At 36.8% G+C, this 144,179-nt stretch overlaps 2 protein-coding genes, 1 long non-coding RNA gene and 1 other non-coding gene across 6 annotated transcripts; 2 read left to right on the top strand and 2 right to left on the bottom strand.

Moving 5' to 3' along the window:
* The first annotated feature begins 26,234 nt into the window (after positions 1 to 26,234).
* LOC119620751 (U6 spliceosomal RNA) lies at positions 26,235 to 26,341 on the top strand. The gene has a single exon (XR_005237303.2). It is a non-coding gene; the product is annotated as a U6 spliceosomal RNA (small nuclear RNA).
* Positions 26,342 to 29,404: 3,063 nt separating this feature from the next.
* On the bottom strand, positions 29,405 to 48,198 carry LOC119620704 (uncharacterized). Its single transcript, XR_005237256.2, has 2 exons — positions 48,010 to 48,198; positions 29,405 to 29,690 (listed from the first exon to the last, which is right to left on the bottom strand). It is a non-coding gene; the product is annotated as an uncharacterized lncRNA (long non-coding RNA).
* Positions 48,199 to 48,281: 83 nt separating this feature from the next.
* TTC14 (tetratricopeptide repeat domain 14) lies at positions 48,282 to 63,810 on the top strand. 3 transcript variants are annotated; one of them, XM_007972007.3, is made up of 13 exons: positions 48,316 to 48,579; positions 49,049 to 49,173; positions 49,283 to 49,482; positions 50,356 to 50,440; positions 50,607 to 50,736; positions 51,062 to 51,217; positions 51,959 to 52,030; positions 52,457 to 52,576; positions 52,685 to 52,807; positions 53,851 to 53,968; positions 54,905 to 55,014; positions 55,825 to 56,201; positions 63,509 to 63,810. In XM_007972007.3, the coding sequence occupies exons 1-13, from the start codon at positions 48,419 to 48,421 to the stop codon at positions 63,694 to 63,696; spliced, it is 1,965 nt and encodes a 654-aa protein (XP_007970198.2). In that variant the 5' UTR covers positions 48,316 to 48,418; the 3' UTR covers positions 63,697 to 63,810. The 3 variants fall into 3 exon arrangements, 2 of the variants coding, with proteins under 2 accessions (XP_007970199.1, XP_007970198.2); XM_007972008.3 differs by lacking the exon at positions 63,509 to 63,810 and having other exon boundaries at positions 48,282 to 48,579; positions 55,825 to 57,157; XR_012095548.1 differs by lacking the exons at positions 55,825 to 56,201; positions 63,509 to 63,810 and having other exon boundaries at positions 53,851 to 54,475; positions 54,905 to 55,101.
* CCDC39 (coiled-coil domain 39 molecular ruler complex subunit) lies at positions 60,845 to 120,859 on the bottom strand. The gene is made up of 21 exons (XM_007972009.3): positions 118,631 to 120,859; positions 118,280 to 118,371; positions 105,799 to 105,918; positions 103,744 to 103,890; positions 102,461 to 102,619; positions 101,565 to 101,657; positions 101,340 to 101,468; positions 96,689 to 96,880; positions 94,106 to 94,209; positions 93,334 to 93,466; positions 90,144 to 90,338; positions 89,063 to 89,227; positions 86,132 to 86,269; positions 84,328 to 84,536; positions 73,996 to 74,119; positions 65,469 to 65,628; positions 64,931 to 65,037; positions 62,929 to 63,069; positions 62,619 to 62,798; positions 62,379 to 62,464; positions 60,845 to 61,191 (listed from the first exon to the last, which is right to left on the bottom strand). Exons 1-21 carry the CDS (start codon positions 119,196 to 119,198, stop codon positions 61,035 to 61,037), a joined length of 3,399 nt encoding a protein of 1,132 aa, XP_007970200.2. The 5' UTR covers positions 119,199 to 120,859; the 3' UTR covers positions 60,845 to 61,034.
* Between the last annotated feature and the right edge of the window lie 23,320 nt (positions 120,860 to 144,179).

Genomic DNA, 144,179 nt, shown 5'->3' with positions numbered 1-144,179 from the left:
TCCAAAGTTTACATATTTCAAACTGGAACCCCAGTGCCAGAGTGTTAGGAGGAGGGGCTTAATGAGAGATGATTTAGCTATGAGGGCTCTGCTCTCATGAATGAATTAATGCTGTTATCATGGCAGTATGTTAGTTATATGGAAGTGGGCTCATTTTAAAAGAGGGAGTTCAGCTACTTTTTCTGTATCTTGCTCATGTGATGCCTTATGATGCAGCAAGAAGTCCCTAAACAAGATGCTAGCCCCTCGATCTTGGACTTCCCAGCTTCAAAAACCATGATATGTAAATCTGTACTCTTTATAAATTACCCAGTCTTGGGTATTCTGTTATAATGGCACAAAACAGATTAAGACAAGCACTAATCCCATTCATGAAGGTAGAACCATCATGATTTAATGATTTTTTCAAATGGCCCCACCTTTTAATACTATCACATGACTATTAGGTTCCAACATATGGATTGTGGAGGAACACCAACATTCAGATCATAAAAGTTAAAAAATTCCAAGTTAATTTTATATCAGTTACATTTCAGAATTTTGCTTCTTAAAATCATCTTTAAATTCTTTAATCTCATCAGTAATTGATCTCCAAAATGTTTGTGTAGGATAAGTGAATTCTGGACAACCTCACAGAGAACCAATCAACACCTCCTAAAAGTATTAACTCGAGCCTGAGGCTAGCAAGATAGCCAAATAGGAACAGCTCTGGTCTGCAACTCCCAGTGAGATCGACGCAAAAGGTGGGTGATTTCTGCATTTCCAACTGAGGTACCCAGTTCATCTCACTGGGACTAGTTGGACAGTGAGCGCAGCCCACGGAGGGCAAACTGAAGAACGGTAGGGCATCACCTCACCCAGGAAGCACAAAGGGTCAGAGGATTTCCCTCCCCCAGCCAAGGGAAGCCATGAGAGACTATACCGGGAGGAATGGTGCACTCTGGCCCAGATATTGCGCTTTTCTCATGGTCTTTGCAACCCACAGACCAGGAGATTCCCTCTGGTGCCTATGCGACAGGGCTTTAGGTTTCAAGCACAAAACTGGGTGGCCATTTAGGCAGACACTGAACTAGCTGCAGGAGATTTTCATATTCCTGTGGCACCTGGAATGCCAGTGAGAAAAAACTATTCACTCCCTTGGAAAAGGGGCTGAAGCCAGAGTGCCAAGTGGTCTGGCTCAGCAGGTCCCACCCCCACGGAGCCCAGAAAGCTAAGATCCATTGGCTTGAAATTCTCGCTGCTAGCACAGCAGTCTGACGTCGACCTAGGACACTTGAATTTGGTGCGGGGAGGGGCATCCGCCATTGCTGAGGCTTGAGTAGATGGTTTTACCCTCACAGTGTAAACAAAGCCACCCAGTTCAAACTGGGTAGAGCCCACTGCAGCTCAGCAAGGCCGCTGCGGCCAGACTGCCTCTCTTGATTCCTCCCCTCTGGGCAGGGCATCTCTGAAAAAATGGCAGCAGCCCCAGTCACAGACTTATAGATAAAACCCCCATCTCCCTGGGACAGAGCAGCTGGGGGAAGGGGTGGCTGTGGGTGCAGTGCCTGACAGCTCTGAAGAGAGCAGCAGATCTCACAGCACAGCATTCGAACTCTGATAAAGGCCAGACTCCTTCTCAAGTGGGTCCCTGACCCCTGTGTATCCTCACTGGGAAACACCTCCCAGTAGGGTCCAACAGACACCTCATAGAGGAGAACTGAGGAGAGCTCTGGCTGGCATCTGGTGGGTGCCTCTCTGGGACGAAGCTTTCAGAGATGGAAGAAGCAGCTTTCTTTGCTGTTCTGCAGCCTCAGCTGCTGATACGCAGGCAAACAGGGTCTGGAGTGGACCTCCAGCAAACTCCAGCAGACCTGCAGCAGAGGGGCCTGACTGTTAGAAGGAAAACTAACAAACAGAAAGAAATACCATCAACATCAACAGAAAGGATGTCCACTCAGAGACCCCATCCGAAGGTCACCAACATCAAAGACCAAAGGTAGACAAATCCACGAAGATGGGGAGAAACCAGTGCAAAAAGGCTGAAATTCCAAAAACCAGAATGCCTCTTCTCCTCCAAAGGATCACAACTCCTCACCAGCAAGGGAACAAAACTGGATGGAGAATGAGTTTGACGAATTGACAGTAGTAGGCTTCAGAAGGTGGGCAATAACAAACTCCTCTGAGCTAAAGGAGCATGTTCTAATCCAATGCAAGGAAGTTAAGAACCTTGAAAAAAAGGTAAGATGAATTGCTAACTAGAATAACCAGTTTAGAGAAGAACATAAATGATCTGATGGAGCTGAACAACACAGCATGAGAACTTCGTGAAGCATACACAAGTATGATACACAAGTATCAATAGCTGAATCAATCAAGTGGAAGAAAGGATATCAGAGATTGGAGATCAACTCAATGAAATAAAGCGAGAAGACAAGATTAGAGAAAGAAAGAGTGAAAAGAAACCAACAAAGTCTCCAAGAAATATGGGACTATGTGAAAAGACCAAATCTACGTTTGATTGGTGTACCTGAAAGTGATGGGGAGAACAGAACCAAGTTGGAAAACACTCTTCAGGGTGTTATCCAGGAGAACTTCCCCAACCTAGCAAGGTATGCCAACATTCAAATTCAGGAAATACAGAAAATACCATAAAGATGCTCCTCAAGAAGAGCAACCCCAAGACACATTCACCTGATCACTTGGTCAGATTCACCAAGGGTGAAATGAAGGAAAACATGTTAAGGGTAGCCAGGGAGAAAGGTTGGACTACCCGCAAAGGGAAGCCCATCAGACTAATAGTGGATCTCTCCGCGGAAACCCTACAAGCCAGAAAAGAGTGGGGACCAATATTCAACATTCTTAAAGAAAAGAATTTTCAACCCAGAATTTCATATCCAGCCAAACTAAGCTTCACAAGCAAAGGAGAAATAAAATCCTTTACAGACAAGCAAATGCTGAGAGATTTTGTCACCACTAGGCCTGCCTTACAAGAGCTCCTGAAGGAAGCACTAAACATGGAAAGGAACAACCAGTACCAGCCACTGCAAAAACATACCAAATTGCAAAGACCAGCGATGCTATGAAGAATCTGCATCAACTAATGGGCAAAATAACCAGATAGCATCATCATGACAGGATCGAATTCACATATAACCATATTAACCTTAAATGTAAACGAGTTAAATGCCCCAATTAAAAGACACAGACTGGCAAATTGGATAGAGTCAAGACCATTGGTGTGCCGTATTCAGGAGACCCATCTCACCTGCAAAGGCACACGTAGGCTCAAAATAAAGGGATGGAGGAAGAATTACCAAGCAAATGGAAAGAAAAGGAAAAAAAAAAAAAAAAAAAAGCAGGCATTGCAATCCTAGTCTCTGATAAAACACACCTTAAACCAACAAAGATCAAAAGAGACAAAGAAGACCATTACATAATGGTAAAGGGGTCAATGCAACAAGAAGGGCTAACTATCTTAAATATATATGCACTCAATACTAGAGCATCCAGATTTATAAAGCACGTTCCGAGAGACCTACAAAGAGACTTAGACTACCAAACAATAATAATAGCAGACATTAACACCCCACTGTCAACATTAGACAGATCAATGAGACAGAAAGTTAACAAGGATATTCAGGACTTGAACTCAGTTCCAGACCAAGCAAACCTAATAGACATCTACAAAACGCGCCACCCCAAATCAACAGAGTATACATTATTCTCACCACCACATAGTACTTATTCCAAAATTGACCACAGAGTTGGAAGTAAAGAACTCCTCAGCAAATGTAAAAGAATAGAAATCTTAATGAACTATCTCTCAGACCACAGTGCAATCAAATTAGAACTCAGGATTAAGAAACTCACTCAAAACCGCACAACTACATGGAAACTGAACAAGCTGCTCCTGAACGACTACTGGGCAAATAATGAAATAAAGGCAGAAATAAAGACGTTCTTTGAAACCAATGAGAACAAAGACACAACATACTAGAAACTCTGGGACACATTTAAAGCAGTGTGTAGAGGGAAATTTATAGCACTCAATGCTCACAAGAGAAAGTTGGGAAGATCTAAAGTCAACACCCTAACATCACAATTAAAAGAACTAGAGGAGCAAGAGCAAACACATTCAAAAGCTAGCAGAAGGCAAGAAATAACTAAAATCAGAGCAGAACTGAAGGAGACAGAGACACAAAAAACCCTTCAAAAAATCAGTGAATCCAGGAGCTGACTGTTCGAAAAGATCAACAAAATTGACAGACCCCTAGCAAGACTAACAAAGAAGAAAAGAGAGAAGAATCAAATAGATGCAATGAAAAATGATAAAGGGGATATCACCACCAATCCCACAGAAATACAAACTCCATGAGATAATACTATAAACACCTCTACGCAAATAAAGAAATTGATAAATTCCTGGACACATACACCCTCCCAAGACTAAACCAGGAAGAAGTTGAATCTCTGAATAGACCAATAACAGGCTCTGAAATAGAGGCAACAATTAACAGTCTACTAACCAAGAAAAGTCCAAGAGCAGATGGATTCACAGCCAAATTCTACCAGAAGTACAAAGAGGAGGTGGTACCATTCCTTCTGAAACTCTTCCAATCAGTAGAAAAAGAGGGAATCCTCTCTAACTCATTTTATGAAGCCAGCGTCATCCTGATACCAAAGCCCGGCAGAGACACAACAAAAAAACAAAGCTTCAGGCCAATATCCCTAATGAACATCGATGCAAAAATCCTCAATAAAATACTGGCAAACCTAATCCAGCAGCACATCAAAGCTCATCCACCACGATCAAGTTGACTTCATCCCTGGGATGCAAGGCTGGTTCAACATATGCAAATCAATAAACATAATCCATCATATAAACAGAACTAAAGACAAAAACCACATGATTATATCAATAGATGCAGAAAAGGCCTTTGACAAAATTCAACAGCTCTTCATGCTAAAAACTGTCAATAAGCTAGGTACTGATGGGATATATCTCAAAATAATAAGAGCTGTTTATGACAAACCCAGAGCCAATATCATACTGAATGGGTAAAAACTGGAAGCATTCCCTTTGAAAACTGGCACAAGACAGGAATGCCCTCTCTCACCACTCCTATTCAACATAGCGTTGGCAGTTCTGGCCAGGGCAATCAGGCAAGAGAAAGAAATAAAGGGTATTCAATTAGGAAAAGAGGAACTCAAATTTGTCCTTGTTTGCAGATGACGTGATTGTATATTTAGAAAACCCCATCATCTCAGCCCAAAATCTCCTCAACCTGATAAGCAATTACAGTAAAGGCTCAGGATACAAAATCAATGTGCAGAAATCACAAGAATTCCTACGCATGAAAAACAGACAAAGAGAGAGCCAAATCATGAGTGAACTCCCATTTACAATTGCTTCAAAGAGAATAAAATACCTAGGAATACAACTTACAAGAGACGTGAAGGACCTCTTCAAGGAGAACTACAAACCACTGCTCAAAGATATAAGACAGGACACAAACAAATGGAAGAACGTTCTATGTTCATGGATAGGAAGAATCAGTATCATGAAAATGGCCATACTGCCCAAGGTAATTTATAGATTCAATGCCATCCCCATCAAGCTACCAATGACTTTCTTCACCGAATTGGAAAAAACTACTTTAAAGTTCATATGGAACCAACAAAGAGTACGTATTGCCAAGACAATCCTAAGCCAAAGAACAAAGCTAGAGGCATCACGCTACCTGACTTCAAACTATACTATAAGGCTACAGTAACAAAAACAGTGTGGTACTGGTACCAAAACAGAGATATAGACCAATGGAACAGAACAGAGTCCTCAGAAATAATACCACACATCTACAACCATCTGATCTTTGACAAACCTGACAAAAACAAGAAATGGGGAAAGGATTCCCTATTTAATAAATAGCGCTGGGAAAACTGGCTAGCCATATGTAGAAAGCTGAACCTGGGTCCCTTCCATTCACCTTATACAAAAATTAATTCAAGATGGACTAAAGACTTAAATGTTAGACCTAAAACCATAAAAACGCAGTTGAAAACCCAGGCAATACCATTCAGGACATAGGCATGGGCAAAGACTTCATGACTAAAACACCAAAAGCAATGGCAACAAAAGCCAAAATTGACAAATGGGATCTAATTAAACTAAAGAGCTTCTTCACAGCAAAAGAAACTACCATCAGAGTGAACAGGCAACCTACAGAAAGGGAGAAAATTTTTTCAATCTACCCATCTGTCAAAGGGCTAATATTCAGAATTTACAAAGAACTTAAACAAATTTACAAGAAAAAAATCAAAAAAAAACATCAAAAACTGGGCAAAGGATATAAACAGACACTTCTCAAAAGAAGACATTTATGCAGCCAACAAGCATATTTTTTCAAGCTCATCATCACTGGTCGTTAGAGAAATGCAAATCAAAACCACAATGAGATACCATCTCACGCCAGTTAGAATGGCGATCATTAAAAAGTCAGGAAACAACAGATGCTGGAGAGGATGTGGAGAAATATGAACGCTTTTACACTGTTGGTGGGACTGTAAACTAGTTCAACCATGTGGAAGACAGTGTAGTGATTCCTCAAAGATCTAGAACTAGAAATACCATTTGACCCAGCCATCCCATTACTGGCTATATGCCCAAAGGATTATAAATTATTCCACTATGAAGACACATGCAAACATGTTTACTGCTGCACTGTTCATAATAGCAAAGACTTGGAACGAACCCAAATGCTTATCAATGATAGACTTGATAAAGAAAATGTGGCACCTATACACCATGGAATACTATGCAACCATAACAAAGGATGAGTTCATGTCTTTTGCAGAGACATGGATGAAGCTGGAAACCATCATTATCAGCAAACTAGCACAAGAACAGAAAACCAAACACCACATGTTCTCACTTGTAAGTGGGAGTTGAACAATGAGAACCCAGGGATGCAGGAGTGAGGGGCATCACACACCAGGGCCTGTGAGGGGGTGGGGGGCTGAGCTAGGGATAGCATTAGGAGAAATACCTAATGTAGATGATGGGTTGATGGGTGCAGCAAACCACCATGGCACATGTATACCTATATAATAAACCTGCAAATCTGTACATGTGCCCCAGAACTTAAAGTATAATTTTTTAAAAAAGTGTTAACCTCATTTTCTTGCCCTTTATTTTAAGGAATAGCTGAAACAACTGGCATTTAGGCCAAGATCACCTTTTCTACTTATTAGCTATAAATCAATAGAATGACTGTAATTGATTTTAAACACCTTTCCTTAAAAAAAAAAAAAAGACAAAAATCTTAACATGAGGGATCTTTGATACAATTTAAGCTTATTTTTAAAATATTTGTTTTTTGTTGTTTACTCTTCTTCTTAAAATACAAAAGTGATATGCTTGGTAATGTCCATTGCAAAATTGATAATTTAAAAATCTATACTATTACTTAACACCTGAGTCATTACTTAACTTTTTAATATCCATAAAGTTGGAAGGCCATCATCCTTTGTCAGCAATTAGGAGATGGAAGGTTTGGATGGAAACTTTATAGTGTTTTTCTAATCTAATGAAATTTGACAGGAAAACTGTCTACTGAAAGGAAAGCAGAGGAATACAATCTCAACTTAGGCAAGATTTAAACCATAAAGAGAATTTAATTTCAAAGATTTATTTTATTTATTTATTACTAAAATAATGGCAATTGAAATCTTGTTGTAGCTATTTTACTGACTAGATAGTCTTACCATGCCTTCTATATTGAGCCAAGCAAAATGTTGCAGCTAAAGCAAATGATTTGCTAGAGGGTTGGGAAACTAACATCAGACACCCCCACATAAAGCTGAATCCCCAAGGAGCTACCCCCTGAAACCATATAAGCATAAATAGATACAAAGAGTTATTTGTGCTGGTGTTTGCTATAGTTCTGACACCAAAGAGTAACTCTTAATTGTTCCAACTCCTGTTCAAAAGAGCACAGGTGGTCTCAATGTTTAATGACCCATCCAAGGGAAAACCAAACGACTTCACTCCACTCTGTAGGAATGAAGCTTTCACAATAGAGATGATGGAGAGAAAACTCAGTGATCACATGCATAGGATGCTTACTCATACAGACTCAGAGGACTCTCCACTATTCAAATCTGTACTATCAATAATGCAATCTGTGAATTAGTTGGAGCAAACAACAAAAAAAATACTTTTATTAAATCAGTGTTACTCATTTATATTTTATTGGTTTTGTAGTATTGTTTGTATCTGATTTGTAGGGGTTTTAGGTGGTTGTTACTAAAAACTTGGACATCTGAAGGGTTTTTACCTAGTTTTATATTTGTATATATCTTCATGGTATTTTTAATTTATAAAGTCTTTTTAAAAAAAAAAGAAATATATACATTCTGTAGCTTTGATCATCACTGACTTATCATTTGGCTTCTTGTATAGATCCGCCTGCAGGGCAGATCTGTCACCCTGGTCACAGTGTACCAGTAACTGCTTCGCACAGCAGTTAACAGTGGCTATTACATGTTGTGAAAGTAGCATTCCTGTTTACACATCAATCTCTATGAACTGGTTTACTCTATCAATCTCTCTATTAAATGGTTCTCCTCCGGGACAGGAGGAGAAACCATCTTTGATGGATTAGGTTGAACTATGTGAAATTGCCAGTCTTGTAGGTCAAAAATGGTCAAATATCAGTATGTTCTTATCACATAACTTAATACATGTTTAGTATTAGAATTAGTAATGAGTAAAGTTTTATTCTTAAAACAAGAAAAAGAACATGTGGTTAAAAAAGCAACTATTGAACATATCTTAGTCTAAGATAAATACATTTAAAAATGCAGAGGGAATATGAAATTAGACAATAAAAATGAGACATTGCTGGGAAACTACTTAGCCATTAATCAGAGAGACTCTTGTTGATAGGTCAGAAACTAACCAATCAATATTTGTATAAGGCAGTGAAGGAAAGATTTAGAGCTTGCATAAACAGTTATCAGTCAGAATGGTTTTTCAATGAAGTTATTTTTGTTTTCTATTCAAAACAATATTGAGACATAATCAAATATCACTCACACTGTTTGCATGGCCCTTTCTTGTGAGAGTCCTCTCCTTTTATTGTTTCAAATTTTCCAACAGTGGCATCCCCTGACCCACATCTAATTATAGGAGAGATGGACAAAGAAGGGCTTGTTTACACTTAATGCTTCACTGGAGCTGAGATGATCTTCCTCACTCTTTCGTACAAAACGTGATTGTTAGTGACAATATACAAATGCTACTTTTCCGGTTTTATTTGGGGCAGTGAAATGTGCATTACACTTTCTTCCAATAGAAATGATTCAGCAGCAAGCATAAGATTCTCATAATGTAGGGCAAGATGTGCAGAATCTGAAGAAAGCTTCATGTTCTTGTTACTTCCCATGTTTAATGTTTCTATTTCTTAAGAGAAAAACACACCAAACCATGTGTGCAGTAGCTCCATGTCCATTTCTTTTCCCAGATGAAAATCTTCCCAGATTTTCCCATTATCCCTTCACAGGTTAATGAAACTTGGCCTGAGAAACAAAATATCCCAAGGCTTCCCTGTCATGACACCAAAGGGCTGAGATTAAGAAAGAGTGTACATATTCACAAAAGAAAAATGTGATGTGCTGGATCTATGAAAAAGAGCTGGGCAAAATTATAATAAACGGTAAAATATTCCTGAGATCCTGTGATACTAAAGTTATTCACTTTTTCTTTCATTTAATAATAATTCATAATAATCTATTATATATAAGGTACTGTATTAATATTACATTGGTTCAAAAGTAACTGTGGGTTTTGCCATTACTTTTAATTGGCATTTAATGGCATTTGCCATTACTTTTAATTGGTATTTCATATTGGCAATATCTTAATTGACATTAATATTACTTTGGTGCAAAAGTAATTGTGGATTTTGCCATTACTTTTAATGGCGTTGCGGGTCTTGCCATTACTTTTAATTGGCATTTAATGGCATTTGCTAGTACTTTTAATGGCAAAACCCACAATTACTTTTGCACCAACCTAATATAATTAACTAGTATTTGTTGAGCACTTACTGTGTGTGAAGCACTACACTATATATTTTACACACATTATATCAAAGATATTATGAATAATAATTATAGGTATTATTATTATTATTGTCCCCATCTTACAGAAGAAAAATAGGAAGCTGAAGACGCTAAATAACTTGTCATATGTGGCAGTGCCAGGATTTGAATTTATATCTGACTTTATTTTTTTCTATTATAGCACAACAACCACCTAAAAGCATTTCAAGATTGAAGGAATACAGATATTGAGAGTGCCAAACAAAGCATAAATCAATAATCTGTTAAGGTAAATATAAATCATTTTTCAGTTAGCCATCTAAATTTCATTTGAGGTCAAAAGCATAAATATTAAAGTACTTTTGCTGTTGACAGCAATGTTTCCCAATCTCATCTGTAGCCCCTGCCAACAGCCAACGTCATGATAAATTTTACAGGGGTAACAGGAAAACTATCATTGTTTTGGTCAGTGTGGAAATTTTCCTGCTGGCTCTTCAGTTGCAGCCTTTGGCAGTGAAGTTACCTCTCAAGTCTAAAAAGCCTGCAGTCTGTAAAATACCCCAAACTTGGATTTTTCCTGTGTTTGACAAACAATAGCTAAGAGTTGCAGCTACTCAGTTCTATTTTAACTTCCATGGTAGTGAACTTAACTGTGATCATTTCATAAAAACATTTGATTATTGATTTACTTATACAATAAACTCTTACTGAGTACTTATTCATGTAATCGACATGACAGAGAATTTTGTTCATTTCTTTAAATATAGTCTCATATAACCAAAGAAAATATAACCAATAGTAGTTTGCATATTTACCTGGGGCAACTATAGCATGTTTAGGACCATTTCTATGGCTCAGTTTGCATATGCTCTAAGGAAGACATGTGAAGAGTATCTGTAACTATTCCCAGGTCCTCTGGATACCTCAGACATTACCAAAATGCCTTTTTCACTATTTTTAACTCTAGTCCCATGTATATGCTTCATATATACTTTGTGTTAAAAGAATAATAATAAATCTGTTGGATAAATGAGCTTTATATCACTTCAAACTTCTATAGGACATCTTTAATAAAAGAACAGTATTCTGTGGATCAGAGGTTCTAATTCTACTACCGACGATACACCAACCCCTGCCCCCCATCTGTCTATTTAAACAAGCCATAGTAACTGACTGCTTCCATGAGGGTCAGTGGAACTGAAAGGATGGTAAGAGTGTTAAGGGATAGTACCCGAAGTTCCTTAGTATAGCCCCAGTGACTTTCAGCTCATTTCTGAAAATAGAATGAACAAATAGACCGGGCCTTTCACCAGATAGCCCATGACGAAGAATTAGGCTTTTAGAGACAGTGCTGGGAAGTGTTGGTGAATGATCCAACCCCTGTAGACCCAGGAACTATGAAGAAGATAAATAAAACTTTGGGACCCTGCTGTCAGAATGGGTTCAGAAGTTCCAGCAGGGATGACAGAGTCCAGGGACTAGATGGCCCCATCTAATGAGCAGACTGAGAGATAAAACTGACTTTGGTCAGCAAAAGAAAGTACAATAATCACAATGTACCTGGGATCCTGGGAGAATAAAGATAGATGGACCAGATGGAGGCTTCCAAAAGAAGTAAACAGTTAAGGCCCCCCGCTTCATGAGCAGGTGAAGTGTTCTTAGAGGGAGTCTGACAGCAGTGCACTTCATAGACCTGTGCAGGCAAATAAAGTATTAGTCTGGGCTTGGGAGGAAAATGCCAGACTTTAGAGGCATAACTACAAATAGCATACAAGGTCAGGGCAGGACACAGCAAGGATAGACTAATGTTGAGTCTGATAGTCACGAAATTTCCCAAGAAGAGCTCTTAAAATCACCCTGCTGCTCACTCCTTATACCAGTCCTCAGAGTCTGTGAAACTGATGACTGCCTTTTGCTCAGAGAAAATCCATTTATTTGATTCTATTTTTAACACTTTCCTTCAACTCCTAAGCTATCTTTAGCCAATATTTTTCAAATGGTTCTACATATGAATCCTTTGAATAAGACTCAATGAACAAAATGTAAAATGGTGACAAGATCACTTAAGCCTTACCTTAGCGGTCTAGTGATGGCACAGATCCCAACATCATCTGGCTCCCTCCTCTCATTTTACATGCAAAACACTAAGGAACAGGGAGGTTGAATGACTTCTTTGACATGGCACAACTAGTTAACATTTGGACTAGAATCTATGAGAGGAACTCATGCCTAGTAAGTACTTTCTTTTTCCCTGCACAGTGATTCCCTCATTTTTCTCTCCTTACTTACTATTTCCTATGTTGCTCAAGACTTCATGAAACAATATTCTTACAAGAGTGTATTTCTCAAATAGCTTGCTTACTAGTTCTCTCTTACTGAAATCAATATCTTACTTGTTGGACTTCTGAATCTTGCTTGTTATTGCTAAAAACAAAACACAACACAAATGTAATGTCCAATGGGTTTATACATTTATGAGCCTATATGACTCAAAAATTGTCAAAAATGATTTATGTGTGATAGACACTACTAATGACCAATGACATTCAAAAATCTTTAAGTGACTTTATCAATAAGGGATATGAAATTTGATAGGATACAGAAAAGTCAAGAAATTCAAATTAAAAGAAAGGCAGAGATGTAAAAATACAGTGAAAATGATCCAAGTAGGCATTCCAGCTCAGCCACTAATTAATTCTGGGACCTCTATCAACTCACTTAACTTCCCTATGGCCTAGATTACACATCTGTCAAAAACAATTTTTTCAACAAGTTGAAATCATTGAATTGAATAGCCTAAAAAATTCCTGAATTTAAATGAAGCCTCCAGAACTCCATATAGACTGTACTCCAATTATTAGCAATAATAGGGTCTAAGACATAAGAATGGCTTATGGACAGAAAAGTCTGTGTGATAACAGCTAACTTAGAGAACAATAACCATATGCCACACTGTTGAAGAGCTATATGTAAACTCATACAATAACTGCCACACAAACTAAATGAGGCAAGCACCATTGTTTTCATCCCCACTTTCCAGATTAGTATACTGAGTCACAGACAGGTTAGTAACTTGTTAATGTTACACATATAGTAAATGGCAGAGCTAGGATTTGAAACCAGTCTGACTCCAGAGCTATGACCCTCTGGTGATGGGTAACCTGACAGATTTAGGTAGCTGGTCATGACAGAGATTAAGAGACCTTGCTGGTCTTTTGAGGTAAAGTGGATAACTTCTGATAACAGCATCTTTCCTAAGGCTTGTTTCCCAGTTTATAGTAGTAAGTTGCCAATATTCACCCAGGTGCTCAAGCTAAAAATCAAAGAATCATTATTGATGTTTGCCTTTCTTTCACCCCATAGCCCATTAGCAGGTCTTATTAGGTTTGCCATCAAAATAAATCCAGAATCCAACCATTTCTCACCACTCTACTGCTACCACTTAGTGCATGTCCATTTTCATCATCACCAGGAATATTGCAATTGCCTCCCTATTGGCTTTCCTGCTTTTCTACTTACCCTTCTATAGTCTCATCTCCTTATAGCATACTGAGTAATCGTTTCTAAAACATGGAGTAGATCACATCACCCCTCACCCTACTCAAAACCTTCAGTGACTTCCCGTCAAATTTGGAATAAAATACTACATGATGTAGCCTGACTACCTCTCTCATCTCATCCTTACCCACCCTTCCTAACTTACTCCACTCTCTTTCTGGCTGTTCTTCAAATATGTGAACTCACCCCCACCTCAGGTCCCATGAACTGGCATTTCTATTTGCCTGGAATGTTCTTCCCAAAGACATTTATATATTTCACACCTTCATATCATTCAGGCCCCTGACTAAGTGTCTCTTCCACAAACAGCAATTCCTGACTACCCTCACTAAAACAACTCAGCCCTTCACTCACAATCCCCACACCTCGGACTTCATTTCTCTTCATAGCATTTGCAGTTACCTGAAATTACATTCAAAATTTATTTGATAATAACCTTGAGGATACAGGCCTAGGGTCTTTTTAACTGCTTTACCTTCAGTGCTTGTATAGTGGCAGCTATAATAGTAAATGCTCAATAACTATTAACCAAATGAATTAATTCCTCCAATTCCAAGCTCCATCATTTTTTGATACCATGATATTCACAGGACCTGGCCCTGTCAAGATTCTGAATAGACTTCACCACTCATCTATGTTGGGGTAGATTGCCTGGAATTAGTGGCCCATAACAGCACCTTTATTATGGAGGTAAATGCCCCACCTGCAGTAACACTCCTTTCTCGTTTTCTCTCTTCCTGGTGATGGTGTGAGGAGGCTTTGCTGTTTTCTCTTTCCTTTGAGGTAGACACATTTTTTCATTTCTCATTATTCAGTTTGTTTTTGTCATGGAATATATTTTGCTATCTAAATAAAACTTCCTGAAGTCTTTGAACTTCTGTGGTGATGTTCTGTATTCTTTCCTACCAAAATATAACTGCTATATATCTGTTAGATGAGAGTTAACTCATTAGCATTAAACACTAAGATAATTACTGCATTAAAATCCCCTGCCATGTGGAGATGTAGAAATGAAAGCTGCCCCCTGCTTCCTCTGCTCATCACAACCTCTGAAAACTTTCTAGGATTCCCTGAGAATTTCCGTTAAGTAACAAACACAACCTGTGCAGCAGTCTTTTATTCTGTAGGTATTGACTATTCATCATTAAAAGTGAGAAGCTGCTGGCTAAGACTGAAGTTTGTTAGCTCAGATGGAAACTTTGGAATAATTACTGATACTGTGTATTGATAAAACCTGTGCTAAATTAGGTGGTGTGCGTACATAATGTATGGAAAGGTAAGGCTGCTGCTTCCACGAACCTGACTTCTTCATAAAGAAAAATCAAATAGATTAAACACAGCTAACACAGAGAAATTGAAAAACAAGTCCTTATTTCCAGTGATCATTCAGGAAAGGGCTTTAGAAGATTCTGTTCACATGCTAAAAGCATCCATTCCTCACTTAGACGTCTACAGAAATAAGGAAAATTTAGTGAGTTAAAGGACAATATAGTGGATGTAACCCATTTTTCTTTTTATTAAATATCCCACTGCAACATCTAGGATTTGACATCCATATGTACAGGCAATAATAAAACTAAAATTTTCTACACTGGCTGATATCTCAGTTCAACCACAACAGTTAGGTCTCAATTTTCAAAGCAGTATGAAAAGCAATAGTCTTCTTCTTTGCTAACCAGAACTGTGAATTTAATCCTCTAGAAATAGATTGGAATTTGTGCTCTCTTGCTTACCTTCTACTGTGATTAAATCTATACATTTTAAACTGTATTTGAAGGATAGAGTAAAATTTCTGTGACTCTGTCATTAAAATAAGTAACACAAAAGTAAAATATAATCACAATGAACCAAGGAATGAAAGTGAGACACTTAGTAATTCATGCAAAGGGCAAGATAGTTTCTCTGCTGTTAGCTTCAAAGGTTATAGATAATAAACTAACAATTATAAGCAAATTTAAAAAATTAAAAGACGAGCAAATAACTCTTGAGACTGATTTAGGTAGGTAATTTATCACTTCTTCATACCTCTCCCAGGAGATGAAATAGAGAAACTGTGGATATTGTATCAATGAGTGACATTCGAAATATTTCACAACTAATATGGCACCAGCACCAATCTAGCAGAGCAGACTCCAGCCTGAATGAGGAATTAGGTCCCCGAGAGCCTCTTCTGCAGCAGGCATCAACCATTTAGTTGCTGATTATGGGGAGCTCTGCTGGGTTCTGGGAAAGGGTCTAGGGCAGCCAAGGCGGAGGGAAGACTAGGGAGGACCCACTCAAAGATTTTGCTGCAGAAACTCTTTACCAACCAGTAATGAAAGATTTTTAGTATTTTTAACACCTGGAAGAGACATACAGTGCATTACCCTTGGTGCTGTCATGAGCTTTGAGGAACTGAGGAAGGAGGAAAGGAAGAGAAAGAAGGAGCAATGAACATGTCATTTCCTCTAGAATAACTTACCTTTCACTTCTCTTCCCTTAGTGAGATCCCACTCATCTTATGGATCTCAACTCACATGTCATATATGAAGTCAAATTCCCCACTACCAACAGAAACCTCTACCCTACTTCTTCTCACTCCCCTCTCGCTGTAAGTACACATGTATGTGTGTGGTCATTTGCTTTCTCTCTCTTTTTCACACTAGACTCTAAGGCCCTGAACACAGGGACCTTCTCTTTTTGCTCAACATTTTCTTCCTGGCAACTAGGAAAATATTTGATGCCAGCACTTTGGGAGGCTGAGGCAGGTGTATCACGAGGACAGGAGTTCAAGACCAGCCTGACCAACATGGTGAAACCCCATCTCTACTAAAAATACAAAAAAGAATTAGCTGGGTGTGGTGGCGTGTGCCTGTAATCCCAGCTACTCAGGAGGCTGAGGCAGGAGAATCGTTTGAACCTGGGAGGCGGAGGTTGCAGCGTGCCAAGATCATGCCACTGCACTCCAACCTGGGCGACAGAGCAAGACTCTGTCAAAGAAAGAAGAAAAGAAAGAAAGAAAGAAAGAGAGAGAGAAAGAGAGAGAGAGAGAGAGAGAGAAAGAAAGAAAAAGAAAGAAAGAAAGAAAGAAAGAAAGAAAGAAAGAAAGAAAGAAAGAAAGAAAGAAAGAAAGAGAGAGAGAGAGAGAGAGAAAGAAAGAAGGAAGGAAGGAAGGAAGGAAGGAAGGAAGGAAGGAAGGAAGGAAGGAAGGAAGGAAGGAAGGAAGGAAGGAAGGAAGGAAGGAAGGGGAAGGAAGGAAGGAAGGAAGGAAGGAAGGAAGGAAGGAAGGAAGGAAGGAAGGAAGGAAGGAAGGGGAAGGAAGGAGGAAGGAAGGAAGGAAGGAAGGAAGGAAGGAAGGAAGGAAGGAAGGAAGGAAGGAAGGAAAGAAAAGAAAGGAAGGAAGGAGGAAGGAAGGAAGGGAGGGAGGGAGGGAGGGAGGGAGGGAAGGGAAGGGAAGAAAGAAAGATATTTGATGCACAATAAATATTCTTAATAAACAAATGAATGGAAAACTTAGTTTGATTTTTTAAATTTACACGCTACATAAGGCAAAATAAAAGATCAATTAAACTGACTTCATTATTATCATTAGTCCACTCACAGTAAGGGAGAAAGTTCTGCAAGTAAAAAAAAGATACTAATAAAAATATCTAGCATTTATTGAGTTTTCCTATAGGTTCGTCACTGTGCTGTTTCAAATACTGTCTGTCAAAGAGCAGAGGCTGAGCTCTTAATCTCTACCTATTTTTCTTCTCATGTTTAATCCATTTTATGTGGGTAAGCTGGCAGATATTTTGTGCTTCTGTACAGGATTGGATTAGGTATGCATAAGAACCAAAGTAATGCATTATAAGAAAAGAGATAACTTAAGAAAAACTGCGTCAGACTTTTTCAGGTTATCTATTCCATGAGCAGATGGTGTACTTCTGAGGAAATATCAGGATATATTAAAGAAAACGTTTAGGCAACTGATGTTTATGTGGGTGCCGATTTCTGGCTACAGCAGATGCCTGTTGCTTCCTGACATCTGCCATATTCCACTCTAAGTACCAAAAAAACATACAGCTGACAAAATTGCATAGATAGTGGCTTTGCATATCAATAAGTTGTGCTAGCTAGTCCTATAAGGCATTATCTAACCAGGAACTCAAAAGCTGAAGCTGATCTCTCAGATACTGTATAACAATAGAAAGAACACAGACATTGGGTTTAAACAAGCCTGAGCTCACTATCTTGGGCCTCCCACTTACATGCTATGTAATTTTGAAAAATATTTTTAACCTCACAGAACTTAAGTTTCTTTATTGGTAAAATAATTTAGTAATGCTTAACCTGCTGGTTGCCATAAGATTCAAATAAAAATAAAGTGCCTGAAAAATCCTAGGCACTTAATAAATGCTAGCTAAATGTCTAAACTACACCAAAATTTGATGTTGTAGAAATGTGCCTTGACGGTCTGATGAAACAGAATAAAATAAATTTTAAACCTGGAGGTTTTGAGGGTAGGACTGGGCCTATGGGTGGGTGCGGCTTGAAACCGAAGGAGGAACAGAAAGAGTTGGCATCTGTTCTTGGGTCGAGATATCCATAGACCTAATGGCAATCTCACTTTGCAGCACTCCCTTGGAAAGGACTCAGAGGAGATGAACAGTAGAGTGAGAAGTGGGGCTGCCAAGAGAAAAAGCTGAAAAGGGAATTCCAGAGGATGGGCTATGAAGCTAGTTGGATTACTGCTTCTTTTGTGGCATAAAACTTCAAAATACAAATTGTAGTATTATAATTAAGACTCACAGGAGAAAGTGGATGCACTGAGACAGTGGCCCATCCATTGAGTGGTAAAACCAAAGGAATCCTCTAAGAGGCCTCTAGTCAGAAAGGATGGAAGCTCCCCTTAGAGGTCAACTCTCAGAGACAGTATGGAAGCTCAAGTAGATTTCCTCCCCACACCGAATCCCCAGGCTCACGTGGCCAATAACCAGAGGTCTGGGAGCATCTAGAAGAAAGCAGCAAGTCCCTACTTTTGCTAGATGGACAAAGTCTGAGGTTACACCTCCTGAAGCCTGGAGGAAAGCTCGTTTTCTCCTTGTCTTCTGATCGTCAAGGAAAAAAACTCTAAGGAAATTCAGATCACTGAGTTAACGCCTCTGCTAAAATCTCTGCTTGGTTCAGAACCATATTGTTTGCTGCAACTGATTGACGGTATATGCAGCCAAGTTTTCCCTTTTATGAATTAGCATACCATGTTTTAAAAAAAAAAAAAAAAATCCTTAACTAATTTTGCCCCACACCAATTGACTATTGTTGGGCTCACTGTCTTCATCCATCCCAATCATTAGACACTTACAAATAAGAGTTTTGTTTAATACTCTGGGGATCATATTTCTAGTATCTGTTAAGAAAATGTGACGGTTAATTTTGTCTGTTAACTTGGTTAGGCCATGGTACTCAGATATTTGGTCAAACACCACTCTAGATGTTGCTGTAAAGGTATTTTTTTAGATAAGATTAACATTTAAATAAGTAAAGCAGATTACCCTCCATAATGTGAATGTACCTCATCCAACCATTTAAAGGCCTCAAGAGGAAAAAAAGACTCATATCTCACAAGGAAGAGGGAACTCAGCCTCCCTACTGCCTTTGGACTTGAGTTGAAACATCAACTTGTCCCTGGGTGTCTCCATCTTGCCAATCTGCCCTTCAGACTTTGGACTTGCCAGCCTCCACAATCATGTGAGCCAATTCCTTAAAATAAACCTCCGTCTCCCTACACACACACACACAGACACACACACACACACACACACACACACACACACACACCCTATTGGTTCTGTTTCTCTGGAAAACTCTAATACAGAAAGCTTTTAAAGTTGGGAACTGGTAGTGTTGCAAAAAGGGGGTCTTTTAAAGTGCTATGATCCAGGTCAGGGGTCAGTCAACTTTTTCTGTAAAGGGCCAGATAGTAAATATTTAAGGCTTTGCAGATCATAAGATCTTTGTAGCGACCACAAAGCTCTGCTACTGTAGCACAAAAGCAGCATAGCTAACACACAAACAAATGGGTATGGCTGTGTTACAATAAACTTTTACTTATGGGCACTGAAATTTGAATTTCATATGTTTCACATGTCACAAAAAAAGCTTTCTTTTTATTTATTTTTTGGCGTTTTAAAATGTGAGAATTATTCTTATCTCACAAGCCATACAGTAACAGCCCAGGGGCCTGTTATTGCTTGCTCATACAGGTCATCCTTGGTCTAAGGTGACAACTCTTAAACTATAATATTTGGCCTCCTGAGAGCTGCAAGGTTCCCTGTGGTAGGATCTGATTCAAAATTGTGAATTATTTCTTTGGTCATTAAGGATTCAATAAATGAGCCAAGTGCTATATACTTATCTTTATGTACTATAAACTACTTATTAGTAATCTAATAATGCTTAATAAAACTAAATGGTTTACTAAGCACTACTTAAATTTGACTATAACAAACTAAAACCAATTTAAAATTAGGATTTTTCTCCACCTCTGAGCCTGTTTAGTTTTAACAGTACAAAGATTACATATTATATTCCCTACATTACTTCAAAGACATTATATACCATCATAACCATAACATACTATACTTTTATTCCACATCACTTACCATAGTTGTAATTAATTAAATTGTTTAAAGTCTGTTGCTCTCAGTAGACTATGCTTCATAAGGTCAGTAACCATGTCTGGTTTTTCACCAATATGAACCCAGCCCATAGCATGTCTTGTACATTATGCAAATGTATATATGTCTGTGTGCATATATATATACATACACACGTCTATACTTGTGGGCTAAAAGAATGAATTAATTAATTACTTCCGGTGTTGACTGCTGCAATTCTTACTATTTAATTATATAGAAGTTATTATATAGAAGTTTTCATGGCCAGGCACTGTGGCTCACGCCTGTAATCCCAGCACTTTGGGAGGTCGAGGCAGGTGGATCGTGAGATCAGGAGATTGAGACCATCCTGGCTAACACGGTGAAACCCCGTATCTATTAAAAATACAAAAAAAATTAGCCGGGCGTGGTGGCGGGTGCCTGTAATCCTAGCTCCTCAGGAGGCTGAGGCAGGAGAATGGCGTGAACCTGGGAGGCGGAGCTTGCAGTGAGCCAAGATCACGCCACTTTACTCCAGCCTGGGCGAGACTGCGAGACGCCATCTCAAAAAAAATAAAATAAAATAAAAAATAAAAACAAACAAACAAAAATAAATTAAAAATAAAAAATAAAACAATTTTAAAAAGAGGTTTTCACTTAGGTTCAATATTATAAATCTAGTTTATTGGTAATTGTTTGATTATCCTATTGCTTATAATGATGAATGTTTGTACCAGCAGTATTTTGGGTCTATCATTCTACACTGGTCTTTAAGAAAAGTATGAAATATGTTTCTGAGTTATTCATATTTCCATTGCTAAAACAGCCAGATAAAATTTACTCCTGGGATGTGGGAGGAGTAGGAGCAGTTAACAGAGATCTTTATTGTTATCTCCAAGTTCTTATTCCACTGGAAAATAGGCAGAAGTTTGACAGCCATTGAATTTGCAAGAAATGGTGATGACAGAGGCATATCTCACTTAGTTGACACCCTTTGATTCAGGGGTCCATGGACATTTGGTTTTTATAAATTGGTTCTTCTTTACCACAAGGCTACACTTTTGGAACATTTCTGCTAAGCCTTACCTCAGCTCACATAAGGTGATGCAACTTGTGTAGCCGTTTCTAAGGCGAAATGTGAGAAGACAGGAGTCCCAAGATAATGCTTCCAAATCATTAGGTCTCTGTGTATTTTGTTTTTACAGAGATGCATGTACAAAAGGGAGCTCCAGGGGTAATGGTGCAGAACTTTGTGTCTTAAAATCTGGGCCTACTGTGAGATAGGAGAAAAGCTTCCGTGGAAAACGTCAGGACCACTGATCTGTACTCAACAGCTCCAGATACAGATTTGATCTAATTAACCTCAGTATTTCTAGCACTTAATCAAGAAAGATCCAATTCCAGCAACTCTAATTTTAAACTGTTTCACTAAGGGCAGCATTAAGGTAATTTAGGTAAAAACAAAATTTAAACAAAACAAGGAAAGGGAATGTTAATTACTTCAGGGAAATGTATTAACTCCCTGTTCATTGAATGTTCAATGGTTATTTGTTCTAATTGCTCTTTAGTGACTATTTATTGTGCACATTACACAAGCTGCTCTTTAGAATTGCTGATTTGGAGATAAGAGGAAAACTGCAAAACTACCCACAAGTTCATCAGACATAAAGATTCCTGAAACCCTTTATGTTCTTTAGTCTTTTGGCATCTTCTGCACAAAGTTATCAATGAATCTAATGACCCAGTTCTGCCAAACCCCAATCTGCTACTCTGATATGTACTCAGAATTTAATCTGAAAGTTTTGCATAGGTTGGCCCAATTTGCAGAGTTGAAAGAGGTGGCTAAATTGTTCCTGAGTCTGTAACAACTCTTTGAAAAGAGATAATCTTGTCAAGCTGTGATGTCTAGTTATCGCAAGAAAAAAACTTAAGGAAAGGAAGCTTGTGTATGTGTGTGTTATAAGTGTGCAAGTGTTTGAAAAAGGAAGTGCTGCTTGAATTAAAACTGTTTTTGTATTTTCCTTATTTCAGAGGAACATTCTAGTATACCCCTTCCATCCCCCACACACCCACCCCACCGCACACACACACAAAAAGCCTGCTCAAGTCTTGCCTTCTGTCTTTAGCGTAGCTTCTACAACATAACATCTCTCAGAGAAGCTTTCCGCCTCTCCACTGATCCAGAGCCTGTCTGTTTTTTCAATTCCAGATCAAACCCTCCCCCATCCAACTTCTTCCTGAGTTGCCTTCCAAATGTATCAGTCTATATCAATTCCCCTTTTCTCTAAAGCATCATTGTCTCTGTCTCTCATATATCTTATTTCTTGGTTGTTTGCTTTTACTGAGCTGTTTCACTTCTCTACTTCTCCATAACCAGAGTATAAATTCCAGGAAGACCAGAAGAGTGCTTCTTTTCCTTTCAAACTAAGGAGAGAAGTGTTATAGGAGCTATTCATAGGGTCTTCTCAGTACACTAACACAAATGGGGGAAGTCAGGAAAACCTCCATGGGAGACACCCCAAAGCAACATTCTCTCATACATAGCTAGGCCTCTCTGTTCAACCCAATGATCTAGCAAAGGCTCTGGCTCTTTTTGTCTTCTTTCTGCCTATACTTACCTCTTTTTTTGAAAACACATTCACCTAATAATCATTTTGCTTTTGCATCACTGATGAAACTTCCTTCCTTTCTTTCTTGCAAGAGCAGAAAGAACTGAGCTAAAAACAAGTCTGCTATAGGTTTAATGATCTCTGCTGTATTTTTATTTTTCTCTTATATGTCTGTATTATGTATGCTGTGGTACTATTACATATGGATTGGTTCCAGGTCACTGGCTGGCAAAACTGAACTCCGATTTTCAAATGGTATTTTACTTGCAGACTTCACCGTCTGTTGAGCAAGTATGTTATTTGTGTCAGAACAGATAAATAAATAATAATGCAGCAGACCTACAACCTAGGGATTTGTGTGTTCTGCAAGCAAGCTGTAGCATTATACCTACTTTATGAGTAGGTGGCTGAGGATGTAGAAATTTTATGTATCTAAAAAGCACAGAAATGACCTTTTAGGGTTTTTTTCTAAATTAGAAAAGGGGCTTTCTCACTCGAATAGTACATCAATGTTCACAGCATCATTATTCACAATAGTGAAAGAGGGATGCAACCCAAGTGTCCATCAATAGATGGATAAACAAAATATTGTGCATACCTACAATGATATATTATTAGCCAGCCTTAAAAAAGAAGGAAATTCCAACACACACAACCTAGATGAACCTTGAAGACATTTTGTGAAATGAAAATAAGTCAGCAACAAAAGGACAAATACTGTATGATTTCATTTATATGAGGTACCTAAAGTTGTCAAATTCATAGAGACAGAAAGTAGACTGGTGGTTGCCAGGGGCTGGGAAAAGGGAGGAATGGGGAGTTAGTGTTTAATGGGTCTAGGGTTTCAGTTGGAGGAGATGAAAAAGTTTTGCAAATGATGGTTGTACAGCCATGTCAATATACTCAAGGCCATAAACTGTATACTTAAAATGGTTAAAATGGTAAATTTTGTTATGCACATTTTACCACAATAAAAAGGGGGGCCTTTCTTGATCAATGTCAGTAATACTTTTTTTTCCTCAAAAATAATGGAAAAATGAATGAGCAAGTAAACATAGGATCCTGCCCATCTCTTCACTTGGCTCATTCTAGCCTCGCTGTTTCACTGATTGGTTATATAAATAATTTCTACTTAAGGCATTTAATAAAAAAAAATCCATCTAGAGGAAATGGATTTCAACACCATTTTAATACTTTAAACTTTTGTTTAAATTGGCATCACCTTCACATACCACATAGGCTTCTACTTACTCCGTTCCTCAATATTTCCCACACCATTTGTCATCTGAAATTCTATGTGCAGGGACATAAAACTTGTGTTCCAAAATGAAAAACAGGAAATAATATGCACACAATAACTTAGGAATTAGAAGAAATTTTCTCAAATTCACTATACCTGTGTCGTTCACAGTATGATCTTGCAGCATACTGCATCACAATAACTAGAGAACCTAGTAAAAAATCCTCTCCCAGACCTACTGAATTGGCATCTGTAGAACTAGGGACTTGTAACCTGCATTTTACATTAGCTCCTCCAGTTACACTTATGCATACACAAGTGTGAGGGTCAGTAAACTAAAACATAAGTGAATGATACAATTATAAGGAATATTTCTCCTTAAAAATGCATGAAAAGATGAAAAACCATAAGCGTAATGGGAGTCTGATTGGAGGGCAGAAACATGAGACTGGGTACATCAAAATAAAAATGGTAACACATCCTTGCCCAAGCCCAGTTTTGTACTCACTGATTCTTTAACTAAGATAAATAACATCAGAATGATGTCAGAGACTTACACAACAAAGAAGCAAAAGCTTTTATTGGGAGATACACTAAAAATAACAATCTGTCTTAAGGGTTTTTGGAGAACGTGAAGGACCTGCATACTGTGTCATGCATCACTAGTATGTCATGGTAGGAACAAAAACAGGGCACACAGTCTCTTTGCATTGTCATCTCTGACCAGCCTGCCCAAACTCAAATACAACTTTGTATTATACAGTGTTTTCATTTCATTTGAATTGCCTAAGTAACTTCTATCTAAGGCTACCCAAAGACCCTTACACTTGGCTTTTTTGCAGTTTTCTGTCTCATATCTTTGAGAATTATAGAGTGCCTTGTGGCCATAACATATGAAAGGTGTCAAGCAATTGAAGAATGCATGGAGTGGTTTTTGTCTCTTCAGGAACCACTTTTCCATTAAAAAAAAGAAAAGAAAGAAAGAAGGGAGGGAAGAGAGTTCAAAAGCCAAAGCAACAAAATAGGTAAAAATGTTGTCAGTGCTGCAAAAGCCCCAGTGGTCACATAGCCTTTCTGACAATCTCAATATGTATCCTACAATAAGAATTTCAGAATATTATGACTTCAATATGTTTCAAAGTCAATCTGGTTTGCATGATAAGGCTCATTTCTCTTCAGCTCTTCTAATGTACATACTGTGCTTTCATGCTGTTTTTTTTTTTTTCCTGCCTGTATATCTACATTTAACTCTTTACCTCCAAATAAAGAATGTCATCTCTGACCATGACTATATAAGAACAGCTCTTTTTTAAATCACTAGTTTCATTTATGTTCTGTCAGCAACTTCAAAATGTACTGCGAATAAATCACTTTGGAGCATTTATCTGAGGAATTGCTATTCTCACTCCCCACCCCATACCTTGGTGTTTCTTATCCATTCATACTCCCAGGTACCCTGAGTTCAGAAAGCAGCAGCTGACTGTGTAGCATGTGAGGATACCTATCCATGGGACCAGAGAAAGGGAATGGATACAAGGGACATTAGGATGGAAGAGCCTACAGGTTTTCATGACTGGAGGAATGGGAGAGGCTAGGGAGAAAGGTAAGAGTTCAACTTAAATCAGAGATTTCAAGCTGGGTGATAAAGAGAATCATGATACCACAAGCAGAGACAGAAAAGAAAAAAAAAACTGGTTTTGAGAGCAAGATGATGCATTTCATTTTAGATATAGAATTTTCAAACTGATGACAGGATGTCCAAATAGAAACATCTGGCAGAAAACTGCAGATGCAATAGTGCAGCTAAAAAGAAGGGTTGAGACTGGAGATGGTAATGTGATCATTTTCATTTATGCAATGGTTATGTCATTATAATAGATGAGATATCTGAAGAGGAGGGAAGGGAAGCAAAGCAGAGCATGTGGCTAGATCTCTAAGGTATGAAGAAGAAGAGAAGCCAGTGAAAGAAAGGAGAGGAAAGGTAATCAGAGAAACTGGATAGGAACTGTAGTAGCTCAGAGTTACAGAAGTCAAAGGAGGAAGATAATCAAGAAAGTAGAGATTCAGTTGCATGAAGCAGTAGGAAAAAAAGACCAGTGAAAATGAGGATCACAAAAAAATTAGGTGCTTGCTTTGTCAGCACATATACTAAAACTGGAATGATACAGAGAAGATTAGCATGGTCCCTGTGCAAGGAGAACATGCAAATTCATGAAGTGTTCCATATTTATTAGGAGGCTATTGGTATGTTTTAGTAGAGCCAGATTTTAGGGTAATGAGGCAATGGGAAGATAGGTTATGACACCACCAGCAGAAATAGAAAAGAGAAGAATTGGTTTTGAGAGCAAAATGAAACATTTCATTTTAGACATGGAATTTTCAAACTGATGACAGGATATCCAAATAGAAACTGGCCAATAGAAATATAATGTGAACACATATGTAATTTCAAATTTTCTATTAGCCATGTTGTTATTTTTTAAATCACTCTTCCCTTTAAAATCCTTCCACAGCTCTCCATTTATCCAGAATAAATCTGAACTCTTTAGTATACAAAGTCCTTCTAGGATAGTCTCTTATGCCTCCTCTAGCCCAGCCCCAACCTGCATTATGAAATAGCCATATTGGGTTTCTGCAGTGCCTTACATGTGCCATGCTGTCTCACATCTCTGTATTCTTTCTCCTCTACCTATAGTCCACTGTTCCCCTGACCCCTGCCCTAGTATACCTTTCTACTCCTACTAATCCGTCAAGACTCAGCTTGTGTCACCTTCTCTGTGAAGCCTCCTCTAAATGCTAAACTCATTCTTCATTTTAACACCCTGCATATCTTTCTTACAGCACTCATCACTCAGCACTGTGCTTTCTGGAAGCAACCAAGATATCCTTCAATAAGTGAATGGATAAACATACTGTGGCACATCATACAATACACTATTATTCAGTGATTTTTAAAAAGATAAATGAGCTATCAAGCCACAAAAGACATGGGGGAAACTTAACTGTATATTGCTAAGTGAAAGAAGGCAGTCTATAAAAGCTATGTACTATTTGATTCCAACTATATGACATCCTGGAAAAGGTAAAACTATGAGGACAGGAAAAAGATGAGTGGTTTCCAGGCTTAGGGGAGGAATGGAGGGATGGCGGGACATTGGAGATTTGGGGGGTAATGAAACTATTTTGTATGATACCGTAATGGTGAACACATGATATTATACATTTCTCTAAACTCAGAACTTTATAATATAAAGAGTGAATCCTAATGTAAACTACAGACTTTTGTTAATAATAATGTGTCAATATTGGTTCATCAAGTGTAATCTAATTTAAGAGAAGTGAACTATTAACACAAGGCAGTATAAGAAGTCATAACATTTCAGAGGGCTGGATTACTAGAGGACTTGTGTTAATAGTTCATTTCACTGTCCTTAAAAGCAGGAATCATATTTCTTTGTGCTCTTGAATCAACAAAGGTGCCTAGCAGAATTCTACACTATAAGAATCATCTATCTATCTATTCACTGACTTATGACTCTGGAGAAAATAAAAACCCTACCATGTTTGTAAAGTTTGAGCTTTTCCTTTATTTGGAAGATGAAAATATGCTACTTATTACCACCTTTTGACTTGCATAAACTGAATCTCTAATTCCTATTACAGAACTCTTATGTAATGTTAATTACAACACTTACATTCTTAGCTGTTTTATCTATTATATTTCCCTGAAGACTGGCACATATTTTTTAAGCTTGTTGTTGAAATGGATTGAAAGGAAGCATGCTACACATATGACGGGATACACCTAGCAACATTATGGCCTAAATTTTTTTTTCTTAGGTTGGGGCAATCCAAATATTTTGTTTGATTAGCAACATTAGTAGATATTGTGGTTCAGAAGAATATGGCAATCATATATTTATTACTAGTTTGAACTGCTGTCCAATATAAAATAGTACTGCAAGTGAAGAACCAGGGAAAGCCAGATGAGAAGGTTTCTTGACTGGTTTAGTAAAGTATTCTCCATTCAAAGCATAAATAATATTTTGCTTCATGTTGACTATTGAATATACTCCATAGCCTCAAGCTAATATTGAATAGACACTGCTGTTAATCCATTACATATGTTCAATGTAGTTAATCTTTTAAATAGTTTATCACTAAAAAAGCTCATCAGGGCTCATCAATTTAGACTAATTGAAGAAAAGCCTAACATGGTAAACAGAGTGATAAATCATCTTAAATTGATCTTAATACCTAAAATACACAGGGTAATTACATGATACCTAGTTGACTTCTTCAAAACTTGCTTCAGTGAATAAATTTGAAATTAACATACTTGTTGCTGTGTCCTTCTGAACTATAAAAGACCTATGGAAAGTTTGTTCTAATAAATCATGAGATGTAAATTCACTGAGTGTAGATTTCAGTGTGCATCTTAAAATTATTTCCTTTATTCATTTATTCACAAAAAAATCAAGCAGTCCTCTTTCTAAGACCTGGAGAAGTGAAAATATAAATTTATAAGAGCACAGTGATGCTTACCTAGAGATACTACGGATAAGAAAAATGCAGGGTTCCACCGTGGTTGCACTAAAAGGTAGTTTCTGTGAGTGGTAGACTAGAAAATAATCTAAAATCTTAGAATAAGTCTCCACTCATGTAGATGGCAACAGCCTTCAGTTCCCTGCACCACAGACTTCCTAAAATTCCATGTATTGCAAAAATTCTAAAATCTTATCATGATACTAAATTGGGTATTCACTATCAAGCAATAAATTGTTCAAATGGCTAATCTGATTTTGTCTTTTAAAAATACTGCATTTTCCACTTATTTTGAATACCAAAATGAATGGGGTATGTATCACTCTGGCTCCTGGTACAAAGAGACAGCTCACTCAAACTGTATAATTGAGAAGAATTTAATAGAGGCACTATTTGCAGAAATATGGAAGGGCTAAGGGAAACCAGTTAGGGATACTGTTTTATTCCAGAGCTTGCAACTGTGAGAAGGTGTAACTCCCCTGGATCTGATGTGTACAGGGAGAAGATGGCTACTAAACCTGGAGAGGAAAGGGCACTTGACAGGATCAATAGCCTTTAAAAGAGGAACCATTCAACCTATTGTGATATAGCAGGGAGAGCCCCTAGAGTATATATGTTCTGACCTCCCTCTCTAGGGAGATTCCCACTGGCTGAACACAATCAGAAGCCAGAGGGCAAATGTGTTCTTTGATACAATCCTTATAGGTAAGTCCCCGGGCACAGAGAAGGTTGGGAAAAAAAAAAAAATAGAGAGTGAATCTGGAGAGCAAGTGGGAAATATTCAAGGTAATAGTACTCTTGCTACAGGTAACAGAAAATAAAATCAAGCTAATCCAAGCAAACAAGGGAATTCATTGACTTACGTACCTTAAAAGTACAGGAGTAGCTCTATCTTCAAGCCCAGCTCAGCTGATCCAGCATCTCAAAGGATGTTGCTGGGATTCAGTATCTTTCCATCTGTCAGCTCTGTTCTCCTCCATGTAGACTTCACTCAAAGCCTCCATGTGGTGGCAAGATATCTGATAGTAATTTCAGCTTGACATTCCAAAAAAATAACAAATAATAATTTAAATTAAACTAATAAAATTTTAAAAGGTCCTTTCAACACTTTAATCAGAGATCCTGGGCTTGACTACTGTTGTCCTAAATCAAGTCACCTGCCCATTCCTAAGCCAATCGATTTAATCGTAAGTATTAAGCAAGACGATTGGCCTGTCTTTAGATTCAGTGCTACAGGCCAACCACAGCCCAATGACAGAGAGTGGAGGAAGGGTGAGCCCTTGGGTACTATTACCAAAACTAGGAAAAATAGATACTAGGCAACCAAAAAACAACAAGTAACCACTAAAGCCCCAGTACCGTATTTGGAATCTGATTCTCTTCTTAGCTGTCAAGTATCATGATGTTCAGGAATATATGAACCTACCAGTTTAGGCTAAGTAGCATTTAAAAATATGGTGACAACGTCTACCTTCTAATTTCCACATTTTATGCCAATAAAGACATGAAACAAATATTTATATATATACATTTATATAGAGATATATAAAACTTGCCATATGCAATAATTTGATTTGTGTTATTAAATATTTCTATTGCCTTTCTTGATTTCATAAGCACTTTCCACAACATAAGCATTCTGTTTAGCCTGCTAATCCCTGAAAAAAGAAAGTCATTTCTATTTTTGTTGTTAGTTATATTTTCTTCCCAAACTCCTTCTATTGGCACAGGAGGGTGAATTAATGAGTCAATTTGATGTTAGTTATAAAATAAATGACACTTTGGGCTATATTACTCTGAAAAGGAAGTGTAACTTCTTTCCCAAAACAAAAGGTTATGAAAACTAAAGATCACATAATCACAGAAATTTAAAGCTGGAAATGTACAAGTTATTTTAGGCATTAAGAACCAATGAAACCCATGGCCAGGCACTGTGGCTCACGCCTGTAATCCCAGTACTTTGGGAGGCCAAGGCAGGCGGATCACAAGGTTAGGAGCTCGAGACCAACCTGGACTGTATGGTGAAACCCCATCTCTACTAAAAATATAAAACGTTAGCCAGGTGTGGTGGCGCAGGCCTGTACTCCCAGCTACTCAGAAGGCTGAGGCTGGAGAATCACTTGAACTCGGGAGGCAGAGGTTGCAGTGAGCCAAGATCATGCCACTGCACTCAAGCCTGGGCAACAGAGTGAGACTCTGTCAAAAAAAAAAAAAAAAAAAAAAAAAAAAAATCGAAGTGACCCTAAATTAGATAGCATTTTATAATAAAATATTGTATAAATGTAAGTTCATGTCCCAAAGAAATTATAGTATGATGAGGTAACAATGGTAGAGCTGCTGTATTTTAACCAGGTATACTACTACATATGAACTTGCAACTCACAGTGAATTTTTCCAAGTGAGTGGCAAGGAACTACTAGAACTGAGCTTAGATGTGTATTTTCCTTAAATCATCCCGATGTTTAGAGAAGAAAAGCTTTAACCAAGTAGACATAGTATTCTGTTCTCTCAGATCACACTGATAGGGTAGATGGAGATTTTTATTGTAGCTGCATATGTGCTGATAAGACAAAGTGAAGTATGCAAGCATTTAATCATCACATCTTTAAAATGATAGAGAAGATCATTTCTTTTTAGCTGTCTGTGATGCTTTTATTTTTTTCTTTTTTTACTTTTCCTTTCAATAACATACCTACATATTACTTTGTAAATTGCTTACCTACACAAAGTGTATTAGCTTCGCACAAATTTGTTGACTGGTTTCATGTTTCTCTACAGAAATAAGTACATTTCTAAACTTATTCAGTAATAAATCTAAAGCTACGTTTAGAAGAGCAATTGGGAAGCAGGATATCACTTTATTTTAGCCTGTTTAACAAGAAACAAACTGAGATGTACCAAAATGAAACAAACCGAGATGTACCAAAATAAATAGTGCACTTAGCACTATTTGAGATTGCTTTCTTTTTGCCCTCTTCCTCTTCCCTAGTTGTTGCTGAGCTGGGAGTCTTAATAAATGCCACCATGCCATCCTGATAGAAGAGTTGTGTACTTTGAATTTTAACCAGTCTCATTCTTAGGAGCTGGTGTCCTTGGAGATCATGTCTCCCCACTGTGTTGATAATCTACTGAGACATGGCAGCATTTTCTTCTGATCTTCTCGCATCTTCCCCAGGGGTTTCCTCATCCTGGCTGAGGAAGCGAATAAGTCTCCCCCAAGTCTGTTTAGTTCCACTTTCTCACCTATATTCTATGCCCTTTCTTTCTTGTGGACACAGAGAAACATTCACTGCTTTTTTCCATGCCTCTTGGACTCCACAGAGTCCCAGGGTTGTCCAGCAGGTATTCACTGTTCTAAAGCATCACTTATGCATTTTCTGATTCACTTTTTTCAAGTTGCCACAGCATGGTAAACCTTGGCAAGCCTACTAGAGCTCCAGGGAGAAAGTGTAAGACACAGAGACTAGACTCATCAGAGGAAGACGGGGAGAAGAAATTTACCTCTACTCTCTTCCTTCATTGTACTTGCACTTGAATTTATTCCAAGGCAGAAACCAACAGGAAAAAAATAAATAAATAAATACCTAAGTTCTTTTTCCTTTCTTCCATCTCCATTCCTACTCTGCTTTTTTTTTAGTTGGTTTGTTTGTTTGAGACGGAGTCTTGCTCTGCTGCCAAGCTGGAGTGCAGTGGCGTGATCTCGACTCACTGCAACCTCCCTCTCCCAGGTTCAAGCGATTCTCCTGCCTCAGCCTCCCGATTAGCTGGAACTACAGGCGTACGCCACCACATCCAGCTAATTTTTGTATTTTTAGTAGAGACGGGGTTTCACCACGTTGGCCAGGATGGTCTCGATCTCTTGACTTTATGATCTGCCAGCCTTGGCCTCCCAAAGTGCTGGGATTACAAGCGTGAGCCACCGTGCCCGGCCTCAATTTGCATACATATTTAAAATAGCTCTTTAAAAGTCCAAGTCCATTAATTTTGCCTGTTTCTAGAACTGTTTCTATGAATGGATTTTTCAAACCTGGTTATGGGTCACATTTTCATGGGGTTTTTTTTTTTTTTTTTTGCATGTCTAGTAACTTTTGATATCTATATATATATATATTGGACATGTTGAATTGCAATGTTTATTTTGAAACTTCCTTTTCAACCTTGTTAAGAAGGGTCTAGAATAGATTTTACTAGAAGACTACTTTTAGCCCTTCTTCTTAGAACTAAAACCAAAAAGCGGTATGGCCTTTTAGCAATCTCTAATGAATTGTCTGAGTGTTCCACAGGGTCTTTCCACCCTAGTTGTTCAGTCCTGTGAAATTCTGATACTTGTTCAGCCTATAGCTTCCCAGTAATTATTCTTTCCCTGGTAATTGTTCTTTGGTCTTGTGGAGTCTCACCCTATATTTGGGCAGATTAGTAATCAAATACTCAAAAGGAACCTATGCAGATTTCTGGAGTTCTTTCCCTGCTTAGCTCTCTCCTCTTTGGTCTCCTGCCCATACATTTCAGCTGTTTGAGCCTCTCCAAACTCTAATATCTGTCTCATCATCTCAGCAAGGCTGCCATGCTCTGTCTGGGTTTCACCTCTCTGCACCTTGCCCAGTAATTGCCTCTAACCAGAAAACCCAGCACTAATAACAGTTATCTAGTGTATTCTTCTTCTCTCAGACAGTGCAGTCCTTCATGGCCTGTTGTCCAATATCTAAAAGCAGTTGTTTCATATAATTTTGTTGTTTCCTTTCTGTGGCAGGGGATTTGTTATGGCAGAAGGGTTAGTCTTGTACCAGTTCCTCAGTCAGAGCTGCAATCAGGAGTCAAGGCTTTTGACTTTCTTCATGTATACTATTATTGACAGTCTGTAACACAATAGTTACCCTTCTATGGTAAGTGCCCCACTGAGAAAAGCATCACCATTTAATCATGTAGACCAGGAAAAAACATCAATAATTCCTAAGTCATGCTGCCATACCTTATCTCCAGTTGCCACAGGTCTGCAAACTAGATTTATTGTCAAATTCTATTACTATTGCAATGACTATAATCCAGGTATGTGACATAGTAAGATAGGGCTAGAAGTCTGATTGACAATACAGGACAAAAGATAATTTACTGGAACAGAGGAAGAAGATGGGTACAGGAGCTAGAAATTACTTCCAGAAGAAGAGTAAAGGAACTGAGTACTGTTCTTTTCTAATTAAACTGAAAAAAGTTCCTTGGGGAGCTGGTATTTGATCACTTCATGGTCTTTGGGAAAATAAAACATAGTATGTGGAAGAGAGTAAATGGATGCTAAAGTGAGGAAGAACTAAGACAATTTTTATAACTCCCTCCAAGACCTAAGATGTGACATGGTAAGGCTAGCCTTAGAGAAGAAGTGTGTCATATGCCCCAAGTGAACATGGGTCTTGCATGGATCTTAGAGAAACTGAAATGAACATCCATGATAGAGTTTTAGGAAAACTGAAAGTTACATACAACCTAAATGGACAAGCATGCCAAAAATATCACATGTGAGTTCTCAGAACAGATAAGGTATCAATGTTTGAAAAAGACAAAGAGGTTTGTAAAAGACAGACTGCCCAGAGATATCTCAGCAGCAATATCCTGTCAATCCACTCAGTATTACCTATACAAAACATATTTTTAAATAATTTTAATAGACTCTATCATAAGAAAATCTGTCTCCTAGTTCAACTCTCTTGCTCCATGAGAACTGGGAAAAGAGTTTATGTAAACCAAGACTGTTCCACAAAACAAATATCCTAGTAAATGATACAGAAATTTCACTGATACAGTTTGCACAACACTAGCTCCAAGGGTCCTACAGAGACTATTTTGTTATGCAATTCAGAAAATGAGTTATCTTTAATTTAGCCTGAAATAAAAGGCAATGACAATGGCTTAGAAATATCTTAATTGTACAGAGATAGTCAAGGTGACGGTATTTATTATTGTCAAATTATACTATTTCATTGTGAATTTTTTTCTTCCCTATATCTTTAAATTATAAAAGACTACTAGTTATTTTATTGTGTGGAGCTGATGGAAGCTACAAAAAACAGTATACTTTTCCTTTCATATCCAAGTCCATAGGTTTAGAATTAAGGAAAAGATTCCTCACGATGAAAGTAAAACATCAGCAATAACCACTCACACGGTCTTTTTTCAACTGGGATTTTCCTATGATTTGTTCATTACTGAATTCCCAGCACCTACAGCTATTTGGAACAAAGAGATAGTCAAATAAATGTTAGGCGAATTTCTGAGTTACAATTCTCACATTCATGCTAGTCACCATGATGCCAATGAAAATGAATACAATAAATTCTGGACTGTTGTCTAATGAAAAGTCTCCGAAAAAATAAAAATAAAAACATAGCCAAACAACTTTCCTAAGATAATGGTGTTTCTTTTGTTTGTTAGAGGTGAAATGTGGCCACAGAAACAGACATGAAATGGTTAACAGCAAAATTCTAGGCTGCTACAATTAGGAATGGCTTTGATCACTCAGAAAAGGAAGTCACCTGGAGTCAATGACCCATGCAAAATCGGTCATCACATGACCCAAAATTTTTTACTCAATGCTCGACACATAAATTATTGTTCAGAAACCACCATGGAGGATAAGGAATATCTTTAAGTTCTAGACCTTGAAAGGGGCAAAATAAAAAAGCATTATAAGCTTAGAAATTTTGTTGATAAAGGCCTTTAAATGAACTTAAAGCAATTTTAGACCAAAAGACTATGAAATCTCTACCATTCATATTATAACCCTGATATAAGTAAGAAATGATTGATATTGCAACTCAGATTGATATTGGCTGTAAGTGTGGAACCCAGTAGATTAAATGAGGCAGAATTTCTATACATTCCTAGTGACTTTAGCTGTTCCTCAAATCATGTGATTTCCAGCTGCTTCATCATCATGGGGCTGTAATGCTTTAAATAGGCTTCATTGTCTTAAAATATGACATTGAAGTAGGACATAATTGCAATGGTTAATTATGTCAACTTGCCTGGGCCATGGTGCCCAGATAGGTAGTTGTACATTATTCAAAATGTTTCTGTGAGGGTGTCTGGGGTGAGGTTAACATTTAAATTGATGAACTCTGAGTAAAGCAGATTGCCCTCTATCATCCGAGGAAGGCCTTACCCAGCTAGCTGAAGATCTGAATAGAACAAAAGACTGACCTCCATCAAGAAAGAAGGCCATCTACCAGCAGATAGCCTTCAGACTTAAACTGCAGCATTAGCTTTTCCTTGGTCTTCAGCTTGCCAGTCTACCCTGTATACTTTCATTTGCCAGCCACCTAAATCACAGGAGCCAATTCCTTAAAATAAATTTCCTTCTAAATATACACATACCCATCTTATTGGTTCTGCTTCCCTGAAGAACCATAATATGAGAAATATGCAGATATTTGTCCCATAAGCTTGGACTACCACAGAGAGACTATCCCTAGTCACAGATACAATGAAATAAACAATTATTAACACAAGATAAAAGACAAAATCCAAATGTAAACCTGGAGTGGCAGATAAAGGAACAAAACCAGAGGTTTACATTTGTTTTTAGCCAGCACATCATTCAACTCATATTTGAGCTTATTTTTAAACAAACAAACAAAAACCTTCCATGAAGTCAAGTTAAAAAAAAAAAAATTCCACCTCCCTGCTTCTGAAGTATCTAGTCACCATGCTGCCTGAACCTGTCTAGAAAGCACTTTTATTTCTGGTTTGACCTGCAATATGGGCTACTTTTTTGTTATATTATCCTTTGCCAGTTGCTATAATACCCAATGACATGTTTTGTTTACCATAAATACCTCCAAGCCAACAGATGGTCCCATTGCCCAGAACTGAAGTTTATTTCCAGTCCCCCACTTCCATCCAACCTGGTTAACTAAGTCTTTCTCACCCACATATATGACATACTATGACCCATCCATTACTCTGAGTGTGATATTTACACATAAATATTTGTACATAGTCATTCATTCATTCAAACACATTTATTTAGTATCTGCTATGTGCCAGGCACTGAGCACAGAGCCATGATGTATGGAGTACAGAGCTATGAACAAGACTGATATGGCCCTGCCTTCATGAATCTTATATTTTAGTGGGGAATACAGACAATCAATAAGGAAATAAATTATGATAAATGTATGCTAGAAATAAATGGAGTGCTGTGAGAAAGAAGTACCCTTAAGTTGAGAACTGAAGATAAAGAGAAATTAAAGTGAGGGAAGAGTATTTAAAAAACAAGTACAAAAAATAATAATAATAATAATAAAGAGAAAAAACAAGTACAAAAGCTATGAGGTGGGGAAAATTTGGTGTATTTAGAAAATACCAGAAAATCTATGTGGTTGAAATCTGATGATTGATGAAAAGGGTTGAAAATGAAAATGAGTTAGGAAACATAGACAGAGACAAGATCATGGAGGGCTTTATAATGAGTTTACTTGGGCAAAGAATGGAGCCCTCCTGAACTTAGAAATAAAATTACTTTCTGAGAAAGTGAAACCATGAAAGATCAAAGTATAATGAATAAGAAACACCATCTGTGGAAATGACTACAGTCAGAAAAGAAAGTGTATGTGTGTAGAATTTGAGAAGTGTACAGTTCTTTTTTCTATGTCTAGGACTGCCATCTAGACATAAAGAATACTTTAGTGACTAAAGTATAGCCATAGAAAACATTGATTAGTATATTATTATAACTTAAGCTGAAACCTAATCAATGATATAGAATTCTGCCAGAAGAACTAACCTGTTAAAAAGTCTGAGATATTCCTTAAAGCAGGAGTCTCCAGCCCTGAGACCACAGACAGGTACCAGTCGATGGCCTGTTAGGAATCAGGCCGCACAGCAGGGGGTAAGCAGCAGGCAAGAGAGCGAAGCTTCATATATTTTTACAGCCACTCCCCATCGCTCACATTAGCGCCTGAACTCCACCTCCTGTCAGATGAGCCGCGGCAATAGATTCTTATAGGAGTGAATACCCTACTGTGAACTGCACATGCAAGGGATCTAGGTTGCACACTCCTTATGAGAATCTAATGCTTGATAATCTGTCACTGTCTCCCATTATCCCCAGACGGGACCATCTAGCTGCAGGAAAATAAGCTCAGGGCTCCTATTGATTCCACATTATGGTGAGTTGTATAATTATTTCATTGTATATTACAATGTAATAGTAACAGAAAAAAGAGCACAATAAATGTAATGCACTCGAATCATCCCAAAACCATCCCCACTGCCCCAGTCCATAGAAAAATTGTCTTCAATGAAATCGGTCCCTGGTGCCAAAAAGGTTGGGGATCGAGGATCGCTGACTTAAAGGTAACCTCTCCAGCCATCATTTGCTGTGTGTGAGGGAGAGGGGGTTGGAGACAAAAAGGAAAATATATTACTCGGCTGAGTTCTCAGTATCTTACTATTTTATATATTGGGCTTCCATTTTAAGAAAGTTAAAACAAAATTGAAAGCAGTTTTCAAATATAGACATAGTAGCAGTCATATTCCCAATATATTTGCTATTAATCAGTTATATATATAACATATGTATACATGTATATTTTATATATTATATACAAGTGTGTGTGTGTGTGTGTGTGTAAAAGATTAAAGAGAGAAAGAAAAGGATGCCAGGCAACCACAGTTTTTGATTGTCTTAGAAGAAATACACATGCAGAGGAAATGAATGCATAAGATACACAGTTTGATGAAATCAGTCATTAAAAACACCCAACAGGCTGCTTTTGTTCTTATTTTGGGCTCACAAACAAGCTTCTGACTGAAGTTGGCTTTCCACAGGAGAATATATTGATACTCAATATGAGTTTCTGATTCACATAACCTTTATAGTTCACCCTTAATACATTGTCAATGTGATTTGTAGGTCAGTGTTTAGTTTGGTTAGTGTGTATCAGTATGTCGAGCCTTACTTGAATTTCCGCACTTGAAAAACTTAGGATCAGTATCCAAAACTCAATCTACCTCATGGAACGGCCACACTGAGACTTCCAAACAGTGATCAGCCAGTCTCTGCCTGTGACTTTTGTGGCTGGTCCCTTTTCTAACTACAACTAAAGGAACTGTAAAGAATTTCATTCATTTAAAGAGACCAGTCACAGTAGGAATCCACACTTACCAGTACTGCAATACAATAGGAAAATAACTTCATACTGATTTCATAGAAAAAGAAGCACACTGGCTTAAAGGGAGACATGCAGTTTTAGCACCTGAACTGTTTAATCATAGAACAGTGAATGTTAAGGGTTAGATCTCAAAGTTCATCTCATCCAACCCCTTAGTTTTAAAGGTGGCAAGAGAGGCATGGAAGATTAGATTATTTACCCAAAATACAGCTGGGACTTCTGGGCTAAGCTCTTTCCACTGTGATAACTCCCTATTTCACAATAGTTGCTCACACTCTTTATTTATTTATTTATTTTTTGAGACAGAGTCTCGCTGTGGTTTCCCAGGCTGGAGTGCAACGGTGCCATCTTGGCTCACTGAAATCTCCACCTCCTGGGTTCAAGCGATTCTTCCTGCGTTCAAGCGATTCTCCTGCCTCAGCTTTCTGAGTAGCTGGGATTACACACATGCGCCATCATGCCCAGCTAATTTTGCATTTTTATTAGAGACGGGGTTTCTTCATGTTGGTCAGTCTGGTCTCAAACTCCTGATCTCAAGTAATCCGCACACTTCAGCCTCCCAAAGTGCTGGGATGACAGGCATGAGCCAATGTGCCTGGCCCTAAACTCTTAATCTTCCTGTAGCTTTTAAAACTTCATATTCTTATTCTATGCATTGACAGGTAAATTTTAAAATGAAATTATGTTTCATAAGAAATAAAAAGACATCCTATAAAACTTCCTCCATTTTATTACGAGCAATAGGTATTTAATCAATTCCTGCCTAGATAACAGCCAAAGTGATACTCTTATAGTGAAAGGCATAATATGCCCTCCTCCTTAAAACCCTGAAGCTACTCCCAACCACTAGCAGTAAAAGCCAAGTTCTTGCAATGGCCTACAATGCCCCACACCTCCATCCTCCATGCTCATTCTGTTCCTGCCACACTGTCTTCCTTGCTCTTTCTCAAATACATCAAATACCTTCCTGTCTCAGGACACTTGCATTGGTTGTTCCCTCTGCCTGGAACTCTTTTCCCTCAAACAAGTTGAATGACTGACTCCTCATCTACTTCAAATCTTTGCTCAAATGTCACCTTCTTAATTAGATCTGCTATAACTAATCAAAACTACTACACCCATCCCCCTGTACTTCCAATGCCCCTTACCCTGACTTACTTCTTTCTCTATAGGATCTATCACCTTCTAATACATGCACTATATCATTTACTTACTTATTATGTTTGTTACTCATTATACGTCTCCCTCCAGAATATAAACTCCAGAGAGGAAGGAAGGTTGCTATATTTTTTTCACTATTATATCCCTAACATCAAAAATACAGCCTAAGCCTCAAATATTTATTAAATGAATAAATTAATGCATTTGGCAATTTGACCATTATGTCTACAGATAATCAAAGGCTATATCTAATGTGGCCCAGATTAAGGTTAAATCATTTCCCTGATATCCTGGATCTTCCAATGAATTCCATTAAGAAGGGCAATATACTAAGCCAGTAATATATCTCTACTCCCTGAAATTCTCCCTTAGTGCTGCCATCAATAAAATAAAAAGGAATTAGTGTTTAAAAATTAGAAGATGACCAATTGCTTTCATTTAAAGGAATATCTAAATTGCATTTTAAAAATCAAAGCAATCCAGAATGTATTGACAAAGAATACTATTTATTTAGCATTAAACTTTCAATTCTTTTGATGATAATCCTGACATGTTCTCTAACACTGCATTCTGAGAAATTGCTACAAGAATCTAAGAATCTAAGAGGGGTGTGTGTGTGTGTGTGTATGTGTGTGTGTCTTTATGAGCACTCATGATCAAGAACCTGATGATAAGCATCTTAACCTATTCCTTATCAGTATTACATACATCTTTCGACTTTTTTTCTAACAATCATGATAGATTTAATCTGAAATACCTTCATTCTATTTCCTCATCCTTTTTGTAAACAAAGACAAACATGAAAGAAATGCTAGCTGAGACTAGCACTACAGATGGTCACTACAGCTGGTCTAAAGTTGCACATCTCCAGGAATGCCACATACATTGAACATGGATTATAATGTAACTGTATCACTACTCCGGCCCCTTGTCCTGCATTTGTGCAATATTCACCTCTGGGTCTGTTTAGAACCATGGTGAATTGAAATTGAAATCAGTAATCTTTCTTCTTAGAAAAAAAAAACTCAAGATTACTAAGTTAATCAATTCTAATGAGATATGAACTGATTTAAATTAAAATAATATCCTCAAAACATTTATCAGTCACTAAAAGGTGGACAGTGTTAGAGATACAATTATCTCAAAATGACTGTATATAATAGGGTCACAGTTCCCCATCCCTAAATCCTTGTTTAGTTAGCAGGTTTTCTGGTGGAGGATATAAAACTGGATACCATGATGATCTTATAGCACCCTCAAGTGGATTAGACTGACAATGTTTTTCTTCTTGAAGAAAGGTGTTGGCCTGTGATATGAAAAAGAAATAAAACCTGGGAGAATCTTTTCAAGCATAAACTACTGGAACGAATGAAGATGTGCCAACATTTATCAGAAGGGCTTGCAGTTTGAATTATTCCTCTAACAATGGGGACAGATATTTGGCTGAGTTAGCCATATCTTCCATTTAGTATTCCTCATTCTTTCTTGAGTCACTTCAGGACAGCTTTGAATAGTGTTGAACATAGATAGCTACCTTATATGGTAGCAAATCTGTAATCTAAACCTTTTACACCATGTGCTTAGAAATGAAATCAAGTGGCCCCATCATGGGAATGAAAGAGTTCATGGTGATCTTTAGATAATAATATAACGATGGATATTTGTATTAGAGTTCACCAGAGAAACAGACAACAGGAGATACACACACACACACACACACACACACAGTGAAGACTTAGCTCATACAATTATAGAGGATTATGGAGGCTGAGAAGTCTTGTGATCAGTCATCTGCAAGCTGGAGACCCAGGAAGACTGTTGGCATAATTTAGTCTGAGTCCAAAGGTCAACGAGAACCAATGATATAAATCCTACTCTGAGGGCAAAAGAAGATGAAATGAGATGTCCCAGCTCAAACAGTGAGGCCAAAAAGGGGCAAGTTTTCCCTACTTTTGCCTTTTGTTCTACTCAGGCCCTGAATTTTTTTTTTTTTTTTTTTTTTTTTTTGAGATACTCTCACTCTGTCGCCCAGGCTGGGAAAGGTTCAGTGCAGCCTCAACTTCCCAGGCTCAGATGATCCTCCCACCTCAGCCTCCTGGGTAGCTGGAAATACAGGCATGTGACACCGCACCTGGCTAATTTTTGTATTTTTGGTGGAGGCAGGGTTTTGCCATGTTGCCAAGGCTGGTCTCAAACTCCTGGGTTCAAGCAATCTGCCCTCCTGGCCCTCCCAAAGTGCTGGGATTACAGGTATGAGCCACCGATCCTGGCCCCTCAATGGATATGCTGATGACCAACTACACTGCAGAGGACAATCTACATTACTGAGTCCACCAATTCAAATGCTAATGTCATCTAAAAACACTGTCACAGACACACCCAAAAATAGTCTTTAACCAACTATCTGGACATCCCCTGATCCCGTGAAGATGACACATAAAATTAACTACAGGTTGAGCATCCCTACTCCAAAAATCCAAAATCCAAAATGCTCCAAAGTTGGAAACTTTTTGAGCACTCACATGATGCCACAAGCGGAAAATTCCACACCTGACCTTATGCGGTAGATCCCAATCAAAATGTAGGAACATGACACCATGTTTACTCAGCGTCCCAAGGGGAAAATAAAATTACCTTCAAGTTATGGGTATAAGGTGCATATAAAACATAAACGAAATTTTTGTTTAGACTTGAGTCCCCAAGGTATCTCATTATACATATGCAATTATTCTAAAATCTCAAATTCAAAACACTCTGGTCCCAACCAGTTCAGATAAGGGATACCTGACCTATGTCATAATTTTTTTTAATAAAATAAGTTCCATACAATATTTTAAAGCTACATCCTTAAAGAGCATGGTTTCACTGACCTTCTAAATGGCATGGTATGGTAGAAAGAGTACTAGAAACACAGCTAGACAACATGTATTCTAAAGTTAGTTTTTGAAAAATGAAAGCATTTATTAACCTCTCCATATTTGTTTCTTCATTTTTAAAATGGTAGAGTAGAAAAAGCAAAGGCTACTAGTTGGTCGTTTCTTAGTGTATTAGTCAACATCCTTGGTTCCAAACTACAAATTTCCTTATCTTGCTTAAGCAACAAAAAGGGACTATTTTCAGGAAAATAAAGAGAGTAATTGGAGAAGAACAAAGTTGGAGAACTGGCACCACTTGACTTCAAGACTTACTATAAAGCTATAGTACTTAAGACAGTATGGTATTGGCAAAAGAATAGATAAATAGATCAATGGAACGGAATAAAGAGCCCAGAAATAGACCTTCAAAATACATAAGTACCGTCAACTGATCTTTAACAAAAGTAAAAAGGCACTACAATGGAGAAAAGAGATACTCTTTTCAGCCAGTAGTGCTGGAACAACTGGATATCCATATGCAAAAAATGAATCTATACACAGGTCTTACATCCTTCACAAAATTAAATCAAAATGGATTATACATCTAAATGTAAAATGCAAAACTGTAAAACTCTTAGAAGATAACATAGAAGAAAATCTAGATGACTTTGGATTTGGTGATGACTTTTTAGATACAATACCAAAGTCATGATCCATAAAAGAAAAAAAAACTGATAAGCTGGATTTCACTAAAATTAAAACTTTCTAGTCTGCAAAAGATACCATTGGGAGAATATAAAGACAATTCACAGGCCAAGAGAAAATATTTTCAAATATATATATACACACACACACACACAAAAAAAATCTCTTAAAACTCAACAATAAGAAAACATACAACCCAATTAAAAAATGGGCCAAAGACCTTAACAGACACCACACCAAAGAAGATATACAGATGGCAAATAAGCATATAAAAAGATGTTCCACATCATATACCATCAGGGGAATGCAAATGGAAATAACAATGAGATACCACTACACATCTATTAGAATGGCCAAATTTCAGCATCCTGACATCAAACACCAGTGATGATGTGAAGCAACAGGAACTCTTATTAATTGCTGATGGGAATATAAAACAGTACAGCCACTTTGGAAGACAGTTTGGTGCTTTCTCACAAAACTGAACATACTCTTACCACACAACCCAGAAACTGTACTCCTTGCTATTTATGCAAAAGAGTTGAAAACTTATGTTCACCAACAACATGCACATGTATGTTTATAGCAGCTTTGTTCATAATTGCCAAAACTTGGAAGAAACCAGTATGTCCTTCAATAGGACAATGGATAAATTGTTTTATAAATCCAGCAAATTGAATACTATTCAGCACTAAAGACAAATGAGCTATCAAGCCATGAAAAGACATGGAGGAAACTGAAATGCATATTACTAAGAAACCAGTCTGAAAAGGCTATATACTATATGATCTCAAACATATAACATTCTGGAAAAGGCAAAAATACGGACACAGTAAAAAAAATCAGTGGTTGTCAGGGGTTCCAAGAAGAAAAAGAAAAACAGAGCACAGGGGATTTTTAGGGTGGTGAAACCACTTTATAATACATCATAATGGTATATATGTCATTACACATTTGCCCAAACCCACAGAATGTATGACATCAAGAACGAAACCTAAGATAAACTATGGACTTTGGATGATAAAGAGGTGTCAGTGTAGGTTCATCAGTTTAACAAATGTACCACTCAGGTGGGGGATGTTGATAATGAGGGAGGCTATGCATGTGTGGGGGCAGGGGATACATGGGAAACTTTTTACTTTCTCCTCACTTTTGCTTTTAACCCAAAATTGCTCTAAAAAATAAAGTCCATTTTTTTTCTAAAAAGAAGACAGCCTTTAAAAGATACTGAAAAATTAAAGTTAGAAGTATCATAATAGACTTCTAGGACCTTATTTGGTACCCACCATCCCTGACAGACACACACTCCAACCTTAACCCCAGCTAAAGGTGAGGCCTTGTTGAAACTGCTGGCATCAGGATCAAGAACCAGAAACAATCTTTCTACAGATATTTCTCATGAAGTCATGGATTATTTGTATATCCTTAACAATTGGTTATAAAAGTTTCTGAGATGTAAAAAAAAAAAAAAAAAAAAAAAGACTTTATCTTTTGCAGATGATGTCACTAGCTGCACAAGTTATTTGTGGAAACTTGGGAGATCCAAGAAAAGCTAAAATGAGATATGCTGCTTCTCCCACTTCTTTACGTGGCTACCTTGCTTCCCCTAAGTTTCTGTGTTCTTTGCTAAAGAAATCAGGAATTTACTCTGTGTGTGGGGGTGTATGTGTGTGTGTTGTACGCACAGAGAGGCACCAGGGGTTTCTTCCCACCAATCTATAGCCTACCTGAAATGACACACTTACATAACCAAATGTCTATAATTAAAATATCCCTACCTACCTCCATTTCACACTTGCTGTCTCCAGAATGCATCTTGCTTCTTCACACCTCTACTTCTTTAATTATATTGCCCTCTGTGCCTGGACTGCACATAGTTGCCTCCCCCTCTCTCCTCTTACCCCCAGCTACTCCCACTACCTCATTTCACAGAAAAGAGGGATCTATGCAGACACCCTAGTAGGTGTCCACAATAGCACTTACCACTGTGCCATTATGTGTTTCTTCTTCTGTCTAATCCTGTGTTGGACTGTGAACCACTCAAGAACCAGAATTGTTTTCTTCACCTTTCTATCTCTAGGGTCTAGAGTGTTTATTAAAGAATGTACCTATGTGTTTATTTAGAAATGGAATTTAACACTTACAATAAAAATAGGCAAAGGAACCAGACATCAAAGATCTGACTGCTTTAAATGTCCTGTCTTCTTCCCCCAACCCCATCCCACACTTTCCCCTGTCCCTCTCCTCAACATATTCATTTAGTTATTCATATTGCTTAATCTGGAAACATTTCTCGAAAAAGATATTTTTTAAGGTAAGGCAAGAAGTAAAAAAGAAAAACAGTATTTTCTTCGTCACCCACTTGAGAAGGCCCATATGTGGGACTGGTTTTTCTAAAATGAGAAGCAAAGCTAGTCCCATTTCCTTTCCTCACCCCCTCCAGTCCTATGTCAAAGATCCAGTGCTCTGTCCCCTTCTAAGTCAAAGGGGTGTCTGTCTCAAAAGAAAATGAATTCAAATACACCTGTAACTGTAAAAGGCTTTATCCTCTGCAATGGGAGTGATATTCCAGAAGTAAAGAATAAGACTGCCTTTGGCACCCAACTAATGGGGCTACTTTCACATAAGGAACTAACCAAAGACAGAAAATCCCACCCTGAATTTTGAGTACATTTGCTTAAAGTTCATTTCTTCTGTCACTATTATACAAAAAATATCACTCCAGATAAATGCTGCGTACCCCCTAAAAGGACCTGCTTTCTATGTTCATGGCCATTTTAGGTGTTCAAGATATGAGGTGGGGGAGGGTTATCCTAGTGTTGGAATTAGGAAGAAGTATAGACAGATCCCATAGTGATAAAACCATGTGCTACTAAAGAATGGCCTCAGAAGGTGACATTCCCAGGCTAAGTAACACTGTTTGGCATCTGGTTCTCAGACACTGGTTTCTTAGTCCCTCCAAAAAATAAGGTCCTTGATCACAGATCGACTCTAACACAAATCACGTATTTACCAAGCTGTCTATAATCATTTTTAGTCGTCAGCTTTCCTTTTCAGTGACAGCACTCTTTCCTAAAAACAACCATTCTCTAGAGTTATGGCTTAAAACCAGTCTGTACCATTTATTAAGTTGATATGCCTATAGAAGCTTGAAATTTATTATTATTATTATTATTATTTTTTTTTTTTTTTTTTTTTTTTTTTTTTTTTTTTTTTGAGATGGAGTCTCCCTCCGGCACCCAGGCTGGACTGCAGTGGTACGATCTCAGTTCATTACAACCTCTGACCACCGGGTTCAAGCGATTCTCGTGCCTCCGCCTCCCAAGTAGCTGGGACTACAAGCATGAGCCAGCAAGTCCGGCTAATTGTTGTATTTTTAGTAGAGATGGGGTTTCGCCAGGGTGGCCAGGTTGGTCTCTGAACTCCTGACCTCAAGTGATCTGCCCTCAGCCTCCCAAAGTGCTGGGATTACAGGTGTGAGCCACCGCGCCCAGCCCAAATTTATCTTCTACAGTTGCATTCTTGTTTGTTGCATTTTCTCAAATTTCAATAAACTGTTTACCTATTTGCCTAGGTTTTCCACAAAACAGTGTGTCACTATCGATTATGTTCTGGACTAGATTTCCTATACAAAAGTGGTAACACAGTGAAGGGCAAGTTGATTTCCTCAAAGACACATGGTGGGAAGCGAGGAGACTAACTGCCACCGTTTATTTCTGCTCAAGAGGACTATACTGAACTATTTGCACTGCACATACTTAAATGGTACAAATTTTATACTGGAATAAAATGAAGCTACATGATCTCAAAATTAGGGTTGAGGCCTTCTATATGATAAAGTACTCAATCCAGCAACTCTGCCTGACAAGATCAATTAATACTTCATTTGGAACCCTAACTCTAGCCTCTTCCTATCTGTGTGACATTGAGCAATTTACTGAGACTCTCTGAGCATGTTTCCTCGTCTTCTAAAATGAAAAAGTACAATAGCTACCGTAGTGGTTGGGTTCTCAAGTCAATAAGTAAGGGGATGGAGGACCTAAGTTGAAATTCCCTTTGAAAATCACTTCAATTGTCCCTAAGTACAGTATATTGACTTTTGCGTACACATCACTATACAGTAAGTCCTACAGACACTAAATTTTGAGCAACCATTGAGATAAACTAAATAAGAAATGAATGTATACATTATAGTTACTGTAACACTTGAATGGCATATGCACATGTCGAGACATTAAAGCCATCCTGGTTTTAGAACTCACAATCACTAACAGTACATGGGGTATGGTTGGAGAATACCACTCCAAGTGCTTAACAAATGTCCGTGTCCTTCCTTCCTTCTGCACGTTAAAAGACCTGGAAACGTTCCCGGAGCAGCCGGCTGCATGCGGTTACGTCAGAGACATAGGTATTGATTTACGCAGAGTACTTCGGAAGAAGCTTGTGCGACTCGTTTGGGGTTCTTACCCTGGCATTGGCACTTAGAAGCACCTTGATGAATACGAAAAGGAATTATTGTTTATCCTAGATTAGCTCTTGAGCTATTTCGACGCGATAGCGACTCCACGTACATTTGAAAAATCAAACTTCTCACATACATCACTTCCTGGAAGCCCTATTCAGACTTTAGCCCAAGCAATGCTGAGCCCAATCCTTCGGCCTTCCGTAGTCTCGCTCGGTTTCGCGAGACCGAGGCTGAGCTCCGCGCCGTGGGGGCGGCCCCAGAACACTTCCGGGTGTAACTGGTTGTGCTCTCTGTGTACTTCCGGCAGCCTCTAGACGGTTTCTTCTGCTTCACGTACCACCCGGCTCAAGTAGCGGACACGGAACCGGGGACCATCAGCCCGTCAGCCTCCGGGCCCTGCAGTCTCTAGCCATGGACCGGGACCTTCTGCGGCAGTCGCTAAATTGCCATGGGTCTTCTTTGCTCTCTCTACTCCGGAGCGAACAGCAGGATAATCCACACTTCCGGAGCCTCCTGGGATCGGCCGCCGAGCCAACCCGGGGCCCGCCGCCCCAGCAACCGTTGCAGGGCAGGTAATGCGACGTTGGTGCCACTGCGTCACGGGAGAGGGGACGCAGCTCTGGAAGCCACTACCGCAGCCCCGAGTCTGCGTCTAGAGGAAGTGGAGCCGCGGCCGGGAGCACAGGAGGATCGCGCGCTGGTGCCTTGGGCTGGGTGGAGGGAGGGCGCTCTTGAGGTGTGCAATGCGGTTTGCGGGCTGAACTTTTTCTATGGCGCTGCTTGCTAGAGGGGCAGATTTCTTAGCTAAAATCCGTTAAACTTTCGTATCTGGGTTGGAGGCGTCATTTTTTAAGTTTCCCCGCTCTCCACCTCCAGGTTGGTTAATGAGGGAATGCCTAGTTAAAACTTTTTCTCTGAGGTTGTATGATCTGGAGCTTGGGATGGAGAGGAATGGCCGATGAAAGCCGTAAGCAGAACGTTAGAGTTTGTAAAAAGGCTTTGCGGATAAACCAATTTTCGTATTTTTTTTTTCTTTTTAAGAAAGGAGAAGAGAGTTGACAACATCGAGATACAGAAATTCATCTCCAAAAAAGCAGATCTGCTTTTTGCACTTTCCTGGAAATCAGATGCACCTGCAACTTCTGAAATTAATGAAGATAGTGAAGGTGAGTTTAGCCTTAAAACCTTTAAGATTGCCGTTCGGTTTAACAGTACTTCAGGTGAAACGGAACTCAAAACTATCGTTAGTGATTTTGTTAATTTTTTGTTTTTTAGATCATTATGCAGTCATGCCACCTTTAGAGCAATTCATGGAGATACCTAGTATGGATCGAAGAGAGCTGTTTTTCCGAGATATTGAGCGTGGTGATATAGTGATTGGAAGAATTAGTTCTATTCGGGAATTCGGTTTTTTCATGGTGTTGATCTGTTTAGGAAGTGGTATCATGAGAGATATAGCCCACTTAGAAATCACAGTAAGTTATTTTTGTTATTTGGATTGCTTCTGTTTTTGTTAATTCACCTCATTGCAAGAATTATATCTTTGCATGCAGTTGTGCTCAAGTATACTTGCCAAGATACTTTTGGAAATTAAATGTTAATTGGAGAAAAATCGTTAACAAAAATTAGTGAAAGTTACTCACCCAGTTTGTCCCTCCATTTCTGGTTTTGGGGATTTTTTAAATTTAAACTCTGGTTGGCAGGCACAGTGTCCTTTTTTAAGTGCTCAAAGAGGTATCAGTGGACATAGTGAGGTTGATTGGTATTCAGACTTATTTCTTGTAGTTGAACATATGTATTCTTAATTAGTTAATATTTGGCATTGTATATTTTCATGTGGATAATTTAGAAATTTCTGTCATTTATATATTTACAATAATACTTTGCCCAAGATGGATAGTCCTGAATTTGAACTAATGTGTCATGATAAAAGATTGGGTATTTGCCATCTATCCAGGCGGATAAAAAGGAAGAAAAGCAGAAGGTATTACAGACTGGATAACAGACAAAAACTTTGGAGAGTTCACGTTTCATTTTCACTGGAATCCTTATACCTTTTAGACAAATTTTAGTTTGCTTTTGATGCGTGTAGTATACTGTCATAAGCCATCATATTTGGTTCCTAAACTAATGGACAGTTTCATGAGATTTTAGTTTTTTAACTGAACCAGCAAACATATTTTACTGTGTTTGGACAGAAAAATTACTTTTAACTAAATCGTTATTTAAATTTTTACATTAGGTTGTTCAACTACTAGCTGTTTCATACCAAGTAGCGAAGATAAAAGAAGACACTGTTCTTACCAAAGCTTGAAGTGTCTAGTGTTTTAAAATACTTTTCATTACAGGCTCTTTGTCCCTTAAGAGATGTGCCATCTCACAGTAACCATGGGGATCCTTTATCATATTACCAAACTGGTGACATCATCCGAGGTGATTAGTTTCATCATACTAATAAAAAAGTAATGATTGTTGAATTTTTGTTTTTATTAATTTTAAAAAATACAGTCTAAGTGGGTAGTGTTTGGGAAAGTTTGTATTTTTTATGTTAGTTTACGTTTTCTTACTAATCAGCTTAGTTCTCTTTTTTTTTCTTAAGCTGGAATCAAGGATATTGACAGATACCATGAAAAGCTGGCAGTATCTCTGTATAGCTCTTCTCTTCCACCACACCTATCTGGTATTAAATTAGGTGTAATTAGCTCTGAAGAGCTTCCTTTGTACTACAGGTAATTTATATTATTTCAACAACAGTTCATTACGAAAGTCTCTTGCATTGAGGAATACCAAATTTTGTCAAACTTTTGACAACAAAGGGGAATTTTAATTTCTCTTATTGCAAAATGTGTTCATGTTATTTTTATAACAGTTAAACTACTTCAGACTTGGGAAAAGGTAACCATATCATAATATTGCCACACCATCTTATGCAAAAAATGGTATTAGTATTTAAACCTCAAATGATACTATTTCTTTATTCTTTACTATTTGTCTGAAATGGAGTGTCAGATTAGTCATTTTACAATTTTTGTGTTTGTATTTTCTTTTTTTAAGGAGAAGTGTTGAACTAAATAGCAATTCTTTGGAGTCCTATGAAAATATCATGCAGAGTTCCTTAGGATTTGTTAATCCAGGAGTAGTTGAATTCCTTCTAGAAAAACTAGGAATAGATGAATCTAATCCACCATCTTTAATGAGAGGCCTACAAAGGTATAGTAAATCAGTATTATTCTCTTAGGTGGTGAGGGGAGTGGTGGTAAGCTCAGAAGCTACATAGCTGAAGGACATATTTGACCATCCTAAGCCACCTAGTAGCAGGCATATGCCAAAGGTTGAATGAACCAGGTGATCCCATCTTCTGGACTGGACTGTCTTATCGGTGATTAAGATGTATACCATGTAAACAAGTAGAGAAGGATGTAGAAACTTTTTATAAGAATTTTGTGTGTATGCTAAAGAAAAATACTGGTTTTTTTTGTTTTGTGAGACAGAGTCTCGCTCTGTCACCAAGGCTGGAGTGCAGTGGTGCAATCTTGGCTCACTGTAAGCTCTGCCTCCCGGGTTCACGCCATTCTCCTGCCTCAGCCTCCTGAGTAGCTGGGACTACAGGTGCCCACCACCATGCCTGGCTAATTTTTTTTTTTAATTTTTAGTAGAGACAGGGTTTCACCGTATTAGCCAGGGTGGTCTCAATCTCCTGACCTCATGATCTGCCCGCCTCGGCCTCCCAAAGTGCTGGGATTATAGGCATGAGCCACTGCACCCAGCCAAGAAAAATACTGTTTAACAATAATAATTTCGAAAGTTCAAAGATTTTGGTATGTAAATAGAATGCAGATTTCTTGCTTGGGATTCATACTTTCAGTGTTGAGTGCCTGTCAAGCAGAATTAAGTATAGTTACTTAAAAAGTATTTGTGGTTTAACTTTTTCATTTTTATTTTCTTTAATAGCAAAAATTTCTCTGAAGATGATTTTGCTTCTGCATTGAGAAAAAAACAATCTGCGTCTTGGGCTTTAAAATGGTATGAAGACTGTCTTTCAACAATTGCATTATATCTAGTCTAAAAGCTTAGGGTAAGGCAAGCATGCTTATGTCATCAGACAAATTTGAGATGAATTAAAGTGATGCCTTTTTGACATGAGCTTTTCTTTTATAGATGTAAGTAGTCTTACATTTTACACTTAACAGGTTTTACACTTAACAGATAAGTTTTATTCAGCATTTCTGTTTTCTCAAAAGGAATTAGTATATTGATATCTGGGTTTCACCAATATTTGTTGTGAAAATGTCCAAAGGCAGAAGAATGCTCCTTAGGTATATTGTGAGTATTCTGAAAAATAAATATTTGCCAAGTTTGATGACATTTGCTTTTAAAACTTAGTCACGCCAACATTTTATTTAGATAGTGTTTGAAGTGTTTGTGATGCTTTACAAATGTCTGTCTTAGTGTGAAGATTGGAGTTGATTATTTTAAAGTTGGACGCCATGTGGATGCTATGAATGAATACAATAAAGCTTTGGAAATAGACAAACAAAACGTGGAAGCTTTGGTAGCTCGTGGAGCACTGTAAGTGAATCATACTTGGATTTTAAGGAATGTTTGCAAGGTAAATACAAACAAGATTTATGAAGAGCTTGTGAGATACTGCCCTCTAATTTTGTTTCATGTCTCTAGATATGCGACAAAAGGAAGTTTGAACAAAGCAATAGAAGATTTTGAGCTTGCATTAGAAAACTGTCCAACTCACAGAAATGCAAGAAAATACCTCTGCCAGACACTTGTAGAGAGAGGAGGACAGTAAGTGTCAGATTTTGTTTAATAGTAGAGGTCTTATGTTCAACCAACTACTAAAAAATTTTGAACTTAACATAAGGAAAGAGTTTCTTAAGCACTTAATTTAGAACACTCTTGGTTTCAATAAATAAATGGAAAAGTACAAGAGATTAGGCAAATACTCCTTCCCTGGATAATATACTCAGATTTTTTGGTTTAATGGCTATACTATTTGTATAGTCATTCCTGTTTGTGATCACAAATTCCAAGTTAATTAAATTTTGCAATATTTGTTTATAATTCATAGGAACTTCTATTTAATGATTGGAGCAACTTTTTACATTCTTACTAGGTAGATAACTGGTACCTATTTGTATGTGGTTGTCTTATAGCCTTGTATTGGTGTCTTTTAGCTGAGTGAATAGCAATTACCTTGCAGTTACTTAAGCCAGAGATATTGCTCATCTTTGACTTGTCCTTTGTTTCCCATATCCAGTCTACTGACACAAAAGTGATCCCATTGTATTTGTTTTACAGTAATTTCTTTTTCCTTCTAAGAACCAAAAGCACTTTGCAACGTCCTTTGACTGCTCTGTGTCCAAACTTCCTCATTCTGGTGTTTCACAACCCACACTTGTGAGCTTCATTTAATGATTATGCTATTTACAGGCTTGTGATATATGTGTATGTTGGTATTTCCAAAGATTTCCAAAATTTTCTATAGATAATTTTTCATAAACTGCTAGGGAAAAAGAGCCTGCTGGTATAATTACATGCTACAGTTCAAGATTATACTAAATTTGTAGACACCTATTATGGGTTTTCATGTATTACTGCCAAAATGTGCCAATATTGGACATTAGTTACTAGTAATGGATTTCTGTTTATGTGGTCTTTGAAATAAATTACAGTAAAAAGCATATTATTTTGGTATTTTATTTTGGAAAATAATTTACTAAATGTGGCTTTTCCCTAGTAAGCTCTCTCTTATAAGCCTCTGACCTGTATGCATATTTGGATAGTTTTGTTGTTTTTACAAAAAAGCTAAATCTTTCTTTTAAATTTAGGTTAGAAGAAGAAGAAAAGTTTTTAAATGCTGAAAGTTACTATAAGAAAGCTTTGGCTTTGGATGAGACTTTTAAAGATGCAGAGGATGCTTTGCAGAAACTTCATAAATATATGCAGGTGATTCCTTATTTCCTCTTAGAAATTTAGTGATATTTGAAATAATGCCCAAACTTAATTTTCTTCTAAGGGAAACTTCTAGATTACTTAAGTAAGGCATTATGAAAAGTTTCTTTTTAGGTACAGTTCTTCCTAATTGGGTTTGACATTGCTTCATAGTGCCTCTGTATTTGTCCGTAATTGAAAGTAAAAATAGCTATGAGAAAACTATTACCTAAATTTGGTATGTTGTTTTGAGAAATGTCTTTGTAGTGAGCTTACCTGGTGGTTTTTAAATTACCATTGTTGCTACTATAATTGAGTTAATTATAAAAACCTTTATGAGACATATTTTAAATTGTCTTTTCCTGTAATACTGATGATGATGTTTTCTCATGCATTTTCTTCTGAATTGGACCATTGCTGCTGTGTCTGTGACATCTGGTGCTGCTCATCCCCATCCACAAACTGGAAAATGATTTCCTATGTAATCATGCATCCAACTGGGCTGTGCTATTTTTTTAAATGGTTTGTATTTGAACATGGTGATTCCTCCTTCAATTCACCTTAATGGAATGTCTTTATTTTAATTTTATTTGTAAAATGTGTCCTGTTTAAATTTTTCAATTTTTAAAAATAATTTTTATGTACTTTTTTTTTTTTGTTAACCTTTCTTGCACTCTGGGTCATGGGTACCACTGCAATGGCTTCCCCTTTTTTTATGGGATACCAACTGCAATATGGTCCTCAATGCTGTCCTGGCCATTTCAATGACTAATGCCAAACATCTGTATGACTAATTTTTTTATGTTAAAAAAATACTGTTTAATGCTGGCTCTATGGTGATTTGGTTTTACTAAATTGGGTTTCTGGCTGGGGGTGGTCTTTTGAATACTGGGTTTTATATATGCTGCTATTTTTAACGTGTGGTTTTTTTCGATATCTGGGTTCTAAAAGAAATCTTTGGAATTAAGAGAAAAACAAGCTGAAAAGGAAGAAAAGCAGAAAACAAAGAAAATAGAAACAAGTGCAGAAAAGTTGCGTAAGCTCTTAAAAGAAGAGAAGAGGTAAACTATAATATTCAGTATTTTTAAACTTAAGGCAACTACTGAATTGAACTCAAAGTGCCATACTGGAGGTAAAGTAAATAAAAATATAGAAGTATTTCAAGTGATAATCAATGACTGTTAAGAATCTTTAGCAAATATGTGTTCCATTTATTTTCGTATTAAAGAGATGAAGTGGAATTTGAGGCTAGAATTCTACCAAAAAAATGTATCTTAGAATAAATTATAGAGTAAGTTACTTTAATTATATTTTAGGAAGAAATGTTTTAGAACTAGAGCAGTGGTTCTGAACTAGGGGGGGATTTATTCCCCCGGGGACATTTGACAAGATCTGGAGACGTTTTTGATTGCCATAACTGATAGGGTGCTACTGCATCTAGTGTATAATGGTCAGGGATGCTATTAAACTTTCTGTAATGCACAAGTCAGCTCCCACCCCCACCCCCAACAAAGAATTATTTGGCTGAATATACCAGTAATCAGGTGAAGAAACCGTGAACTAGAGGTGGCCAAATAAAAAACCTGAGTTCTCCTTTATGTGTTCAGTAGTCTTAAGTTTTTAAGGTAGTGTTGAAAAAGTCTGTCTTTCAGAAATGATGGATTTGCTTACAATGATACCTGTCTGCAAGCATTTTTCCCCCAAAAGTGCTTAATAGTAAAATCAGATCTTGTAATAGCCGAGATTATTGTATCATTTATCTGAACCACAGCTTTTATAAAATCTTGAAAGGAAACAAATCGGGCCCACATCTTTATGAATAATTTAGAAACATTTTTGTACACATATGACAGGTTAACTGTTTTTTTTAGGCTAAAGAAGAAAAGAAGAAAATCAACTTCTTCCTCTTCAAGTGTTTCTTCTGCTGATGAATCAGTGTCTTCATCATCATCCTCTTCCTCTTCTGGTCACAAAAGGCATAAGAAACATAAGAGGAACCGTTCAGAGTCTTCTCGCAGTTCCAGAAGGCATTCATCTAGGGCATCCTCAAGTCAGATAGATCAGAATAGGAAAGATGAGTGCTACCCAGTTCCAGCTAATACTTCAGCGTCTTTTCTTAACCATAAACAAGAAGTGGAGAAACTACTGGGGAAGCAGGATAGGTTACAGTATGAAAAGACACAGATAAAAGAGAAAGATAGATGCCCTCTCTCTTCATCTTCACTTGAAATACCGGATGATTTTGGAGGTAGGTCTGAAGATCCAAGAGATTTTTATAATAGCTATAGAACCCAAGCAGGTAGTAGCAAAACAGAAAAGCCATATAAATCAGAAAGACATTTTTCCAGTAGAAGAAATTCCTCAGATTCCTTCTGTAGGAATTCAGAGGACAAGATTTATGGTTATAGGAGATTTGAAAAGGATATAGAGGGAAGAAAAGAGCACTATAGAAGGTGGGAACCAGGTTCTGTGAGGCATTCTACCTCGCCAGCAAGCTCAGACTACTCGTGGAAGTCAGTTGAGAAATACAAAAAATATACTCACTCTGGATCACGTGATTTCAGTAGACATGAGCAAAGATACCGATTAAATACAAATCAAGGAGAATATGAAAGAGAGGACAATTATGGGGAGGATATCAAAACAGAGGTTCCAGAAGAAGATGCACTAAGTAGCAAAGAACACCCAGAAAGCAGTGTTAAAAAAAATTTACCTCAGAATTTACTGAATATATTTAATCAGATAGCTGAATTTGAAAAAGAAAAAGGAAATAAGTCAAAAAATTAATACACCAAGGATATCAGCACCATTACACAAAATGCCATTAAGTTTTTGGGTGTTTTAGTCATAAAGTTCAGTGCAGAAATCTCTGCTCCTAAAATTATTTGTAGAGATTACAGGAAACAAATGCTTTTAAGCTTTTCTCAAATTTTGTTTCAGTTGTAGGTCCCTTGTCACAGCCTGGTTTTTAGACTTTTTATGTATATGTTTATGTACAGTATATTACTCTGACAATTTGAATTTCTTCACTTAAAGATAATTCTCTGAAAGTACTGTTTCTTCATTCAATTACGGTATATGAGAATTCCTGGGTCCATCTTATCCTGCTGTTTGAGAGAAAAATTTGTGCATTGAACACTTGGATCATTTTTATAAAAATTGATTTTTCTGTTAAATTAAAAATCATCAGCTTTTGAAAGATTATATGTTCGAATGTTTCTTGAACACTTTTATATTTATCAGTTTAAATATTACATTTTTTGCCCAATTTTTTTTTTAATTTTTAAATGGTAGATTATATGTCTTAATTTTCCTCTAAAGCCTGATTTGATTAAAAGTGGTTTGTGAACAGTCATTGGCTTCCACCCAGCATAAGTGCCTTAGGAATAAGATCATAAAAGTTGAATAGAAGCCCATTTTGCTTATTTCTCCGTTATTATTTTTTACCTCATTGCTAGCATAGCCATAAAACGCTTTTTAACTAAATATTTGCAAGGCCCTTAAGGCCTGTATTCCACGCAAGGGTAAATCAGAAAAGAAAAAGAATCCTTTTAGCAAAAACATAGCAGTAGCAGAGAAGCACATTGTAAATCTGGCTTTTTTGTAGGGAAAGAAAATTGGGAAACTGTCCTCGTATTGCAGATGTTCAGTCCAGAGGGCATTAGGCATGTCTTTAAATCTGACCTGCATTTCTCCTTACCGCCTCCTGTGCCTTGATGCTTCTCTGATGACCCCTTTCTCAGAGTCTGAATAAATAAATAGACAAACTAGAGCCTGGTTTTACTCAGAATAAATTCCAGCAGCTACAGCTGACGAACAAAGAGACTTGGATTATAAAGATCCTCCTGAAATTGTGAAAATAGGGTAGTATATTCTTTGGGAGATAGAGATAGGAATCATAAGTACTGGGTTTATGATGTCATTGGAGTCTTTGCAGTTTAAGATTCTCAAGGCTGTAAATTATAATGAGCTTTAGATACTGTCACAGTGATACTAGATAAGTGGATGGGTAGCTGGGTATCTGCAGAGGTCTAAGTGAGGGAGAATAATAGAGGAAGAAGAGACTTATTCCTTGTTCTGTCTTGCAGTTCTTGCCAACAGTGAAATGTCTAGGCCTTAAGTACTGAGTGTGTATTATTTGTGTCTACCAAACTCCAGTGATGAGAGCCTAATGAGAAATCTGAAATTTGTTTTGCAAATGGAACAGTGAAAAGAAACCCTGCTCAAGAGCAATAGATAATGGTGGTAGAAATCAGCTAGTCACTCAAAGCATTAGTCTTTGCACCAAGAAGAAGATTCTTTAAGAAATTCGTCTTAAATGAGTCCTTAATTCTATGTATTAATAGCTCCAGTATCATCTTTACATAGTGTCCTACATTGTGGTGTTTATAATGAGTGAAAACTACCTCTTGGCATAGCCTTTGACATTTTGGAATCCCTAGTACAGCCTAAAATTTTAAACACAGCATTTAAAAACATTTTTTTTCCTTAATTCATATAAATTTAAGGGGTACAAGTACATTTTTGTTACATGGATATATCGTATAGTGGTGAAGTCTAGGCTTCTAGTGTAACCATCACCCAAATGATGTACATTGTAAACCCATTTCATAATTTCTCATCCCTCACCCCCTGCCAACCTACCAACATTGGTATAGGCACATTCATGATTCAGACCTCAAAAGTGCAAGCAAGAGGGGCTGAGTACAGTGACTCATGCCTGTAATCCCAGCACTTGAGGCTGAGGGAGGAGGACTGCTGGAGGCTAGAAGTTTGAGACTGGCCTGGGCAACGCAGCATGACTCCATCTCTACAAAAAATTTACAAATAAGTTGGGTGTGGTGGTGCATGCCTATAGTCCCAGCTATGCGGGAGGATCCCTTGAGCCCAGGAGTTCAAGGCTGCAGTGAGCTCTGATTGTGCCACTGCACTCCAGCTTGGGTGACAGCCAGACTGGTGTCTTAAACACAACAAAAACAAAATGGGACTTAAGTAACCTACGAAGTTCTTGCACAGCAAAAGAACACAAGTGAACAGACAACCTGCAGAATGGGACAAAATATGCAAACTATGCATCAGGCAGGGGACTCATCCAGAATTTACAAGGAATTCAACAACCAAAAAACCCTATCCAAAAGTGAGCAGAAAACATGAATAGATATTTTTCAAAAGAAGACATAAAAATGGCCAAGAAGCATATAGAATAATGCTCAGCATCACTAATTAGAGAAATGCAAGTTAAAACCAAATGAGATATCTCGCATCAGTCTGAATGGCTATTGCACCCCATTCAGTGTAAGAGAATAGTACCTTATCCTGTACGCTACCTGAATTTATTAGGTAGGTGCAAAAGTAATTGCAGTTTTTGCCATGTTAAGCAGAGTATACAAACCAATTTCTAAGGAAGCTCATCACAGCAAAAATTACTGGGGATTTACATTGTCAAGAATCTCTAGCGACATCTTCAGTAATTTTTCTCAAGATCATATCTTGCCGTATCTTGGTCTCCATAAGCAGATGAAGCGTGACTTTTGGATATGAGGATAAGTGTCCAGATTTGGAGATAGGTTGATCCCCTGTTGCACCATTTATCATTAGTACACTGAAGTTAGAACTGTTATTTAAGGATTAAATGTAGATTTGTATGCTGGCCTAAGAACCAAACCATTCCACAAATACTGTGCTAAGCTCCAGGTGGCAACTTGGTAAGTAGAGGTTGTTAGTGCAATTTCTGTGTGTCAAGCCCTGTGCATTTTTTTTTATATTATCCAATTCAATAAACTTGTAGGTAACTTTCTGTGTCTATAGTACAAATGAGGAAAACAGGGAAGTAACTATCCAAGGTTACAGAGGCAGTAAGATACAACCTCTGCCTTTATAGAACAGTGTTTAATATTATTTCAATTTTTAAGTAATTCCCAAACTAGCATAGGGCTGAGAATAAGAACTTTGATGAGCAAAATGACTTTAATCAGTTTTTAGGTCTTATAAATCTCATGCATTAGAGCAGTAGTTTAGCCAGAAATTTTATTACCTAGTGTTTTTTTCTGCCCACCTTATTCTTTGGACTTTGCTATGCCTTTTCCTATTTCTAAAACAAAACAAAAAATAATCAGGAGAACTATTCACTACCACTACTGCTTTTCAGAAAGACATACAAACAACAGTTCTAAAATAATGACAGTTGTAATGAGTGTTTTTTCCCCAGGTTTGAAGGAGACAACATTTACATTCATGAATTCTAATACATTTATTTAAAATCCAGTTTTGTAATATTCCACACCATTCCAAGAGTACAAAGTGTTGGGCACACGTTATAATAAAGTATTAACTGGAAAAACTACTATATTTGGCAGTCTACCTCAAACTAAATGAAATTTCTATTGCAAATCATGTCCTATCTAGCTTTCATTAAATTGTTTATTAAATCAAGAAAATTTCAAAATTATATTCTTTATACTTGGTTGGCAAATCTTTAATGCGTATGATTTCTTTCAAGGTCAGAAGTGATTTTTATAAATTTAAGCTGCATTTTAAAATTGATATACAGTGTTTCTCTTATCAGTTGGTTTTTTTGGGGGGAGGTGTGGGAGTTGATGCTATTTTTTGGTTAAAAATTACAGCAAAAGAAGAAACTGCCTTTAACAATTTTCCTCCCCAAAAGTCTGAGAAATAGTTACTTTGAATAAAGAAAACCTAATTTTGGTGTCTTGTAGGGTAAATGAGATTTTCACATTGTAATAAGCTCATAATAGTACAGTAAATTTTTAGACATTTCTTCTTGAAAGATTGTTACATTAGAAATGAGTGTAGTTTCATGAAATAATGAAGCAAACTATTTTCTAACACTACGAACATCAAAATTACAGTGAAATACAGCATTTTGCCTTGTCAAGAATGTGTTATTAATGTTTTTCTTCAGTATGGAGAAAATGAGAACGTTCCTTTTTTTTTAAACAGGTTTTACATTTACCACTAAGTTTTTACACTTTCCACTAGATAAAATGTGTTGGGTCGTTTTGTATTTTAAAGTATACTTTTGTTTTTGTGTTTACAACTTTTTCAGAAGAGATTAAAATGTTTATTTGCTGCTCTTTTTGCTCTTACCATTACTAGAGCTACTTCTAGCACTAGTTGGCCTAGAAGGGCTGCCTATTAGTGAAGAGGAGGCCGGGAAGTTAAGCTCCAGTACTTTAATTGAAGACTGAGAAGTAGATGTACTTGTACTCCTAGATGACCTAGAAGAAAAACCAGAATTATAAATTTAATGCAAAGTTTGTATTTCAGTATAGACCCTATCATTGGCAGAATAATGATTCCATAAGTAAAGAGATCAAAAAAGTGCATATTAGTAGTGTTAATACGTTTTTAAATGACCATCAATAGATAAAAAGTTTAAAGAGGAAAAGAAACTTGAACATACATGAGTTTCAAACCAGTAGAAAAGTAGTTCAGTAAGTATGTTCCTACATGGTAAAAATGCTTTGAACTATAATCAGTTTTTTAGAGTTGGAATCATTAAGCATTGAAAGTTTCCAAGACAGAGGAAAGAGGGCCAAGAGGATTTGGTGCTGGCAAAAATTATAAAATGATACCTTTTGTAATTTAAGCTGAAGAGTGAGAGGCATATCGATGAATAAAGTGGTGGGGTCATTTGAAAAACAACTAGCTATATAATTCTGAAATAAGTTTTAAATATGTATTTTATGAAAGTACAGGGATGTTCAATTATATAGAAACAGTTTTTTTACTTAAATGAAACACTGTTTTTTAGGGGTCTCTTCATGAAATTTTTACCTGGACTAAGGAATAGTAATTTAATAAGTAGCTGCTGAATGCAGGAGATTGTGAATTCTAAAATCAGGATCATTATTAATAAACTTTTGTCAGCAAAGCGCAAGAATGTTGCTTTAAGCATCTGGTGATAGAACTGTGGATAACAACTGCAGAGGAAAAAAAAAGTTTCCTTTTTAGCAAAATAAAGCTTCATAAAGTCAAATCCTGATTATGTAAAATACCACAATGTGGTTTTAATCACAAAAATCGTGTTTTATATGTCTTTACATCTAAGCTGCCCTTACATGTTTTTTTAAAATTTCCCCCAACTTGGGGTTCACCCCCAAATGCTAGATGTAGCCCCCAAATTTATTTCTGTTTTATCCTACTGAAATAACTGATAGTCACAGAGCACTTGGGCTATACTGGATATAGTGACACCAGCAGAAGTCAGAAGGAAATTCTTGTTCTGTTGGCTGTTTCTGCATCTAATCTATCTGATGCTGACTAGTGAGATGTCTGAGGGTGAAAAGAGCACTGGCCTTGAGTCCGTGGGCCTGTCCAACAGCTGCGGTAATGTAGAAGTGGCTGGGATCACTTAGTGTACAGCTGTGAGAGTTAAGCAGATTTTTTTTAACCTTCCACTTACCTTGCTGATAGTAGTGAAGTATGTGAAGGAGATCTAGAACTCTGACGACTGCCTTTAATACTAGCCGTAGGTAGTTCTAACCCACTCTGGAGGAATATTCAATAGCAATCATTAGTACTACTTACTGTTTTTTAGAAGAGAAATATTTTTAATTAGCTTTCACTTCATGATGAATGTCATAAAAGTTTTTATTTTCATGAAGTGTTTAAGAAATATATTTAATAGAAGGTGCTGTATTACCTGTTGAAAGTATGTTTGAAGGATAATACGGATCTCAGCATTTTCTTCTATGATATCAACTAACATTTCATCAATAACCTTGTGAAACTGTTTCACCTCACGAAGTTTGATGTCTTGTTCTTCCAGTGTTTCATCTTTTGTGTCTTTCAAAAGACGGATTTCCTTTGTGAGTTTTGCACACTGTTGGTAAATAATAGTCAATTATTCTATAAACCTGTTTTCCAGAATTTAATATTTTTCATAGATGAAGGAGGATTTGGGACTTCAAAAATGTAAATATGAAAGGTCAGTTTTTAAAAGATGTCAATACCTGCTTAGTCACTCTTTCTAATTTTGGCTTCTGCTCCTCCGTTTCTTTACTTAGTTGAAATGAATAAGCCTGCTTCTCTGATAACTTTTCTTTGACATTATTTGCTAAATGTTCTATAACATTTAATGTATTTTCCATGCTCTGTAGAAAAAGTATTAACATATGTATTTTTTAGAATCAGAAATTGACTTTTATATAACTTGTCATTTATCAAGTATTTGTTTAATTTTAATTCATTTATTTTTGTACATAATATACATTATTTCTGTTGGTGAGTAATAAGTACAGTGATGTATCTCTTAATGACATCTCGGTCAATGATGGACTGCATATATGATGGTGGTCCCATAAGATTATAATGGAGCTGAAAAATTCCTGTTACCTAGCGACGTTGTAATGTTGTGGCACAATACATTACTCATGAGTTTGTGGTGATGCCTGGTGTAAACAAACCTGCATTGCCAGTCATATAAAAGTCTAGCACATACAATTATGTTCAGTGCATAATACTTGATAGTGATAATAAAACATATTACTGATTTATGTATTTACTATACAATATACTTTCATTATTTTACAGTGTACTCCTATTTATTTAAAAAAATAACTATAAAACAGCCTCAGGCAGGTCCTTCAGGAGGTATTCCAGAAGAGGGCATTGTTATCATAGATGACAGCTCCATTCATGTTACTGACCCTGAAGACCTTCAAGTGGGACAAGATATGGAGGTGGAAGACAGTGGTATTGATGATCCTGACCACGGGTAGGCTTAGGTTTATGTGTGTGTATGTGTCTTAGTTTTTAACAAAATAAGTTAAAAAGTAAAAAAAAAAAAAAATAGAAAAATGCTTAGAGAATAAGGATAGAAAGAAAAGTTTTGTGCAGTTGAACAATGTGTGCTTAAGCTAAGTGTTACCACAAAAGAGTCAAAAAATTTTACAAAATTAAAAATGTTTAAAGTTAAAAAGCTCTAGTAAGCTAAGGTCAGTTTATTATTGGAGAATTAAAATTATTTTATGAATTTACTGTAGCCTAAGTGTACATGGTTTATCATGTCTACAGTAGTGTACAGCAATTAGGTCTTCACATTCTCTCACCACTCACTCACTGACTCACCCAGAGCAGCTCCCAGTCCTGCAAGCTCCATTTATGGTAAGTGCCCTGTACAGGTGTACTGTTTTTTTAATCCATTATACCATATTTTTATTGTACCTTTTCTCTGTTTAGATTTGTTTAGATACACAAGTACCATTGTGTTACAGTTGCCTATAGTACTCAGTACAGTAACACACTTTAGAAGCTTACAGCCTAGCAATAATAGGCTATACCATCTATGTTTGTGTAAGTACACTGTTAACGAAGTTCACACAGTGACAAAATTACCCAAGGATGCGTTCATCAGAACGCATTCTCACTGCAGTGCATGACTGTATAATGGTTTTGTGGATTACATTTTGTATGTAATTTAACTGGAAAGTATTTTTATAGTGTTTTGGAAAAAATAAAACAATGACAACTGAAATCATGGAGTTTGCAAAGATTCACAGTATCTCTTCTTCAGCTTTATTAGTAAAGTCAATGTTTAGCGCCTGCTTACAAGGCACATTCTTTTATCTTTCAGTGATTTGCTTTAGTAACTACTTTCTACTATATTATTATTTTTTCTTTCAAACTTTTTTGTTTTAAGGAGCAATCTTAATGTGATCTTTAAGAAATTAAAATTCATTAAAGGGTTAATGGGTAGATCATAATAACCATTATCCACCAACTAATAACAAGTAATTGTCAGGGCTTAGCACTGGAATTTTAACTAACTTACCTAAGACTTTGAGCACCTGTTTTTGTCTCCTTTAAATAGAGACTGTTATCTCTTACTATCTGCTTCCCTAAAAGAGATTCTAAATAACTGTCTTCTTGGTGGAAGAGCAAGAGAATAGAAGTAGCAGTAATGATAGTTGACTTTTATTGAAGGCATGTTACTAAAATGTCTGTAGAATTTACCTGGATGTCTTCTTGAAGTTCCCTGATTTGTCTTTGTTTGTATCTGTATTTTTCATCAACAGCCCTTTTTTGTTCTTCTAGTTGAATTTTTAGCTCATACTCATCACCTGAAATGTAGAACATTTTTAGTTTAAAATTTCAACATGCTATGTAGAAATCAAATTTTAAAGTGTTATGTAAATTGCACCAATATTTTTAAGAAAGGTTAAATATTTTATATCCACTTGTAGAAAAACACTATGGGCATGTAGTAGCCATTTCTTGTTTTGTCAACATAGAGGAGCAATATGCTGCCATTTTTTTTCAGTTTTTGAATTAATTACCCTAGAGAGGTGATATGCCATACAGAACCTGAACTAATAATGGAAGTAACACCCTAGAAAACCACATAGCAAAAAAACGGCATGGGGGGAGCAAAGAAAAGGGATTAGTTTTTCTGACCCAATCAAACATAGTATACTTTTGTTCTTCATGTCTCACAGTATTCCTTTTAACTATGCACTGTATATATGTATAAAAAATTTTAACTCCTACATACTAGATGGAGTCACTTTTTTAAAAGATTGCTTGTAATTGTTGTTACAGCTGTTCAGCACTTGCAGGGTATTTTCTAGAGCGTAGATTTCTTTTTCAGCTTTGTTGATCTTAGCATCCAAACAGTCACCTTCCCTTTGAAGTTCTTCTTTTTCTTGAGCAGCCTATGAAGTACAGAATAGAACTGGTTGAATAAAAGCATTTACTAGGGGAAGAAATGCCTAATGGCTATCTTTGGGGCAGAAAATAGTTAACTTGTGACAATAACAGTTTATCTTGTGGCCTACATACAGCACCAAGCATTTATTTCTTGCACTTGATTTACAGTGGAAGCCCAAATTATCAGGCCTTCAAAATATGGCACATAGGATACAGAATTCAAAACCATCATGGAAATGTAGTAACTAACCAAAGCTTACATAAAATTTTCCAGCAAAAATTGCCAAAGAGTTAATCAAATATAAATATTACTGGGAAGAGAGGGAGAGAGGTTTGATACTAGATATTAAACCAGAAGAATGTTTCTGGCCTGAAGGAGGTTCAGGAACACTGAACTGTATTTCAAAATTTAGGAGTCAAAGATATTTTGCCACAATTTTAAAAATAATTTTTAAAAAAAAAGATCATTGTAATAAATGTGGCTGAAAAAGATGAAGTCTATGAATTGCTAAAGACCAAAATTATTTCCTCTAAGAGTGGACATACTCAGTGACTTTCTACCAGGTTAGGGTAATGCTGTCACTGGGCTAGGTTCTGTAGAGCTGTACCTAAACAGTTCCAAAGAACGTCCTAAAGGCTGACATAGATAGTATGCATATATACACATATATGTGTGTATAGATATGCAAGAAAATTTTTAGTCAAAATCACTAATAATTTCATTTTAATTTATTCAGTTCTGAGATGTATGTATTTAAACTTGAATGTAGTCAATTAAAAATATAAAGTTTTCTCCGATTATTTTTATTTGTAAAAAATTATGGAGTACAAGTATATTTTGTTACATGGATTTATTGTGTAGTGTTGACTAGTGTACTACCCATCATTGGAATACTGTACATCGTACACATTAAGTAATTTCTCATTATCCGTGTCCCTCTGATTCCCCCACCATGCTTCTGAGTCTTCCATGTCTATCACTCCACACTCTACCTCCATGTGTGTGCATTATTTAGCTCCCACATATAAGTGAGAACATATGGTATTTGTTTTTCTGTGTCTGAGTTGTTTCTCTTAAGATAATGGCCTCCAGTTACATTGTGTTGCCGCAAAAGACAGAATTTCATTCGTTTTTCTGTTTGGATAGTATTTCATTGTGCATATATACCACCTTTTCTTGATCCAGTCATCCATCAATGGACACTTCCGTTGAATCCACATCTTTGCTATTGTAAACAGTGCTGCAATAAACATAGAGTGGAGGTATCTTTTTGATTTAATGATTTCTGTTCTTTTGTGTAGATACCAGGTAGTGGGACTGCTGGATCAAAGGGTAGTTCTATTTTTAGTTACCTGAGAAATCTTCATTCTGTTTTCCATAGAGGTTGTGTTAATTTACATTCCCACCAACAGTATATAACCATTTCTTTTTCTCCATATCTACACCAACATCTGTTATTTTCTGTCTTTTAATGGCCATTCTGATTGTTGGCTTTAATTTACATTTCTCTAATGATTAGTGATGATGAGAAACAACTCAGACACAGAAAAACAAATACCAGAATTCTGTTATGTTGCCAGTGATTCCTTTCTCTCCCTCTTTTGTTTGTTTGTTTTATAAGATCTTTGAGTCCTATACTTTTGTGTGTTTTCATGATGGTGAATACTGACATTTTGTGTCCATTTTAAAACTCCTTTGAGCATTTCTAGTGGTGAAGAATTCCCTTAGTGTTTGCTTGGCTGGGTATTTCTTCTTCCTTTATGAAGCTTATTCTTGCTGGATATAAAATTGGGGGCTGACAGATGTGTTTTTGTTTTGTTTTGTTTTTGTTTTTGTTTTCCTTTTAGTGCTTTGAAAATTCTGTCCCATTCTTTTCTGTCCTGTAAGATTTCTGCTGAGAAGTCTGCTGTTACTCTGATGGGGTTTCCTTTATAGGTGACTAGATGCTTTTCTCTTGCAAATTTTAACTTCCCTCTTGCAGTTTCACTTTGACTTTAGACATTCTGATTACAGTATACCACGATGAGGTATTATTTTGAAATGTATTTTCCTGGGGATTCCTAGGCCTCTTGTATCTGGATGTCTAACTCTCTCACTAGACTTGAGATGTTTTCATCAATTATTTCCTTAAATGGGCTTTCTAAGCTTTTTTCTCTCTCTTACCCCTCAGGCATAACTGATAATTTGTAAGTTCAGTCACTTTACTAGTTCGAAATATCTTGAAGGCCTTGTTCATTCTTTTTTATTCTTTTTTTTTTTTTAATTTATCTGACTGGATTATTTTAAAAGACCTGTCTTCAAGGTCTGAGATTCTCTCTGTTGCTTGTCTTATCTATTATTGACTCTTTCTTTTGCTTGTGTAGTCTATTATTGAAGTGTCCAGTGTGTACTGTAGTTCTTTCAGTTTTTCAGTTCTAGTTTGTTTTTTTGTTTTGTTTTGTTTTTTAAGATATCTCCCTGGTAAGTTTTTTGCTCATACCCTGAATTGATTTCTGATTTCTTTGTGTTGGTTTTCAGATTTCTTTTGCATCTAATTGAGTTTCTATTAATATTTTGAATTTTTCATCTGGCATTTCAAGGATTTCTTTTTGAGTGGGGTCTATTGCTGAACAGTTGTCATATGGTGGTTCACATTTCCTTGCTTTTTCATGGTTCCTGTGTCCTTCCATTGATAGATGCATATCTCATGTAACAGTTGCTTCTGCTCATTTTTTTGAAATTGCTTTCCTAGGAGAGGATTTTCTCCTGAAGATGTACATATGTAGTTGATGCTTTGATATGGGGTGCCTGTGGTAGTGTGGTCTTTGTATGATTTCTTAGGCAGTACACAGCATCAGTGGTATCTGTGATTTCCTCAGTGACTTAAGGTATGGTTATTAGTTGACCTTTGTTGAAGTTTTGCTGCAGTCTAGGATGCCAGGTAAGCCTGTCTTTGGGCCCCATTGGTGGCAGTGGTGGGCTGAGTGTATCTATTCTTAGGTCCGAGAGTAGCTTGTGCTGTTACTGGTGTTAGTGGGTCCTGGAAGGCTGATTCTTGGGCCTCTGGGTAGCTTGCTCAGATGTTGGTAGTGGGAATGATGGGCCAGACATGTAGGCGGGTTTTCAGGCCCCTGGGCAGCTGGTGTGATGCAGGTAATGGCAGTAGTGGTGGTAAAGCAACTCACTGGAACCCAGAAGGTCCACACTGGTGTTGCTGGTAGCTGCAATGGGTTGGACATGCTGGTCCTCTGGCCTGTTGGTAGTGCACGTGAGTGGGTGTCAGCTGTGGTGGTATTGGTAGGTTAAGTTGCCCCAACTTCAGACTATAGCAGGACTGATATGTGCCAGCAGTGATGCACTGGGCTAGTAACTATCTGGGCCCCTGGATGGCATACTTGAGGACTTGGGGGATGGGTTTGGGCCAGCAGACTAGTCCTCAGGCCCCTTTGTAGTACCTTTAGGTGCTGGCTGTGACAGTCAGAGATGGGGTGGTTCCCGAGACACTGGCAGAATACTCAGGTATGGGCTGTGGTGGCTGTGCTGTAGGCCTGCCACCAGGGAGGGTGCAACCTTTCTCAAAGGTGCAACAGCATGAGTAAGAAGCTGTAGGAAGTCCCACAGCAGCCATCGTGGAGTGGCAGGAATTGTGACCAGAGTACATGGGCGTGCCTGGTCTCTTTTCTCCCTCCTTGGATCGGAGACAGCTGCAGCAGGTCAGCCTGCACTTGGCCCAAATGTGGGGCACAGTGTAGCATTAAACGCTCCAAATGGTGCTGGCTGTGGCCTTGCAACCAGAGAGTGCAGGGTCCCTCTTAGGTGAGGTGTGCAGGTGGGTAAGAAGTTGTGAGGAGTGCAGTCTTCTCACACCTCCGTCTCAAACAGCCAGTAGCAAGGTCGTGGGAATTGTCTTAGGGGTGCACTGGAGTGCCTGGTCACCCCTCTCCCACCTTGGACAGGTGGTAGCTGCAGTAGTGTTTTAAGGCACAGCCCAGCATTAAATTCTCAAAATGGCACCAGCTATGGGCCCAGGGCCAGAGAGGTTGTGGTTCCTCAGGTGATTTACATGGGTAGGAAGCTGTGGGGAGTGCCGTCTGCTTATATGTCAGTTTCACAGCAGCCTGCAGCAGGGCAGGGGGAATTGTAAAGGTAAGTTTTATTAGTAATATTTCCATTCTTAACATTTTCACTGGCATTTGTTCTATTGTGCTTCAGATCATTAGTTACACATACTTTGTGATAAGTATTACATAATTTTAAAAAGTTTAGCAAAAAAAATTATAGAAATTATATCTAATTTCTGTGAGTCTCAAATTGGTAACCCCATTTCATTTGAAATATAATAGTATAGTGGGAGACCGAGCTGGAATGAGCCAAACAGATTTTAGTTGTGGACTACTGGGTCAGTTTCTTCATTTTTCAAATGAAGGAGTTGAATTTGTTCATTTTATGCCAATTCCTGATATAATTCCATGTATAGCTTGAAGTTCTAAAATTCTGATTCCATTCACTTCTAAATCAGAGATGATATATCTTTCAAAAGTTTCTGTCCAAAATTTTCAAGTAACTTTAATTGGACAGTTTCATTAAATTGTGGTCAGAACTAGACTGTTTCCTTGCAAAGACTAAGAGAAACTTGGAAATGAGGTTCGAAAAGTACTAGTCCTTCATTGGTTACTAATTATATTTTTCACTTTGGCCCTTAAGGGTCAGATAAGTTGATGAAAAAGCCATGTATGCCCCATAGAACAAAGACCAAAGACAGGAGCTTACTACAAGACCAAAGACAGGAGCTATGGGTTGAGCTGTGTCCCTTATAAGAAGTTATGTTGATGTCCCAACCTGTGGTACCCCAGAAGGTGACCTTATTTGGAAATAGGGTCTTTGCAGATATAGTCAAGTTAAAATGAGGTCATTAGGTTGGTCCTAATTTGATATAACTGGTGTCCTTATTAAAATGGGAAATTTGGACAGAGGGAAAACTATGTGAAGAGACACAGGAAGGAACACCATGTAAACATGAAGGCAGATTTCAGGGTGATGCATTTATAAACTAAGGAACACCAAAGATTGTCAGCAGACCACCAGAAGCTAGGAGAGGGGCATAGAACAGGTTATTCTTCATAGCATTCAGAAGAAACCAACCTTATCAACACCTTCATCTTTTTTTGTTTTTGAGACAGAGTCTTGCTCTGTTGCCCAGGCTGGAGTGCAGTGGCGCGATCTCGGCTCACTGCAAGCTCTGCCTCCCGGGTTCACGCCATTCTCCTGCCTCAGCCTCTCAAGTAGCTGGGACTACAGGTGCCTGCCACCACGCCTGGCTAATTTTTTGTATTTTTAGTAGAGACGGGGTTTCACCGTGTTAGCCAGGATGGTCTCAATCTCCTGACCTCGTGATCCACCCGCCTTGGCCTCCCAAAGTGCTGAGATTACAGGCGTGAGCCACTGCGCCCTGCCCGAGACATATATTTCTGTTGTTTAAACCATCTAGTTTATTGTAGTTTGTAACAGCAGCCCTCAGAAACTAATAAAAAGGCTCGACAAGCTTTGTCTGTAAAGGGCCAGATAGTAATTAGACCTTATGCGTCATTCTACTTCATTCTGTCATTGTAGCATGTAAGCAGCCATAACAATGTATAAATGAATAAGTGTATTTTGTATCCCAGTACTTATTTACAAGACAAGTGGTGGGCAGCATTTGGCTGTAGTGCATAGTTTTGCTGAGGCCTAATCCACAACATTCAGAAAAGACAACAGTGGTTAGCATTGTAATCAAATTCCTATTACAGTCATAAACAATATGTGTTTGTAAACAATATATGTATCCATCAGGAGAGATCCCTTTGTAGGTAACGTAAGAAGGATAGGGAAGGGAAAAAATTTTGAATTGACTATATTTAAATCCTAAATCTACTACATCAAGAAACAGAATCCACTACATTGAAAAACAGATTTACATTGAAAAAACAAAAATTAACTTCTAATTGGCAAGGTTTTTCCCAGCAGTGAAAATGCCAAGATACTATTTTCAAATAGTTAAAAATTCTCATACAAATATGAAATGAACATTTATTAAAGGTTTTATTTAACTTGTTAATGAAGAGCCAGTAAGATGTTCAGACTATTTCAAAGAAGAATATGAAGAACAGATTTTATATTATAGACCTGTAGAATCAGAAATGCTGAAGTGAATTTGCTGGTAGATGCAAAACATATTAATATATTTTAGTGTAATCAACTTTAATGCTTGGGTTATCTTTTCTACAGAGCAGAGTTGTATTTCTGCTGGCCAAAATTCATTTACATTGTTAGCAGCAAGAATCACTTGTGTTACTATCAGTTGTCTACAAGTTACCATCTATACCTACAGAGTTGTAAAATAAGTTAGTCAGTAGAGAGTCGAAGGTGTGCACTCCTGTAGAATCAGATAATACCTGGAGGGCCCACTAGAAAATGCCAGCACTTTGGTTTCACCCTGCACTGGCATCATTGCACCCATGGTTTGCTTTTCTCTATTTTTCAGGCCATAATTTTTCCTGATATAAGCTAGACTGAGTTTAGTTATTAAGTTTCATTTTTACACATCTGAGACTTGTGAAGTGTTATCAGTAAAAAGTGTAAATATGCTATACAACAACAAAAAAATGAGAATAACTGTGTGCCAAGCTGTGGATCCCAGATAAGATGGAAGATAAGAAATACAGCATCAGGACACTGAGGAAGTCTCTGATAGCCTCAGTTCATTTAAGATAATCATTATTCTGATATTTATCCAGCACTTTCACTGTAAACAGAAGGAATATTCTTCATATAAAATGTGCCTGCTTTCCTTTGAGTTAGGTTAATCAGCATCATCACAGTAATAACAATAATAACTAACATTTATTGAGGACTCATTCTGTGCCAGACACCATCCCAAGGGCTTTACATGTATTTTCTCATTTCTCCCAACAAGAGTAACAGTATTACCTGTTTCATTTTCCAAGTGAGAAAACTTAGACCTCACACGGTTAAGTAGCTTACTCCTGGACACTTGTCTAAGCAGTGGTAGGATATGGACAAAGGCACACTTAACACCAGTACTTTTAGGTAACCCATCACACCACTTGGTAGAGAAACTTAATTGGAATTGCAACATCTCCCTATTTCCCAACACGTAAAAAGAGCCTACCCTTTATCCTTCAGGAACTTTTAAAACCTGAGAGGATAAAAGTCGTGTTTGGGCAGAAGCCTGAGGTATTACAGACTGACAAGTAATAAGAACGTTTTGAGAGCTGGGACTGATTTCTCATAGGAAAGGCAGAATTTTAAACAAAGTGACAGGCATACCATACTTGCTGTATTTGTTAGGGGCAGATTTGAAGAAGAGCTACAGGAGAAAATTTGGCTAATTAAGTTGGTAGAAGTCAAATGGAGAGAGCATCCACAAGAGCCATTCTCTGAAGGTATGAACTGGAAGATCATCTCACCCCTATTCATGTAGGGTACAGGGAAATGAGTCAAAGTTACAAGTTCCATCCCTTGTTTGTAGCATTTTGAGTAATATCCTAGACCTTTCTATAAAGGAAATTACTCCTGTTCAGGGTATTTTCTACATGGGAAAAATGACTATAGCAGTGCTTAGAAAGGGAATAGCATTCAATTCCACATCACTTAATGAATTTCCCCTTATGGGTTAAAGATAACCGTGGGATGACAGACTACTGTCAAACATCGGAAAAAAAAAAAAAAAAAGATTCACCTGGTCTGTCTCCCTATAATATGAGGGCAGGGAAGCGCCATCTTCTTCTCTGAACAGCTGCCTTACCAGGACTATAATGGTAAACTGGAGTTTAAAATTCAGAAGTGGTGTAGCTCCAAGAAATACTAAGGTCCAGCCAGGGTGTGGCATAAGAGTGGGTGGCTATAGTGAAGTCAAGGAAAGCTTTAAGCCTCAAGTGTTGAACAGGTTGTCACATGCATACCAAAGACACTTAGAGTGGTAATAGGTCTTAAAAAGATTACGAATCTTGACTAGGGGAAATGACATGCCACAAATAATAGGAAAAAGAAAAAAGTGTCAAAGAATGGTCAAGTAGAATGACCTGAACTCAAAAGAGGAAGAGTTCTGGAGCAAGTTCGCAGTAAGTTTTGGGAATCAGAGGGCAGTGCTTGACCTCACAGACTGGAGGTATATAGAATGAATAGCGCTTTCAGTATCTCCATTTAGGAATGAATGTTTTGGCCTTTGTTAAGTGTAACAGTGGCCCTAATTAAGTGAAATAGTTGCTAGATTTCATGGAGGGAAAGTTGCAATTTTGTTTTTTTGTTTTTTATTTTGTTTAATTCAGAGGATTACAATGAATGAGTTAACAAAGAAAACATACCATCATAACTGTGAATCAATTAAAATTACCTTTATTACATAATAGGCCTGTGTTTTCTCCTCTTCTCCTTCAGGAGGCAGCATAACGACAGTCAGAATTTCATATCTATTCTTCAGCTTCTCAATTTTACTTAGCCGCTCATGAAACTCAGTGCTAATAAGAAAAAAAAAGCACTGAGAAATGAATAACATACTTTTAAATTTTTAAAGGACTATCAGGTGTTCTTATTGAAGACATTTGGATTTGTGTTACTACTAAAACAGGTTAAATTTGTTCTCACATTTTAATAATTCGGTGTGAAGGATCTGATATTTACCCTACTTGAAAGCTGACAAGTTAGCCTGCCACAGTTTCACTGTGTATTTTGCTGGCAAAAGACACAATTCCTGTTTCAGAGACAAAGGACTTTATTTCTCATGACATGGCCATTGGTTCCCCTGGCTCCCTACATCCCATGGGGGCAAGAAGGGGCTCAAGTGGATGCTGCACATGGTAGATTTGCATCACAGCTGAGGAATCTCAAGCCTAGGTAACCCAAATATTTTATAGTGGGGAATAAGCAAACATGCCTAACTTTTGCTCCAGAAGGAGATATTACCTCTAGTTTCTAAGGCTGTTGGCTATTCAAACGTGTTTAAAAAGATAGTGCAAACAGGGCGGTTGAGAATTGTCTTCCAGCATTCAGATTCAGATTCTTAAATCTATTGGTTAATTTCTCCTTTTATTTTAGTAAATTTATATTTTTGAGCTATTTTTTAGAACTTAGTAATCTTAACATATGCATGGCAATATGGAGAGTGACACAATTGCCTGCCACAAACTCATGAAAGTAAGCTATCATGATGAAAAAGAAATCCTCAACCTACCCGTTTTTCTACTGCTAGAGAAAACTCATGGTAAAATATGTTTAGTGTCAGAAGTTACAGTTTTTCTTATTTTTAATTATCACTCATTTCCTCAGAAAATATTTACTCATCCTGTATGTGATCATAAAACCTTGCTGGACTTCAAGATTGTGGACCAATCACAGTATACTGCTCTTCCTTTCTAAAATAAAAAAATATTTTTAAAAAAACAGCAACATAGCAGTTCTGAGAACCAGAAAGGTACAATATTTTTTCATGAATTCGTGGAAAACAGATGGGGTAAGATTAATGGAAAAAAAAAAAAAATAGATACAAACATGGAAGACCACTGCAGAAGCAGAAGCCATTTTCCACCAAAGAAGTCTGAAAAAAAATCAAACTCAGAAATAAGAAAAAGAACAAGAGTGATCTGTGAGGCTATAATCAACACCTCTGGGCCATTCCCCTCAACCCCTCAAAGCATACAGAAATGCCAGGAATGCTTTCTGCTCCAGTGATAACCAGAAAGTTACCACAGTTCCTAGCATACATGTTGAAGCTGGAGAAAGAGGTAAAAACATGAAGTAAGTCTAGGCTTCCCCAACAGTGGAAGTAAATGAAAAAGGCAGTTCTACTTAGGAATGAGAGGAAGTGTTCATCACTCAAACACTTCCTAACTTTTTGTAACCATGAAATCCTAACCCTGCTTAATAGCTATTATGCTCTTTACAGGACAAACTAGCTCAGAGCCTACAATCAGCCCTCCCATTTAGAGGAGTAATCTGTTGGAGAAAACCAGAAATCCGCTTAATTGCAGAGGAAACCCTTACCAGTTAGCTGCCAATATCCACCAATTAATAAGAATTTATTAATATTAACAGAAAACAAAGGACCATCAAACATTTATGGAAAGCAAACAGCATAAATGAACAAAGAACAGACCTGAGATTAACACATAATGCATAGAAGACATAGTTCAGTCTTCCAATTAGTACCCTCTAAAAGATAAGAGGATATTGATTCCAAAAACACCCATAAAACAAGATGGGCTGCTATGAAAATAAAGGACTAGTGAAAGAACAACAGTGCTTGCAAATAAGTTTTCGTTTTCAATGTAAGAGCAGTGAAGAATAAAGATTTAATGAGCAATCTGGAGAGAGACAAGGGGGGAGATGAGGCAGAGGAGAGGGAAATAGGGGGAGAGAAAGAATATCTGAGAAAGTAAAATACAAGTAGAAAAAATAAACCTGGAGGACAGACCTAAAAGGGCCAACATCTACTAAAAGTGAGCAACAAATGGAGAAAACAGAGACTATGATGGTAAGAAAAAAATTAAATAGAAAAATATTCTGACGTGAAGAAAAACTTGAATGAAATAACTAAAAGAGACCACACAGAAAGGAGTTCAGCCCCTCTTCCCTGGGAACCCCCATCCCGACTCTTCACCAGACAGGGGCCACAGCCCGTGACCACAGAACGGTTGCTCCGCCCATGGCTGAGCATACCCACTGGTAGTGGACTGGAGTTTGCTGGATTCTCCCTGAGGCATATGATAGCCCCTCTGCCACGACCACAGCAGCAGTTCTATCCCTGCTGCCCTTGATTTGGGGAAAAAACAACCTGAGGACTATGCCTGAGCTTACAGCACACTACAGGCACCATGCAGAGAAGACACCACTGTCTTACCCCGACTCCCTTAACTCCGTGCTCCCCAGCAAGCCACAAGCTCACACCAGCACTACAGCCTCCTACCCCACCAGCTGAACACTACCAGTAACAGCAGCTAAATGTTGCTCAGAGGTAGAACCGCCAGGGGCAACCAAAAGCCTCTGCCACTGGCTCTGCAGTGGTACTACCCCAGCTATCCTCAGATTAACCAAGGAGCAAAGACCCTAAGTACCTCATCTGTATTTGCAACAAGCTGTAATCCACCCAAGCAGAGGAAGCCAGTCCATCTCCCATGGATCACATAAACCCCTACTGCTCATCACCAGGCAGGGTGTCCCCAGCTTGGGCCCATAGCACAGACCACCTCATCCTGGGTTTACTGCACTCAGTGAATGCTGACCTGCACCTCTCTGGGATGAAGCCCTCAGGAGACAACCAAAAGACCCTCAGCCACAACCACTACTAAGGTACCTTCCTCTGCTGCCTCCAAGTTGGGAAAGAAACATAAACCCTGAGATCACCCCAGAGCTGTGGTGGGCAGCCCAGTAGCACCAAGCCATGATCTACAGCCAGCACTCAGGTGAGAGAGGAGCCCACACTTACAGAGCATTGAGAAAGAGCATGATGCAACCGTGAGGAAATATAGAGGAGCCACACAGCCAAGCAAGAGCCTACCTACTGACCACTACACCTAAGCACCACCTATTGGATCACACCCCAAAGCTTCAACACCAAAAATAACTTCCTAACATATCCTCCTGTGAAACCAAAGATAAGAAGTCAGCTACAAATAAAGACCCCACACAAAGCCTTGGCCCTGTGAAAACATCCAGAAAAGAAGTCTGTTGACTGTACTCAGTCTACACCACAGTTAAAGGAATAACCATTGTATTAGTCCATTTTCAAACTGCTATAAATATACTACCTGAGACTGGATAATTTACAACAAAAGAGATTTAATTGACTCTCAGTTCCACATGTCTGGGGAGGCCTCAGGAAACATAATCATGAATCATGATGGAAGGCAAGAGGGAAGCAGCAGCATCTTTACCAGGCAGCAGGAGAAAGCAAGAGAGGGAAACTTCCAAACATTTTTAAACCATCAGATCTCGTGAGAACTCACTGTCATGAGAACAGCACTGGGGAAACCACCACCAATATCCAATTACTTCCCACCACATCCCTCCCTCGACATAGGATTACAGTTGGAGATGAGACTTGGGTGGGGACACAGAGTCAAACCATATTCTGCCCCTGGTGCCTCCCAAATCTCATGTCCTCACATTTCAAAACCAATCATACTTTCCCAACAATCCCCCAAAGTCTTACTCCAGCATTAACTCAAAAGTCCAAGTCCAAAGTCTCATCTGAGACAAAGCAAGTCCCTTCCATCTATGAGCCTGTAAAATAAAAAACAAGTGAGTTGCTTCCAAGATACAATGGGGGTACAGGCATTGAGTAAATGTTCCTGTTCCAAATTGGAGAAGTTGGCCAAAACAGAGGGGCCACAAGCCCCATGCAAGTCCAAAACCTGGCAGGCACTCATTAAAGCTCCAGAATAATCTCCTTTGACTCCATGTCTCACATCCAGGGCACACTGATACATGGGGTGGGCTCCCAAGGCCTTGGGTAGCTCTGCTTCTGTGGCTTTTCAGGGTACAGCCCCTGTGGCTGCTTTCATGGGCTGACATTGAGTGCCTGCTTTTCAAGGTGCATAGGGCAAGCTGTCAGTGGTTCAACATACACAAATCAATAAATTTGATTCATCACATAAACAGAACTAAAGACAAAAATGACACGATTATCTTAATAGATGTAGAAAAGGCTTTTGATAAAATTCAATACCTCTTCATGTTAAAAAGTCTCAATAAATTAGGTACTGAAGGAACATAGCTCAAAATAATAAGAGCCATCTATGACAAACCTACATGACAGTAAAGGGAGAAAAGCTGGAAGCATTCCTCTTGAAAACCAGCATAAGACAAGGATGCCCTCTCTCACCACTCTTACTCAACATAGTATCAGAAGTCCTGGACAGAGCAGTCAGGCAAGAGAATAAAAGAGCATCTAAATCCTTGTTTGCAGATGACATGATTCTATATCTAGAAAACCCCATAGTCTCAGCCCAAAAGCTGCTTCAGCTGATAGAAAACTTCAGCAAAGTTTCAGGATACAAAATCAACATATAAAAATTACCAGCATTCCTATACACCAACAACAGCCAAGCCAATAGCCAAATCAGGAACGCCATCCCATTACACAACACAAAAAGAATAAAATACCTATGAATGCAGCTAACCAGGGAGGTGAAAGATCTCTACAATGAGAATTATAAAACACTGCTCAAAGAAATCAGCAGAAAGCTGATTTTTTATGGATAGGAAGAATCAATATTAAAATGGCCATACTTCCCAAAGAAACTTACAGATTCAATGCTATTTCTGTCAAACCACCAATGACATTTTTGTAGAACTAGGAAAAAAAAATTTTTAAATTCATATGGAACCAAAAAAGAGTCTCAGTAGCCAAGGCAGTCCTAAACAAAAATACCAAAGCTTGAGGCATCATGTTACCCAACTTCAAAGTACACTACAGGGCTACAGTAACCAAAACAACATGGTACTGGTACAAAAACAGACATACAGACCAATGCAGCAGGAGAGCCCAGAAATCAGGCTGCATCCCTACCACCATCTCATCTTCAACAAAACTGAGAAAAACTATCAATGGGGAATGGATTTGCTATTCAATACGTGGTGCTGGGATAACTGGCTAGCCATATGCAGAAGATTGAAACTGGACCCCTTTCTTACACCACATACAAAAATCAAGATGGATAAAATATTTAAACGTAATACCCAAAACTGTAAAAACCCTGGAAAACAACGTAGGCAATATTATTCTGGACAGAGAAAAAGGCAGAGATTTCATGATGAAGATGCCAAAAGCAATCACAAAACAAAAAACAAAAACCAGTGACAAATGGATATAATTAAAACTGAAAAGCTTCTGCACAGCAAAATAAACTATCAACAGAGAAAACAGACAACCTACAAACTGGGAGAAAATTTTTGCAAGCTCTGCATCTGATAAAGGTCTAATATCCAACATCTATAAGGAACTTAAACAAATTTACAAGAAAAAAATACAGCCATATTAAAAAGTGAGCAAAAGACATGAACACTTTTCAAAAGGCGACCTACATGTGCCAAAAAGCATATGAAGAAAAGCTCAATAGACATTAGAAAAATGCAAATCAAAACCACAGATACCATCTCACACAAGTCACAATGGCTACCATTAAAAAGTCAAAAAAAATAATAATAACAGATGCTGGTGAGGTTGCAGAGAAAAAGGAATGCTTATACAATATTGTTGGGAATGTAAATTAGTTCAGCCACTGTGGAAAGCTATGTGGTGATTCCTCAAAAAACTAAAAGCAGAAGTATCATTCAACCCAGGAATCCCATTACTGGGTATATCCCCAAAGGAATATAAGTCATTCTACCATAAAGACACATGTGCACAAATGTTCATCGTAGCACTATTCACAATAGCAAAGGCATGGAATCAAGTAAATACCCATCAGTGACAGATTAGATTTTAAAAACGTGGCACATATACACCATGAAATACAATGCAGCATAAAAAAGAATAAGATACTGTGTTTCACAGGAACATGGATAGAGCTGGAGGCCATTATCCTTAGCAAACTAATGCAGGAACAGAAAACCAAACACGGCACATTCTCACTTGTAAGTGGGAGTTAAATGATAACTCATGGACACAGAGGAAAACAATGGGCATTGGGACCTGTTGGTGGGTGGAGAGTGAAAGGAGGGATAGAAACAAAAAAATAACTATTGGGTACTAGGATTAGTACCTGGGTAATGAAATAATCTGTATAACAAACCCCCATGACAAGTTTACCTGTATAACAAACCTGCACGTGTACCCCTGAACCTAAGATTTTTTTTTTTAATCACTGAAAGAGTTCACCCAGGAAGGGTAAAGCAAGAGAAACTTTAAAATGACAAAACACCCAGAAACATACAAAAAATTATGAAACACCAAGGATAGAGTGTCCCAAAGCTTCCAGAAAGAAAACAAAGACCAGTTTCCCTACAAAATAAATGTCATTAATCTATAATCAGACTTCTCATAAACAACACTGTAGTCAAAGTTTTACAATGTTCTGACATTCAAGTTTAAGGGAGAATAAATATATATTAAACATACAAGGACTGCAGTTTCAGAAAACATCAGTTTGAAAAAACATTCAAAATCATACTCCAGAAAATGAAATGAAATCCAAGAAAATAGAATGATGACAAGGGATACATGAAAAAAAATTAAATCAAGAAACAAAACACATAGGTAATTTTAAATTATTGCTGACATTTGGATCTACAGCTTAGTGCACATTAAGGAGTTTTTTAAAAAGTAAAGACATAATATTAAAAACAATAGCAAGAGACTATCATCAGTATTTCAACAATATGTGAAAGATGGGAAGAGGAAAAGAAGAGGTAAAAGATGCTAAAAGTATTTTTCGGAAGGGGAAAATAATAGAAACTAATCAATTTTCAATATTCATACAGAAATGATTAAAGTTTCTTTTAAATCTAAGAATAACCAACAAAATAATTAAAATTAGAATGTTTACTTTCCAAATAAAAGGCAAAACAAAATTCAGTAAAAATAGTGAAAAGCTGGAAAGACAGAAATAATGAATACATGGCAATTTCTTAATGTTTCCTGAAAAGTTAAATATATACCTACCACATGATCCAGCAGTTTTACTCCTAAGTATTTATCCAAGAGAAAAGAAAGCATATGTTCATACCAAGAACACGTATGTTCATAGCACCTTTGTTTATAACAGCTAAGAATTTTAAAGAACTCAAATGTCCATCAGCAGGTAAATGTATAAACAAACTGGAGTAAACACATGCAATGGAATACTGCTATTTAACCAGAGAAAGCCAGGGTCAGCAAAGCATCCTGCCTGCCACCTGTTTTTGGATAGCCCACAAGCAAAGAATGACTTTTAAATTTTTAAGTGATTAGAAAAATAAAAGAATTATATTTCATGAAAATTTAAAATTACAATATTCATAAAGTTTTATTGGAAAATAGCTATGCTCATTTTTTGACATATTGTCATGGCTGCTTTCAGTCCACAATGACAGAGTTGAGTAAGTTGAGTTATTAAAACAATGACTGGAAGCAGCCTAAATGCCAATCAACCAACAAGTGGATAAAGAAAATACACCATGGAATACTACTCAGCCACAAAAAGAAACAAAATCATGTCATTTGCAGCAACTTGGATGGAGCTGGACTCCATATTCTAAGTGAAGTAACTCAGGAATGGAAAACCAAATATTGGTATGTTCTCGCTTATAAACGGGAGCTAAGCTATGAGGATGGAAGAGCATAAAAATGATAAAATGGACTTTGGGGACTTGTAGGGGGTGGAATGTGAGAGGGACCTGAGGGATAAAGGACTTTGAGTACAGTGTACACTGCTTGGGTTCATATACACCAAAATCTCAGAAATTACTGCTACAGAACTTATCTGTGTAGCTAAAATCCACCTGTTTTCCAAAAATTATTGAAATAAAATTTTAGGAAAAAATTAAAAAATAAAGACCATATGGCCTGCAAGGAACTGTAAGTTACTCACCTAGCTCTTAGAGAAAAAGTGTGTCAACCCCTGATAAAAAGGAATGAATGTATATTGATATACACAACATGGGTGAATTTCAAAATAATTACGCTGAATGAAAAAAGCCAGACAAAAGGCAGACCTACTATTGGATTCCATTTACATAAAACTCTTGAAAATGCAATCCGAACTATATGGATGAAAAGCAGATCAGTTGTCTGGAGAGATGAACACTGGGGAAGGACTGAAGGGAGGAATTCCAATGGGGTACAAGGAAACCTGTAGGGGTGACGGATACCTTATCTTGATGGTGGTGATGGTTTCTCTGGTATATTACATATGTTAAAACCTATCGAATGTACACTTTAAATATGTGCAACTTATATATCTCAAGTATACCTCAATAAAGTTTAAAAAGTAAAGTCTATGACAATTGAAAAACAGGAAAGGCAAAAAAGAAAAAAATGGCAGTATTAATTTTTGGTGGGATGCAGCTAATATAATACTCAGAGGGTTTTTTTTCAGACTTCAAAGCTGAAAATTAATAAGCTAAGCATCTGAAGAATTTAGGAAAAGAACATTAAAACCCCATATAAAAGAAGGAAAAAGTAGTAAAGGCAAGATCAGAAACTAATGAAATAATGGACAGTAGAAGATACCAATAAGATCCTTTCCAAATAATGTTAAAACTGATTAACTTGTGAGAATTACCCTACCCCAAAAGAATGCGCAAATAACCAATGTCAGGAATATAAAAGAAGTCATCTCTAAAAATACTACAACTATTAAATAAAATTATAAACAACTGTTTATAATTTATAAATTATAAATAACTGGCAATAAATTTAAAAATTTGAATATAGAAAATTTTTCCTAGAGAAAAAATATAACTTGCCAAAACAGAATCAATAATAAATACAAAATCTGCATTGTCCTATAACCAGTATATAAGCTAATAGTTGAAAATGTTCCCCCATAGAAAACTTCGGGCTCCCAATGGCTTTTTTTTCCAGTGAGGTCTTTGAAAGACAAAAAAAGATATAATTCCACTCTCTTAGAAACATATTCCATGTACAGAAAAATAAGAAATACACAAAAGTCATTTTATGAAGGCAGACATAACCTTAATAGCCTGATAACCTGACAAGGACAGTAGAGCAAGGAGAATTATGGGTCATTTGTACACATGAACATAGATGCAAAAATTGTATTAAAATATTCCCTAACAAAATCTAGATGTATGCAAAAGACAGTATGAAACAGACAAGTTGGGTTTATTCTAGAATGTAAGGTTGGTTTGACTGAAAAATTGATCAATATGATTAAACACATTAACAGATTGAAGAAGCTACATCTTGTCAATAAGTGCTGAGAAAGCATATAATAAAAGTCAACATCCATTCTTGATTAAATAAAATAACCTCTTAGTAAAGGATAAAAATAGATAGGAGCTCACTTAATATGGTAAAAGGTATCTAAAAAATAGAAATAAACAACGGTAAACCTTATACTTAATGCAAAAACAATGAAAGCTTTCCCTTTGAGATCAGGTAACAAGACAAGTATACCTGTAATCAACACTGCTCTTCAGTATTGAACTAGGGAAAAAAGAAAAGTTATAAAGATTGGGAAGCAAGAAATAAAACATTATTATTTGAAAATAATATAAATGAAATACAGTTTATAGAAAATTAGAATCTACTGATTGTTAGAACAAGATTGTTAAGCAAAGTTGCTGAATACTTAATATGCAGAAATTAACTGCATTTCTACTTTCCAGCAACAAACCAAAAATGAAATTGACAGTAACATTAAAGAAAAAACATGTAGCCAGAAATAATCTTATAAAAGATGTACAAAATCTCTATGGTAAAATCACTTCAATAGATGCAGCTACTGAATATCTATTTTTAAAAAGACATGTTATTGGACTTTATCAAAAAACATACATAAAAAGTAATTCCAAGTAGATTAGTGATCTTAATGTAAAAGGGACAGCCTAAAGAATGAAGAATTAATCAAAAGAAGAGCCTAGATTTATGGCTATAACATGCCCTATGTCTTTCTTATATGAAAAGCCATTTCAAATGAATAAGAAAAAGATGCACAGCCAGTTCTCCTGACATCACCCTCACTTTTTTTTTTAATTCCTCAGCAGTTTTAAAACTAAAAATTACCTTATGTTTTCCCGTTCTTGATCAACATATCTTATTTGTGATGCAAGCATTGTTTTATGAACCTTAATTTCTTCAGTTCGCTCTTCCATTGCTGTGTATAATTGCTGTTTTCTTTTTTCTAGGGAAAGAACTTCTTCTGCCTTACTGTGAAGCATTTCTCGAGTACGCTTAACTTCAAGTTTTAAAAGACTATCCTCTATCATCAAATCCTATCAACATAACAAAATAGTCAAATATTGAAATTATTTTTTATTGCAAAACCAAAATATTTTTCCTTTTATGGCTATATAAGTAAAACTTGAATATATATATTTTTCTAATTTAACCATTGACTAAGATATTAACTAGGGCTAAAATTAAATTGATCAGAGTCATAGCCTTTTTTTTTTTTTTAAGAAAAGGGTTTATAGTTATTCCAAATCTTTTTTATAATTCAATTTTAAAGTCAAGCTTTGCTGTTATAAAAAACAAAGGGAAGAAGTTATTCCTGAAATTAAACTTACACTATCCAAAAAACATAAAGCCCTATGAATGGCCATTTTTATACTCTGAATCTCACAAAATAATGTGGAAATATATTTTTATTTTATGACATAAGAGTACACATATCAATCAATTTTCAGAATAGAAACCCCAGAAGAAAAACACTCCAGAATATAAGATTTTATTGTTTCATAAACATAGCTTTTCATTTGGAGAGATTAGATACTTAACATCTCACGTGCACCAAAAATATATTCTAGATGAATGAAAAATCTTAAGAGATGAAATCAATGTAACTACTAGAAATAGTAAACATTTGTCTGATTTGTAGTGTAACCAAGAAGTTTATAAGCATAAAAATTAAAAAGAAAATAAAACTAAAAGATTTGATGTTTAAAAAAACTTTTATGTCACAAACACTGAATAAAAATGTAAAGGTAAATGGTGAAAATATTTACAATATTTATGACAGAGATAATATTTTTACATATGAAAATTTTTTATAATTTATATATGTAAACCTCCCAGTGGAAAAATGGGCCAAGAATACAAACTAGAGCTCCAAAGAAAAAAATATGGAACATGACATAACAGAGAAAAGTGTTTTAAACATTTTTATTTAAACATAAATGTTTGAAAATTTATCATTAAAATATTTTTAAACCACCAATTTTAAAAATGCAGACTAAAACAAAGAGATACCATGTTTGACTATCAAATTGGCAACAATTTTCTAAATTAGGACATCCAGCCTCAGTGGTAGTGAATAAAATAGAATGCTTACACACTACTGATAGAAGTATTAATGGTAGGTACCCTCTAGTAGATAATTGGGCTTAAAAATAGTTTTGAGACACTAAAAATATTCATTTCTTTCTGAACCATAATTATATAGCTATGAATTTATCCAAAGGAACTAACTGAATAGAACTATACAATGAACAACTAACTGAACAACTGCATTATACATGTAGTACTATTACAATAGCCAAGCATTGGAAAGAAACAAAAATCTAAAAAATAGGGGATGGTTAAATATACTATGGTAACTTCATGCAATGGACTTATAGAAAGCCTTCAAATATGTTTTTGAATAATGTTTTAGGATACATATGATATATAGAAGTTTTTTAAATACAACATAAAAAGCCAAATTTCTTAAAAGACTGGAGGGAAATAACAGACTTTAACACTGTTTATATTGGGTATGATGATTATAGTGATATTTTCTTTTTCATAATTTGCTATATTTTTTCATTTGTCTATGATTAACATGGAAACATGGTTTTCAATACTATTTATGCATACAATTTTACTGCACCTGCTTAAAAGCTTTGGCTTTATCAAGTTCTTTCTCTGATCTGTCAATGAAAAGGTTTAGTTCATTTATTTTGGTCATAAGGGACTGTTTTTCTTCACTGTTTTTACTATATGACTTCTTGATGAAATAAAGATCATTCTGCAAAAAGAAAAAAGATATATAAATATATGTTTTAAATATTAACAAAAGTATTAAATACATACTGTATTATATGTATCTTACATAAATTATATACTCAGATATTTATAATAATCCTATGTTTTATTCTCTCTCTTCCTGTTATGTCTCTAATATAATATACATGGATAGTCACATAGGAACATTTTCATTTTTATCATCAATTGATGTTTTAGATTTAGTATGAGTTCAGTAATTCTAGGAAATATATACTTCCAGTTCAACCTAATGAATCACAGTCATCCCTCAGTATTCTCCGGGGATTGGTTGCAGGACAACAGCACTACCACCACCAACAGGTATGGATGTTCAAGTCCCTTATATAAAATAGCAGTGTTTGCATGTTATCTACACGCATCCTCCTGTATACTTTAAATTATCTTTATTATCATGTATGTAATAAAATGTCAATGTTATATAAATTGTTGTTATACTATATCATTTAGGGAATAATGACAAGAAAAAGGTCTGTACATTTTCAGTACAGACGCAAATCACCCATTTTTTTGAGTATTTTCAGTCTGCAGTTGGATGAATCTGCAGATGTGGAGCTTGTGGATACAGAGGGCTGACTGTGTTAGGGACTGCCATTTATGAGGAGATGGGAGCATACACTGGCTCATTACATGGTTCACCACTCCCATACTGGAGTTCATTGTTTGATTCTATGCAAGTCCCAGATAGTAAGGACATCAACAGTCTGAGAAAGCATAGGGTGCTGTTTAAGAGTACCAGCTCTTAGAATCAGATGGCCTTAATCACATACTAGCCATCTGACCCTAGTATGATGTACTCTTCCTCAGTTTCCTCATCTCTAAAATGGAGATGAGGACAGTTCCTACCTTCCTGCATTATTGTGAAGATTAAAGATGTTACTGTCAAAGCGTGTGTATAACAGTGCTTGACACATAGAACTGCCCTGTAAATGTCAGCTATTATTAATTACATACAAAACTGCATATTGCTAAAGAGAAAAATGTTTGGTTAGATCCAATTCCATCATATGTATAAATAGATCATACATACGCAGATACCAGTTTTCTAGTTTTATACCTATTTATATCTCTCTTTCCACCCAGAACCCAGAATAAGGTTTATGCTCTTATTCCCTTGTTTCCTGAATCTGAACTTTCCAGTTCCAAGATCTCTTTCTCTCTCTTCCTCCCTCCATCAGTTCCTCCTCTCCTGTCTTTTTAATTGCCTGTATTTCTCTGAAGTATTGGGACCTAAGATTTCAGCAAGATAGTAAGAAGGAAATTTGTTGCATAAAAATGTGATTTTATGAAATTAAATTTGAGAAAAAGAGTTAAAACAATGTGATTTTCAACCTGAAGAAACTAGTTTCTGTATGTAAAATTAGATGGAGTGGCATGTGAGAGGGCATACAGGATGACTTTACAATCTGTTGCTACTATTGAAAAGAGCAGCTCTTCATAATGACCAAAGGCTAACTAACTTTAATATAATTTATTAATTCACTTACATTTCTATTAATTTACGTATCTCTCTGTTAAAACCAGAGACAGTGGTATGATAGAGGGAGCAGTCAGAGTAGTTCAAAGGGGAAAGAACTATAACCATCCCCACACAGCAAAACAGACACACTCTAGGCCAGGGGCAAGGAACAAAGTCATACCTCTAACATTGTATAGCATTAATATTCTCATATTCTAAATAAACAAAACAATACCACATACTGAGTACCTACTAAAGTATTGTGCTAAGATATAAATTGCTTCTAGTTCTCCCAAATGTCCTAAAATAATAATTTTCCCCCATTTAATAGACGAGTAAACTAGAGCTCAGAAAAGTTAAAATAGTAGTAGTGGTATAACCTTGAAATTTAAAACTAGTTCTATCTGATCCAAAAACCAGTGTTTTTCCCCACTAAGCAAAGATAACCATTTTAAAATATTTCATCAGACTACAAACTACTCCAAACCAAAATTTTGTCTTCTTAAAATAAGAGAAAAAAATAAGTAATACCTCTCCACCTTTTGCAGCCCTCAAGGATAGGGCAATTCTTTTTATAACCACCAGAGGATACATCAATAGTCTTTCCAGTGGTAAATAACGTTTAGACCTTGCTAAGTTCTCACCCCATTCAGGTCCATGCTCAGTCTCTCACTTTTACTCTCTAGTCAAACTTTAACACAGTTTTTATATTACAATAAACATAATAAAATTCCTAAAGACAAAGACATTCTTACTTTATTAACAGAATCCAATCATTTCAAATATTATAACTAAGTAAAGATTTGAATAACAACTACTGACTCATTAAAGAGCAGTTTCTTTTTAGATGGTGTTTTAAAGACAAAGGGCAATCAAGTTATTTCTTACGGCAGTTATAAAATAGAAAACTAGAACTTATCAATGTTCTAAACAGTGTACTCTTTAAGAGTATTTAGAAGTCAAATGCAGGAGGGGTCAAATCATAGTTCTCTGTGTACTAGCTGTATAACCTGGACAAATTACTTACTCTATAAAATAAATAATAGTATCTTCCTCACATTTGTAAGAATTGTATGAAATAAAATACTAGAGGCATGTCATACAATATTTAGCATATACTAAATGCATCATCAGTGGTAACATTACACACTAATACTACAAAAATGAGAACATTGTTCATACATTTGTTATATATGTGTGTAGACTGGCAATCACCCTATTTAAAGTAGTCTTAGGAACAAGTCTTAAAACAGAATGACTAGGATATTTGAAACATAAAATGTATTTTGGCTAAGTTACATGAAGCTTCTTGATCTGTGTTTCCAAAAGGCCACATGTAGATTTTTTCTCTTCCAAAGACTTCTTAAGTTCAACAATTTTTGCTTCAAGGGCTTGTTTTTCTTCTGAATTAATTTCTCCCTTTAACCGTGACATTCTCCGTTCCACTTGTTGAATGTGAAAATCCTGTTACAGTTAAAAAAAAAAAAAATTTATTACAAAGAAGCAAACAAAAGCATTTCTATAAGTGTAAAAACAAAGTGAATACTTTCTTATGAGTTTGGACTGGGCATTATCATGTAATAAAGTCACTTTAGTTTTTCAGTAATTCAGGATAAAATCCTTTTCACTCTAAGAGGAACAAAAATAAACTGTATCTCAACAATCAAGGTCCATGATAGACACAGAAATAATCTTCTGAAAATATGACAAAGTTGGGGGATGTTTATCATACTACCATGATGGAGTCTCAGTAAATTCACTGGATTTACATGAATTGGTATTCCTGAGGACACATTATCTAAGGGATACAAAACAGGTAGTCACTAATTGTTAGCCATGAAAAGTTCAAATAACATCTAATTAATTATTCTTAATATTATATTTTAACGTGTAATTTTTAAAAACTAAGAATATGTATTAGATTAAGATGTAGGGATGGAGAATAGTAAGACATTAACACAAATATATAAATAGAACAAAATAAGGAAAAACTGAAAAAAAATGCTTTTACTCTATTAGCATGGGAGTGAGGGTGGTGGTGCATAACTAAGAATCAACATACACTTTTTCTCAGTTTCAGATATCTCAGGCCTTCTTTTGTTTTACTCTGGATGCAAATGTCTCAGGTTCCTTTAAAACAACATTCTCACTCTAACTAGAGTTCTCTCTCCTCTTGCCTGTTTATTTCAGACTGAGAGGAAAAAAATAACTTTTAAGGCTCCCTCACCCTACTACTGAACTAACATGATGTCTCACCTTCAGCATCTGTCTGTCCTCCACAAGAATACTTAGAATTCTTTGTTTTATTAGAACATGGTGTATCTTGACCATCACAACTGTAATAAATCAATATGGAAGATATTCATAAAATAATATCTACCTGACTGTACATAATTTCTTGTTGCTTCAAGGTTTCAAAATCCAGTTTTTGTAACTGATGGTTGAGATGTTTCAAAGAGGAACGAGTTCCTTCAATTTCTGATAAAACCGCTTTTTCTTTCATTGTCTCAGTCTGTAACTCCTGAGCTTTCTTAAACAGCACATTTTTTATGAGGTTCAGTTGAACATCTACTTCCTGATAATAAGGAAGTGATTAATGAAATTAAATATACTGAAATGTTGTATTTCATATGAACATAATAACTTAGAAACTCAAATAAATTTGAACCCTCCACCATTTTAGCCCCTTAGAAGATAAAGCTCTTCCCACACCTGTGTCATACACCTTGACCTGTCATCTTAATTTCATCCCATGCTCCCCTAGCCTAGCAGTTGGCCATTCCACTGATTTCCTCAAAAAATGAAGTGCATTGGAAACATACAGCCTGTACATTCACAGAGTTTACTAAAGTCTTAAGAGTGCTATGGAGAAGAAATCACGTCATTCAATCTCCCACCTTTCAGGCACTATCCAGTGGTAAGCAGGTAAATGTTTAACCATCATCTCTCCAGGAGATGAGAGGCTAGGGGGAGAATCTGATTTCCATGGTATAAGTACTCCCACTATGGCCAATTTCATGCTACTAACATGATTTCACTAAAGGCAGAGTTGGGAAGAAATTCACAGAAGCAGGCCATTTTGTGCTATTTCCAACATACAGATAAAACAGACCTAAGTAACCTTAAGAGCACAGAATAATAAAATATTTGGAAGTAATGAGTGCTGAGTATGTATTGCTTTTTTTGTAAATGCCATTTATTTAACTGTGATTTTATATATTTTCATTTTTAATCATAGGTGTATTTAGGAAAATTTCTAAAAATTTAACTATTGGCTCTTGTAAGCTGGTAGGAGCTGGCCCCAGCACACTACAGGAACTACCTGTCACTCACTCTTTGCCTCCAGTTGGCCTCTCTACCATGTGCAGCTCTAGGAAATAGAAATGAGTCCCCCATACCACTGCTCCTCTCTCAGGAAGCAAACCTGTCTTGTCCTGGAAGCCTCACGACCAATGTGTTCTAGGCTTTAAATTGATCTACCATGCCATGATCAATTGAAAATTATCATTCTTAAATGCTGAAATAATTTGCCTCCGTGATCTTATACCCAAATAAGCATATTTTCCTTTAGCAACCAACAAACCTGAATATGACACAAAACAAGTCTGTGACTGGTACATTTAAATATTTGCATAAACAAGAAATATAATCTGATATTCAATGCATTATTTTACATATAATAGACAATTTTCAATGGATTTAAGATCTTCTCAAAGATTGCCTGGCAAAATTTTAAAGTCAATGCTTAGTGGTGAATAACACAGTATATCTCCAAAAAAGATAGGGTTGGGATTTTTTCAAACAAACAAAAACCAACAGCAATGAAGAAAACCCCAAGACTATGAACACAGCCCTGCTGAAAAAACAATCAGTACACCCTGCTACTAATATTAATTTTTCTAATTTAGCTAGTTCTTCAAAAATGTCTGCAGTTTTTAATTCTCTGTGATGAAAAGGTCTATTTCATATAAATTTCACAATGTTTACAAGTTTCTGATAACTACTAATACATATCATCTGTTACAGGGAATCATGCTCTTAGGAAAAAAACACCAAAACTTTTTAAAAATAATGTGTAATTTGAATACCATTCATGTCAAGACTGCAGCATGATTTTATTACTTAGAAATTTTACAGCACACTGAGGAAGTTGGATCCCATCCAAATATAAGCGGAGCCAGATGAGATATAAGCCTCATATTGGGAGATTTTGCCACCATCTTCAACTACCCGTTTTTCAACCCCCCGAAATGCATAAAAGCAAGTAGTAGTGTCAGGTCACACTTAAAGTTCACACTTATAGTTCATTCTGAAGTTTTCAAAGAGGAAATGGTGCACCAGCCTTTTCCAGTTCCTCCAAAATTGGCTTTAATGCCATCAACATGCCAAAAAGACTGAGGTAGAAGAGGGTGCCAGTAGAGTTAGCAAAGTGATAACATTTCAAAGGCCATTTACCAAGAAAATTTGCCAGATTTTAAGGGGTTAAAGAGATAGTAGATGATGAAGAAGTACAAATCAGAAATGTAGATGATGATGGCAATTTGATTACAAAAAAAACAGTGATAATCATATAGAAATCAGTTGTAAAACAAAGCCACTTTTCAAGCTATTTATATGCAATAGACTAAAAGATATATGGATGATGGCAGGGACACAGATACAGTAGGCTTTGGGAAGGAATGGAATCCAGGGCACAGTTGGGGAGCTACTTTTTTAAAAAGACACCAAGCCAGGCATGGTGGCTCATGTCTGTAATCCCAGCACTTTGGGAGGTGGAGGAGGGTAGATCACTTGAGGTCAGGAGCTTGAGACCAGCCTGGCCAACATGGTGAAACCCCATCTCTACTAAAAATACAAAAATTAGCCAGGTGTGGTGGCACGTGCCTGTAATGCCAGCTACTCAGGAGGCTGAGGCAGCAGAATTGCTTGAACCTGTGAGGCGGAGGTTGTAGTGAGCTAAGATCATGTCACTGCACTCCAGTCTGGGGGACAGAGTGAGACTCAATCTCAAAAAAATAATAATAAAATAAAATAAAAACTAAATAAATACAAAGACATCAAAATTAGTAGTTTAAGAAGAGAGGAGGCTGGTCGGGTGCAGTGGCTCACACCTGTAATCCCAGCACTTTGGGAGGCCGAGGCAGGCAGATCAAGACCAGCCTGGCCAACATGGTGAAACCCCATCTCTACCAAAAATACAAAAATTAACCAGGCATGGTTGCAGGCACCTGTAATCCCAACTACTCGGGAGGCTGAGGCAGGAGAATCTCTTGAACTTGGGAGGTGGAGGTTGCAGTGAGCTGAGATTTTGCCATTGCACTTTAGCCTGGGAGACAAGAGCGAGACTTTGTCTCAAAAAAAAAAAAAAAAAAAACAGAAGAAGAAGAAAAGAGAAGAGACTGAGAATAACTTCAGAAGCAATGCATCAAAAGTCCAAAACCAGATTATAAATGTGATCATACCAAAAAGCAGAGCTTCTTACAAGACCTCCTCGTCCTCTGATCCTGAGTCTAATTAATTTACTGTTGTTAAATTTTCTATGATTTAAAAAAATTAAAACTAAACTTTACCTTCACATCTTTTTCCTCCTCCTTTAGCATATCTTCCAAATTAGTAGCTTTCTCTTCTACAGACATGGTTTTCTCAGTTATCTCCTTTAATTTTGTTTGTATTATCTCATTATGATTTTTAGTTTTTTGTAACCTGAAGAAGGTTTATCACAAGATAGAAAACGTGCCTAAAAAGCATTTAATACAAACAAATAATAGTTTATCCTAATATTTATTTGTATAACTTGAAGGGGTTTTTTGCTGTAAACCTTTTTATTACCACTACATATTTAATAGACCATAAAAATATGGCTACTGAGTCTTTGTGATGAAAATATGAGTAAAATTTTTTTAGGTTTAATAATGTAGTAGTTGGCCAGGTACGGTGGCTCACGCCTCTAATCCCAGCACTTTGGGAGGCCAAGGTGGGCGGATCATGAGGTCAGGAGATCGAGACCATCCTGGCTAACATGGTGAAACCCTGTCTCTACTAAAACTACAAAAAATTAAAAATTAATTGGGTGTGGTGGCAGTCACCTGTAGTCCCAGCTACTCGGGAGGTTGAGGCAGGAGAATGGCATGAACCTGGGAGGCGGAGCTTGCAGTGAGCTGAGATCGCACCACTGTACTCCAGCCTGGGCAACAGAGTGAGATTCCATCTCAAAAAAAAAAAAAAAAAAAGTAGTAGCTAAAATCTTGCAGTTATTTAACCAACAAGTAGTCTTAAATATTTAATAATTTTCTAGATATAGTAGAATTAATCATAAACATATTTAAATAGCTTTTTTCTTACCTTGCTGTTTCTTCATGAATGTCCTTCTTTATCTTGGAAATATTTTTCCTCAGAGCTTCTAAATCACTGGAAGTTCTATTCACAGTGGCTTTTAAAGAATCCAGCTATGTATTAGTTAACAGACAGAAATTATATATTTACTCTGTATCTTATAACTTAATTTCATTTCTGAGTTTTATTCTGCCTACTTTAAGTTTTAACCTACATCACACCCATAAAAATAGTAGCCATTTTCTTATATTTAATATATAAACAGATTTCCATACTGATCTGATACCAAATTGTAATCGGCTTTGTTGTATAATCCTAGAAAATTATAGAGAACATATATGTGTTGAAAGTAAATGCAGAAATGTCTAATATCACTAGACCTGCTCAGAAAGAGCACATCCCCAAAGTCAAGATAAGCTTATATGTGCTCATAAGAATTATAAGTTTAATTGGATTTGAAAAATCTCAAAAGATTCTAATACATCAGACTCCTAATAACTACATTTTACTGTTAATCAACAGTAAACTGCATTTTACTATTAATCGAAATTATGAAAACAGAAAATCCAAGATACAAATATTCTTTTTCATTAAGGACCTTTGCAAAAACCCTAAACTCTCCACCAAATACTCTCAGAACAGACACATTCAGCAAGGTTTCTGGATACAAGATCAATATACAAAACCAGTTATATTCTATACACTTACAACAAGCAATCCAAAAAAAGAAATCAAGAAAACAATCCCATTTACAATGGCATCAAAAAGAATAAAATATTTAGGAATAAATTTAACAAAGGAAGAAAAAGATCTGTACACGAAAAACTATAAAACATTGATGAAAGAAATTGTAGAGGACATAAAGATATCCTGTGTTCATGGGTTGGAAGAATTAATAATGTTAAAATGCTTATACTATTCAAAGCGATCTACAGATTTGTGAAAGTTGTCAAAATCAAAATGGAATCACTTGTGTCAAACCCTGACAAAATTGAGCTAGGGAAGGCCATGAAGACAGAGTTCTCACACATATTTGCCCAGTAACAAAAGCTATCCCAAGAGACACTGCCAGAACCACAGCCTTGCATAAAGACCACTGCAACCTTGCACAAAAACCCTTCTACAAAGACATCTGCCCAGTAACTGACTGATCAACCTTGGACTGACACTACCCTTATTGATTCCTATAGCCAAGGGTTATTATTTTTAAACAACTTAGGTAAACTTACTCATTTTACCTTTAAAAACTTTTGCCTTCCTTTATCTCCCTAGATATGCCTATAATCTGTCATAGCCTGTATATACTGGATTTTCAAATGCCCTGCTTATTCCTAATTAAGCTCAGTATGTTTAGAGGGCCTCTCTCTGTTACTTAGGTTGACAGATTCAATACAATATCAAAATTCCAATGTCATTCTTCACTGAAATAGAAAAACAATTCTAAAATTCATATGGAACCATAAAAGATCCCAAATAGCTCAAGTAATCTTAAGCAGAAAGAACAAAGCGGGAGGCAACATACTTTTTTATTTAAAATTGTATTACAAAGCCAAACTAATCAAAACCAAATGATGCAGTCATCCATTGGCATCTACAGGGGATTGGTTCCAGGATCCCTCACAGATACCAAAATCTGCCAGATGTGTAGGTCACTTATATAAAACAACATGTATTTGCATATAACCTATGTACATCCTCCTGTATACTTTAAATAATTTCTTGATTATTTATAACACCTAATACAATGTAAATGCTATGTAAACACTTTTCATATTTTTAAAATTTATATCTTTTTTATTGTTATATTATTATTTTTATTGGGTTTCTTTTCTGAATCTTTTTCATCAATTGTTGGTTGAATCTGCACATGCAGAATCCATGGATAAGGAAGGCTGACTGTACTGGCAAAAAAAAACCAGACACATAGAAAAATGGAACAGAATAGAGAACCCGGAAATAAACTCATGCATATATGATCAACTAATTTCCAGCAAAGGTGTCAAGAATACACAATGGGGAAAGGATAGTCTCTTCAATCAATGGCGTTAAGAAAACTGGATAGCCACATGCAAAAAAAAAAAAAAAAAAGAGAAAGAAATTGGGCTGTTCTCTGGTACCACATACAAAAATTAATTCCAAATGGATTAAAGACTTAACTATAAGACCTGACACTGTAAAACTTCTCAAAGAAAACATAGGAGAAAAACTCCTTGACATTGGTATCTGTAATGATTTTTTGAATTTGACACCAAAATTACAGGCAACAAAAGCAAAAATAAACATGCAGGACTACATCAAACTAAAAAGTTTCTTTAAGGAAAAGGAACCACCAGTGAAATGAAAAGGCAGCCTACAGAATGGAAGAAAATATTTGCAAACCATTTACCTGTGATGTGAATGGCACCCCGTGGTGCTTAATTAGGGGCTTAATCAGAGTATCCCAAAAGTTCCACAAACAAAGAGATATTAAAAAAAAAAAAAACCCAAAAAACTAGAAGCTGTTTCTTCATCATAGGAAAAGCTTTATGCTTATTTTATATTTTATAGTAATTTGTCATGAACATACAAGCCAATCTTTTTTAGTTGACATACCTCACCCTTCAGCTGAATTCTACTAGTTTCATGGTCTTGATATGCCGTTCTACTTTTTAAAAGTTTACGATCAGCCACAGAAATTCTTTTCTCATACTCTGTGTTATTCCCAATCTCATTTTCCAAAAACTTGATCTTTTCTTTAACCAAATTTTCTTTTTCTCTTGTTTCCTGCTTTATCCTTGCTAATTCCTAGGATTAAAACAAATGTATTTACTTAAATATATGTTTAAACTGACAAAACTAAAAGGAATTTAGTTTTTATTTTTCTATTATTACATTTAGTACTTATTTTACCAAAACTTAGAAAACATTTTAAATACTTTTATATTAATAAAAACAAAATATTGGTATGCTACATATTAATGTCTATAAATTCATATTGTTAAATGTCTCTATTTCTTTCATATATCTGGTATTTTGCTAAAGAGATGAGAAAACAGTTATACATGAAAGGTAAAACCTACAAATGTAACAGTGTTGGATATTTTTCAACTGGAAAGCGGGGTTTCAGTGAAGTTTCCCAAATATTTTACAGGCTGTTTTTTTTTCATGTTTTGAAAATAGCATTTTAGTTATTGGTTTCAATAGGAATGTCTTCATTCAGGCCTTTCACTAGTCATAGAGACAATAATAAATAGAATACACAAAGCACTGTAACTGAAATGTGGACAAAGTACCATGGGAACAAAGAGATGATGAATTATTTCCAAGAGGAGTCATTAGATGACATTACACTTTCCTGGCTTTCCAGGATAGGGAAGAAAAGGAAAAGAAAAAGAAAAAGTAGAAGAAGAAAAAAGACGTGCCCAAGAGGCATCATTTGAGTCAGGCTTACAAACATGAATGGGGTTGCATAAATACTCTAATGTAGTTAAAGTGTAGGGTGGGAAGGCAAGGGTGCAAAGGGAATATATTAAGAAGGGTTGGGGTCCAGATGAAAGACATAAAGCTGGAAAAGTAGGGGTTAGGGCCAAACTGTGAAAAAATTCAAATATCATGTTAAAGATTACCTTTTAAGTAATGTAAAACAAAAAGATTTCAAAGCTGGGAAATAAAAAGATTAGATGTTGTGTTTACAAGTGATGCTGATGGCAATAAGTTGGATGAATTAGAAAAAAATTACCCTAATATGTATTACTTGCATGTATTCCAAAATGAGGTCCTTCCAAACAACTAATCACAGGAGACTGGGGGAGGAGGTATGTGTTCTGAAATCAGTAGATTTTAGAAATGCTGCATGTATACATATTAGCATATTAAATGGCTACACATCTGAGATACAACATACTTTAAAAAGGAAAATTTAAAGTTGTTTAATTTTCAAGTTGTTTAATCCAATTTTTAAGTTGTTTGATTATAGAATTAGCATTCCATAATAGTAGCATTCTAAATATTTACTGTCATTCACTCAAAAGACACGTCAAAACTTCCTAAGTTTAAATATTTCAAAATATGAATCCAGAGTTTCTTGCCTTATGATTTTTTCTACCACTTAATCAGATGCTTTAATTCTACTTTAATATCATACTTAATAGTGTTATTCATCATAAATTTTTCATATAGGTAATACTAAGTAATATTTTAAAACTTCTACACTGTAATAAAAGCATGGCAGAAAAATATTTTTCCACTTCTCCACATGGTTTCTTTTAAGAATACAATTTCAGGATTTTATGACCAGACCCCTGACAAGAAAATGCTGAGAAGGCAGGAATGAATTGTTTTGCAGGAAGAGGAACAAAAGAGTTCAGTTAGGAGATAAAATATGCCACCCTCAAATATGCTACTGTCAGAGGCATTTGAACCAGAGCAACTCCATCTTCCTTGAAGAGGAATAGCGTAAAATAAGGCTGTGACTTACAGGGCTGCATTCCCAGACAGGCAATCTAAGTCACAGGATGAGACAGGAGGTTGGCTCAAGATACAGGTCATAAAGAACTTGCTGATAAAAAAAAGATTGCAGTAAAGAAACCAGCTAAAACCCCCCCTGACCAAGATGGCAGAGTGACCTCTGGTCATCTTCACTGCTTATTATATGCTAATTATGATACATTAGCCTACTAAAAGAAACTCCCACCCGCACCATGGCAGTTTTCAAATGCCCTAGCAATGTCAGGGAGTTACCCTATGTGGTCTAAAAGGGGAAGGCATGAATATTCTACCCCTTATTTAGCATATAATCAAGAAATAACCATAAAAATGGGCAACCACCAGTCGTCAGGGCTGCTTTGCCTATGGAACAGTCATTCCTTTATTCCTTTGCTTTCTTAATAAACCTGCTTTCACTTTTACTCTGTGGATTTGCCTCAAATTTTTTCTTGCATGAGATCCAAGAACACTCTTTCAGGGTCTGGATCAGGACCCCTTTCTGGTAACAGTATGAAAATAATAAAACCATAGAAATCAGAAATCTTATGTATCAGGGGTTTTTAAAAAATGTGTTCTGTTTTGTTTTATTCTCAGAGAACAGTTGTCAAACACTTAGAAGCATCCCGCTGCCAATGGAACCACCTCTTAGCACCCTCCTTAGTCCCTGACAGCACAGTGAGGAGATGTCAACATGTAAGAAAGGAACCTCTGTGAATGTAACTAGGGAGCTATTAGTTGTGTATTCTGCCAAATCAGCTGACTGAGTTACTTTAGCCATGGGGTTGTATGAGAAAACTGATTGTGGATCCATAATTGGCACATGACTTACAGAGAGGAAGCAGTCATGACTTGAGAAAAGAATTTTTATCTGAGAATTTTACATTATCAAGCCCCGAAAGGCGTTAAAATCAGACAGAAATAACATCCCACTCAACCCCTTTTATGAGCTGTGTATTCATCTCTTGATACAGCTTGCGATTGCCACAAGTAGCTGTAAATTAACCTAATAATGCCTCAGCAGATGCTATAACCCACACCCCACAGCTTAACAATGTATAGCCAATCAATAGCTGATGTTATTTCAATGTAAATTCTTGATAAACAAATCAGGAACTTCCTCTTTTTTCCCCCTTTAAAAATCTACTTGTAACTACTGCTAATTGGAGTATATATCAGGGCAACTTGAATCTATACTCCCAGGCTGCAATCCTCAAGCTTGGCCCAAAGAAACTCTGCTTCCATTAATTTTGCTTCAGCTTCTTCTTGTAAGTTGACAGCTTAATGTTTGAAAGCAATGAGAAGTTAAGAAATATTAATAACAGACCAGGTGTGGTGGCTCACGCCTGAAATCCCAGCACTTTGGTAGGCGAGCGGATGGCCTGAGGTCAGGAGTTCAGGACCAGCCTGGCCAACATGATGAAACCCTGTCTCTACTGGAAAAAAAAAAAAAAAAATTAGCTGGGCGTGGTGGTGGGAGCCTGTAATCCCAGCTACTTGGGCGGATGAGGCAGGAGAATTGCTTGAATCCGGGAGGCAGAGATTGCAGTGAGCTGAGATCACAGCATTGCACTCCAGCCTGGGCCACAAAAGTGAAACTCCGTCTCAAAAAAAAAAAAAAAAGTAGTATCAGCATTAAGAATTAAGAGAACCTGGGCTGGGCGCAGTGGCTCACGTCTGTAATCCCAGCACTTTGGGAGGCCAAGGCAGGCAGATCACGAGGTCAGGAGATCGATATCATCTTGGCTAACACAGTGAAACCCCGTCTCTACTAAAAATACAAAAAAAATTAGCCGGGCATGGTGGCGGGCGCCTGTAGTCCCAGCTACTGGGGAGGCTGAGGCAGGAGAATGGTGTAAACCCGGGAGGCGGAGCTTGCAATGAGCAGAGATCGCGCCTCTGCACTCCAGCCTGGGCGACAGAGCAAGACTCCGTCTCAAAAAAAAAAAAGAATTAAGAGAACCTCATAGTTAATATTGGTTGTCCTTTGTCCCTCCTAGGGAGGTATAACCCATTTTGTTGACAAAATGTTGGTTACTTACAGAAATTGAAAATATAACAACCAAAAGTAAACCACACCCAAATACCAAAATTTAAACTCCCAGTAGCCTGAGCTGCTTGCCAAATGCCTTTCTGTGGAGTAGATGGAATTTAACCCATCTTCTCACCTGACTCCGAATTCCTTCTCTTTCTCAAATCTTCCCACTTTTACTCCCCATTATTTCACTCCTTGATGATTTTCCAAAAACATTATCCTAAATTACTTCTGAAAATAACAAGAGATAACACTTGGTCTGTGTTATCAGTGCACTATTCCCCCCTTCCAAGCCTCTATGTCATTACTGGCGTCTCAGCTTCAAATTGTAGTCTAGGTTTCTTTTCTGACTCTCTCTCCCTGTCCCTTGGTTATTCATGGAGGTTCATTTTCCTATTGTAACTTACTGCCAAATAGCATACACATTAAATCCAAGGGACCTTGGACAGCCATGTGTAAGTCAGGGCGTTGGTTTTATTGCAACAACAGTATCTACTGACTCTCTCTTGTTCCACAATTCTGAGATGACAGGATCCAGTGTTTGGAGTTATAATACTACATGCAAATAATCTTCATCACATTTCCAAATGCATATAGAGTCAGTTTTCAAAAATATTTACCAAAACTACTCAATATTGCTACAAAATTGACTTTCAAATAACAATGTGATTTACATTTGGAATAATGAGTTAAATACAAAAGAGACAAATACAACTGAACATTACAAGGACCAAACAACTACTTTACCAAAGCACTGTTATCTATGTCTCCATCCCTCTTCCGCATCTGTTCTATTGTGTTCTCCCACTGTTTAATGAGTTCTTGTCTTTCATTATGAATCTTACGAAAATCTTGTGCCGCTTTATCCAATTCTAACTGTCAAATAGAGAGCAAACAACATTTTTGTAAATTTAAGTGGTTTTGCAAACATCACCTTGAAAATTAAGAAATAAAAATCTTCCTTAAACTAACCTGTGCACTTATAGTCTCTGTAAGTTCGTTGTCAAGTATCTTTCTTTTTTGATTACATTCCAAAGTTAGTCTTTCTAATTGCAGAGTCAGTGCCTATAATATAATTATATACAAAGATACTTATGATTCTCATTCTACTAATTTAAATGTTATTAGTGTATCTAACATTAAATAGTATTACACTATACATATACATTTATTTGATATCTAAAACAACTGTGAAATAATATCTTTCTTATCTTTTAATCCCAAAAAGCTAATGTAATGTGTTTGCACATAGCTGCATAAAAACTCAATTGTTTCTAAAATGACTTTTAATATTTTTAAAGTAAATTAGAAAAAACTTAAGTTATAATTTGCTATTTGAAAGTTTGAAAATAATGCATTTGGTATTGAATCTACTAGAAAATAGCATGTTTTATAATACTAGCTTTATTAGTATCACCAGATATAAGTAGATTTTAAGTGATTTTTATAACATAATCAATAGCACTACAGTCTCAAATCAGCAAAAACTACATGTAATATTCAAACTACATTTTAGGCAAAATAGCTAAAATACATTAAAATACTTCTAGTAGAAAACTTTCTCTTCTGAAATGCTTTTGAGCATCCTTATAAATCAGGATATTCTTAACCTGCGGTCCGTGGATCCTCAAATAATCAAAGGGAATCAGAGAATCTATAAAACAGTCAGTAATATTTTATGAGTATTTGAATATAGTCATTTTTTTCTACAGAGAAGACATTTGGCTTTATTAGCTTCTCCAAGAAGCCTCTGACTCAGAAGTTTCAGAATTGCTCCCTTAAAAATCGTTAAGTATAACTTTAGGTAAATAGGTTGACATACTATAGATTTAGAGAAAACTTAACAGTTACAATTTGTAATTTCTCACCCTGATTTTATTATCATCTTGTTGTGCATACTTCTGAAGAGTGAGAGCATCACTATCTTTATGAGCTGATTCTTCTAACCAGGCCTCCAATGCTTGCTGGTCCCAGTTCATTTGACATTTCAAACCATCCAATTTTTGAGTGGCTTTAAATATGCCATTCTAATTTCCAAAGAGAGAGAGAAAAGGGGACATTAAAAAACATTATTTATTATACAGACTAAAATAAAACATACCTTTATATACTATGAAGCAAAATTTAAAAAGAAGAAATCCTGTCCCTGCCTTCCAGATATTTATAATATGCCATATTTTAATTAGATAACTATTACACTTGTATCTTAATTCTTTGATTGTAAAATAGAGGAGAGATGACCATACAAAGTCAAGAACAGTAGTTGAGCCAAAGGTTGCTTTAAAAGGCTTTAGGCTTTAAGCTCCCTCACAGCAACTGCATTAATCATTATACCAAAGCCACCCCAAATATATATGCAATCATAGTTAAAATAATATGTTTGGTATGCTAACTCAAATCCAAGACAAATATCCTTCAGCCCCATTTCCAATCATATTGTTTGCCCCTACGAAGTCTCTTATAGAGAAATGTTGGAAACACTTCCAATTGAAGTAAATATAGTAAAAGAGATAAAAACATTTATGTACTAAATTTAGTCACTTAAAAAATCTAGACTCATAAAAAAACGGAGAAGACTATATAAACAAATACAAATTAATAAGTATGTAATTATATACAAAGATTACATTATAAAATATGTACGTGTATTTCCAGATGTATATGCACATGTAAAGAGAAGAATCAGAATTTGGAAAGAGCTCCCAAATCAAGTAACTATAAACAAAAGAAAAGACAGAAATACGTTAAAGTAGTTTAGTGTTAGAGTCACAAAACTGATAAATCAATATGAAAGGTAAACATTTTAAACGAAATTCAAAACTAAAAGTGATTTTTTTAAATGTGGCTATTAAAAATATTACACTTACATATAAACCATGCCTGGTATTTTATAACAGGCAGCAAGCATGGTACTTATAGTAAGTCTCAATAAGTAGCTGGTGAATGAATAATGGGAAAAATGTAATATTCCATTATTGTTTCATTCAAATCACAGCTCCATGTGCCTTTCATTGTCCAAAAAATATGTAAGGAAACACTAGAAAACTAATATATGCCTTTCCCATACAGAAAAAAAAAAAAAGTCAATGCTCATTTGGCGATGGAAGAATGAGCAGTAGCACAGAATTTTAAGTAATATTTCAACATATACTTCTTTATCGCTCTTCTTTTCCAGTATTGAAGCCATCTCATTTTCCAGTCGTTGAATTTCATCTTTCACTCGTCCCAATTCTCTTTGAGCAATGGCCTTAAAATGTTCTTCACTTTCAGTCTCACGCTCCCTTGCTTTGCAAAGAGACTACAGAATAACACACAAGATAAAAAGGCTTTTAAAATTTTAGAAATTTTGAATAAAAATATTTATAATAATCCATTAGATTAAAACAAAGTTCCCATAAATTGCTTACATTAAGTACTATTAATTCCACTATTCTAAAACCTACATTACATTAGACTGTGATTACAATATAGTTGGTGTTGCTCACTAGTTGTAAGAAAGTCAATGAACTGTGCTAGGAGAAAATACTGTCGATAGTTTTCACATCTACTTTGATCTAGGAAAACTAAAGAAAACCAAAAGTTTGGTTACACTTAAAACTTATTATCTACAAATAAGAAATATCCATTAAAAAACAATTGAGAAATGAGATGTTTTATATGAATTGATCAAATATTCTAATTAAGACATTATTTTTAAATAATTATTTAAACACCAATGGTTGTAAATATTCCCTAGAATATATTAGCATATAATCACACCTTTGTGTTCAGTTGTATGTAATAAAAGAGTATGTGTTAACTAATTTTACAGTGCTTCAAAGTTATCATTTAGTATTAATTTTATAGTACTAAAGCTACCATTGTTGGAGGCTTATTATTCTTTTATCTCTATTACTCTATTTATTTGAAGTTTGATGATAGTAAGATACAACTACAGAGTCTCTGCCTCTCAAATCCCCAGCTCAGTAGTTCAATAACTTAAGGAAAAGTGTTGTTCCAAATAGTTAATCAATTACTCAACCACATTGAGATTCAAGAATTCTGAGTTTGTTTTTGAGTTTATTAAATTTGTAACTTTCTAATAAGACTTGTAAGCCATGTAATACTTACTTATCTATATTGATTATAAATTGCTTTTTAAAATATGGCACTGTTCATTTTTTGAAACTGCATACTATTTCTCAGACAGTAGATGCACTTTTAAAAAAAACTAGTTTGAGATAGAAGTTAGGAAACTTTCCAACGCTGTTTACTGAGCTGCCTGGTTTGCTGGGCATCATTAGGGAGTGAGTTTCTATACTTGAACAGATTATTTATAAAACAAGCTTACTTAATCACCAGAAGTTTTAATTTTTATTATATTTATGTTAACATTTCTAAGATGCCTAATGTCTTCCCCAGTTATCTTAAATAAAGTCTCTTGAGTATAATTTAACTTTTTAATCTCAGGATTATTACTATGAGTTTCAATTCCTGAACAATGCTAAAATGCCGTTATGTGTAGACTACTGGCCTCCACTCAAAATGGCCCCAGTAAGTTGTGCTGATAAATTAAAAAGGAGACAGAAATTTTATTATGTGTTATATTAGCTCTGTTTCTGCTTATAGTCATCATTTCTCACCACCATCATTATACCTTTCTCAAATAATCTGCTGTCTAATACAGATTGTTTGAATAATGATTTCTCCTTTCATATGGATTAATTTTTTGTTTAAAATCGGAGCAGTAGCAGCACTTTGGGAGGCTGAGGTGGGCAGATCACCTGAGGTCAGGAGTTCGAGACCAGCCTGGCCAACATGGTGAAACCCCGTCTCTACTAAAAATACAAAAATTAGCTGGGTATGGTGGCAGGTGCCTGTAATCCCAGCTACTCGGGATGCTGAGGCATGAGAATCACTTGAACTCGGGAGGCAGAGGTTGCAGTGAGCTGAGATCATGCCACTATATTCCAGCCTGGACAACAGAGCAAGACTCTGTCTCAAAAAAAAAAAAAAAAAAAAAAAAAAAAAAAAAAAAAAAAAATTGGGCCAGTAGTTAGTTCCTCTAGGCCTTTTTCTATCTACTTTCATGTTCAAGGTTATGTTCACAGTGGTTTAACTATGCTAAGCCTTCCTATTAGAGCTGTAAAAATTACAGATACAAATGCACTATGAGATATTCCATGACTACACATGATATAATCAACATAAATTTCAGTTACTGTACCTGTGTAATTGAGAGCTCTTGCTTAACATTTTTGAAGTGAGAAGTCATAGAATTAATACGCTCTTCATACTCACGTAACTCATCTTGCAAGCTTGCTCTTTCATCCTTCAGTTTTGATAACTGTAAATAATAAATACTATGATTAACCAAAGTTCTATTAAGTTTTACCATATGAAGGACTTAAAATCGAAGAAAATTAAATTTTCATTTACTTGTCTCAGTCAATTTGGACTGCTATAACAAAAATATCATAGACTAGGTAGCTTAAATAAAATTTAATTTGATTCATGAGAAATTCCTCACAGTTCTGAAGACTAGGAAGTCCAAGATCAAGGTGCCAACTAATTTGGTTCCTGGTAAGGGCCTTCTTTCTGATTTGCAGACAGATGCCTTCTTGCTGTATCTTCACATGGCAGAGAAAGAGATCATCTCCCTCTTGTCTTTTCTTAAAAGGGCACCAGCACCACTGATGAGGGCGCTACCTCTATGACCTATTTACTTCTCAAAGGCTTCACCTCCAAATACCATCACATTGAGGACTGAGACCACCATATGAATTTTGGGAGGACACAAACATTAAAAACATAGCATTTTGTTTCTTTAAACGTCCACATGAACTTCTAAAATCTACTAATTCTTTAAATATTATAAAATAGTGTTGTGATTTGGAGATTACTGTGGGAAAATTAGCATCATATTACATGGAATAGAAACCTCTCAGATTTGCAGTAGTAGTAGATCTACTCAAAAACGCATTTTTCATACAGCAATACTATATTTTTATAGGGCAAAAATGAGATTCTATCCCATTATTAAACCACAAGTATCTTTTTTTTTTTTTTTTTTTTTTTTTGAGATAGAGTCTTGCTCTCGTCACCCAGGCTGGAGTGCAGTGGCGCGATCTCAGCTCACTGCAACCTCTGCCTCCCGGGTTCAAGCGAGATTCTCCTGTCTCAGCCTCCTGAGTAGCTGGGATTACAGGCGCCCACCACTACACCTGGCTAATTTTTTTTTTTTTTTTTTTTTTTTTTTTTGGTATTTTTAGTAGAGAAGGTGTTTCACCATGTTGGCCAGGCTGGTCTTGAACTCCTGACCTCAGGTGATCTGCCCGCCTCAGCCTCCCAATGTGCTGGGATTACAGGCATGAGCCACCAGGCCCGGCCTAAACCACAAGGTATCTTAAGTAAACAAGAGCATACTAACAAGATGTAACAAAAACACAGAGCAGGAACCATAAATTTGAATAGTCGCTAGGCACCAAGCATGATTTCTTCTCCAAGAACTCCTTTTCAAATCCCATTGAACTGGGCTAAGCTTAAGAGAACAGAACAACTGACTCTCATGTACCTAGAAACTGTTCTAATTTTGTTTACCTTTGAATTATATAACTCTGACTAGAAACAAAACTGCGTAAATGTTAAACAAACAAAATAAATCCTTGGGAAATTGTAAGACAGATTCTCAGGATTATTAGAATATACTATCCCTCAAAGCAGAATATAAGCTCAACAAAATAAAAATATGTTTTCTTAAGGTCTGGAGCTACAGTCCTCAAAGTCAGGGATATCTCCTGAGGGTACACAACACAATCCACTGCAGTGTGAAAGGAAATACTAGAATTTCTATTTAAGAAAAAAATACTAATTTACTCATTTGTATGTCCTATACTAATATTACATACATATTTTTTTGCTTGTGTCATCAAACTTTTACTTTTAATTCCCTCTCGTTTCTTGTTCTTTTTTAAAAAAATTATTAAACTGAGTTCTTAGCTTCTTTACTTTTTGTCTTAATGACTGAATTAAAAAGGCATTTAAGGCTATATGTTTTCTTTAAATAAAATTTTTGCTGTTTCCCATGGATCTGGGCATGAAGCAGTCTCTTTTTATTGTTTTCTAAAAGGTGATTTTTCCGTTTCAATTTCTTTTTCATATAAGGGCCACTGAAGAATATTTCTCAGAAACATGCCTAAGTATTTAATATGGAGGATCATTTTTAATTATTTAATACATAATTTTAAAAAATAATTTTAAAATTATTATAAATTATATTGGCTTATTATCAAATAATGTGACCTACAAAATGTTTGTTTGTATAGCATTTTAGGGATTATAATTTTTTAATTTTGGTAAAATATACAACAACATAAAATTTTCCATTTTAACCACCGCTATCTGTACAGTTCAGTGGCATTAAGTACATTCACACTGTTATACAACCATCACCAGCAATCCATCTACAGAACTTTTTCATCTTCCCTGAACCTCTATAAACACTAACTCCCCATTCCCCACTCCTCTCAGCCCCTGACAATCACCATTCCACTTTCCATCTCTGTGAATTTGACTACTCTAGGTACCTCACGTAAGTGCAATCATGCAATATTTGGCCTTTTGTTTCTGGCTTATTCACTTAGCATAATGCTTTCAAGTTTCATCATTGACTTAATGCATTAAGATTTTTATTTTGGTATAGTATATGATCCACTCTTGTAAATGTTTTATGGGTATGTTTTAAAGTATATATTCTCTATTCAAGAGATAGATGTCTCTATGTTTTTATTTTTATTGTATTATATCACTTATATCCTTATTTTTGTCTAGTAGAGTTGTCCAATTCTGAGGTGCTCAATGAAATAGCTCACTGTAACTGTACTTTTGTCAAATTCTACTTGCATTTATAATAGGTCTTGCTTTCATGTAATTAGCTGCTGTGTTTGGTGCATAGAGCTTTATGACTTTTATTTGCTTCATCAGTTATGCCATTTATAATTGCATAATGTCCCCAGAGCAAACTTCTGACTTTTGAATGAAAGCATAATTAACTCTCCACAAGTTGAAAAGCCCTTCCCCATAGAGTTCCCAAACAACATTTTATAGCTTCTTTCTTAAATATAAAGGGACATGTAACAATCACCAGATATTTATTGAAAACTTACATCATGTGCATGATGCCAAAATAAACAAACAAGATCCCAGAAGAAACAAATAATTCAGAACAAAAAAGACAAGAACTGAACACACACACACACACACACACACACACACACACACACACACACATACACACACACACACACACACACACACACACACACACACACACAGTCAGATTGGAGAAGATATTTTCCCCCTAAAACAAGACCATGGTGCTACAAAAAAAGCAACAAAGAACTTGAAAATTTAGTTCATCTATATAGTTTCCCAAATAAAACATGCAATGGAAAGATAAAACCCTAAATACTTTCAGAGTTTTTTTTTTAAAAAGGTAAACTACAAAGAAACAGAAATCAGACTAATAGCAGATTACTAACTGAAACACAGCTGGAAGATAATTGATACATTCCAAATTCTGAAGTAAAATTATTTTCAACTTAGAGTCTTCCACCCAGCCAAACTACCTTCAAATGTGAATGTAAATAAAGATATTTTCAGAGATTCAAATATTCAGAGTGTTTACATCTTATACAGCCTTCTTAAGGAGACACAAGAAACTATTCTACCAAAATAAGGGAATAATACAGACATACTTCATTTTATTGCACTTTACTTCATTGTGCTTCTCCAACAGCACATTTTTCACAAAGTGAAGGTTTGTGGCAACCCTGTGTCTAGCAAGTCCATCAGCCTCATTTTTCCAACACCATGTGCTTATTTTGCGTCTCTATGTCACATGCTGGTACTTCTTGCAATATTTAAAACTTTTTCATTATTATTATATCTATTATGGTGATCAGTGATCAGTGATCTTCGATGTTACTATTGTAATTGTTTTGGGGTGCCACAAACCATGCCTCTATAAGACAATGAACTTAATCAAAAAATATTGTGTGTGTTCTGACTGAGCCACTGACCAGGCATTCCCTCATCTCTCTCCTTCTTTTGGGGCCTATTCCTTGAAACACAAAATTGAAATTAGGCCAATTAATAACCTTACAATGGCCTCTATGTATAAAAATCAAAAGCTAGAAATGATGAAGGCTCAAAGTTGACATAGGCCAAAAACTCAGCTTCCTGCACCAAACAATTAACCAAGTTGTGAATGCAAAGGAAATGTTCTTGAAGGAAATTAAAAGTGCTACTCCCTTGAACACACAAATGTTAAGAAAGCAAAATAGCCTTATTGCTGATATGGAGAAAGTGAGGTAGGAGGTGGGTCTAGACTCCAAAGGCAGGACTCAGACACCAGACCAAATTGAGGACTAGCTAAAACAGGGACAGGTGGAGGCAGGTTTCTATAAGACATGCTCAGCAGTGTGCCATGTGAGTTCACCTTTGCCATGGCAACATCCAGAAATTATTACCCCTTTGAACCAGGCACAATGGCTCACGTCGTAATCCCAGCATGTTGGGAGGCCAAGGCGGGCAGATCACTCGAGACCAGGAGTTCCAGACCAGCCTTGCCAACATGGCAAAACCCATCTCTACCAAAAATTAAAAAAAAAAAATTAGCTGGGCATAGTGGCACACAATGGTAGTCCCAGCTACTTGGGAAGGTAAAGTAGGGGGATCACTTGAGCCTGGGAGGCAGAGGTTGCAGTGAGCTGAGATCACGCCACTGCACTCCAACCTGCCAACAAAATGAGACCCTGTCTCAAAAGACAAAACAAATGAAAAAACCAAGGTGTCTTGGTTTTTATCTGAAGACTTGGGGTCTTCAGATAAGCTGGCCTCTCTTCCTAGAACATTTTCCTTCCCTAATGGCTAGTTCTATATTATTATTCAGGGCCTCATATTCTTCAGTTTGTATATAAAATTAGAGAAGCTGTCCCTGCCCATTTAATTCAATACAGTTTTTCCCAGTTATTTTCTGTCATGGCAACCTTTTCACATTTAGTAATTACCTTCAAACAACTTACCACAATTAGTAACTATGTTTCTATTTGCTTGTTTATTTTCTATCTTTGCCACTAGATTATAAGATGAATGACAACAGGAACCATATGCATTCTTAAAAATTTTGTGCTTAAGCTTAATGGCAAGAAGCATATGCATTTTGTTCACCCTACATTCAGAATCTAGAGTAATGCCTAGAACATAATAGCACTCAATAAAAATTCACAGAGAGAACAGATATAGGAATTACAAGAGTTTTAGATTTGTATGTAGTTATATCTGTCAGTCTTTTCTTTGGTGATTTTTATGTTTTGTGCTACACTGAAGAAGGTCTTTCCCAGAAGATTATTTTAAAAGTCTCCAATAAATTCACGTAGTACTTTTATACATACTCTACAGCAAAATTTGTAACACATATGAAATGTATGTTCATGTGTGAGAGGAAGCAGATTCATAACTCTTTTTTCAAAACAAATAGCAATAGACCATTTATTAAATAGTATATCCCTCTCCTTTGGTTGGAAATGCATCTTTTTTATACTAAATTCTCATACGTGCAAAGATATGCTTCTAGATGCCGGGAGTTTCATTGATTTATCTTTACAAAAGTGCCACACTGTTTTGAGTAGCATGGCTTTTTAGTATGGTAGGGCAAAACACACTATCACCACCATCACAACTATTTTGTCTAGTATCAAACACTATCACTTCCAAATGAACTTTGGAATTGACTTGTCAAGTTTTGTTTTAAAAGGGCCCTAGACATTTTCATTGAAATTTTCTTGAATATACAGAATAATTTAAGAACTGAAACTTTTATCATATTGTCTTCCTACCCAGAAATATGTAAATGTCTGTTTGTTCAGATCTTCTTTTATGTAATTAATTCTCAATATACTTGCACATGACCAGATTCAGAGCATTTCTATAACCCCAGAATTAGAAGAAACCTCCAAGATTGCCCTGACTACAAAATGTACATCAGCAACATGCAGTGCTTTTACACTTCCTGAGGTACTTACTACCTCCTGAGGAAATGCATTTTATCACAACAGATAATGAAATAGATAATGACTTGGATAATCAAATAAGTCTCATAGGGAAAATGCCAGAGGGGTCCTCTAATTGTCCTGTTTCACAATTTGTTTATCTACACAAAATGCTTTTTTAGTGATGATTATCTTGACCAGTATCTTTTTTTTTTTTTTTTTTTTTTTGAGATGGAGTCTCGCTCTGTCGCCCAGGCTGGAGTGCAGTGGCCGGATCTCAGCTCACTGCAAGCTCCGCCTCCCGGGTTCACGCCATTCTCCTGCCTCAGCCTCCCGAGTAGCTGGGACTACAGGCGCCCGCCAACTCACCCGGCTAGTTTTTTGTATTTTTAGTAGAGACGGGGTTTCGCCGTATTAGCCAGGATGGTCTCGATCTCCTGACCTCGTGATCCACCCATCTCGGCCTCCCAAAGTGCTGGGATTACAGGCTTGAGCCACCGCGCCCGGCCATCTTGACCAGTATCTATAAAAATTTTTAAACATATCCACTTCACAAGGCTATATCAGATTGTTGACTGTTCTGTTGAGCACTGTTAATGAAAGAGATGGATATAAAGTCTTTATAAAGGGGCACTGACTTCACAGCCAAATATTTCAGAAATCACTGTTACTTTTTTTCAGTGTTTTCATCATTGTTCCTGGCACATAGTAATCTCTTGATTAATACTCACTGAATTAATGAATGGATCATTCTTACGGATTTATTTCTCCTCATAACAGGGGGACATAACTACGTTAAAAAAATGTTATAACGCAGAGAAACAGTAAAGACCTCTCTAACTACAGACTTTCAATATCCTTTTCTGGGAAATACACATTCACAATTTGTTTTTGCCCATGACAACCACTGCCTTGTAAAAAATATATATATATGTAATTTACTTAATATTTTTAAGGATATGTACAAGTATTATCATGTAATTAAGTTGGGTACAGTGGTGTGTGTGGAAGGGGTGTGTGTGTGTGTGTCTAATTAATTCCTGAAGATGAGTGACATTAAACAAAAGCTAACAACTTTCTATGACTATTTCCTAGAACTCAAGGCAAAGAAGAAAAGAAAGGTCTTTATATCAAAGTATTCTCACCTATAAGTAAAATGATCCTAAAAATCAAAAGAATTGGTTAAACCAATACTTTAAGAAGCTTTGATATTCAGAGGTCCACACTTTTACTAGTGGAAAAATAGACTTTACTGATTGTATTCATTTACTCTGATCCCACAGATGGTACTTCACGTCTGTATTTGTAAAGCATCACAGTGCCTTTTTTTTTCTTTTTTTTTTTTTTGCTTTACTTTTTTCTCTTTATTTAATTTCTAAAAATAAATCAAAAGTGCTACTCCCTTGAACATATAAATGATAAGAAAGCAAAAAAGCCTTATTGCTGATATGGAGAAAGTGAGATACGAGGTGGATCTAGACTCAAAGGCAGGGCTTCGACACCAGACCAAATTGAGGACTAGCTAAAGCAGGGATGAAGGGGAAGCAGCTTTCCATAAGACGTGCTCACCAGTGTCCCATGTCAGTTTACCACTCTCATGGCAATACCCAGAAGTGATCATCTCTTTGGACTGAACGCGGTGGCTCACACCTGTAATCCCATACTGGGAGGCCAAGGCTGGCGGACCACTTCAGGCCTGGAGTTCAAGACCAGCCTGGCCCACATGGCAAAACCCTATGTCTACTAAAAGTATAAAAACTAGCTAGGTGTGGTGGCATGCACCTGTAATCCCAGCTACTTGCAGGGCTGAGGCACAAGAATGCTTGAGCCTGGGAGGCGGAGGAGCCAAGATGGTGTCACTGCACTCTAGCCTGGCTGACTGAGAAAGACTGTCTCAAAAAAAAAAAAAAAATTTGTTTCCATGGCAACAACCCAATGACTCGGAAATTACCACCCTTGTTTTAGAAATTGCTGCATAATCTGACCCTAAGTATATGTATAATTAAAAGTGGGTATAAATAAGACTGCAGAACTGCCTCTGAGCTGCTACTCTGGGCACCTGTTTTCAAGCATCCCTGCTCCACAAGGAGCAGTACCTCTGCTGCTGCATCCTGACACTTCAAGAAAAGTTGCTGTCTAACACCACTGACTCACCCTTGAAATCTTTCCTGAATGGAGCCAAGAACCCTCCAGGGCTAAGCCTCAGTTTTGGAGTTCACCTTCCCTGCATCAAAAGATTTAGTGGTCCAGATAGAAGATTAAATCAGCCACGATTACAGATGCCGTGGTGTGATCTCAGTTCACTGCAACCTCCACCTCCTGGGTTCAAGCAATTGCCCTTCCTCAGCCTCCTGAGTAGTGGGGATTACAGGCATGCACCACCATTTCTGTAAGCCAAAGCCTAAGCCAGAGCAAGGCCCTTAACTTTCTTCAATTCTATGAAGGCTGAGAAAGGTGAGGAAGCTGCAGAAGAAAAGTTTAAAACTAGCAGAGCTGGGTTCATGATGTTTAAGGAAAGAAACCATCTCCGCAACACAAAAGTACAAAGTGAGATAGCAAGTTCTGAGGCAGAGGCTGCAGTAAGTTATCTAGAAGATCTAACAAAGATCATTGATAAAGGTGGCTACACCAAACAACAGATTTTAAACATAGATGAAACAGCCATATATTAAAAGAAGATGCCATCTATGACTTTTATAGCTCAGTAGGAGAAGTCATTGCCTGGCTTCATAGCTTCAAAGGACAGGTTGACTCTTTATTAGGGGCTAATGCAGCCAGTGACTTTAAGTTGAAGCCAATGCTCATTTATTATTCTGAAAATCCTGATGCCCTTCAGAATTATGCTAAATCTACTCTGCCCGTGCTCTATAAATAGAACAAAAAAGCCTGGATGACACATCTGTTTACAACTTGGTTTACTGAACATTTTAAGCCCACTCTTGATTCCAGCGTCTCAGAAAAAAAGGAATTCCTCTCAAAATATTGGTCGAGTGTGGTGGCTCATACCTGTAATCCCAGCACTTTGGGAGGCCAAGGCAGGTGATTATTTGAGGTCAGGAGTTCAAGAGCAGCCTGGCCAACATGGTGAAACTCCATTTCTACTAAAAATACAAAAATTAGCCAGTCATGGTGGTGCATGCCTGTAATTCCAGCTACTCAGAAGGCTGAGGAAGGAGAATCGCTTGAACCCAGAAGGTAGAGGTTGCAGTGAGCCAAGATCACACCACTGTATCTCATCCTGGATAATAACAGAGTAAGGCTCCCTCTCAAACAAACAAACAAAAAAATTAATGCTAATTGACAACGCACCTGGTCACCCGAGAGCTATGATGGAGACATACAAAGAGATTAATGTTTTCATGCCTGTTAACACAACATCCATTCTGCAGCCCATGGATCAAGAAGAAATTTTGACTTTCAAGACTTATTTCAGAAATACATTTTGTTGGGCTATAGCTGCCATAGATAGTGATTCCTATGATGGATCTGAGCAAGGTAAACTGGAAACCTTCTGAAAAGGATTTATCATTCTAGGTGCCATTAAGAACATTCATGATTCATGAAAGACGACCAAAATATCGGTATTAATAGGAGTTTAGAAGAATATTTCAGCCCTCATAGATGACTTTGAGAGGTTCAAGTCTTCAATGGAGAAAGTAACTGCAGATAAGGTAGAAATAGCTAGAGAACTAGAATTAAAAGGGGAGCCTGAAGATGTGACTGAATTGCTGCAATCTTAATAACAAACTTGAACAGATGAGGAGTTGTTTCTTATGGATGAGCAAAGAAAGTGGTTCCTTGAGACAGAATCTACTCCTAGTGAAGATGCTGTGAACACTGTTGAAATTACAAGGGATTTAGAATATTACATAAACTTATTTAATAAAGCAGCAGCAGGGTATGAGAGAATTGACTCCACCTTTGAAAGTTTTACTGTGCATACAATGTTATCAAATATTATTGCATGCTACAGAAAAATCTTTCATGAAAGGAAGAATCCATTGATGCAGCAAACTTCATTGTTCTCTTATTTTAAAAAATTGGCACAGCCACTTGAACCTTCAACAACCACCTTGCTCAGTCAGCAAACATCAACATCAAAGCAAGACTCTCCACCAGCAAAATGGTTACAACTCATTGAAGGCTCAGATACTTGTTAGTATATTTTTTAACAATAAAGTATTTTTAATTAAGGTATTTTTTATTGAACACCTAATAGACTGAAGTAAAAGTAAACATAACTTTTACATGCACTGTGTGACTTGCTTTATTGCAACGTTCACTTTATTGCAGCGGTCTGGAACTGAACTCACAGTATCTTGAAGGTATGCCTATACAAGAAAAATGAAGGTATGTGATCTAGGAAATACAGCCTCAACTCAGCAGAAGAATAAAGAGAATTTCTAAGGTAACAGTTGTAAAACAGGTCTGTGGGGAAATCTGTACATATTGTAAAATAGGGTACTCCAGAAGGAAGTGGGTGGGAAGTAGGGGGCAGAAGGAATAGAAGAGTACCTTGAAGATCTGATACTTTGATTTAAGATGTATAAACTTAAAGCAGGCAATGCAAGGAAGTAGACTGGCAATCTAGGATGCAAGAAATTAAAATCACAGTACTACGGGCCCTTCTTGCAACAATCATTTGAGGATAAAATCCAGCCAGCCAAAAGACAAATCAAAAGAAAAGTTCAAGAAAGATAAACTGAATAAAAGTGACTGCAGTAAGGACCATTAAAGCAAATCAAGTATAAAACTAACACTAAACACTTGTGATAAATTAAGGGCATTGAATCAAATGCAAATAAAACTTGATAATATTAAAAATGATAAAACCATTATTTTTAATAGGGGAAGAGGACATGGGAAAATGTGTAAGAGTGCTAACTTATTCTTTAAAATCAGAGACATTCAGTAATCTATAATTGAAATATAGAGTTCTTAAAAACTATTTTTTCTTAAGTAGTTTTTCTTAACTTAGAGGAATTTTTTAGCAATCAGCACCTCTTGTGATCAAGTAATAGTTACCTGAAATTCAACAACTGCTTCTTCTTCTCTCAAATACTAAAATTAATATTGTGTTAAAAACAGCATATATATAACAGAATTCCATTATAATACGCCTCATTTTTCTCTTCTTTCTGTATATCTGTATACCAAGATGTCTGAAATGTGTGTTTAATGCCACGATAGTCATTTCTACAGTACAGCGGACACTTTGGGGAGGGAATACCTTATGTTTTTATCTCATACCCTTCTATTCTGTTTGAATATCTTAAATTTACGGGAGTTGCTTTTTAAATGTCAGAGTTTATTTATGTAATGCAACTGTGGTCCTCTTTTTTCTTCTCTATACGGCTCTGTAATTTTTAAAAATAGCTAATATAGGTAATATGTACATAAAAATTCTGTGAGACACAATAAGCAATAATACTAAAACCTAAAATTGGGATGGAACTTTAACCCATATTATGTTCCTAGAGCCCGCGAAGTAATTAGTTTGTTTATCTCCATCTCCACTTTACAGAAAAAGAAGCAGGATTAGGGTTGGTAAGTAGGATCTGAACCCAGGGCTGGATACTTAGTATTAATTCCTCAGTACTCAGTGCTAGATTTCTTCTATTTCTTAATAATTTTGGGGAAAAATTGCAGTCTTCTAAATTACACATGAGTACATAGGTCAGAACGTTTTAAAAAGTATTTCCATTCTTTTCAAAAGATAGAGCACGGGATTTTCATTTTCCTTTTTTAGAGCTGAGAAAACTTTCTGTTCCGTTTTATAAAGGTGTGTAAGCATCATCTGTTATTCTTGGACCTTCTTCTACACAAATCACCACCACAGTTTTTCAAAATTTGCTGACCCGGCTGCAACTTTTTATTTTTTTATTTTAATTTTTTCGTAGAGACGAGGTGGGAGGGGTTTGTGGGGGGTCTCGCTTTGTTGTTCAAGCTGGTTTACTTCTGGCTTTTAGGGACCCTCCGCCTCAGCCTCCCAACGTGCTGGGATTACAGGCGTGAGCCACTGCGCCCGGCCTGCAATTTTTTTTTTTTAACAACTGCTATGAATTGTAGTGAGTATAAGTTCGTCCTTACAACGTAAAATTTCTTATGTCAATCTGTGACAACTCAATCTTCTCTTTGAAAAATTGTAAACTGCACATTTCACATTCTTACTGGGCTGTTCCTGTTGAAAACATCTCAAGTCACTTTCAGCTTTAAACATTATAGACGGAAACTCACAAAGAAACATGAACCTTCTAGTGTTTAATTTATAAACGTGCGCAAATAACCGTTGCTATGCAAACCTCAGAAGTTCTTTTCCAAGCAGCTCTTTAATTTTTGAGCAAGCAAAAAGCGGGCGTCAGAACCAGCCTTTCCTCTCCCGCCAGGAGGAATGAAATAAGAGGAATGGGCATGAGGGAGTAATAATTCGAGCTTTATAACCCTAAATGTCAATTATGGTTTTAATAACATTTTTAAATGCTTAACAATTACTGAAATAGACAGGGTAAGGGAGGAGGGCGATGGTGGGGGGAGTTTTAGAGGAAGCGCAGGATTAGGAAAGGAGAGAAATAAAAGGGCTGGGGTGGTACTGCCAACCAGAAAACGCCCCCCAGCAGGCCCTCTCTGCTTCCTCCCGCCTTCTTCAACTGATCTCACCTGATCTTCCAGTAGCTTGTTCTCCTCGTTCGCCACCGGGATGGCGAACCCATCCTCCCAGTGCAGCTCAGCCAGGAATTCGCTACTCATGACTGCAAACGGATAGAGAAGGTACAGAACAAAGATCCGCCTTCTTGTACATCAGGTGAACAGCACCCGCGTCAAGCCCAGGCACCTGCACAGCGCCGCGGTAATTGCGGCGGGAGCCCTACCAACCTTCCCGCGTCCTTAGTTACCAAACAGGAAGCGCTCCAGACCAAAGGTGAAACTTCCGGTTGAGAAATCCCTGCCTCCAGGCCGAATAACCTTTTTTTTTTCACCTTGAGCACTGAGTGAAGAGCAGCAACTTACCCCTCCCGAGGTTGCCGAGCTTGCCAGGCGGCAGCATAACTTTCCACGAAAAGGCGGCTCTCGGATCGCTCCCGGAGCGTGTGAAACCTGTGACCCCCGGAGCGGGCTGGAGGACCACGGGGCAGCTGACTGGAAGTAAACCACAGGATCCTCCGATTGCCTGGGGGAAGACGGAAGCCAACAGAGATAATAAACTACGTTTCATTTCAAGTTGTGTTTGCTGTGTTGTGTAGATTTCATCAGCTACTACAGTAGGTGAAAGTAGACCGGGGTGAACTGGTGTTTGGAAACAGAACTCTCTCTCTGGCATCACTGGGATGTTGTGATCGTCGCCTCTTTCAGTCGGCCAGCCTTCCTCACCGCGCTTACTCACCCCGTCGCGGTCGACCGCAGACGCTGTCCGCTGGGAGGCCGCACACTTGTAGCGCGGTATGGTGGCCCCTCTGGCACCACTCCCATACTTGCATTTTTCTTTGCATTTTCGTTTGCTAACATTTAAAGTGTGGAATTTCGCATAAACTTCTGTATTTCCTCCGCTTAGAAAAAGGGTAGGTGACACAATCCCCATTATCAAAAGGTAATGTTCCGCTAGAGAGCTGCCCCCTTTAGACCGACAAGCACTTTACCAATTCACTAATTTGAATTACTTGCTTGGCATGGGTAGGCATTTGAGTTGTAGTCTGTCTTGTATAGTATCTCAGAAGTGGAAAGGACAAAACAATCAACTAATCTAATCCTTTTATTTTCTGGGTAAATTAAACTGAGGCTTCTTTAGGCAAAGTGATTAAAGAAGGGATGTTGTGCATGAATTAATTTTACGTATCCAATAGCCACCTGTAACCTTTTTTTGCTCTTTCGAATTTTATTTTACCTAGACATTATTAAACTTTTATTATAAATATTTTAAATGTATATGGGAATAGAAAGCAAAGTATAAATAACTGCTATATACGCATCACCTTGATTTAGCATTCATATTTTGCCATATTAGCATCATCTGTATCTTTTGCTCAAGTAAAAGATAATCATAGACATCATGACATTACATCCCTAAATACTTGAGCATGTATTGGTAGAAGAGTGGTTAATGTTATCTAACAAGCACAATATCATTATCACATCTCAAAAAAATCAACGATTCTTCAATATCATCTAATAACCATTTCAGATTCATATTTTGACTGTCTTAAAAATGTATTTTTACAGTCGATTTGTTACTATAGTTCTGAAATCCTTCTGTAGGAGCTTTGTCTCTTTGTGCCTACATTGTTTTCTATAAACTTAATCTTGTGGACTTTGTGCCTGTAAAGACTAGAATTAGCAAAGCATTTTGTTCCCCCTTTCTACAATGATTAAAGACTGGGGAGAAAGGCTCAACTTGTAGAAGAAATTTTGACCTGTATGGAATAGTGGAATTTTAGATATAATGATATTTAATCCTTTATAAATGATCATTGCTTATTTTATAATAGTGTAGTCATTCCAACTAATGAAAATGTTAGTATTCAGCTTATGTTAAGATGGTACATAGTTATTTATACTTGAGATTTGTTGTGGCAATGCGGCTTCCTAAAATTATTGGTGTTGGGTCAAAGGTGGGGAGGAAAATGGCAGAACAAAAGACTTCCAGCAATCAGCCCTCACAGAAACATCATTTGAACAACTCTGCACCTATGAAAATACCTTCACAAGAGCTAAGGAAACCAGTCACATTTAATTACATTTTAATAAAGCAAAAAAATAAAAATAAAATAAAATAATTGTATTATTACCACCCATGTATCTTAAAATTACCTAGTTTACCATCCCAGTTTTTAATATGAATACTGAGCTGCCTTGACCTGTGCCAATGAGTTGAAGCACCCCTCTCAGTGTCAGCTGTAACTGCCAAATGCATGACTGTGGAGTCTTTTTCATCTTTCCATTAATTTTACTTCTAGGAATATGTCCTGCAGAAACAGTTACATAGGTAAGTTCCATGCATTTACACCACATGGGCATAAGAAGTCTAGCAACTGAAGCTCTGAGAGTCCCATGTCTCATTTCTCAAAGACTCCATTTCCTGAATTTGAGGATAACAATTATGTGATATTTACTTCTAGATGAAATGCCCATGCTTTCTCCAAATTCTACAATTCTGCCTTAAAATGGTATCCCTACTTCTCTACCTCATCATCACGACATCTCATATCACCTAGTTCTCACTCGAATTCTACAAGTTCTAGACCATAACTCTATTTGTATTCATCCAGATCTAGCTTTGGAAATAAAACCCATAGTTTTATAAGCTTTGTTGCTGAAATGCTCAATTTATTTCCAACATGCTAAAGAAGGTGTTTTACTATCTTATTCCCTTAAATTTACCAGATCAAGTTGCTAAGGCTAAAACATAAAGTTTATTTGTTCTGCAAAAATAATGTTATCTTTGTTTAAAAAGATAGAAAAAAATACTTCTATTTATGAAGTAAAAGAAAAAGATATATTTCACCTCCATGCCAAACCTCCTTGTAAGAGAGTACCACTGTTTAGTGTTTACCTAACCAGCATTTTTAAATGAAGCTTTAAATATTTACATATGTCAGTTTTGTCCTACATAAATATAATCATATAGTAAACATTCTTCCACAAATCCATTCTTTTCACTTAACAATAGTGGCCATGTTTCCATGTCAGTACATTTGAATCTACCTTAGTCTTTTTATAGAAACTTAAAATTCAGTATTATCAATTATAACTTTTAAACAATGCTGCAATGCACATCTTGATAATACTGCATTTCATCAATTCTGGTTATACTTATTTTCACATTTTAATATCTCAAATTGAGATGCATCTTTTTAATCAATGAAGTTAGATTTGGTGAAATAAGATATAATCTTGCATACCTATGTAAATGTCTCTGCAGGAAAAATTCTTAGAAGTAAAATTAATGGAAAACAGATATAAGCAATATTATTTTGATGGGTAACACTAAATTATTCTTCAAAAAGGCTTTACATATTCTCCAAAAATGAGAGAGTATCTTTGCATACCTGGATATTACGAAATATTAAATATTTTACAATATAAATAACAAAATGCGGTATCTCGTAGTTAATGGACATTTCCCTAATAAGTGAGACCAAGCATCAAATTTCTTCTAAGAATTTCTTTTTCATATTCTTTGCCCAGTTTTTCCCTATTCATTGATCTTATTGAATTATAGCAGTGCTTTCTGTGTTATGGATAGTATTCTCTCTCTCTCTTTCTCTCTCTCTCGTTCTGTGTGGTGTGGTGTGTGTGTGTGTGTAAATATTTTTCTCCTAGTCTGTTTTTGGAGGCTTCTGTTTAACTTTGTTTTTAGTGTATTTTGCCATGCATGGCTCAGAAACTACCCTTGTTGCCATCAGCGTGCTTCCTATTCAGCGAACTCTTTCATCATCAACTTACCCAATCTAGCAGCGGCATTAAACTCAGCTGTTCCTTCCCTGTTAAAACATTTTCCTCTTTTGGCTTTTATAACTTTTTTTTCCTGTCAGTTTCCCATTAACTTTATTAATCTCCTTTGCTGCTTTATCTTGGCTCATTTGGCCACTCAACATTGGTATTCCTCAAGACTCAAAGCTGATCCCTCTACTCTTCTTACACTTGCTTCCTAGGTGATGATATCCATTTTCATGCCTTTAAATGCCATGATAGGTGTATTAGTTTGTTAGGAGTGCCATAATAAAATATCATACACTAGGTGGCTTAACAGAAATTTATTTTCTCACAGTTCTGGGGGCTAGCAATTCAAGAGCAAGGGATGGTTTCTGGTGAGGCCTCTCTCCTTGGCTTGCAGATGGCCGTGTCCTCACATGGTCTTTTCTCTGTGCATATGCATTGCTGGTGTCTCTTTCTCTTCTTATAAGGATACCACCAGTCCTGTTGGATGAGGGTTCCGCAGTCATGACCTCTTTAAACCTTAGTTCCCTTGGTAAAGGCCCTGTTTCCAAATACAGTCAAATTGGGAGTGGCTTCAACATATGAATTTGGGCAGGGGAGGGGCCCAACTCAGTCCAAAACCGCTGATATTTTCTTGATTTTACTCTTAACATTTCTCTAGCCCAGATCTCTCTTCTGTTCTCCAAACGTACATCCAGCTGCTTACTAGACAATTCCGTCAAGATGTCTTATAGATATCTTAAACCCAATTCACAGGTCTAAGATAGAATTCTTGATTTTAACTGCACATATTTCAAACCTGTTTCTCTGTCTTCTCTACACAGCCAACACACCACCATCTACTGAACTGTATAAAATCAAATCCCTGACTGTGATTACTGATTCCTTCCTTTTCCTCACCTCCCATCTTCAATCCATCACTATTACATCTCACTTTCAGCCCCTGAAGCCATACTGATCCTACTGCTCTCCATCTCCACTGCCACTACTCTAATTTAGGCTTTCATCACCTGTTATTACATTACCAAAATTGTCTCCCCATCAATCTGCCCACTTCTGCTCTTGTTCTCCTAAAATCCATCCTCCCCTCAGCAATTAAGGTAATCTTTTCTTTCTGACATCAAATTCCAAAATGTTTTTAACATAAAAAAGGCTGAAATAATTTTACCATGAGCACCAATGACCTCTACATCTAGTTGGTACCTAGATCCTGCCATTAATATTTCCCTCTTCTTGTGTTATCATACGTTTATCTCTCTATTCATCCATCAATCCATATTATTTCTTCATGCATTTCAAAATAAATTGTAAGAATCAATATACCTCCTTCTTAAATACTTTACCATGCATATGTTTACTTTTGTTTACATTTTTCCTCTACAGTGAAATTTACACACAAAGAAATACACAAATCTCGCATTTTGACAAATGCATGACTTGGTTAACCTAAACTACTCTCAAGATATAGAATATTACCACTACCACAAAGCACTCCCTCATGTCTCTTTCTAGTCAGTCCCTGCTCTCACCTCCCCAAATCCCCAGAGACAACTATTTTTCCAGGTTTTTATTTTTCTATTGTAAGTTTTCTTTCTTTTAAAATTCCAAATAAACAGAAAGGTACCATATTGTACCAGTTAATAATTTATTGCCTTTCAGCTCCAAATTCACCCATTTTGCCTGTTCTGTTAAAACTGTATGGGCTCTTTACAGAGTTCTCTTTTGGCTGTTGGCATAAAATTAAGCTTTATCAACAGAGGGTACAGGAGATACTTTGCAGAAGGAAAATAGTTTGGTTTTTTTTTTTTTTTTTTTTTGCTTTGTTTTTCTTTCTGGTTTCCATGAGCTCACCTGGCAGGCTCCCGTAGCACACACAGCTTCTCCAGCCCCTGGCTCCTGTGTTGCACACAGCTTCTCCAGTGTCCAGCCCCTGCATCACAGGCATTTTCTCCAACATTAGGCTCCTGCAGTGCTTGTGACTTCTCCAGTTCCCAGCTCCTGCAAAGTGTAGCAGGCAGCAGCATCCAGAAGCTTTCCTTAGCACCCCACCCCACTCTGAACTCTTCACTTGGGCAGTTCCGTAGCAGAGTGCCTCTGGTGAGACATCTTCCAATTAACAGATTTCCTAGCATCGTAAAGAATAGATTTTCAGTCAGTTCCACTGCACCAAAACAACTCGGCCATTCTCTGAACCCTGCGGTGGGGGAGGAAAGGTCTCTTCCTTGGGTACTGTATTTCAGCTTTAGGGATACTGGCTGCTCCTTATAGCTGCTATTTTTATATTTCTTAGAGTTCTTTACATCTTAATAGTCAACCATTGTGACTCTTATTCGCTGTTATAATGAACAATTTTTATATTAAACTTTCTCTATTAAGTTACTATGTGGTTTCTTTCTCCTCACTGGACCCAGACTCATACAAGGACAGTTTGTACTTTTTGAAATAACATACTTTTTTTCACTCTGCATAATGTTTTTGATATTTATCCATAATTGTGGTACATAGCAATAGTTTGTGTTTCTTTTTATTGCTATATTGTTTCCAGGTTTGGACAACTATGAATAAAGCTATTATAAACATCCTTGTACCAGTCTTTTTAACACGCTTTTTATTTTAGAATAGTTTTGGATTTACATAAAATTTACAAAGATAGTAAACAGAGTTTCCAGATACCCCTCACCAAGTTTTAGTTTCCCCAACGCTATTATTTCACATTATCATGGTACATTTGTCAAAATGAAGAAGCCAGCTGTGCTACATTACTATAGGCTACACTTGAATTTTTGTTTTGTTTTATTTTAGATGGAGTCTCACTCTGTCGCCTAGGCTGGAGTGAAGTGGCATGATCTCGGCTCACTGCAACCTCTGCCTCCTAGGTTCAAGTGATTCTCCTGCCTCAGCTTCCAGAATAGCTGGGATTGCAGGCGCCCGCCACCACACCTGGCTAATTTTTGCATTTTTAGTAGAGATGAGGCTCGTCTCGAACTCCTGACCTTGTGATCTGCCCGCCTCAGCATCCCAAAGTGCTGGGATTACAGGTGTGAGCCACTGCGCCCAACCCAGACTTTCTAGTTCTTCCACTAATGTTCATTTTCTGTTCCAGAATCCAGTCCAGCATATCACACTGCATTTTATTGTTTTATCTCATTAATCTCCCTTGTGTCTGTAATAAGTTCTCAATTTTTTTCTTTTTCATTACCTTGACAGTATTCAGGAGCACTGACTCATCCAATATTGTGTAAAATATCCCTCAGTTTGATTTTGTCTGATGGTTGTCACATGGTTAGGCTGGAGTTAGGGATTTTTGGAAAGAAAACCACAGAGGTGAAGTGTCCTCATCACATGATATCAGAGGTATATGATGTCTCCATGACATCACTTGTGATTTTACCTTCAGTCATTCTGTTATGATAATGTTTGCCAGGTTTCTTCACTGTGAAGTTACTATTTTTCCGATCCATACTCAATTCGTTGGAAGCAATTTACTAAGTTCAGCCTGGTCTCAAAAGAGGGAGATTAAGCTCTATCTCCTAAAAGAATAGTATCTACATATATTATTTAAAATTTTTCTGTAAATAACACTATTTCTTCTTTATTTATTTGCTCAATCTTTTTATGTTACTATGGACAAATGTATATTTTATATTTGGGGTTATAATCCAAACAATGTTATTCGTTTTGTGGCTCAATTTGTTCCAGCCTTGGCCATTGGCCCCTGTGTGTCTTTGACATGCCTTCATCCTTTTGTTTTTGTTTCATTTGGTTTGTTTTTGAGCACCTCCTTACTTTCTGGTACTGCATGACTTTTCAGGTTCATCTTGTATTTCTCCTAACCCAGCTCAAGAATCAGCCATTTCTCCAAGAAGCCCTGGTTCCTTTTATGGGAGAATGGTGTGTAGAAACCAATATCTGGAATCTGGGTATGTTTATTTTTGTGGTGGTGTCATTGCTTTCAGGTCCTCTCAGAGTCAGAGCTAAATAATATCATATGTACATTATTAACCCATGAATTCATACATATCTATCATTGTTTTTGCCTCTGTATGCATAAGCTAAACACTAGCACATATTGCTATCTCTGACTGTCACCCAGTACCATAAAACTTGTACTAGCCTTCCCTTTTTACCTATTTATAACTTCCCTGCTGGTCCTGAGAAATCTTGCTCCTACAATCCATTATTCATGTACTTATTTTTTTCAGCCCCAGTATACATTTAAAGTAGTTTCAGAATTATTAACCTGTACTTCCAGCACAAGTGTTTTTGTGGACGTATGCTTTTATTTCTCTTGAATAAATTCCAAGAAGTGCAATTGCTGATCAAAGATAGGTGTTTGGGTCAGCATGGGGCACACACCTATAATCCTAGCTACTCAGGAGGCTGATGCAGGAGGATTGCTTCAGCTCAGGAGTTTGAGACCAGCTGGGCAACGTACCAAGACCCTGTTTCTTAAATAAAATTGTTCTTAAAAAGATAAATGCATGATTCGTTTTATAAAAACATACCAGACCTTTTTCCAAAGTAATTGTGCCATTTTAAGGGTTGTCTTTTGTTAAATCAAATTTTTCCCAGGTTAAAACTCTTCAATGGACCCCTAGTTTAGTTAGAATTAAATCCAAACTCCTTAACTGGTCTGCAAAGTCCTATGTGATCTGACCTCTGCTTATTTTTCTCATCCCATCTCTTGCCAACTCTTCCTTCACTAATTACGTTTCAGCCACACCGACTTTCCAAAATTGTTTCTCCAGAGCCTCAAAAAACTGACCGGGCATGGTGATCCATGACTGTAATCCCAACACTTTGGAAGGCTGGGGTGGGCAGATCACTTGAAGCCAGAAGTTTAAGACCACCCTGGGCAACATGGCAAAACTCTGTCTCTACTAAAAATAAAACAAATAGCCAGGCATGGTGGCATATGCCTATAGTTCCAGCTACTCGGGAGGTTGAAGTGGGAGGATTGCTTGAGCCCGGGAGGCAGAGGTAGCAGTGAGATCACACCACTGCACTCCAGCCTGGGCAACAGAGTGAGACCCTGTTTCAAAACAAACAAACAAACAAAAGGAGTGTCTTCAGATATGCTCGTCTCTCTTCCCACAACATTTTCCTTCCCTAATGGCTAGTTCCTTATTATTCACCAGGGCCCCATATTCTTCAGTTTATATATAAATTTAAACTGCCCATTTAATTTGATACAGTTTTTTCTAGTTATGTTCTCTCCTGGCAACCTTTCCACATTTAGTAATTACCTTCAAACAACTTACCACAATTAATAATTACGTTTCTATTTGCTTATTTTCTATATTTTCCACTAGACTACAAGATGCACGACAATAGGAACCATATGCATTTAAAAAAATTTGCTTAAGCTTAGTGGCAAGAAGCATGTGCATTTTGTTCACCCTATATTCAGAATCTAGAGTAATGCCTGGAACATAACAGTGCTCAATAAAAATCCGTAGAAAGAATAGGCATGACAAGAGAATGACAAGAGTTTTAGATTTGTATGTAGTTACATCTGTCAGTCTTTTCTTTGGTGATTTTTATTTTTTGTGCTACACTGAGGAAGGCCTTTCCCAGATTATTTTAAAAGTCTCCAATAATTTCTTCTCATATTTATGTAATTACATATTCTACAGCAAAATTTGTAATGCACATGAAATGTATGTTTGTGTGTGAGAGGAAGCAGATTCATAACTCTTTTTTCAAAACAAATAGCAATAGACCATTTATTAAATAGTTTATCTCTCTCCTTTGATTTGAAATGCATCCTTTTTATATTAAATTCTCATACATGGAAAGATATGCTTCTGGATGTCTAGTGTTTCATTGATTTATTTATCTTTACAAAAGTGCCACACTGTTTTGAGTAGCATAGCTTTTTAGTATGGTAGTGCAAAACATACTATCACCACCGTCACAATTATTCTGTCTAGTATCACACACTTACACCTCCAAACAAACTTTGGAATTGACTTGTCAAGTTTTTTTTAAGAGTCCTAGGCATTTTCACGGAAATTTTCTTGAATATGCAGAATAATTGAAGAACTGAAATTTTATCATATTGTCTTCCTACCCAGAAATATGTAAATGTCTCTGTTTGTTCAGATCTTCTTTTATGTAATTAATTCTTAATATAGTTGCACATGACCAGATTCACAGCATTCCTATAACCCCAGAATTAAAAGAAACCTCCAAGATTGCCCCTACTACAAAATGTACATCAGCAACATGCAGTGCTTTTACACTTCCACTGATTAGGTACTCACTACCTCCTGAGGAAATGCATTTTATAACAATGGATAATGAAATAGATAATGACTTGGGTAATGAAATAAGTCACACAGGGAAAATGTCAGAGGGGTCCTGTAATTGTCCTATTTCATAATTTCCTTATCTACATAAAGTGCTTTTTTAGTGATGATTATCTTGACTAGTAAGTATAAAAATCTTTAAACATGTCCACTTCACAAGGCTGTATCAGACTGTTTGCTGTTCTGTTGGGCACTGTTAATGAAAGAGATGGATGTAAGTCTTTATAAAGGGACATTAAACTCACAGCCAAATATTATGCAATATTTCTGAAATCATTGTTACTTTTTTCAGTGTTTTAATCATTGTTCCTGGCACATAGTTATCTCTTCATTAATACTCACTGAATTAATAATGAATTAATGAATGGATCATTCTTATGGATTTATTTGTCCTAATAACAGAGAGACATAACTACATTTAAAAAAATTTCTAATGCAGAAGTACAGTAAAGACCTCTCTAATTACAGATTTTCAATATCTTTTTTCTGGGAAATACACATTCACAGTTTGTTTTTGCCCATGATAACCATTGCCTTGTAAAAAAAATTATGTAATTTACTTAATATTTTTAAGGATGTATATGTCTATTATTATGTAATTAACCTGGGTACAGGGGTGTGTGTGTGTGTGTGTGTGCTTGTGTGTGTGTAATTAATTTCTGTAGATGAGTAACTTGAAATAAAAGCTAACAATTTTCTGTGACTATTTCCTACAACCCAAGACAAAGAAGAAAAGAAGGCTCTTTATATCAAAGTATTTTCACATACAAGTAAAATAGTCCTAAAATTCAAAGGAATTGGCTAAACGAATACTCTAAGAAGCTTTGATATTCAGAGGTCCACACTTTTACTAGTGGAAAAAAACACACTTTATGGATTTTATTCATTTACTCTAATCCAGTAGATGGTGCTACATGTCTGTATATGTAAAGTACCACAGTGCTTTTTTTTCTCTCTCTCTTCTCTTTCTTTCTTTCTTTCTTTCTTTCTTTCTTTCTTTCTTTCTTTCTTTCTTTCTTTCTTTCTTTCTTTCTTTCTTTCTTTCTCTCTCTCTCTCTCTCTCTTTCTTTCTTTCTTTCTTTCTTCTTTTTTCTTTTAAGCCAGAACTCTCATCAAGGTCTACTATTATAATGAAGATCATTATTCTTGACATCTGAGTCAAATATTTGGGTGCAGCTTTAAAGATGTACTTAAGAAGAAAACCCCCTAGAAATAATTTTGGACCAGATACCAACCTAACAATTTATTAACATTTTTCCCCTCAGTTCATTTTTACTTTAAAATGACAAATCGTTGACCCTACACAGAACTCTGTGTCAATCCATGAAAAATCCAAAAAAAATCATAGTCCCTCTTATTCTTCTAAAAACTGCTAGTTGCTATTGTTTTAAAGCAATCATAATAATGATAATAATTAGCAATAAAAGTTTAAATTCAGGATCATAATGGATAAATCAGCTTGTTACTCAAGTTATAAACTTAGATATATAAAAATTTATAAACATGAAGTTTTTTGTTGAATCAGTGATTAATCTAGTCACATAAATTAATGTTTCTTTATGGATCATAAAAAACAGAAAGCTTTAGAAAAGCAGTGATGATATTTAAGTGTCAGCACAAATAATCCATATCACTCTGCAACCTACAAACAATTAATTTATGTTTCTTATTTACTCTAAATGCAACTAAACTTGACATATAATCTGAATCAGAAGTTATCCCTTTTTTGCCTCTTTTGAGTTTGCAAATTTATAATATGTTATCCCAAACACTCAAAATGCTTTGAAAAGTGTCATTGCATTGTAAATCAAGGATAAGGGAGACATCAACTATTAAAATAAAAATTAGAATATTTTCATTGCTGTATTAGTTTACCATATTACATTTTGATTTAGTTCATTATAATGCAATTTCATGAAATTCTTTCAAATTTTTTGAAAATTCTTTTGCTCTTTTCATTGACTCAAAAGACAAATGAGAGCTATGGTCACTAATCAGTGTTATAGATAATACAGGTATTCATAATCTGCTGACACAAGGCTTAATAAAATGGCTTTAGTTGATGAACTATACCCGTTTAAGGGTTAAATTCTGGTACAAATATAGGAAAATCAGAAGTGACCTTTCAGATGACTTATCATTTATGCTTTCCTTCATTCATATCTCCTTCAACTCTTTTACCTATCTTTGAACAAACTCAAGGAAACAGGATATAATCGGTTACTCCTAGGTACGTCACACAAAATAGAAAAGCACATGATCTTCATCAAGAGAATGACAACTTAATGAAAAAGACCAAAAATATATATAATTAAAATGATCAATTATAATATAGGCAAAGTGCATAACATAAATCCACTTAAATATCTCTTGGTAGATGAGGTCAGAGTAAGGTGCTGCTAACACCTCCTTTGTGTAACCAGCCTAACTAGAGGTGGTAACATTGACCCAATGACTAGATGGGTTGTAAAGGGATAGAACTTCCCAAGTGAAGTAGCTTTTAAATTCTTACTTTTTTGAGATATGATAATTGTTATAAGTAAAGTTCTTCATTTATAAAAGAAACATTGCATTCATTCAGATAGTGATCTAAGCCCTTAAGTTACAACACTGAAAACAATGATTATCCTTTCCCTTGAGTTTACCATCAAGTGGAGAACTGACCACAGAAGCGGCCTCCTATCTGAACTCCTGACCTCCATAACTGAACTCTCTAATATCATCTCCATACCTCTGTCGAAGTGATTTTTCCAAACCTCAAATCTGAGTACATCACCCCTTCCCCATGAAAACTCCATGGCTCTCTGTGACCCCGCTAACATGGCATATAAGGCCTTCCTGAACTGAACTGGGCCCTGTTTCTTCCCCAGCCTTATCTTTCGTTCACCTTCACCTTAACACTACAATTTTTAGCCTGACTAAATTTTTTTTTTTCCTCAAGTTCTCTCTCACTTCAGTCTTTCACACATCTGTTCCCTCTGCTTGGGTACTCTTCTCTCATTTGCCCAGCGAATGCCAACCTTCTCTAACCTATATGTGCCCCCTAATACATTATTTTTGATATCATGGCACAGTCCTGCCTCCTTGAGTTTATTATACTTTTTATTTCTCCTGGTCTTCTATTACTCTAAAAGCAACATAAGTCAGACAGCATCCACCTTATTTAGCACTGGCTCCCTAGCACTAGGTACCCAGTAGACATTCATGCGTTCATTGTATTAACAGTCACTGAGCACCTAATACGTGACATGCTCTCAGTAGAGGGTGATGGGGACATGTATCTGTGAACAAAAAAGACTAGAATGTTGCCTTCCAAAACTTTTGTTAAATTAACAAGAGCAGACCAAGTACACACAGTATATAGCAGGGCTGTCAGGACTCATCAAGGCAAGCATTTCTTTTTTTTCTTTTCTTTTCTTTTTTTTTTTTTTTTTTTTTTTTTTGAGACGGAGTCTCGCTCTGTCGCCCAGGCTGGAGTGCAGTGGCCGGATCTCAGCTCACTGCAAGCTCCGCCTCCTGGGTTCACGCCATTCTCCTGCCTCAGCCTCCCGAGTAGCTGGGACTACAGGCGCCCGCCACCGCGCCCGGCTAATTTTTTGTATTTTTTTGGTAGAGACGGGGTTTCACCGTGTTAGCCAGGATGGTCTCAATCTCCTGACCTCGTGATCCGCCCGTCGCGGCCTCCCAAAGTGCTGGGATTACAGGCTTGAGCCACCGCGCCCGGCCAAGGCAAGCATTTCTATGTCTCCAGGTGGGAGGGCAGCAGAGGCAGAGGAGCCACCCAAGAAGAAAAGCCTCTTACCTGAAGCTTTTAAGATAGGAATACAAAGGTTCCCATAAAAAGTTGGGTGAGAGTGCATTCCAGGTGGTAGGAATAACAATAAAAAGACAATAATGTAGAAACTCCTGAGCTTCGCTGGGGGAGTCCAAGGAACTAATTGTAATTAGTGGAGAAATACAAGTAGTTTAACACTGCTGGTTACAGGGTGACTTTTGTGGGGTAACATTTGCCTGGGAGAATGACATGACGTAAGACAGGAAAAGCTGAAAGATACCAGATCACAAAAATATTTTCTTGTAGACAATGGGCATAAATTGAATAATTTTAAATGGGAAAGATGAGAGGAAAGGAGAATGTGAAATAGGAGAAGAGAAAAGAGGCAGAAAGCAAGACTTTGTGACTATTTCAAAGTGGGGCCAACCAAGAGGATGCTCTTCTCATTGTGTGGGAAATATCAGGGACCAGGGGATTTGGGGTGAAAAAACTAACCCCCAAATCTGCCAGCAATATTGTGCCACAAGTAGCAAAGTTTTCAAAACCTCTTTACGATCACCTTATAAAGTGTAAACATGGTTTTGCCTAACTTTTCAAATGCTTATATGTTCTCCAATGTTCCTAACAACCACACTCTTTAAGGCATCAGAGTATCTGTTAACACCTATGAGTACCTGTATGTTTGTAAACATCAGCTAATTCTCCGGGGTCCACGGCAAGACCGGGCCTCAGCACAGGAAATAAAGAAAAAAGGGACAGGAATTCTATGCCCCGTATGCTGCACTAGTTGTTAGTAAAAGAAATATTGGCAATGGCTTTCTTTGCTTTCAGTGTTGCTCTTCGAAATTACACTATCTTTCATTTCCTTCCTTGCTCTTTCTTGAACTTTTTTCATGTTCTTTACAATGAGCATGAACTACTCCTATAATTAAAAGAAAAATACTTTCTAACAACAATAATATGCAAAAAAAAAAAAAAAAAAATCCTTGGAACAACAAAAAGTAGTGAAAACAGCAAACAAAAAACATACCCACCATGTAACCACTATATAGAAAAATGCAGGGTAAAGATACAAGGAAATGTGTGTTTGTCATGATAACTGTACACATCACCCATGTGAGCACAGCACAAAAACAAGGCTGGTATGAGGCTTCAGCTTGAACTTCCATGCTGCTATATGGAAAAAGCACCTCTCCACTGGGCTAAGACACTTGGCTTTCTCATAGCTAAGGCTTTAATTTAAGAGACACTGCAGAGAGGCGGCTTGCTTTTATTCTATGAGCTATAGCTCTCCACATAATATATGGGTAAGTTTACTCAAAGCACTTTTTATCCGGGGTCAATCTGTTTCTTAGCTTGTATTTGGCTACATTTCAGGTAGCAAAGGAGAAAACAGGGATTATTCCATGGCTCTTGCCCTGGGGGAATTAATTGTTGCTTGTTACTTTAGTGAATTGTATGTGGAAGTAATTGCTGTTCTTCTGCCATATTCTATGGTTTTATTCACATAAATCCTATGTAAAGCTCAAGTTGAGTACAATCTAGTCAGTATATTCAAAAGCAGATGAACTGCCTGTATTCATGTACCTAGATAGTTGGAAGCAGTTATTTGAAAAACTGTCTTACAAATGCCATCACATGTTGACACATCTGTGAAGTTACATTGACTCCATCCTGGAATCCGGTCAGTGTGTCTACCATGTCCTACCATAAGCTGAGAATTTTATGCTATCAAATTTTTTTCTTCTCTCCACACTCAACACCAATTTCTTATTATTCCCATATCATTATCTTACTCCAAACTCCTTTATGAGTGAGTTTCTTTAAGCTTCAGTGAGGATTTCTGAAGATACAAACTATTCTACACTTTCTTATTTTCTTTTAACCCTGACTCTCACTAAGGTTCATTGAAGGGTAGCTAGTAATGGTAGGGGAGAGACAGAGAAAGAGGAAAAGAAAGAAAGAGAAAGAGAGAGAGATGCACACATTAACCAACAGTTTTCTTTAATGAACAAGAAAATTGGCCATTTTCCTATTAGCATATGAGGAACCTAAGAATGTCTCTTGTTGTCAAGGCAACAGCTATTCCTTGGGTAGCTGCAATAGAAAAGAAACCAGAGCAATCTTTATAGGATCAAGTTTTTTTTATCGTCAAATCACAGAAAGGAACCTTGGGCATCTACCTAGCCTATTCTCCTGCCTTTAGTTAAGACCCACAAAAACAATGTGAAACAAACACAAAAACAGTCCTATTTTATATGCTTCTGAAGATCTTGCATAGCTTTCCTTGTTAATTATTTGCAGTATTTCTCAGGGCATATTGCAAATACAATTTTTTCAATCATTCTAACTTAAATCTTTCACGCTGCAGCTTGAAATTTGCTTCCTACAGTTCCATTCTCAGTAGAAATAAACCATTGTACACTTTCCTTTCTAAGAATCTTGGCCAAACTTGAGAAAAGTAACAAAATTATCTGTCCTAAACTCCCCAAAGTGAATAATGCTAGATCCTTTATCTTTCAAGCCATCAGAATTGTAGATCTCCTCTGATGAGTCTTATATACCACAAGACCATCTCTAATCAGGGAATCCAGTCCTGCCTCTTAACTTTCATAAAAAGCTGGCCAGTGGCACCCAAAAAGAACAGAACACCACCTAGTTTCAATCTGTCTACTCAAGTATCATTGGTAAATTTTATCTGTAGAGTTATGTTCATTGTCAGATGGTTTTAGTTGTTGTTTTGCACAGAATAGCTAATATAATAACTTTTGCTGACTGGTTTGAGCACAATCACTAGTTCCACATCTGATACTTGGAAAACTGATTTTATTCAAAGGACTCTGATACATAGACTATTATTTTTCCTTGTAAAATCATATTTTCTTGATTCTTTCTTTCAAGATGAAATTCCCTCCTTTCTGAACGCACAGTGACAAGTTTAGTAACCATCCTTTCAGTTCCCCTGTACATGTCTCTGACAAATACTTGCTGAGCGCTAGGCACAGGAAGGCATCCTGACATTTTTTAAAAGATATCCATATTGGCCAGTCAAGCAGAAAATATTTATCATCCAGAACCAAATATTTCTTTTTTCCCACTTGATTTCTTGCATCATTTTGACCTATTACCTTAATGCTTCAGCCATAGATGCCATATTTTCTGGTCCTAATTTTCCTCATCTTTGAAATGAAGAGACAGCAAACATAGACTAACAGCATTTATTGATCCCTTACTCTATACTAGGCATTTTTAAAAACATAGACTATCAGCATGTATTGATCCCTTACTACTAGGCACCATTTTTTTGTTTGTTTGTTTTTTGGTTTTTGGTTTTTTTTGAGGCGGAGTTTCACTCTTTTGTCCAGGCTGGAGTGCAGTGGTGTAATCTCTGCTCACTACAACCTCCGTCCCCCAGGTTCAAGAGATTCTCCTGCCTCAGCCTCCCAAGTAGCTGGGATTACAGGTGCCCACCACCATACCTGGCTAATTTTTGTACTTTTAGTAGAGACGGGGTTTCAGCATGTTGGCCAGGCTGGTCTCGAACTCTTGACCTCAGGTGATCCATCTGCCTTGGCCTCCCAAAGTGCTGGGATTACAGGCATGAGCCGCCTAGCCTGGCCTACCCTAGGCACTTTTTAAAGCACTTTCTATTGTCTCAGTTTGGTTTCCTATGAGGTAGATATTTATTGTCATCACCATTTTACAAAAAAAGAAAACTGAAGCTTAGCGTGTTCAAATAGCTTTCCCAAGATAACACAGATACTGGGTGGTTGAGCCAGATTTTGAAATAAGGTGATCTGATCTCTCATACTCTTAACTACTATTCCATGGGGACAGGAAAATGAGTGCTCCACTTACATGCTGCTGTAAGGAATAAAGATTGGAGGAATCTTTCTGGAAGGTAATTTGGTAATATGTTATTAAAGTCTTTTAAAAGATGCATATCCTTTGCTCCAGTACTTTTTTTATTTTACAAACATCTACGTTGTATTTGCAGTGTGCCAGTCACTGTTCTAAGTGTTTTTCATATACTAAAAAACAAAATAATGACCACAGAATCAGGTAGGTACTAATATCTTCATTTTGTAGAAAACCAAATGGAGGCACTTAGAAGCTAAGTGATTTTCCCAAAATCTCACAGTTCTTAAGGTGTGAAGCTGACTTATAGCTACAGAATCTAAGTGTCCTTAATCACTGCACTATCCAGTAGTTTTAATTTTAGAAATAAATTCTTGAGAAGTAATTATGTATATACACAAGAAGTTATCATTATAGCTTTGTTTCTACAATAAAAAAGTGGAAAGAAATGGTTGTAAATTCATATGGCACTCTGTAACAAATAAATACTTTGTTGTAGAGGAAGCAAGTACTATATTAATAACATCATGCATATATTGATAATAAAAGACAATAAATGAAATAATAATATGACATATCTAGTTTTTATTTTAAAAGTAGGCATATATAGGCACAGCAATAAACTAGAAGAATATACAAACAAACTAGAAGAACAACAAAAAGTAAACAGTGGTCTTTGGGTGATGAGGTGATGTGTTTTTTTATTGAATATATATTTTTTTCAAATAATGAAAGTATATTTCTAAATAGCAAATCTTAATTTAAAAGTAATTTAAGGAGGTTGTAATGGAGCATGTCTGGGGTCTTTTAGACAGTGGGGTGGTGCTTACATTGTATATTTATAGGAACAGCCATGCTTTAACAAACATTAACTGGAAATCTAATCTCCCTGGTCAATCCTTTGTTGATATCATGCTGGCAAAAAAGAAGGATTACTTGGCTTGCTTTAATGCTGATTTTATGTAATCTGAGTAACTCCTAATGACAATTTGGAAACTCTTGCCCCAGATCTATCAAGATGACAAGCCATTTAACTCCTTTTGCTACGTCTCTGCATTCTGTTGGTGTTAGTGACTTTAAGATCGAGTAATGGTTAAGTGCCAAGTTCCAGGCATCAGTCCTCTTTGGTTGCATTCCTAAATCCAACACTTAGTTTAGCCATATGACCTTGAAGTCTATAGGCTTTATTTTCCTCATCAGTATATAGGGTTTTTGAGATAATTAACTGAGAAAACATATGTAAAACACCACTATGTAGGGCAAATAGTAGTTACTCAGTAGATGGTAGCTATTTTTATTAATAGCCTTTGTTATTGTTCAATGCTCATTTTTAAAAGTGCATGTGAAGCATAGTTGCTCACATCTGTAATCCCAGCACTTTGTGAGGCCGAAGTGGGAGGATAGTTGGAGGCCAGGTGTTCAAAACCAGCCTGAGCAACATGGCTCGACCGTGTCTCTACAAAAATCAATAAATAAATAAAAATAAGAAATTGAGCTTGTCATAGTGGCACACAACGTAGTTCTAGCTTCTTGGGAGGATGAGGTGGGAGGATCCCTTGAGCCCAGGAGTTTGAGGCCACAGTGAAATATGATTGCACTCCAGCCTGGGTGACAGAGAAAGACTTTGTCTCTTAAAAAAAATGTGCATGTGAGATTCTCTAGTAAAAGCTACTATGCACTTTTTACTTGGTGTTCTCAACTGAAGAATTTAAATTTTTCTTTGGCAGAGAGATGAGGAAAAGCAGGGTATCATCTATCAGTGGATCTATTTAAATTTGTTAAACTCTGCATGTTTTAAATGATCCCTGTGGTTTTCTAAGGCCAGTTTTCATGATCAATGTGATTAGCATATCTATTTCAGTTAAAAATATAATGATTTTTATGAAACTATTTCAAATTCATAGTCAATATATACTGATTGTTTTAACTATGCTATAGACTATTTGCTTTTACATGTAGATAAACTCTTAAATCAAGATGTGGACCCGCACACACCCTAATTATCATCAGAAACCAATGCTATATTGTTTGATGACTGTCAGTTTCCATGGGAAAGGATTATCAGGTTAAATTATGCGTCTTATGTGCAAGAAGAATATCAATGAAATACCTTTATCCCATAGCACTCTATGGCTCTTTCCAAAAAAGACTTCCATGTTTATATGCCAACGTAAGGAAGGATGAATGCACACACACACACACACACACACACACACCTTTTTTTCAATAAATGAAATTAAGAGAGTGGTATTCAACTCCTAACACTGTTTCCTCTGAGCTCAAAAGAAACAGCTTTGGAAAAACTTTAGCTGTCTTTTGCCGATAGAGTTGTCCACCAAAACCTGAACCGGCTTTTCAACTGGGTCTGGTTGTGTGAGGCAAAGCAGGGCTTGTGCTGTTAGACATCTCTCTACCTCTCCCCATGCTCCACATTAGCTGAGCCTCACTGCCCTTCACCATAATCCTCCCAGGCCTGCTCTCCACGTTGGTTGAGCCTCACTGCTCCAACACGTAATGCACTTCCCACACAATGGAGGCATGGCAGGAGCAGTGTGAAGGAAACCAGATAATGCAGTCACAAGCTTGACAGACTTGCTCCCTTTTGAGTGGTACATTATGAACTGGCCAAGTGAAACATGAAGGTATTATCCTGTCTTATCTGCTGGTTGAATGGGGTGCAGCCTCCTTCATGGTAAGGTTTTTGGCTTGTTGCCAGAGGATTCTCACTTTAGCTGCTTCACATATTGACCCAGAGTGCCGCCTCTTCACCTCTGTTAACTATTTTGGCTATGACTTGCTCCAAAATGAGAAATGAGGACATGTTGGGTCCAGGTGATGACTCCGTCAAACAGGTTTTATGACTCACAGGTCAATTCTGGAGATGATTTAGAAACATCTGCCACTGGAGAGTGAGTTTAGGGAACAAGGTTACATTAAAGAGAACTTGGGTTTCCTACACTTATCTGCCTCCACAGAACTGGCTTTAGTCTTTTCCCAGAGAAATAAATCATTTTGGGTCATAATTTCCTACCTGAGAGAGGAGATTGTAAACACACACACACACACACACACACACACACACACTCTTCAGAGTCTACATGAAATGGATTCAGGGTTGGATTTTTCAGCAAGATTCCAAAGTGAATATGATGCCGAATCTGTAGCTTGAGAATGACTACCCATAGAATTCCTAGTCCCAACTAGAGACAAACTCAAGGGCTAACTTTCTAAGTTTATGAGCCATTCTGATAAAGCAAAAACACACTTAAAGCCTAAAGTTCCTTTTATAGTTGGCAATAATTAACAATAAAATATATAGCACTGCTTTTGATAAGACACCCATAATGGTTGCCTAGTTTTTATTAAATGTTTTAAGTAAACAGCTGAGTCTGCCAGAACCAAAAGCATTGCCCTTTTTACATAATAATTAATTATACAAAAGACCAGCACACAGACCATCATCCAGTTGTTCCTTGCGTGATCCTAAAGAAAATTACTTGACGTAGCTAAGGTTTAGTTTCATTATGGGTAAAATGTTATCTCTATCTCATAAAAATTTGCTAAGGATTAAAGGTAGGTAAAGAGCCAAGCCCAACACCCAACTGGTGTAACTTAGGTACCCAGTTCAGGTCAGCTTCCTTCTCTTCCCTTTTCCTTTGACTTATTTGCCAACAAGTAGATTGTGTATCACTGTATCAAGAGATCTTAATCGCAGCAGACAGCAATCAGCATAATAAAAAAAGGTCTATAAGAGCACAGTCCAATTTACTTATTGGTTCATAATGCTGAAATGGCCGCTGGATTTAAAGGCTCAGGAAAGTAATTAATGCACACAATCCTAGGATTTCAAAGGTGTTTATAGGTAATATTTCATTCAACTCTATAAAGGTCTGAAGTTGAAGGCAGCACAGATTCTCATCTTCATTTTACAGGCACTTGAATTTTTTGAGATTGTGTGCTTCCAAGAAAACAACCAATCTGTGACCAAGATGTAATTAAGACCCATAATTTCTAATTCCCAGGCTTTGACTCCAACCTCTGAAAATGCTTCAATTCAATGAAACTAATGGCACTTTGGTCTCTGGAATTAGATCCTGTTATCAATGACTTCCACATGGAAAGATCATTCCAAAATGTGTAATTAACCAAGAAAATGCAAATAAACCAATTTGTACCTGCTATTTAGAGGTAAGATACAGAAATGGCTTGAGTTTATGATTTGAAAACCTAACCTTTTTCCACTTTGAATGTAGCTCATGTTCTCCAGTTCACGTATTTTTTTGCAAAATTTACATTTTCAGTGAAATATTTTAATCATTTGTGATTCTGTTATCAGTGCAGAGTTTAGAACGGAGAGAGAAATACATGTCATTGGGCACAATGTGAAGACACAAAGGTCTTTCAATGACCTTTCACAATTCAATTCAATAAATATTTTTCAAAACTCGACTCTTTACCAGGCTTTATGCTAAGTAGCGTAGGAGTCAAGCTTTCAGCCTAGCACAGTCAGAAATATGGTAACATTTGGCCAGCATTACTGAATGAATGAACCTAGCGGAACGATTAAATACGTATGTATACCTTCTAAAAAGCAGACGGTAATCAGTATAATAAAAGAGGTCTATAAGGAGACAGTCCAGAAAGGCATCCTAGTGAAAGAAATATTTAAGCAGGACCTGGAAGACAATCTCTTTCAAGTGACAGAGGTTCAAATCAAAGTAGTTTATGAGGAAAAACAAAACAGAGATTATGGTTTGGCACTGTCAGAACATGGCCTGGAACACACAGACTCTCCTAGTCTCTTTGACTCCTTTGCCTATCTCTCTGATTCTCCTGAGTCATGAAGCATGGTGGCCTCATTTTCTCCTACTGTATGTGAGCTTTCTCCTTGTATTGAAGAACATGATTGCTGGCAGCTTTCGGCTAACGTAATTCCGAATTAATGACTCAGAAGGAAAGAGTAACTGTTGCCTAACTTCAATCTAGGAAGGACTCCATTTGGCACATTTGGTTACTTCTTTATCCTTGGACCAACATTGTGGTTGCAAAACTGATGACTTACCTGGTCTGGGTCATGTCACCAGAATTGAGTCGCTGCTGTGATGACAAGGCTTCCAAAACCACATTGTTGCAGTGAGAATAAAACCGGTTCTTAAAGGAAGAGGGGTTCCGGATAAACAAAAAGAATGAATTCCAGTGCAGCCTAGAAGACAGACTGGCCACTGTTACACTGACATGGAGAAAAAGATCACTCTAAGCAGGGAAGAGAGTCTCAGTAAACAATAAGAGGGGAAAAGTGTGTATTAAAGGAATAGATGGTATTGGTTAAACACAGCAGGAAAGGATAGAGGGTTGGTTGGGGTCAGCTACATGTGCATATTTGACCTCTATAAAGAAATTGGCCCCGTGTTCTCTGAGCAATATTAGGGTTTTAAGGTTTTGAGAGTTACACGATATAGTTTATATTTTATAAAGGTAACTCTGATTATATTGTGGAGTATATACTGGACAGAAATGCTGAAGACCAGGAGTTGAGTAGGAAAGGTATGTCAGGCATGGGGTTTCTTTGTCTTGTTTTGTTTTGTTTTGTTTTTTGTCTGAAAGCGTTAATTTCCTGAAAGAACTTCTCCTCCGCTTTGTCACAGCGTCCCACATAACCACAAGGCAGGGCTAATGTTGTGCTGTATTTCCTGGGACACAGTAATTAGTTCACGGGTAAGCACATAACTCAAGCAGGACCAATCTGTGTCCCTTCTAAGGTTTAATACTTGAATCCTTTCAGACAGCATTCTCCAAGAATGTAGACTTAAGTTTCCAGCACCCATCTTGCCATTACATTGAAGCCAACACATGAGAAAAATCGAGGTGAAAGGAAAAAAAGAGGCAGAACTCTATTGACATTGCTTCAGCCCTATCTTGAAATTATCAATTACATGTGTCAATATTATCCTCCTTTTGTTCAAGCTCATTTGAACTGCATCTCTTTCATTCAGTGACTAAAAAAAGTCCTGACTTAAAAGAGAAGGCACTTGCCAGTTATTGAACACTCATTGTATACAAGGCATGGTGTTGTGTACTTTATGCACATTATCATACCAAATATTTATAATAACCTTGAAATGTAGATATTATGGTTTCCCATTTTACAGAGGGAAAATCCATGAGTCAAATAAGAAACTCCCCAAAATTTAGTTAGTTGTTGAAAGTTGGAAATGACGTTCTAAATATTTGTTCAACTCCAAAGTTTATGCTCTTTCCACTTTACTGTCTCTATGCTACATTGCTTCAGTATCATTAGAAATCAATATTCCAGGTGAGAAGTAATAAAAGCCTGAACTAAGGCATGGCAGTGAAGACAAGAAGAAAAGACAAAACCAAGAGGTATTTAAGAGAGAGTCTAGTGATTCTAGATTCCTGGTGATTTTATCAATGAATTATAAACGTTGAGGAACCGTTAGAAATCTAGGAAGATTCTGAAATCAGGTTAACTTAAGTAAGTATAGGAAGAAAATCTGGCTGGAAGGAACAAATCATGTTTCATTTGAAGTGCTTGTTGAAAATCCAAGTGGAACCGTCCAGTTGGGGGTTATTGTTTATTTGTTTGTTTTTCAGAGAAAAGGTCTCATTCTGTTGCCCAGGTGAGAGTGTAGTGGCTTGATCATAGCTCACTGCAGCCTCAAATTTTTGGGCTTAAGTGATACTCCTGTCTCAGCCCACCAAATAACTGGGATTACAGGCACACGGCATCATGCCTGACTAATTCTTGGGGGTTTTCTTTGCATAGATGGGGTCTCACTGTGTTGCCCAGGCTGGTCTCAAACTCCTGGCCTCTAGTGATTCTCCCTCTTCAGTATCCCGAAGAACTGGGATTACAGAAATAAGTCAACATACCTGAGAAGTGGGTTGTTAAGAACACAGTTCATTTTGCAGGGTTGCTCTGGGGGATTAAAAAAAAAGAAAAAATTAAAAAATAAAAAAAAATATACAGTTCTGCTGATCTGTAGGAGGGTCACAATAAAGACATAGGCTTGAAAGTAATATATCTATACCAGTGTTTATAGTCTCCAGAATGGATGAGATTGTTCACAGACAGCCTATAAAGTGAGATGTAAAAGATGGTGGAAAATGGACTCTCTATAGTCTAAAATATCAGCATTTAAAGAATAAGCCTTTGTTCATGATAATCCCTCAACCTGGAGTGGTCTTTTTCCTTTGCCTATCTTATGAATATATATGTTCATCTGAGACGATAACACGCAATCATAATATCTCCATGAGGTTTTTTGGATCTTCAGTTTTTTATCCTCTAGTAGAATTTCAACCTTTGTCCCAGGTGCCTGGGGCTTTGTACAGTAATATTCTTTTTATACTTCTTGTAATATTCTTATCCTATAGCACTGGGACAAGAAAACAGACTTCAGATTTTGTACAGATCTGAGTTGGATTTCCACTCCACAATTCACTGGTCATGTGGCCTTGGGAAAATTACCCAAGTCAGGTTTTCTCCTATGTAAAAAAAAAAAAGAAAATAAAATAAAAAGGCAAGAATGTGGGGTTCTGCTTGGGGAAAGTGAGGTTGAGAAAAATACTTCCTTCACAAGGTTGTTTTGAGAATAAAGAAGATAATTGTGAATCTTTTAATAATATACTGAGTGGCACATAGAAAACACTAGACTAATAGTAGATATTATTGGTTTATGAGTCTGTTTCTACCTACCAGACTTCTTGAATGCAGGTTCTGTGCCATTCATCTTTGTATCTCAGTTCTCTAACAAAGTATCTGGCACCTGACGGTCACTCAGGAAATGTGTGCTGAATTAATACCTGAGTAGATACGAAGTCAGAATGCTTGATTATGTATTGTCTTATTTGTTCTCCACTGACTGTGTCACAAATTGATGAGCTCCTCACTAGGTCTCTTTCACCATCCCCACTCTATTGGGCTGTGATAGGTGCTATATGCTCAGTTGGTGTGAAGAGACATCAGGCAATTGTTTATTATGACAGGTACACCTACGGCTCTATTTGAAATGACTAAAAAAACAAACAGTCACATTTTCTCTTTTTTCAATAACTGGTATGTATCCCTGATTTAAGGGCATTTTTGAAACGCTTCTGTTTTCTGGGAACACTCATAGTTTTCTGGGAACACAGGGAACACTCGAAATATTCATATAAAACA

The sequence above is a fragment of the Chlorocebus sabaeus genome, chromosome 15 (assembly GCF_047675955.1).
Source record: "Chlorocebus sabaeus isolate Y175 chromosome 15, mChlSab1.0.hap1, whole genome shotgun sequence".
Taxonomy (NCBI): Eukaryota; Metazoa; Chordata; class Mammalia; order Primates; family Cercopithecidae; genus Chlorocebus; species Chlorocebus sabaeus.
The sequence above is the reverse complement of the archived record's forward strand: the minus strand, read 5'-3'. Positions and strand labels throughout refer to the sequence as shown.

Bases quoted from the DNA above. Each gene is read 5' to 3' on its own strand.
- TTC14 (XM_007972008.3), top strand. From the start codon at position 48,419: ATGGACCGGGACCTTCTGCGGCAGTCGCTAAATTGCCATGGGTCTTCT. The intron at 48,580-49,048 runs GTAATGCGACGT...TTTCTTTTTAAG, and splicing joins CAGCAACCGTTGCAGGGCAG to AAAGGAGAAGAGAGTTGACA. The intron at 51,218-51,958 runs GTATAGTAAATC...TTTCTTTAATAG, and splicing joins TTAATGAGAGGCCTACAAAG to CAAAAATTTCTCTGAAGATG.
- CCDC39 (XM_007972009.3), bottom strand. From the start codon at position 119,198: ATGGGGATTGTGTCACCTACCCTTTTTCTAAGCGGAGGAAATACAGAA. The intron at 118,372-118,630 runs GTAAGTTGCTGC...ATCCGTTTGCAG, and splicing joins GCTCGGCAACCTCGGGAGGG to TCATGAGTAGCGAATTCCTG. The intron at 86,270-89,062 runs GTAACTTAGCCA...TTCTTTTTGCAG, and splicing joins CACAGATCAAGAAGCTTCAT to AATGATCTTTATTTCATCAA.